We start from the raw sequence: 144,179 nt of genomic DNA, 5'->3' as shown, positions 1-144,179 counted from the left end.
AATACACAGTTTGATTCACTGGCATTTGTAGAGTACATTGACAAAATAAGGTAATAATACAGTGAAAATTAAAGATGTATTATTATTGTTATTATTGTTATTGCCTTCATCACACACCCTGATCTGAAATGCCAGATAGTAGATATACATTCACTGTCTGCTAATGAACAGCCATGCTAATTGCTTCTGGTCGAGGAGAACACTTTTAGTGTTTTCCAGAAAATAATCGATCAAAAACGGATCAGCTGTATCGATGCAGTGGGGTGTAGGCAGTTTGGAGAGGAGGTGTTCATTTAGTGCTTGTGTTGTATGTCCAGAGGGGAGGAGTCAGTCAGATAATGTCAGTGCTGAGTGGACTGTTCAGGCCGGGTCAGCTTGGAACCCTTAAAGATGAGCTGAGGCGGTTCGACTCTCCCCATTTTCCCTCCAGCTGCCTCTCACACAAACAGCACCACCCTTAAACTTTCCCTCATGATTCTCTCCTCCCAGAAGTTACCCGAGCTCTGGGACTACTTTCTGATTTACGTCTCGGGAGCCCTAGAGTTCAATCCGGACTGCAGAGACATAGACCTGGGAATGTTTCCTCTCAGAATGAACCCCACCATTAAAGACAGGTAGGTGTGACTCAGGGACACACAAGGAGCGGAGGTTTGGAGAAAAGCTGAACAATCTTCTGAGAAAGGGCCGCTGACAGGAGAGAGCTCGGTTTGTGTGGGTTGACAGTTTTTTTTTTCAAAGTCATCTGAAATCTATCTTTTATAGGGTTTTGATCAAGCATCAGTAAACTTTAGTGATATTGTGAAACGTGACAATAAGTCATTTGTGTCGAGTGCAGACAGATTCTTCTCAGACTGAGATGGAACTATTTAAACAAAAGTTAATTTTTTTCTATAACTTTAGTCTAGTTTTCCAGTATGTTAAAGTTCTGACAGAATATATTTTAAATTTATTCAGTAAATGAAAGATGATAGACTCAAGCATCACTCATCCGTGTAAAGAAGCTTACAAAAAAAAACTTTTAAAAGGCTCTGATTTAAGTGATGTAGTCTGAAACATTCTACTGAAACAGGAGTTTATTCTGAAGTTCCTGAGTGGATAAGACTTTCTTTTTTGTGAATAGAACTTTAATGAGTTAGGGATTTTCAAATGGTGGGTAAGAAGTGACTGATAGGCTTGGAAACCACTCTGTCAGCTTGGATTATTTCAGAATTTTAGATGATGTAATGTGTACAAAAAGAAATGACTGCCCCGTTATTGCATATGATTGAATAATCGTTTGGCTGTTGCTACTGAGGAGACGATTATTTATATTAATTAGGATTTTTTTTATAGACATACATTTTTGCCGTCGTAATTCATCATTACAGCGAGGGTTGAATTTGAGGGGGTCTGGGGTTTCCTGAATCCTATATACGTTTTACCATAGTGTCCAAATGAGTATTACAGATTTACAGACCACATATTCATGATCAGCAGTTGTATTTGAATTCATGCTAAAATCACAAATGTATTATTATTCAATCCTGTGACTGGTCTACATCCAGGTATGGATGTCATCATCTTTGACTGCGCCCCACTGGTTTGGTTTGACAGCACCCTGAGTATCAAAGTGGTTAAAGGTGCTGGGTATGAATATACGAGGCAATAAAAATACATTTTTAATATTGCCCTCTTCATTTCCACTATGCCCCTGGTGAACAGAGTAAAGTGCTCGCAGCAACTCAGCAGTGTATTGATGTAATTCCAATTGAGGGTTTCCAGCTGCTGTGTGTGTGTGTATGTTTAGGATTTGTAGAAATGACGACGGATCATCCACTAACCAGATGGTTTTCAATCGCACTGCTCTGTCCAAATAGTATATATTCGGTTAACAATGTTTTTACAAATTCTATTTTACATCTTAATTTATCTTATCTTATTAACCATGACTGAGTAATGTAGTTGTGACTACTTGCTTGACATGTCTTAATGTTGATGGGCATAGCTGCTGCAAGATGTAGTTTAATTTAAAGGGGACATATTATGAAAATTCCACTTTTGTAGTGCTTCTACAAGTTTATTTGGGTATCTGGCCTGTCTACCGTCCCAAAAACTACTTGTTGTGGTTCCTCTATGTCAGAAACGATTCGCTAGAGTGCGTCGAATGGGATTACGACCGAAATAAACGTCATAGTCACACCATGCCCATGTAGGGAGTCTCGCTACATGGCCTTGGACGAGCGAGCTAACGCTAGCCGGGCTCCACCGGCCCGGTTAGCTCGCGAGCCCAGCTACCCTAGCTCCCCCGGCTAGCGTTAGCTCGCAAGCTAACCGGGCCGGTGGAGCCCGGCTAGCCTGGGGCACTCAAAACAGGTCAATCTGAGGAGGGCTTTAAAGTAAATTCCTATGATGTTTATGTTGATGGATTACATTGCACAAGATTTAGATTTTCCTCAAGTTGATTTTTAAATAGAATCAAAAGGAAACTAGTGGTTTTCTGGAAGATAGTGTAAAACATATTGTCATACTTTCTCTAAAACACTCAGGTAGCACATTGCTACATTTAACTGGGTGTCCTTGACACTGTGAAACTGAACACAGGCTGTGACAGTGGCAGGTGTGACTGGATGCAGTCTGACAGGTTATTTACTCCACTCCTGTCCTGTGGAAATCAGGCCCCTGGTGGCAACAACTATCACTTGAGTTCTGCTGTGACAGAGGAAAACAATGTGCTCTTGATAAGTCACTTAGCCTTAGCATCTCCACCTCCTTATCTGGGACACTGTTATGTTAGTATCGAATAAACCTAGTAAAATGCATTTTATTTAGAAAATGCCCTGTCTCCAGCTCATTCGGTTTGACCAAGGAGTCCAGAGGCTTAGGGAAGACTTCAAGGTGGGGAAGTTAACCAGTTTGGGCTAATTCAGGTGAATTTTTATGTGAATCATCTTCTTCGTCTTTTTCAATTATTCAAAGACATTACAGGCTCTTAACTTAACTATGAGTTTCCTGTAAGGACACACTTAAGCTGCTTCCAGACACTCGAAAATGTCCCAAAGCGAACATGCAGACTTTCTCTGGATATCCTCCTGCAAATCCTCTAAAACCTCTAAAAACCTGCAAGCTAGTTGGTGTTGTTGACGTTTCTAACCCAGGATAGAGGTAGAAGGATAAAAACAAAAAGGTATACAAATATCTAACGTTAAAGCGTAGCCATACATGTAGAAGACACAGACAAAGATACCCAGAGATTGATGTGTTGTTGTGAATGCGGTGGACCAAAGAATCTCCTGCTGTGGTGTTCATGTGAGAAAGGCAAACATGAAGTCTGGAGAATGTTCGTAAATGTGGGCCTTGACTCTCTCCGGAGTTTAGGTTTTAAAATGGCTCTTGTTTTCCACAATTGAAAAAAACATGGAAAAGCTGCAAAAATTTGATTTATGATGAATGTAAATTATTTGTGATCAGGCTTCAGTGATGAGGGCTAACTGGTTGGATTAGCAATTGGATCAACATTTCAGTTCCCCTTCTCTTATAAAGAGCAGTTCACATCCACTTCAAAAAGCTTTCCTATTGGAAGCATCTGGAGATTTCTCCAACTCTGTCAGTGAGACAGTTAATGTGAACAGACAGATTCTGATAGGCTGTTGAAAGAACAAAGACAAAATCTACCCTGGCAGAAGCACCATACTCCTCCGGTTGATGAGCAACTGTGATGAAAAACCGGTTCAATACATTCCATGCAATTCTTTCAACATTACTTACATTCCCTTAATTCAGTTTACTCAGTAGTAATATCTTTTATTTCTTCATTTATATTTTAGGTGTATATATGATTTGTTCAGAAGCATATTGCACTCATTTGGAAAATACCTTTCTGAGATAATTATCTCGGAAATCAAGATAACTTTCCTAAAAAGAAATTAAAAAAAGAAATATATTTTTGGGAATTCCAGCCCTAAGGTTATTAACGTGTTTCTTCTGTAGGTGGCTGCACCATCACAGCAAGTGGAAGATGTCTATTTGATCTGTTAACAGTTTATAAAAATAAGAATCCGTTCCAAAAATATTCAACAACCTTAATTTGACAAATAAACAAGTCGATCAAAACAAATAATTGTTGTGTGTTGCACAATTTTAAAATAACAAAACAATTTAAAAACAACACATTTGTTGTTTATTTTTCACCGGGATAACATACTTGATAAAAGTATTAAAATTGACAAAGAAAAAATTTATAAAACATTCTATCAGTTTTCTTTAATGAAAACTTATTTTGGAATTTCCAATTTTTCAAGTGACTGCAATACGCTTCCGTAGATTTGATTTGATTTAAGTCTATTATATTACATTTTTATATTGTGTGCTTGTGTGGTTTTTCCAATTGTACCCCCAATGCACTGACTGACAATTGAAGCTGACTTCTCTGTGACTCGCTTGCTGACAGTGCTTTACGTCTCCCCAGCTGAAGACTCCTGTCATGCGCAGTGAGAGTACGGGCAGGGTGCACAGGTCGAACAAGAGCCACAGACACATTTTTTCAGACAACTTTATTTATTGATGGCTTTTGGGGCATCAAGAGGAATCGAACAAATACCATAAAAATTGCCTCAGAAACAAATCACTTACCCTACCTTTAATATAAATTATTTACTAGAGCAGCACACATGTATGAATGACCTTAATCCACTGTGAATACTGTGGCAAATGTTAACCTATGATGGCAATGAGATTTGTTGTCATATTTATCTGCAATTTCCATTAATCTGAAATACAGCGTATCATTGAAGATGTAAATGACTACACCTTGCTACCCGTTGTGCACACCTGGAAACAAATAGTCTCGCCAATTCTGATCCTCTTTATCCTCTGTCAGACTGGATTAGGATCAGTGATGAACTTTTATCTTTAGGTCACTCCAGATTGTCAGAGGGGTTCAAGTCTGGGCTTTGGCTGGGGCCACTCGGTGACATCCGGAATCCTGTTCTAAAGCCGCTCGGTTGGGTGCCTTCGGTCACCCTGTGGAAAGGTTGAAACTATTTTTAAATGGTGTCCTTGGGAGTGCTATTCTTCCTTTTGGGATGTCTCTGTATTTGACTGCAATTGTTGTTTATATAAGCCTGACCAGACTTGCTAGAAATGTGATTCTCTTTAGTAGATTCAACCATATCTGTAAAGGAATTTTCATGTTGCAGTTTATCCCATTCCTCCTGGCAGATCCTCTCAAGCTCCATCAGCTTGAATTGGAAGTGTCTGTGAATGTGACGTCTGTAGGTCTCTTCACAGATATTTTATTTAATGTTGTTCTGAGCTTTGATTGGGCCACTCAATATCAATGTCAATTTTATTTATATAACATATTTAAAAAAAAATTGGTTGACCAAAGTGCTTTACTCGTGTATTGATCAAAGGACAGTAAAACGTAATACATTATAGTGCAAACAATACAAATAAAATACAATTACTGATGTAAAATTAAAAATAATTAAAATAATATAAAATATAAGAAATACGATAAGAAAAATTAAATCAGCTGCGATGAAACGTACTCGACTCGAGGAGGAAGCCTGGGAGAATAGGTGTGTTTTTAATAGTGATTTAAAGTGTGTTAACGACGGGGAAGATCTAATATGAAGTGGTAGGTTATCCCAAATGTTTGGTTACTTGTCTTATCTGAGGTTTGTCAAGGAGCCGTTGAGTGGCTGATCTCAGTTCCCTAACTGGAGTGTGCATAATGAGAAGTTCAGATAAATAAGACGGTGCCAGCCGGTTGTGAAAAACAGGAAGCCAGTGTAGGAGGCGCAACATGGGTGTAATATGGTCTCTCTGTTTTGTCCTATAGTCAGCAGGGGAGAAGCAGCATTTTGGACTAGCTGCATGCGTTTAATGGATGATTTGTCTAAGCATACAGTGAATAACAATAATCCAGATGGGAGGTTATGAATGCATAGAAAATTCTGTCTAGGTCTTTTGTGGTAGGTAGGCCTTTAACTTTGCTATTTGTAGCAGTTGAAAAAAGCTACCTCTGACTACTGAGGAAATTTCCTTATCAAAATTAAAAGCCCTGTCAAAATGAACACCAAGACTCTTTACAGTTGAGCAAGTATAAGAAGCCAAAGGCCCAAGATCGTCCACATCTTGCAGTTCTGTTTGTCCAAAAACGATAAACTCAGTTTTTTTGTTTTTTAATATGAGGAAGTTTTAATCTATGATTTTAAGTAATTTAAGCACTCAAGGAGTGGCTGCAGTGATGTCTTCGTTTTGTGGTTCAGCGGCAAGTATATTTGAATGTCGTCAGCAAAGCAGTGAAAGGAGACATTATCTTTTTGCTAGGGGCAGCATATATAGAGAAAAAAGGACAGGGCCTAGAACCGAGGTGCCCCACATGTAGGAGGGGCTTTCCCAGAGGAGTATTCACCCAGGTGGACAGCGAAACTCCTATCTTTTAGGTAAGACTCAAACCACCTGAGTCCCTACAAAGTTTTCCAGGACAAAGTCTGTCCTGTTGACACTGCAGTGTTGTCTTGGTTGCTTTTTTTCAGTTCATTGTCCTACTGAGAGGTAGCTCCAGTCTGAAGTAATGTTCAGTCTAAGGCACGTGCACAGATAGACCCTAGTGGTGCTCAAGCACCTTGGGTCGGATTTATAACCGTTGCGTACGCACAAAACGGCGCCTGAAACATGCGTATGCCACTTCTCACGCAAACGTTGGGATTTATAAAAACAAACTTGACGGGAGAATTTGCGTATTTCCACCCAAACTCTGACCCATGCGTACGAACGTTTTGGAGACGGGAAAGTGGCGTCGCCGACGTGAGGTGGTGAACTGAAGCAGATTATTGATCCACTTCATCATTTACATTAAAACCAACAGCTCAGTTTTGCTCGCGCAACATATCTGTTCCACAAGAGCCTTTTTATTAAAAAATATATGAAACAACTGACAGCAAATTACGTTCAGATTAGATTTAACCGCGGAGTTACGGAGCTGAGTCATTAACAGGTTTTAATAATATCTTCTAACACTGTGCGTGCATCAATAATTCACTGCAGTGAACGTGACTGAGCTATCAGGCGCGCAGAGCGCACAGAGCGACCCCGCTCACAAAGTGCACAGGAGATCACTTACAAGCAATGAAGAAACTTGCCAAATAATATCCCAGAGAGAAGGTGAGGATCCATTGATGTGAGGGAATCGGTCTGATGCTCTAAATCAGGGGTTCTCAAACTTCTGCAAGCTGGGCCCCCCCAAAGCTGGTTAGGACACCTGGTCAGGTCGTCTGTCGTTTTTTTTGTGACATTGCTGGAGAGTGTCCGCGCCGCCGCACTTTGAGAACCACTGCTCTAAATGGATAAATACTGCAGTGACACCGGTGCGAGGTTCTGCGCGCTGTGTGCATGCGAATGGAAGGATGAGAAGGAAGCGAGGGTTCAGCGATTTATGATCTCACACATTGTCTTATCCACAGCAGCGGCATAGTATCAGTGTATTTTCTTTATTAGTGACATCACTGCTGTCCCATGAAGTCGCTCTTCACCTCACTAACAGACTCCTCGATGTCAGTGTCAGAAAGTTTCACTTCCTCTTCACATCGCTTGATGCCGTGCCTCCGTCAGGACTCACGGTGGAAACCCATTGGTCAGCTTCATAATTTAATATTCGTGACTTGCTTTGCATTGACCATTTAAAGATGAAATTGGGCATGTGGAGAGCGGATTTGGAGTTCAGGTTTGCGTGCGCACGGTTTTATAAATCGAATTAGCTTTGGCATACGCCATTTCCGGCTTTTGTGCCTACACACACTTTTAGTAAGAATCCCACGCACTCTTTTATAAATCCGACCCCTGCCCTTTTGCCCTGGATGATAAAAGTGCCCCTTCTGCTGGAGCCCAATTTTTTTTCCATTCATCAATATTTAAGAATAAAAACTACTCTCTCTGTCATCAATTCCCCCCAAATGTGTTTTGATATCTGACAGGGCATTTATTTGAGTCCTTGGGAGAATTTCGCCCCGACATGCTCCGCGGCGCTCACAAGCCCCTGCCGTGCCCCTCCCTCCTCCTCCTCCACTTGCTAATGCAGTGCTGAGCGCCAAACGGCTGCAGCCACTTCTTCTCTGACCCGCAGCATCAGACAAACAGGTAATGACGGTGTTGGTGCAATCCTCCTACGTTGTTTGGTGATAAATTAACCACAACATTAGCGCCGCTGAAAACCTTACGTCGCAACTGGTCCGACGTTTCCTAAAAGATAAACAAACAAAAAACTCACGAAATCCGTGATTTCAAAGCCTTGTCCAGCTGTATACTGACGTTTGTCATGTTTAATGAAGAGAGAGAGGGAGAGAGATACAGACAGACAGACAGGCAGGCAGGCAGGCAGACAGACAGACAGGCAGAGAATTTAAAGGCACCTTTACTGTTCTACAAATTAGACAAGTTCACTAGTTTTGCATGATGTAAAATTGAAATAAATCACAGTGAAGTAATACAATCTTCCAATAGGATACTCCTGTGAAGAATCCTTTAATTTATTCAGAGCAGAGTTTTGATAAGTTATAAGTTAGAATATTTTTTGATTATTTATCATATTATTTGGTTATAAAATAAGGCCTTGTTTTGTCTGTTTTTGCCTGTTATTCATTTATTTATTCAATTTGATTATTTGAATTAGTTTTTTAACAAATGTAAATATCTAAGTTGGAAATATCCTACTGTGTTTTTTATTTATTTATTTGTTATTTTTTTATTTCATAAATAATTTTGGCGATGGGTGCCCTTTTTGTTTTGTTTGAGCATCTGCCCCTCAAAATGTCTGTGCACGTGCCTCTTCAGTCTGGTATTCTTTAAGAACATATCTGTGTTTTCTTCTTGCCCTATATTAGTGTAACAGAAGAACGTCTCATTGTTCATATATATAAATAAAATCAAGCTTCTGTGAGTGATACTACGTGAGGGTGAGGGTACTTATTCATTAGTGCTGTGTAAGTGATGCATATGGTGCTTTAGTCAAGGTATTAGATTCTTCATTACCTTCTTGACAAAGGCCAGTCATGCTAGATCCAAGCATTTTGTTCTCAAGCCACAATGATGGATTCCAACTTTGGGAGTCTTCACTGCTTTATAATTTTTAATTTTTCCTCAGATTTTTGCTTCAATACAGGGAGTCCAAAGTCCTAGGCTTCGGAACTTGATTCTTTCTGACATGCACTGTGAGCCTGATGATCACACTTATGTCATGATGATTCAGCACAGGCAATTTCCATGACGATCAAAGGGATATGTTGATTTAAGAGTTATTCACTTAGACTTGTTGTAATAACTGAGGTCCTTTTTCACGATAATGTTTAATGGAAACAGACAGATGGCTGGTTACCTATAGATGTTGTTATTGCCCCAATAAAGCACTAATTGGTCAATTGTTTTACTTAACAGGGGAAAAAGTCATAATTGAGAACAACAAGACGTTTAAGACATACAGTAACCATACCAATAAAATACCTGGCTAATATATCAGTCTCCACAACATACTGGAAAAATAGGCATTTGTAAGGCCATCTCAAATTTCTTCTCACCAGCTCATTGAGGTGGCTGCCTTTTGTTCCCAGGTCTGTTTTTAAATCCAGACTGCTGGAGGGAAATTTTTCACGATGCACCTCAGATCTGGCCTGTAACCCTCTAAACTCCTGTATTATAATCCCTTCTGTGAATGTCTCTTCGATTTAATAGACAGTCTGAGACTCAGCTCCATTCTTCCTTGTCAGGTAAAATCAATGATCAGTAATGGGATTTCAATTCACCCCTTATCGATCACCCATGTCCCCATTCCCTCTGGTAATGATCGATTTGCTGCAAATGACTTCATTGGGTTTGATTTTCTCTCCACATCCTGAAGCAGAGTGCTGACTGGTTTTGCCTCCATGGAAGTTTGCTAGTTGCTGAATTTTTCTCCTCTCCATCTCAAACTATTGATGTTTCTTTACTTAGCTGATAGGCCTGCTGTGTCTGTTTAGGAGTGTCGGAAGTGTCAGACACTTTTCAGTTTCTTCGTTACAAGTGAGAGGATGTTAGTGGGTTGATGGTGTGTGCCCTAACAGTTGTAATTAGCTGAAATTGGCTCGGTGCCTTTAATGCAACTGAAGGCTAATTACGTGATTATGGAAGTCCTGGCTCATGAATTTCAGTGTCCATTTCGTCCAACGGTTGTGGTAATTTATTTTTTACCTTTTCTAGTTCCTTTATATTTAGACGTCAACTCTTTCCATAAACTTGGAATGATAACTCAAGATAAAACTACTGAAAAAATAGACATATTTCCAACACAGTGCTCCGAGGATACAATATTTTGTAAAATCCTGATGTTGAGACTTAAACTTTAATCAGTTCAATAACTTGATTCACAGCAGTCTGTGTTCTCCCCGTCTCTGTGTGTTTTATTTTTGGGGACTCCCGCTTTTTCAAAACTTTCAAAGTAATGTTGGGATTATGACCGTGTAAATGGGTGTTGGTTTGTATAGCTGCTGTAGACTTGCACTGAACTTTGCAGTTTCTCTGTATTTTCTACGGAGAAGGTGAATGTGTGAACACAAATGTTCGACTGAGATGCTTCGCAGTTTCTGCCTGGCCTCCTTGTATAAAGAATTCAATGTGAGAAAACAGCAGTAGTTGGGGGTTGATTATGCTTCTAACGTGCGACAGATGCAAAAAGACACCCAAAAAATAAAAATATTTATCCAGGTGAAAAAGCGTTGACACACACATGGCAAACACAAACGAAGATCTCAAGAGAGTTTGTGGCGATAAGAGCCGACACCGGTGTCTGTGAGTTATAAATACATGACTTTCATAGCTCTGCCATACAAGCCGATGGCCAGTCAGACTTACCTTCAGCCTCAGCGTAACCTCAGGCTTGGCATTTAATATTATTGCGATGTAAAGGCTGAAAAACCTAGGGTGTAACCAGCCTCCTGCCCAATGTCAGCTGGGATGACTCCATTGACTCCGTGATCCTTAAAGCAGTGATTTTCAACCAGTGTCCCGCGGCACACTAGTGTGCCGTGAGAGATCGTCAGGTGTGCCCTGGGAAATTATCTAATATCTAGTGTTGCACCGAAGTAACGGCCGAGCATCGGTAGCGGCATATATTTGCCTCGTTTACCGACATCTGCACATCGGTAATAAACTTGACTTTCACCGATATCATTGGTATTTGTGGTTAAACCGCTGGGCAGGTGCCGCGGCTGGGGGAGCAGTCGCCCTCCTCTCCATGCCGCCGGAGACTCGGCGTGCGGCACGCCTCAACGTTTTTTTTGGGGGGGAGGTCCTATTCCGCTGTGCCTCACGGCGTCAGTGGTGCGGGGTGCTTTCTTTCTCTTGGACCGTGGGGCGGTGTCCGTCGCCGGTGCGGAAGGCGGGCCGTTGGAGGGGACCGGGTACGGCGGTTGGCGGCAGCGACTCTGGACGCGTGTCGGGCCCTTCTTCCCCTCAGCTACGCTGAGGGGAACCCTCCGGTCGCGCGGGGGGGGGGGGGGGGGGGCGGTGCGCCTCGACTGGCGCCTAGCAGCCAGAACTGGTGCGGACCAGGGGAATCCGACTGTTTAATTAAAACAAAGCATCGCGAAGGCCCACGGTGGGTGTTGACTCGATGTGATTTCTGCCCAGTGCTCTGAATGTCAAAGTGAAGAAATTCAATGAAGCGCGGGTAAACGGCGGGAGTAACTATTGGCACTCAAAACAGGTCAATCTGTTTTAGACAGGGTTAAAAGGTCCTGTTTTAAATGATTCTTGTGGTATTTTGACCAAAATATGTTACAGACATTTCAATAAGACCCCAAGGAACCATATCAAATGTGATAAAATGGGTATAATATGTCTCCGTTAAATAAAGTTTAATTAAATCAAAAATTGTTTCATAAATCCGATTCAATTTGTGCTCATTAAAAGGTAAGAGTAAGAAAAGGCTAAAATAATTTAAAATAGTACTTTTTAATACATTTAGAAATTATATTACTAACTATATGTATTATATGTACTGTGTTAGTCCATAGAGTGTCATTTTGGTTGGTGGTGTGCCCCAGGATTTTGTAAATGTAAAAAATGTGCCGCGGCTCAAAAAAGGTTGAAATTCACTGCCTTAAAGGATAGGCAGTATAGGTAATGAATGGATGGATTGAATATCAATCATTATTTTACCATGTCTGCTGTCTCATAAAATAATTATCAGGTGTGTTATTAAACAGCACTTAGAAGGGCTTGCTAATAACCCCGATGGCTGAAACGAGTCTTCATGTTGACTATGAAAAAATGGGAATTTAATTAAACACATAACATTGGTGTAAATGTTTTTGTGACAAAAAAGCCATAATTTAAGGAAATTTCCCATCACTTATCGCGTGGTGGTACAACCACAAACACCTGGTTACTAGACATCATCTTTCTAACCAAAGTGTGGTTGGAAGATGTATAGACTTTCTGCTGTCTTGAAGTCAAGGGGGAGCTCGTTCCACCATTTTGGAGCTAGGACAGCAGACAGTCGTGATATTGTTGAGTTGTTAGCTCGCAATGAAGGAGCAACATGCCGATTGGCCGATGCAGAGTGGAGAAGACAGGCTGGAGTGTAAGGTTTACCCATGTAAACCTTACATGAGGACTTGGCCCGCTCCGTTCGCAGCACAGTACGCAAGTAATAGGGTTTTGAAACGGATGCAGGCAGCCACGGGTAACCAGTGAAGGGAGATGAGATATTTTTTTTCTATTTGTCCTTTATATTCCTTTCGGAACATAGGCCATTGATGAATTGTTTCCACCCTTGCCTTTCTTGAACCATCCTCTACAGCTGTTTCCAAGTCAGCCCCTTCTTCTTGAATTCCTGCTCTGTGCTCCTTCTCCAGGTGTTTTTGGGTTGTCCTCTGCCCCGTTTGCCTTGTGGGTTCCATGTCAGTGCCTGTTTTGTTATTGCTGTTGTCTTTCTTCGTAGTGTGTGTCCAATCCAGCTCTATTTTCTCCTTAACCGCTGTATATCTGCTGTTTCTTGTTTTGTGCATTCCCACAGGTTGATTTAGCTAATTGTGTTTGGCCAGAAGACTCCAAGGATACATATTAGGCAGTGGTTTATGAAGGTTTGTAGTTTGTTCGTGATGTTAGGGGTGGTTCTCCAAGTTTCTGAGCCATAGAGCAGCATGAATACGTTGGAGTTGAAGATTTGAAGCTTCGTCTTGAGGGAGATTTTTTAACTTTCCAAATTTGTTGAATGTTGTTCTAGCTTTCCCAATTCTTGTCTTCATGTCCTCCTCTGTCCCACCATCAACAGCTATCACACTTCCCAGGTAGGTGAATTTGTCAACATCTTCCAGCGTCTGGTCCCCAATGGTTATTGGGTCCATGTTCTTGGGGCTTATCCGCGGAGCTACACAGGAGCGGTGTAGTGTGAGTGAATTTAAGTATGTTGAAGACCAGTTGAGCAGTTGCATTCTGGATGAGCTGCAGAAATCGGATGGCACAAGCAGGTAGACCTGCCAGGAGGGAGTTGCAGTAGTCTTGGCGTGAAATGACAAGAGCCTGGACCAGAACCTGTGCCACCTTCTGAGTGAGAAGGGGACATATTCTTCTGATGTTGTGCAGCATGTATGTACATGTTCAGGTTGTTGCAGCAATCTTGGTGGTAAGGGAGAGTTGACTATCGAGTGTCTCACCTAGGTTCCTTGCCGTCTGGGTGGGTGGTACAACAGAGTTGTCCATGGTGACAGTAAGGTAATGGGAGGGAGAGGCGTTTCCTGAAAGGAAAGTAGCTCGGTCTTGTCAGGATTTATTTTCAGGTGCTGTGTGGACACCCACTGAGAAATGTCAATCAGACAGGCAGTGATTCATGCTGCTACCTGTGTTTAAGTTTGGGGAAAAGAGAGAATTAGTTGGGTGTCATCTGCATATAGCTGTGGTAGGAAAAGCCATGTGAGTGAATGACAGAGCCGAGAGAGTTGGTGTACAGAGAGAAAAGAGGGGACCCGGGACGGAACCTTGAGGGTCCCCAGTAGTGAGAGGACAAGGTTATGGCAAAGATTCCCTCCAAGTTACCTGGTAAGCACGGCCATTGAGGCAGGATGAGAGCAGGGAAAGAGCAGAGCCTGAGACACCCAGGTCCCGAAGGGGAGGAAATAAGAAGATGGTGATTCCCCATGTCAAATGCAGCAGAAATGCCTAGAAGGATGACCACAGGGGAGAGAGAGGCTGTTCTAGCAGTCTGAAGTTCCTCAGTGGCAAGGAGGGCAGTCTCAGTTGAGAGTTGCCCAAAGTAACATAGGCAGCTAATGTCTGTCTTCATGCGCTGTCATGTAAAAGTTGTTCTGCATTAAACATCTACAAAGCTCTTCAGCCTGTCACGTTTCTGTTTACCTCATTGCTTTCCCTGATGATCCGCTTATGTGTCAGTTAAAAAAATGTGCAGGTACTCACTCGAAATTAAATAGAGCAGACACAATCTAATGCATGTGACCTCCTCTTATCCTCTGTGTCCGGCTGGCTGTTTGACTTTTTCACTGTTAAACACTTTCTAGACATCCTTTTGGAGGAAAACAACGTCTTTATGTTCTGTGTATTTTTATTTCTTCTAATCTTGTCCATCATGAGACCAACCTTTTAGCTCCAGGACCACGGTGTCCTTTGATAGCATATTCACATCAAATACACAATAACTCTTTTAGCTTGGAGACTGTGTGGAAATAAGTTTTGTTCTTTAATGCTAAAAAGTACATGAAAGCAAAGTTCTGATGTTAATATAATGTCATCAGATTTTTACTTCAAAAGCCAGAAGGCTTAACAATAAAACAAAAAAAAATTAAGACTGGCAGGAAAAACACTGGTTAAGTAATCTCAAGTAAAACTTAATTAATCACCTGCACAGCAACAAAATGGGCAAAAGCAAAGAAACTTGTTCGAAGCCTTTATCCTTTTTCACCACAGGATTCATTATTTTGCTTGTTAAGATCGCAGCTCCATGAGTGTACATCGTCATGATAGAAAGCCGCAACCTATGACGGAAGCCACAGCATAAAAATTTGTTGTAGTATATGCAGTTTGGGTCCACAAGTCTGGGACCATGTACAAAGGACAACATTAAACCGTTCCCTCAGGCGAACAATCGTGATCCATTAAATGTGACCAATGCAAAGAGTGGAAGGAAAAAAACATCTGATGGCCTAACTACTATAGGTTCCTGGGCAAACAATGTATGAGAAAGGAGAAACCCACTGCTAGCCAGAGACAGATAATGCCATTGGTAAAGCAGATATGACCCTATTAAAAGGTGGCCAAAAACAAAACGGTTATTGGTGTTTATCTGGGTTTCAATATTGTTAAAAACATTTTGGATCATACAAGTCAACTAAATATAATATTACAATTTTGTAAGTTTGATACATTTTTTTTAAATGTTATATACCTACTAGTACAAACGTTCTGCAAACATCTTTTTTGTCTATCTATGTGGAACACATATTTTGGACACAGATCAACTTTACACTTTTCAACGCTTGACCGATTATAAAAATGTACGAGACCAAAGTCTAGTTGATTTAGCCAGTATGTAAGACCACGCACTTAACGATTTCACAGTGGCGATTCCAGAGTCCCACTGAAACTTTTAGGCAAATTACCTCCACCTTCTGAACTGGATTGTGGGAAACATGCATGATTGAATGTGACTTCAGAAAAAAATCAAACATGGAAGAGGATCCATTTTGCCGCACAAAACAAAAGATAAAATGAATGGATGAAATCATGGCTTAGAAGGCTTATACATCTTGCAGCTCAAGCTGGAGGTGAGTTAGAAATGTATTTTTGTTTTTAGTAGCGACATCCGGTTGGTGACCCTCCCTGTTCAACTCGTTCTCCTTGGCTATTGCAGGTTTCTGCCGGAGCCGATTATCGTAAAATAAACATGTTACCAACTCAATCGGTAGCATTAAGATAAAACCCCTCACACTTCAGGATTATTTGGGCAGATACTCAGGACAGACTGACCTTCAGTTTAATTCACAACAGCAACAGATTACAGTTAACCCCACCATGCAATCATGCCATTGGCCACTCACATATTGTCACATGTCAAAGGCAGAATGTCCTATACCAGGACCACCATACTATGAGTGGATGTTTATAGCAAATGGTTTATTAAAGTCAGAACTTGCACTACCACTATGTAATGCTCCCCCTTAGTAATGACAACACAAATAATAGACCTAGTTGAGTTTTTACTGAGTAAAAGACTTATCCAACTTCCCTACACTACAGGCGTTCTTAGTTTGGGCTTTTGATCGGTTACTCAGCCAATCAGTCATAATCCATTAGCTGTTTCGCAATTAAGGGGCCGCATCATTAGGAGGACCTGCATGATCCATCCTTCCTTCGACAGCACAGACCTCGTCAGCCAAGCTGAAATGAGACAGTGTGGTCTTTTTATTGCATCACTAGCTTGTCCTGGCCTTACAGCTATCGCCTAGCAACAAAGCTACGGATGAAAATGTTCTTCAGTTAAAACCTTAAAAATATGTTTTTTGACATGTGTACCATTAGCTGTTTGAGTACTTACATTTAAAAATAGCCTTTTGCTGCCATTACCCCAGTAGGTGGATTCGACTTGATGCGCTGACTTAATGTGTTGCATGACTTCATCTAGTCATCTTCAACAGTTCTCAGTATTTATCTCCCAAGATGATGTGATGAATTATAATCTTTTTCTGACATGGTCAATATAGTACAGTTAAAATGTTCATCCAAAAGAAAGTTCTCAGTCAACTTTGTTTGACTAGACAGTCAAGTCGTGCCCTTGTGATTCAATCAATCTTCAAATGCAGCTTCCGAAGGATGCTGTCCCTAAATGGAGACACAGCTCTTGTCTTATAATATAATAATATAAAATTTGATTGATGATTGATTGATTATTGATTTTAGGGCTCTGTCTTCTACACCCTTTTAACATGCATTCACAGATTAGGTTCACTAATGAATTAGTCTGTACTGATGGCTCGAGGAAAGAAAATACGAGATAGTTTATTTCATTCTTTCCTTTTTACAGGTTTTCTCGACTGCTTAAGCACGATTTTTAAAACAGGGCCCGAGGTTTCAAAACACTACACACAATTAGCACAACCACACACCCATCAGCAGAACACCTCAGATCCTTTGCAAAATGAAACACTCTTGTAAAAACAATATACTAATTTATCAAACCACACTACTACAGTAGTGTGCATAAAACTGTAAGCTCAGCAAATATCAGATCAACAGAAGATTCTGTGTCCAGTACTCGTTACTATGACCAATTTCACTGTATATCTGCTAAGATTTGGCTGAACTCTTAGTCCAGCCTCCCTCAGCGTCAATCTGTGGTTCACGACATGGTCAACGAGTGATGCGCGAATTTCATTTGATAAATTTGGTCCACTTCTTCTTTGAGCACGTTCTCCTCCTGCTTCAGGTTTTCCTCTTCCTCTTCCTCTCCCTCTACCTCCAACTCGGCCTCTACCTCTGGCATGGCCTCCGCCTCTTCCTCTTCCTCTTCCTCCTTCTCCTACTCCTCCTCCTCCGTGGATTCCCCCTCTCACCCTCACTCTCCTTCCTATTCTGACTCCTTACATTTGGTTGAAGTCAGGCGAAATCACCTGGTGCATTTGTATGTATATCTGTTTAAACCTCATTGGTGTGTCTACAATTACAGTTTTTTTCGATTGCTTAAGCACGATTTTCAAAACAGGGCCCGGTGTTTCAAACACTAAACACAATCAGCACAACCACACACCCAATCAGCAGAACACCTCAGATCCTTTGCAAAACTAAACACTTTGGTAAAAACTATACACTTATTTATCAAAACCATATTTTTTTGCCATATGAAACACACACGCTTCATATTACTTACAGTTTTTTACGATTGCATAAACACTAAAATCCAAAGTATAACACAAATATCCAACCTGACACTCAAGGAGCAAAACATGGCCCAGATCTGCACCACTATAAGCACAATGTCAGCTTCACACTTTTTGCAAAACAATACACACAGTGATCTGCAAAATACTAAACACACTTGTATACATTAAACACAGAAGGATATCAAGATGTCACTTCCTTGCAATTCCTAAGCACAGCCTGTCAAAGGACCACCCTATGAGGCAATTGGTTAAACACAACATGTTTAAACATTTGGCGTTTAAACACAGCATTGCTTAATTGTAGACACAACTATCAGGTTTAAGCACTATAGCAATGCAGCAGCTGAGTTCACCTGTTTTCAACCAAAATGGAGCTTGTGCTCAAAACAGAAGAAGAGTGAGGGTGAGAGGGAAAATCCTCGGAGGTGAAGAAGGCTGCGGCTGCGGCATTAGTAATGATGTGTGTGTGATGTTCATACTGCACACATAACTTTCATAATGTAAATGTAATGTATTCCAGACCTATGCTGAACTACACAATCTTGTCTTTCACTGTATTTCTGAGTTTTACAGATGGATGAGGAAATCACATGAATTCATATAAATAGATGAGGCAGGGTTCAACCTGACAAAATCAAAAAAGAGAGGCAGAAATATCATTGTCCACGAGGCTATAATCCATGTCCCAGGAAAACGTGGGGGTAACATCACCCTTTGTGCTGTCACTACACAGAATGGGGTCCTCCTCCGTCACACCAACATGGACACTTACAACACACCTCACATTCTCAAATGTTTTGACCGATTACACAACATCTTCACAACAGTAAATCACATGCACCAGATGCAATACATTGGCATCTGGGACAATGAGTCATTCCACCGCTCTGCTCTGGTCCAGAACTGGTTTCAACACCATCCACAGTTTACAGAACCATACCTTCCACTATACTCTCCGTCTCTAAACCCAATCAAAGAGTTTTTCTCGGCATGGCGATGGAGGGTTTACGATCTCCAGCCCCAGGCTCAGGTACCCCTCATTGAAACTCTACTGGATACAGAATTTTCTGCTTGTCTGATATTTGTCGAGCTTACAGTGTTATGCACACTCCTGTAGTAGCATGACAACTGGCACATGTTTTGTTGTGATTCTCCATGTTGACATGTTGACTGATTTGGGGATATGGAGAGAAATAAATTCAATTTTCATGAGTCTGCAGCATTGGTCTTGTGTAGTGTTTGGTGAATTTATTGTATATTTGCACTTTCTCAGAGTACTTCACTTATAGAACTCTAATCACTGAGAACTGGAATTGCTAAAAGTGTTTAAGGTTAGCAACATCAGTGTGTAAATGTTGCAAAACACATTTCGAACATATGTTGGCAGAACTTCTGCTGAACTTAATGACGTCTGTTTCAAATGCCATTGTAAAGCGACGTCCCCGTTCACCCGTGTCTGAGGATAAAGTTCGGTCCATTCTGGGCGACACTCTCAACAACAGTCTTTCACCAGGCAGCACAACAACGACTGAGAGTTTGGATAAGCTCACAGACTTGGTTGTAGAGGAGGTGACGGAGACTGTCAACTCCACCTTGTCTGCGAGCTCCATCTGTGTGAGCTCTGAGAAGCCTATCCCAACCCGCCTTATTAACCCCGCTAAAGTCCAACAGATGATCTGTTATGCCTGCGAGTCGTTAAAGACAGACGGACGAATCAACCAATTGGTCAAGCAAAGTTGGGCCATCTCCTCAGAGGAACAGGACCCTTCTGACGATCCCATTCTGGTTAGTAGGACTTCTTCAAGCTCCTACTCTTCACGAGTAAGCTCCAAGTCAGGTAGTTCCTTGGAGGGAGGTTCAACAGCAAGCAGTGTGGACAGTGTGAAGAGGCTTGTCCAGGAAACAATCAACGAGAGTATGACTGACATCACAGACTTCTTCAATGAGTTCAATGACAGCCTCTCTCTCAATTCCTTGTTTTCTTCAGAGATTGATTTGGCTTTAGATGAAATAATTGAGTCAATCAGTGAGGAAAGCACAAATGGAAAGGAATATCCAGAGACAAACTTCTCAAACGGTAAAGCGATGAGAAAGATCAATAGGCTTTTCATAAAGACTTTTGCCGCAGCAGGGACTATCCAAATATTGTCAAAGGTCGCGAAAAAATTCAGTGAGAATCCAAGATTCACTAGCAGGAAGGCGATGCAGTCATTGATTGCTAGTATTGACGCTGTGCTTCTGGAGAAGGAGAAGCCAGGAGGTGGAAATGAAAGTTCTGCATTCAAAACACTGGAAAAGCCTCGATCTGAAAAGGTTATTGTATTCACAAAACAGCTTTCAGGTCTCATCTATTCGCACATCGCACCTGGCAAGAATTCAGACAGGGGTTCAGGTCTAGTGAAGAAGGTTTGTGTTCCTACTTCACACAGGGGCATATATGCAGACATTCAGACCAGGGTGTTTTGTTTTCTGTCCTTGATAAGCTGGTGGCTGAACAACCAAGTTAACCGCCACACAAACAGAGTGTCAGTCGCTTTAATGACCATCGACTCATCACAGTCATCGTCATTAGAGGTCAACATCCTAGAGGATAAAAGATCGGAGCAGTCGTCACCATCATCAGAGTTCACCAGCAGAGGGAATGAAAGACTGAAGCAGTCAACACCAGCAGTGGTCACCAGCAGTGTGAGTAAAATATCGAAACAGTCTTCATCCTCAGAAGTCAGCAGCGGAGGGAAGAAAAGATCAAAGCAGTCTTCATCCTCTGAAGTCAGCAGCGGAGGGAAGGAAAGACTGAAGCAGTCAACACCAGCAGTAGTCACCAGCAGTGGGAATAAAAGATCACAACAGTCGTCACCATCATCAGAAGTCAGCAGCGGAGGGAAGAAAAGACTGAAGCCGTCAACACCAGCAGTGGTCACCAGCAGTGTGAGTAAAAGATCGAAACAGTCTTCATCCTCAGAAGTCAGCAGCGGAGGGAAGAAAAGATCAAAGCAGTCTTCATCCTCAGAAATCAGCAGCGGAGGGAAGGAAAGACTGAAGCAGTCAACCCCAGCAGTGGTCACCAGCAGTGGGATTAATAGTTCGAAGCAGTCTTTATCCTCAGAAGTCAGCAGCGGAGGGAATGAAAGACTGAAGCAGTCAACCCCAGCAGTGGTCACCAGCAGTGGGATTAATAGTTCGAAGCAGTCTTCATCCTCAGAAGTCAGCAGCGGAGGGAATGAAAGACCGAAGCAGTCAAAACCAGCAGTGGTCACCAGCAGTGGGAGTAAAAGATCTAAGCAGTCAACACCAGCAGTGGTCACCAGCAGTGGGAGTAAAAGATCGAAGCAGTCAACACCAGCAGTGGTCACCAGCAGAGGGAAGAAAATATCTAAGCAGTCAACACCAGCAGTGGTCAGCAGCAGTGGGAGTAAAAGATCGAAACAGTCTTCATCCTCAGAAGTCAGCAGCGGAATGAATGAAAGACCGAAGCAGTCAACACCAGCAGTGATCAGCAGCAGTGGGAAGAAAAGATCGAAGCAGTCTTCCTCATCAGAAGTCAGCAAGGAATGTGAGAACTCAGGATCATCAGACAGGAGGGCCAGGGAGAAGATTGAAAAGATCCAGGCAGAGGTCAAATATAAAATGTATGTCAGTGTTCTCTCGGACAAGCTCGTCACACAAATCTATAAAAAGGCAAAGGTGACCTGTAATGATGATGACACAAGGCGTCATCTGATGGAGAGAATATGGGCCGAGGTCAAAGACATTGACTCATCTTACATCCCGAAAAGAAGCCTTGACATGGACATTTACAAGGAGTTGTGTAAGAAGTGGCCTTCTCCAGATACGCTAATGTCTTCCCTTCTTGGAAGAGATCCAGAACTTGAGATATCAATAATCTCCATTTTGAGAAGACGCTTGTGCAAAAAGCCTGGCTTCTTCTCCTCTTTAAGAGCAGGCATCTCTTCCTTCTTCAGGAGATGATAGGTGGATGATGTTACTCCTGACATGGCTTTTACTAAGTCTAAAGTTCTGCAATGGGTTTTCTCAGGGTGCTCCTGTTATCGCAACATTTATAAAAATGAATACAATTTCTAAAATGGAATTATTTGTTCTCAGTATTTATTCCACTCAGACTAAAGTTTTGCTGTTTTTCAAGCTGAAATTTCACTGTTTCTCAAGTGCAAGTTTCTTCCTTTAATTCATCAGCCATTGGCACCTTCACCTGAACTTAGCTCCCAAAAGCTGTATAAGGCGGAGGAGAGTAACCTCATTATGGCTGGTGATCATATAGCAATAGTAAGCATCTAACTTTCAAATATTTTCAGAATAAGAGTCACAGTTGCTGCACAGAATCAGCGTTGTCCAGTCTTCTACTAGCTACCTGCTGTAGTCTAATAAATTCCCCACTGGAAGGGTGTCAGGCCAAGTACGGCGGATACCACTCGTGTCACTTTTAGAACTTTTATTGCTTTCGCAAACACAACAAGCACGCTAGGTAGCCTAACTGCTACCGCTAGCTAGTGACATTTAGTACTTCCGTACGTCAGTACATAAGTACATCAGTACATCAGAACATTAGGTTGTAAACCTGCAAGCAGAACACAAACACCAACCCAGAATTAACCAAATGAAATTATACGTTCACGTTATTAATTCTTGTTGTATATTACTAGACATGTTAATCACTCACCGGCAAGGCGTACCAGTCCTGACCATCAACTAACTGAAACGCAACCTAAGGGCGTGGCCACCTACACACTGTGACTATATACGCATGCGTACCCAGACTCTCTGGAGACCAGGAATGATAACAAACAAACCTATAACCTGGCATTGTTAAACATATATGAATTATAACATAAATATGCCTGCATTCCAAAAGTAAGGAGTAAATGCACACAATTGTTTCCTCAAATACCCCAGAAGCAAATCATAACATTCATCACTTTTAATATATATATATATATATATGTGTAAAGCAATGGTTAAACCAGCTGGAAAGTTCTACACCTCCCACTTGGCCTACTGATTCTAGAATCCAAGTAGGCCACTATAACCGAAACAGTTAACCTTTCCCATGTGAAATTCATTCCACAACCATGCACATAACTTACTGTTGCATTCTTGGACATGAATAACTATAGGTTCATAGAAGTTTGATGTCCATAAACAACACACATTGTCCTTGATGACATCACAACCTCCTTTACCGAAACACACCACCAGCCTCCGGGAGGATGGTAGTGGGGGGGGTCTTGATCCTTCACCGAAACACACCACCAACCTCTGGGAGGATGGTAGTGGGGGGGTCTTGATCCGTCACCGAAACACACCATGGTGGGGATCCTTTACTGTCCTTTACCAACCGAAACACACCATGGTGGGGAAGTATCTTCTTGCTCCTCCACTGGAAGCAGAACCACCAACCTCCTAACGTCCCTATGGAGGATGGTGGAGGGATAGTTCTCCACACTTCGGTCTCTCTTGGAATGTCCGCCAAAAACTGGAAAGCTTTGACATGTTCTCACCCTCACATCTCGTACTATGCCCCTCACGTCAGGACACACCTCCACGACTCGACCCAGCCTGAACTGGCCCCTCAGTGCGTTCTGGTCAGCTAACCACACCAGGTCCCCCGCTGCAACATTCCTAGCAGGCGCGTGCCACTTCTGACGGATGTAGAGGCCCGGACCCGCCAGCTGGCTCCACCGCTTCCAGAACTTGTCGACCTCGATCTGTATTGCTCTCAGACGCACGACGGGGTAAGTTGGATACTCAAACCCTCGGGAGTCCCCACTGGGTCCTGCGCGACCGAGCAGAAGAGAGTTGGGAGTGACGACTTCCACGGTCTCATCTTGTACTTGGGCTCTGGCACCGATTGGTCTCTCGTTTGACAGGTTAGCAGCGAGGTACAGGAGGGTCTGGAACTCTAGCGCCGTCAAGTTACCTTCTTCGCCAACACTGCTTAGCGCTCTCTTGAGTACACGGACAGCTGCCTCAGCTGCCCCATTTCGGTGGGGAGAGTCCGCTGGGTGAAACACCCACATCCAGTCGGTTCCCTCAACTGCCGCCTTCTTCTGGATCTGATCCTTGTTGATGCTACTTAGGAACTCATAAAGCCCCTGTAATACTGGCCTGGCGCCCACAAAATTGGTTCCTTGATCCGACCAGAGCTTTTTTGGGTGACCTCTGAGAGCTACGAAGCGCTGGTATGTTTTCAGGAATCCTTCTGTCGACAGATCTTCCACAATGTCAGCATGTACTGCTCTCGAAGCCATACAACTGAACACCACGCCCCAGACTTTCATCTTTGTTCTTCGCCTTATGGTATCTTTAACAACATAGGGGCCGAAAAGGTCCAATGCCGTAAACTCGAAGGGTGCGGCTGGTTCAGTTCGTTCGAGGGGGAGCACACTCATCACCTGTTTGCACATCCTCGCTTTGGCCTTTCGACAGTGCATACAGGAGTCAATGACATTTCTGACAATCCTTGGTCCCTGCACCACCCATGCTTTAGACCTCGCACGGAGGAGTGTGCCAGCAACACCTTCGTGGTTAGCTTCATGGGCCTCTCGTGTGAGAAGGGTGCTGATCCACGCATTGTAGGGGACCAGGGGCACACCGGTCTCTTCCTGGGTAATGGCCTGGACTCTACCATAGCATTTCAGGAGCCCTGAAGCTTCATCCCTGCTGACAACAAGTCTGTTTAGCGTAGTCACAGGAAACGTGACTCCCGTCTGGGCGGCTAGGCATAGGTCTTGGAATGCAGCTTTGCGTTCCTTTACTGTCAGTACTGCCTCCCACTTTGCTGGCATAGAGGCCCCGCCTACACAGGCCAGCCACTTCTTCACGGCTCTACGGACATAACCGACTACTCCACAGAGCTTAGCTAAAGAACTGCACCTTGTTGGATCCACTTGGTCTATGAGCGTGGCTCCCCACAGCATCTCCGCCTCCTTGGTCTCAGTTAAGGTCAACTTCAGCCCATTCTCTAAGGACGCTGGAGCCCCACTAACTCCATCTGTGACTATTGGATCTTCACCACCAGGACTGTCAGGATTTAACAACTTCTTGGCTTGAGCTCTGGTGAGGGTTGCCGAGAAGGCCTTTCTCTGGAGTTTACTCACCATCTCTCTAGCGTCAGCTGCCACTTTTGAAGCGGACTTCATGGGCCAATCCTCGACTGGACTAGACAAGAACTTGGGACCTTTCTGCCACACAGAGTTCTCACCCAGTAGTTCGGGAGAGCACCCCCTCGTGACTAGATCAGCGATGTTGACCTCGCCTGGTATCCACCACCAGTCAGTTACGGGCCCAGCCTTCTGAATCTCTCCGACTCGGTTCGCGAAGAATGTTTGGAATCCGTAGCTCTCTCTCTGGATGGCTCCCAGCACCGTCTGACTGTCAATGAAGTGGTACCACTTTTCCACGTCCAATCGTCCATGCTTCAATACGTATCCCTTTAGACGTGCAGCAAAGACAGCCCCGCAGACCTCAGCCTTGACCGCGTCACCTTTCTGGTCGAGGGGGGTTAACTTGGCCTTTGACTCTACCAGCCTAGTGACCACACCATCTGACGTCTCCCATCGCAAGTACAGTACAGCGCCATAGGACTCACAGCTCCCGTCAGAAAATGTAATTCCCCAAGGTTTACCCCTCCAGTCGGAGGGCGTGAGGCTTCTGTGGAACTTGATGCTACTCAGACGAGCATACTCCTTGAACAGTTCAATTGCCTTCCCTCTGAGCTCGTCAGACAGAGGTTCATCCCAGGTGTCTTTAGTAAGCTTGCCAGCTTCCTGGAAGGCTCTTCTCACAAGGATCACTCCCTTTTGTTTCACAGGTGTTGCTAGACCGATCGGGTCATACAGCCCGGCGATCTGACTCAGTAGAACACGACGAGTCAGTGGGTTCGGTGTCTTTACTTCCACTTCTTCTTCAGTGAGGTCAATCTCAATTCTCATCTTCTTCTTCCTTCTGGAGAAGTTGATGGAGACCATCACAAAGAGTTTGTCGTCTCGCACGACGTAACCAACCCCCAGGGCTTTGTTATCTTCCTCCCCCAGCTGGTTGGGCAACACCAGAGTTACTGGCTTGGACTCTGTCCCGTCCCGCCTCCCACTTTGACCGGACCTGACCCAGGGCTTGAGATAGAAGCCTCCTGCTGTCAGTATCTTTTCCACTCCCCCTAGGATCTTGTCTAGACAGTGTGGGTCATTGTGGGACGTGAGGAGGTCATCAACGTAGGAGTCTTCCTCAATGACTCTTCTTTCCTCCTTCATATCAGAGAACTGTGGCAACTTTGCGGTCTCTCGCATGGCAACCTGCGCGATGCACCCCGCTGGTTTGTCTCCCATGTTCACCCTCACGACAGCATAATCCTCAATCTCATCTTCCGGTGAGTCTCTCCATAGGAACCGATGCACGTGGACCTCTTGTTTCTCCAACCACACCGAATTATACATCTTGGTGATGTCTCCGATGGCTGCATGTTCTCCTTCCCGGAACCTGAGGAGCACCGCTCTGATGGGATTTAAGACGTCTGGACCTTTGAGCAACATGCTATTCATGCTCACCCCTCTGAACTCCTGGCTACTATTCCAGACAAGGCGCACCGGCGTAGTCACTGAGTGGGGGTTTGGTGCGGTTAGGTGGCTCACCCACCACACGGCGCCATTCCAGCTGTCCATCTCTTTCTTAGTAAGCTTAACAGCAGCTCCCCTCCCCACCATCTCGTGGACTTGCCCCATGTAAGCTTCTTTCCACAGGGGGTCTTTCATGAGCCGCTTCTCAGCCCTCAGGAAAGTTGCTTCCACAGCCTTTCGGTTGTTGGGAAGAGAGGCTGGGTTTTCCTTCCATGGGTACTTCGCATCCCAATGTGGCTGGTCGCTGTGGGTGTCACTCTCTCTGAAGGTTAGACCTGCCCTTATTATCTCCAGCTCTTTCTCGTCAACAAGGGACATCTCCTTTCCTCCAGGTGGGCACTTTCCACAGCGACACCCTCCACAGGTAGGATCACAGGCAGCACCGATGCTATCCCATTTTAGCCACTCAATGACTTCTTTATTGCATGCTGCTGTCGTTCGAACCTCCACACTGCTTTCTCGTTCCAAATGGCTTCCTGGCCTTCCCATGGAGTGTTCTTCAACTTTGACGGCTACCGCCCTCATAGAGTGTGCGAAGTGCGTCTTCGAGTGCCATGTAGTCACCTCCACTTCTTCGAAGAGCTCCGGATGCGCACCACTCACCGTCTTGCCTAGGGGACCGTCCCACAACACCAGGTCGCCGACCCTTTGCAGTCTTTGTGGAGCTAATCGGCCTTCTCGAGTACTGATCAATAGATCGATCTTCTCTGGGCGGGCCAGTTCTCCCGGCTTAGCTTCGGGGAAAAACTGCTCCAGCCTCTCCGATCTCACCACTCGATCCACTTTGGCTATGTCTTCCATCCCGTAGCAGATCATCTCGTGGAACTTCAGGGTTCCTCGTGAGGTCCACACTTTTATCGTTACAAGATACCTTTTTGTATCAACTTTCACCTTCATCGTGCCGACACCATACACGACAAGGGAAATTGGTTCACCGGTCAGTCCAAGTCTTTCCGCGGCTTGGTGCGTAATGTAATTGGTGTCAGAAGCAAGATCGACCAAGGCTCCAAGACTGTCTCCTCTCTTCGACGTGACAGGTACGAGCATCATAAGGACTGGATGTTCTTTCAAATCACTTTGTTCTATCAGATCCTTGCCAGAACAAACTCTCGACGTTGCCTTGTTGGTACAGGCCCTGCGGACAGCTTCCAACTGGCGGGGAGTCAGTCCCAACTCGGCGAACACAGCCTCCTGCTCCTCTGTCGGACCACGAGGTCCCCTCTTTTCCTCTGCTTTGCTTTCCCTCTTAGCAGCATCCTTCTTTGTTGGTGCCTTAGGGCAGAGGAAATAGTGGTGGTCCACCGGAGTGTCGCCTTTCTTACACTCCTCCTTACGACAGAGGAACCTTAGAGTGCAGGCACCGTCGACCCCATGAACATCCAGGCACTTTGTACATGCCTTTGCCTTTTTCAGCTGAACTTTCTTCTCTGACAGACTGGCCCTCCTGAAAGTTTGACAGCGAAACAGTTTACCTCCATGTTCTCCATCGCCACACACAGCACATGGTAACTGCTTGGAATCTCTCTTGACTTCACTTGCTGTAGACTTAGTGAACGACTTCTTTTCTCTCCATCTGTCACCTGGTCTCTCCCGGTAGCTTGGTCTCTCAGGAGCATTAGCAGGCCATGGCTTGCTGGGCAGCAACTGCTCCAACCTCACTAGCAACGACTTTTGGTCTTCCAGGAACATCAAGAACCTGTCGAAACGGTTTCCTGGGTGGACGTTATTAACAGGGTCTCTCACACACATGAGCCACTCTCTTTTCATGACATTGGGGAGTTTACTCTCTAAAGACCGAATCACTAGCTGATTCTGTATAGCGTCTGTGCACCCTAGGTCTGTGAGGTCCAATGTTGCCCTCTCCACTGCTAGGATCAACTCTAACGTCTCTCGTGGTTGGTGGTCCTTTACAGCAGGTCGTGATTGTAACTCCAACATGATCTCTTCTGTCGTTTGCGCTTTATCACCATAACGGTTCTCTAATTCCCTGAAGATATCGTTTGCATCCCTGCAACGCAACAGTCTGAGTTCACTCTTCACAGTCTCTCCTATACTGTCTAGCAAGTGAAGTTTCTTGCATTCCCATGACCCCGTAGGCTCCGCTTGCGCCTGGATACTCTCCCATTCAGCCTTCCAGTGCCAATAGTCCCTCCTGTCCCCGGAGAACTTAGGTAAACTTATGGGTGTGAGTCTTATTTTTGGTCGGGCCCATTGAGAGCTGTTATCCCCACCGGCGCACGTACCAGGGTCGCTACGTGGCATGCTACTACTTTGTCCCATGCTGAGATTGACGGGTGGAGCGGCACGAACGCTCAACAGATGTGGCGTGCTGGCAAGGGTTGGAGGATGGGCGAAACTGACACCAAGTCTATCCTCAGGCCATCGTGACTGTAGGGTGGGCTGTAATGCCTGTTGGGGAGTACTGTGTGTGGTAGCTGCTACATACCTGCTCTGAGGTCGGCTAGTGACAGTAGCTCCTTGAGCAGCGCTGGTAGTGATGCTTGCCCTGTCAGTGGACATGAATGAAGGAGAGCTCGCAATATATACAGTTTCCTGCCCATCAAGGGGCGGATTGACAACAGCAGGCTGGTTGTTAACAGGTGGAGTAGCAATAGCAAGGGTTACTGGTTGGGTGAAAGTGATGTTACCTGCAGCTGTAAGGCTGTCGCTCGCTGTTGTGACATGCCCACTGACCACGTCACCACTTCCTCCATCTTCATCCTGTTCTGTACTGTTCCTCTTCCTAACCTCATTGTCACGTTGACATGTCCACTCATCCATCAGTTGCTCCTTGTCCTCTCTCAATGACAAAAAGAGCGTCCATTTATCCTTCCCATGCGGCCGGTAGTCTCTCCAAGTGTACACAGCCTCTCTGAGCCCATGGAGTTTCCTATCCAATCTCCCGCTTTCGACCCCCTGCCGCGCCCATGGCACTACTTTACCTTTCCCGAGCGCCTCAGCCTGATCAAAAGCAGACTCAAACTGTGTTACAAGAGCGTCTATGTCTGGCGCTGCATACTTGGACCACAGCATTTCCATGATCTTGCCCTCAGTTTCAAGGAACTTTTGCTCACTGGCGTCTCTCCGCGCCAGGGCGTCCCGCAACTCGCTGTCGCCACCTGTAGGGTCTATCTGGCTCTGTGCGTCGATATATTCATTACTGACATCGAGGAGTTTGTCATAATCATCCTTTAATCTCATTAACTCTTCTGACAACTCAAGTTCACGTAAACGGCCAGTACTGACTTCAAGGCGGTTCATTCGTGTTGTAAAGTTTCGTTGCGCAATGGAGCGCCTCCGCTTTAAGCTCTCTACATCTGGCTTGTTATCCGCCATTTTGTCTTCTTTAGGTGTACAGAATTACTAGAATCACCTTTTCCAAAAGGACTTCTTCAAAAGATTCGTTCAAAATGAATGACTCGTCCAAAAGATCCGTTCAAAGAATCGTTCTAAACAAACGGATCGTCCGTGAACGGCACATACAAAAGATCCGTTCAAAGAATCGTTCTAAACAAACGGATCGTCCGTGAACGGCACACACAAAAGATCCGTTCAAAGAATCGTTCTAAACAAACGGATCGTCCGTGAACGGCACACACAAAAGATCCGTTCAAAGAATCGTTCTAAACAAACGGATCGTCCGCGAACTGCACACACGTCTTTTGCCGGCTGCTCTGGCAGGTAGCGGCGTTGTTTACAAAGTCACTCTCTTAACTCTGCAGCTGTTATATTATCCACACAGTCTTACTCACGGTTGTGGAATTATTCAGCCCTTTAACGGTCCCGTTAGCTCTCGGCTTCGGCTCCTCCGTTCTAGTGGCGTAATTCCGGCCGCTTTCTTTCCAGACACCGGGTCTCCGTTTCCGCGCTGGCTATCCTCCGCTCGGGGTCCGTGTACTTCCTGGCACGGCTCCGATAGCGGTTTACAACTGTCCAGTCTTCTACTAGCTACCTGCTGTAGTCTAATAAATTCCCCACTGGAAGGGTGTCAGGCCAAGTACGGCGGATACCACTCGTGTCACTTTTAGAACTTTTATTGCTTTCGCAAACACAACAAGCACGCTAGGTAGCCTAACTGCTACCGCTAGCTAGTGACATTTAGTACTTCCGTACGTCAGTACATAAGTACATCAGTACATCAGAACATTAGGTTGTAAACCTGCAAGCAGAACACAAACACCAACCCAGAATTAACCAAATGAAATTATACGTTCACGTTATTAATTCTTGTTGTATATTACTAGACATGTTAATCACTCACCGGCAAGGCGTACCAGTCCTGACCATCAACTAACTGAAACGCAACCTAAGGGCGTGGCCACCTACACACTGTGACTATATACGCATGCGTACCCAGACTCTCTGGAGACCAGGAATGATAACAAACAAACCTATAACCTGGCATTGTTAAACATATATGAATTATAACATAAATATGCCTGCATTCCAAAAGTAAGGAGTAAATGCACACAATTGTTTCCTCAAATACCCCAGAAGCAAATCATAACATTCATCACTTTTAATATATATATATATATATATGTGTAAAGCAATGGTTAAACCAGCTGGAAAGTTCTACAAGCGTAAATGGATAAAGTGTTACTTGATTGTGTTTGTCTTAAATTAAAAGGAATTTTGAGATCTCAACTTTTTCAATTTTGGAGTAAAATGTCTTCTTATATAATATATGGCATTTTGTATGGGACTGCATTAGGTCCACTCAGTGTACCTACGCATTGGTTATTAAATTAGGCATTGCTGTATTTCAAATAAACACAATTTCAAGGTAAAGCTGGAATTGAAGATGGAGCACAAAAATTGGGTGGTGTTCGTGTTTTGGTCACTCAGCCAATGTTCACGGGTCTGGTGGACCCACCGCATTATTCGATCTTTCAACTAATACAGCTACAACAATATATGTAAAAATACTTAACAGATGTTAACTTTATCCCAATTACAAGCAATATAAACCGCATATATGGTTAATATTTGTCATTTACCCCTGTTAAGTCACATTTATGAATAAAGGTGCTTTTCGTTATTTGTGATAAAATGCAATAAAACAAAGAAACATCAATTACAATCAAGATATGATTGGAAAAAACGAACATGAAACAAGGTTCTTCATCAGTATTGAGGTCTATTTCTTGAACTTAATTAGAAATTGAACACACTCATGTCAGTCTACATGAGAAATGATTTTTGAAGAGAGAAAATCTTTGGAAGACAACAGGCACGTGCACAGACATTTTGGGGGGCAGGTGCTCAAACCCCCCCAAAAATGGCACCCATCGCCAAAATTATTTACCAAATTAAAAATAATAATAATAAATAAATAAAAAACACAGTAGGATATTTTCAACTTATATATTTATTTAGTTAACAAACTAACTCTAATTATCAATTTGAATAAATAAATGAATAACAGGCAAAAACAGAAAAAACAAGGCCATATTGAATAACCAAATAATATGTTAGGGTTAGGGTTAGGGTTAGTGATGTGATGGGCTCCTCTGGACCAGGTAGGGTTAGGTACTGCAGTACAAGGTCGATCCAAGTGGAAAGCGCAAGCACACGTATTGTCTGTGAAACAAAAGCCTATTACCAGACTAATGGATATAATTGTTCGATGAGTTATTTTTGTGTAACAGTCAAAGTTGAGGGGCTTGGCTTATTGTCACTTCAGAGTTTCCATTGATAGTCCCATTAGCTTCCTCTAACCCCCTTTGCTTCAATTCCTTTAACCCCCTTTGCTTCAATTCCTTAAGTTTTTTTTGATTGCTTAAGCACGATTTTCAAAACAGGGCCCGGTGTTTCAAACACTAAACACAATCAGCACAACCACACACCCAATCAGCAGAACACCTCAGATCCTTTGCAAAACTAAACATTTTGGTGAAAACTATACACTTATTTATCAAAAACATATTTTTTTGCCATATGAAACACACACGCTTCATATTACTTAATTCTGCTTTAGCCAGTTACACACTGCTGTTGCTAACCTTAAACACTTTTAGCAATTCCAGCTCTCAGTGATTAGAGTTCTATAAGTGAAGTACTCTGAGAAAGTGCAAATATACTATAAATTCACCAAACACTACACAAGACCAATCCTGCAGTCCCATGAAAATTGAATTTATTTCTCTCCATATCCCCAAATCAGTCAACATGTCAACATGGAGAATCACAACAAAACATCTCCCAGTTTTCATGCTACTACAGGAGTGTGCATAACACTGTAAGCTCGACAAATATCAGACAACAGAAAATTCTGTATCCAGTACAGTTTCAATGAGGGGTACCTGAGCCTGGGGCTGGAGATCATAAACCCTCGACCGCCATGCTGAGAAAAACTCTTTGATTGGGCTTAGAGATGGAGAATGTGGTGGAAGGTATGCTACTGTAAACTGTGGATGGTGTTGAAACCAGTTCTGGACCAGAGCAGAGCGGTGGAATGACACATTGTCCCAGATGACAATGGATTGCATCTGGTGCCTGTGGTTTACTGCTGTAACGATGTTGTGTAATCGGTCCAAACATTTGAGAATGTGAGGTGTGTTGTGAGGGCCCATATGGGCGTGAAGGAGGAGGACCCCATTCTGTGTAGTGGCAGCGCAAAAGGTGATGTTACCCCCACGTTGCCCTGGGACATGGATTATAGCCCCGTGGCCAATGATATTTCTGTCTCTCCTTCTTGCTTTTGTTAGGTTGAATCCTGCCTCATCTATGTATATGAATTCATGTGATTTCCTCATCCATCTGTAAAACTCTCAGAAATACAGTGAAAGACAAGATTGTGTAGTTCAGCATAGGTCTGGAATACAGTACATTTACATTATGAAAGTTATGTGTGCAGTATGCAACATCACACACAACATCATTACTAATGCCGCAGCCGCAGCCTTCTCCACCTCCGTGGATTCCCCCTCTCACCCTCACTCTTCTTCTTTTTTTAGCACAAGCTCCATTTTGGTTGAAAACAGGTGAACTAAGCTGCTGCATTGCTATAGTGCTTAAACCTGATTGGTGTGTCTACAATTAAGCAATGCTGTGTTTGAACGCCAATTGGTTAAACATGGTGTGTTTAACCAATTGGCCCATAGGGGTGGTCATTTGACAGACAGAAATGAATAATCGTTCTAGTCCCGCGCATTATGAGAACATCTTTCGGTATCTTGCGCGAGTGTGACTTCCTACAGTGAATGAGCAAAGATGAAGCGGGCCATGAGAAGTGCAGTGTGGGACCATTTCTCAAGAAAGATGATAAGGTCCACTGCAGATACTATGACGCTGTATTTACTTACCATAGTACAACGTCTCCTCTGATATATAATTTAAGAAAAATGATTGAGCCAGGATATTGTATTCCATCCAGAAAAACATTGACCAACCTTTTGGAGAAACAGTTTGCTGAGAAGAAGGCTGAGTTAAAAAAGAAGCTAGCTACTGTTGACGTCGCTTTAACCACTGACTGCTGGACTGCCTTGACTACGGAGAGCTACATTCCAGTGCTGCCAGCGTCGAGAAGCCTGACGTTTAAAAGGATGGATGTAAGTCATTAGACTGTGTTTATTTCTTTTTAAAATTATTTTCCAATGTTATTATTATTTATTCATTTTTCAAAGGTCTATGTTGTAGCCAGGCAGTGGTGCTTTGCATCGCTACCTGTTAAAATCCGTCGGATGGCATAATGCGCTGTGTAAACTAAACTTTTTGAGAAATATCAGTCCTGTTGTGTGCGTGTTAGCAAATAATCGATTAATTGTTCAACAACGTTATTAATAGTCGAACATGAAAACTCCTGTAAAGTCCCATCCCTACTTGATATACTTCTGTGTCTAATGTATACAAGTGTGTTTAGTGTTTTGCAAATACTGTTTGTATTGTTTTGCAAAAAGTTCGAAGCTGACATTGTGCTTATAGTGGTGAAATTTGGGCCGATGTTTTGCTCCTTGAGTGTACGGTTTTGATAATTATGTAATACTTTTGATTTGAGTGTTTATGAAATCTAAAAAAACGGTAAGCTTTCTGACGCTTTCTGGGCCCAGCACAGGTGAATATGAGAATAGGGCTACAACATAATGAGAACAAAGATGAGTCTGAAGACTTTGTCAATGTCCAGCACAGTCGGACAGAGCTTCCAGTGTGTGTCTGCTGCTCACTGAGGCTGCAGCTGGTCTTCTCATCTATAGAGGGCAGCCTTGTAACTGGAAACACTTGTGATCTCCCATCTCTGTAGAATGTTATCTTCTCTCTGTATTTATTTATAACACACAAACACACACACACGCACACACACACACACACACACACACACACACACACACACACACAGAAACACTAGCATTATGCATGCGCATGTGCGAGAAGTCAAACAAGCCCGGACTCTAACACTGTGTGTGCGTGTGAGAGGACGCATGCCTGTGTGCGTGTGTGTGTTTGTGTGAGTGTGTGTGTGTGTGCATGTGTGTGTGTGTGTGTGTGTGTGATTGAGTGCAGGCCTGTTTGATTTCTCAGTGTGGATTGGATAATCCCATAATCTGATAATGACCCACTGTGCAGATTTAGTGATTAAAGTTCTGAGGCAAATGGTTGTTGCCATGGCTGCCAGATAGAAAAAGAGAATAAATCTGTGTGTACGTGTGTGTGTGCGTGTTTGTGCCTGTGTGTTAGGTGAAAGTGTGTGTGGTTGGGGGGAATGTGAGTGAATGAACAATGGCTGTTGTAGCACACAGTGGTTCTGCAATGTGTACGGGCCATCAAATATACAGCACACGTACTTATGTGGGGAACATATTCCGAACACATATTCATAGGTGTAAAATGTGAATGTATTTAAGTCAGACAACTCACGTCAAATGTTTATTGCAACAGGTTTAGTGTCTGGCGTCTAGGCTGTGACTAAGTCACTCCCCCATATATGATTACACAGGAATGATTGGAGTGATGAGCTAATACTTGTAACCCCCCATCGTTGGATGCTGGGGTGGTGGAGGGGCTGAAGCATCTGGCAGCAATACTGACGCAGCAGCGGGGCAAGCAAGGGAGTGATGGGAAATGTTCTCTGCTTCAATAGACAGCCTAATAAGGTGGGTGTGTGGAGAGTGAGGTATGACATGATGTATGTCACATGATTGGAGTAGCGCAGCTCGAGTTGGCTGCCTGAACTAGCGTGTCGCAGGTGTCGCTCCATATTTGCATGTGGATAATTGTTTCAATGATCATACAAGGATTATCTTCCTTTCATGTAGCTGCTTTGTTCAAAGACACTCCAGATTTAGGAAGTTTGTCGTGCAGAAGAGCAACTGAACTTTTTCATGATGTGGATATGTTTGTGTCGCAATTGTCTTAGGCGATGAAGGTGATAATCTTTCCACCATAAGACCCAAACTGTGTGCATGCAAGTGATTCACAGAGTAGAACCTTTAAGTCCATTTGCTGCCCCGCACAGTGGTGGTCAATTTCAACCTTTTATCATTCTGAGAATTAGAGCCGAAATCTCTCTTACAGTTTTTTTCGATTGCTTAAGCACGATTTTCAAAACAGAGCCCGGTGTTTCAAACACTAAACACAATCAGCACAACCACACACCCAATCAGCAGAACACCTCAGATCCTTTGCAAAACTAAACACTTTGGTGAAAACTATACACTTATTTATCAAAAACATATTTTTTTGCCATATGAAACACACACGCTTCATATTACTTAATTCTGCTTTAGCCAGTTACACACTGCTGTTGGTAACCTTAAACACTTTTAGCAATTCCAGTTCTCAGTGATTAGAGCTCTATAAGTGAAGTACTCTGAGAAAGTGCAAATATACAATAAATTCACCAAACACTACACAAGACCAATGCTGCAGTCCCATGAAAATTAAATTTATTTCTCTCCATATCCCCAAATCAGTCAACATGTCAACATGGAGAATCACAACAAAACATGTCCCAGTTTTCATGCTACTACAGGAGTATGCATAACACTGTAAGCTCACCAAATATCAGACAAGCAGAAAATTCTGTATCCAGTACAGGTTTCAATGAGGGGTACCTGAGCCTGGGGCTGGAGATCATAAATCCTCCACCGCCATGCCGAGAAAAACTCTTTGATTGGGTTTAAATACTTCTGTGTTTAATGTATACAAGTGTGTTTAGTGTTTTGCAGATCACTGTGTGTATTGTTTTGCAAAAAGTGTGAAGCTGACATTGTGCCTATAGTGGTGCAGATCTGGGCCCATGTTTTGCTCCTTGAGTGTCAGGTTTGATAATTGTGTTATACTTTTGATTTTAGTGTTTATGCAATCGAAAAAAACTGTAGTAAAAATTATTTCACATAGTTATTTTTATCACAACACATCATTCTCTTGGACTGATTTTAACAAAAAATTAATAGATAGATGAACACACATATACCTAGCCCAATGCTTTAGATATAGTGTGTGTGCAAAAGCAATAAAAGCAGTGAAAAGAGAGTCTAACCACAACATCTTCATATTTTATTGACAATACAAATCTTCCTCTTGTGCACCAGCAGGCAAATACTCAACAAGCATTAGGTAGGCTCCATAAAGATTTGTAAATAAGTCTTTGAAGAATTAGGTCTGTCTGAATGAGAAGTCACCTGAGCAGCTCGATGAAAGCATAAATTTTACGTGCTTCATGTCTTAAAAGGCTACAGACTCAGGTTTAGAATTACTTTACACTCTCTATTCTCTATATTTTCCATCTTGCATTTTCCCCAAGTTCTATTTTAATAGGTAAATAGGTAGATGATTTAGCCTTTGGTCATTTTCTATTTTTTGTAGCTGCACACTACTATAGCTTGTCTGTTAAAGCTCTCATTGAGGCATTAAGCCTAAAAGAAATGTGTGATCATCATGGTTGTCCATGTGAAAGATTAACAGATCAAAATTTCCCTCAGCTTTTCAACTTCTAACATAACTTTGTTTGTAGCATCAAAAAACAGCAGGCGTGTTCGTAAGTCATTTTACGGAAAAAGCTCAAATACATAAAAATGTACATTACCCACTAAACAGCACACAGCAGGCACACTAAGATAGAGAGCAGCCAGAATTGTTTGTTTTCTAGGAGTTGGGGGAGACCAAAGTGAGCTAAAAGAGTTACAAACAAACACCACTCAGAATAAATAATAATAATGCTGTGTTTGCTGGATATGTTAATATAGGCAATTTTTCATTTACACATTCATCATATCAACATTAAAATATTACAAGTGTGAATGTTGTGTTTTCATCTTGTTCTGCTGCACCCACAATGGTATAAATGAGTGTAAATCCATCATCCTTGAAAATAAGAGGGAATAAAATATGTTAAGTCTCTGGCAGCCCAAAGCATATACCAAAAAATGAATGCTTGCCCTTCATGGTAAAGTTGAAATGGCAACACCCTGCAGCCTTCTGCCTTTTTGGTTCAAGTTTAAAGCACCCTTCAGTTCTTCAAAGCTTCTTTGCAAGATGCTTTGAAGAACTGCTAAGCTTCTCTAGGTATTAGACTTTAAAAAAAAAGAAAATACAGGATTTCATATATTATGTAATCCATTGCCTGATCAAAGTAAACACAAGGCACCCAAATAAAATGCTCATTGAATGACTTGAGGTGGCTTTTCCCAGGCATTTATTACGACACACACTCACACACACACACACACACACACATACACACACACTCACACACACACACACACACACACACACACACACACCGTAATGTATTTCGGAGTTCCCACAGAATGGGGCACTCCCCTGTCAGGACAGATAGAAATACACTGGGGAGAGCTTTAGACACAGTATCCTAGTCACCGCTACCATAAAGTTAACCGTCAGAAGAGGGCTTGCTGTGTTTCACTAGCTTGCGTGACAGCTTGGAGCTAACTTTTGTTTGAGACTATTGTATATATAGTTTGAAGACAATTTTTGTGATTTTTTCTTCTTTGCACAGATGGCCAATTTGTAGCAGTTTGCATACCTTGTATAAAAATATCTCTTGATGTTGTATTTCTTGAACACAGTGATAATCTCTTGGCATTTTATACTTCCTGCATTTGAACCGGCACTCTTTCTAGCCCTGATTCTGTCATCAAAGCCACTAATGTCATCATGTTAACATGTCACAGCTGAGAGTGAGATCTTCAGTTGACTTCACCTTGTGTTTAAATTGAGGTAAATAGCAGTCTCATTGTTATTCATCTCGAGATTCATTAACATAATGCTGGGGGGGGTATATTTTTTCTTTGTGAAGACGTTGTGGGCAGAGATGGTTAGAAAGGCACAAAGTCTTGTTCTGGAGGAGGGTGGATTCGACAAGAAACTACTGTTAATTTCCATTTAGAAAATGACCTTAACAAAGGTCTTCTAATCTTGACAAAGCAGGCTACGTATTGTAACCCAAACTATTATATTTCCTGAGTAGATGGAGGGAAGGAGTTCCTCTGGCTGGCTGTGATGTACGGTCAGATGTCAGGATGTGTCAGTGAGCTGCTGGGGGAGTTACCTGTATTCTATTATTCATTCTGTCCTGGTGTTATTATTTCATGGAAGGACGGTTGCTGTGAAATTGTTACATTACTAAGATGATGAAATTCTGTTGTAAAATCTGTCACCCTACATAGACACATGCACGACTAGCTGTTCATGTTTGATGAGTGTGGGAAGTAATCACTATTGGTGGTGTAAAGGATGTAACGGGTCCTGAAGACCTTTTGTTCCTCTATTCACAGACTTTCATTCCGCACATCAGGTTTCCATGCAATTTCAACAAACCACGTCCTTGTTGTGGTACATTTTCATGAACTCTACGCATTACCAATGAGACGATAGCAGTCACAACAATTTGGTCGCCAAGCTCCCATCTGTGTTCTCAAAGCCTGTCTCTGGAGTCGGTACAAGATCTCTGTGTTAGGCAAGAGGCTGGACCGCCTCCAGTTTCTTCTAATCTCAACAACTGGGTAAACATCAGAAGGCCTGGCTTCAGATTAAGCATTTGTGTGTAGGTGGAAATTATTAAAAACAGCTTCAGCAGAACTGTTAATAATGGCTCATTTCATTTGAGAGATCCAACAAGGTTGTTTCAGGAGGTTTTGATCTGAGTCAAGATTCAGCCTAGATATTTCGGAAAATAACTTCCTGCTGCTTCTGGAAACCACGAGAGGAGTCGTGCGCTAAAACACTGAGGTAAAGGTGTTCAAAAAGTGAATGTGTGATTGTCACAACACCTTTTTACATTATACATACTCATTAGGGAAGGTTCAAATGACTCAAGCATTTCACTGCCAGCGACTGCTTAATGTTATTGTTGTGCATTTGATAATAAAAATCTTCAATCTTCAATCTTGAATAAACGAAGATCAAATATCACTTTTTCTCAAGCATTATGGCAATCACTGTATGCCATAAGTTTTACTGCCTGAAGAGATGATTTCAGTTATTGTACTTTCCCTTCAGCAAACACTGCATCTCATTACATTACATTTCATTTAGCTGACGCTTTTATCCCAAGCGACTTACAAAAAGTGCATTCAACCATGAGGGTACAAACCCAGAACAACAAGAAGGTACAATTTCTTCACAAAAAAGCTAAACTACAAAGTGCTATAAGTAAGTGCCATTTAAGTGCTACGAAATGGTTGTCGATGGGGAGCTCGTTCCACCATTTAGGAGCCAGGACAGCAAACAGTCGTGATTTTGATGAGTGTTTAGCTCGCAGTGAAGGAGCAGCAAGCCGATTGGCCGAAGCAGACAATAGTGAACGGGCTGGGGTGTAACGTTTGACCATGTCCTGGATGTAGACTGGACCTGTTCATAGCACGGTATGCAGGTACCAATGTTTTGAATCGGATGCGGGCAGACACTGGTAACCAGTGAAAGGAGCAAAGGAGCGGAGTAGTGTGAGTGAATTTAGGTTAAAAATCAGTAGAGCTGCTGCATTCTGAATGAGCTGCAGGGGTCGGATGGCAGTAGCAGGTAGACCTGCCAGGAGGGAGTTACAATAACCTAGGCGTGAGATGACAAGAGCCTGGACTAGAACCTGCACCGCCTTCTGAGTGAGAAGGGGGCGTATTCTCCTGATGTTGTACAGCATGAATCTACAGGACCGTGTTGTTGGAGTAATGTTGGCAGTAAGGAAGGGTTGGCTATCGAGTGTCACACCCAGGTTCCCATCAGTGTGAGTGGGGGTTAACACGGAGTTGTCAAAGTAAATAGTCAGGTCCTGGGTGGGAGAGTCTTTCCTTGGCAGGAAAAGTAGTTCAGCCTTGTCAAGGTTAATTTTCAGGTGGTGTGCAGATATCCACTGAGAGGTGTCAGTCAGACAGATAGAGATTCGTGCTGCTACCTGTTTTTCGGATCGGGGGAAAGACAGGATTAGTTGGGTGTCATCAGTATAGCTATGGTAGGAAAAGCCATCTCCAAATTGTACCGCCCTGTATATTTTGTATAACAGTGGTACAGCGATGAACAGTGTTTCAAGTAGCAGTGGGTGATGTCAGAGCTGTTGCTCATGATTTAAATGAACTTGCAGAGAAGTATCACCAACTCTGCTGTTCCGCTCAGCTGTACAGACCATCTTATCTTCTTTGAGGTCATTGCCTTGGTTCATAACCCTCAAATCTACTATTTCTATTCCAGAAAACAAAACTAACTGCAAAGTCCATAGTCCTATCAGATCCCAACTAAAATGAACTGAAACAGCATTATGGAATTTAATTGAATCTGATTCTGTTTTTACTAACATGATGAGAATATGCTTTTCATTTACATATTTGACAAGTTGTAAATCAGTACGTATGAGTTGAATCCGACCTGATAGCTTCCAGCTCTGGAAACCAAAGCAAACCACCATCTCTGTGTAAAAGTACAGGCTGAACAAAAATGATAAATAGTAATAACAGACTAAAATGTGCTTGCACGGTTTCCAGAAGTGTAGTATAATCTGTGCTTAGTGTTTGGAGTAATTGAGTAGCCCTCTTATTCAGGCCTATATTTAGCACATTGTTGTGCCATATGGATTTGTGTGTATTATCCTCCGGACATAAGCTTATCATCTCTTCATCAATGGGCACTCCTCATATCTGCTTGGCAGTCGCTGTGCATGATGACAGGGAATATGCAGGGCCATTGTTAACAAGGAGAATCAGGCATTCAAGCTTTTCCACACAAACAGAGGCATGTTCAAAAGATTGAAAGTGCCTCTAGGTTTTGCCAGGTATGTTTTCAACTGCTTCACAGTCACTTAGGTCATATGTACTCATGAATGTTTCCTGTGACAGCATGAAGGAGATTATTAGACTACGTTGAGCTGGTGCAGGCTGGTATTCTAGGATATTTTCAAATATGCTAAGCTTGGCAGTAAAAAATATTGTTTACTTGTGTTTGTACCAAATTATTGTTATTGTTCATGGACCTACTCTTTCATCCAGAGTTATTGCACCTTGCTTGCAGTCGTTTACCTTCTCAGTTTTTTCAGTAACTATTAAATTCTACATTTTTCACTGTTTCTCACCAGCAGCTAATATTTATTCAACCACAGAACCTCTACGTGAAATCCCACCTACTCTTCATCCAGCATATTAAGCCTAAATGAATTTGAATAAATGTGAAAAGTTTTTGTATTGTAGGTATTTGCAGCTATCACTGTTGACGGTGATCTTTGAAGTGTTCCACCTCAAGTGATAAACACAGAGTTTATCGAACATCCTAATACACTTTATTTGACTGTTTTTAGATGATGTGACATGTTGGCTGTTGATCTGTGATATGAACTGGGGGGATACCAATCCAAAGGTGGGGAACCTGCCTTTTAAGTAGTTTGTTGAATCATTTTATGGGATCATGATAACTCCAGCAATTTGATTGAACTCCCCTAAATCAAAGAAAAACATGATGAAGAGACCAAAACCAAATTTTGCAAAACTCAAAAACCATTGTCACTCACCTCTAAGGGAATGTGTCTACCTTTTAAAAATGGCTCCATTAATAACATTACATTTATCAAAAAGAATCAGCAGATTGTTTGACAATGACACATTATTTGCCAGTCTCAGCCGGAAGCATCAGCAATGAAACAGATGCTCACAGGCTTGAACGACAAATGACAGTTGTAATGGATGACAATTGAGGATTAAATTGCTGTTTCTAAATGGAGAGTGGGGCACTTATGCGTGTTTGAATGCATCAAAGCCCTCCCTGCCCTCTTTCACTTCTCTGTGGCTCAAAAAGCAGCTGTTAGTGTAGTGGCATACAAATATTTCATCCCACCTATTTCTGTTGTGAGTAAATGTCATTTACTTTCATAATTGTGAGTTCAGTCAGAAAACTCACATTCATTTTTTATTGCAGCAGTAGAACATGTTTAGTGTTTGGCGTCTAGGCTCCAACTTAATCACTCCCCCATATGATTACACAGGAATGATAGGAGTGATGACCAAATACTTGCAACCCCCCCATCGGAGCCTACATGTGGATGCTGGGGGGGTGGAGGGGCTGAAGCAACTGGTAGTTCTACTGCAGCAGTAGTATGAGAAAAGGGGATGATGGGAAATGTCTCTCTGGTTAAATAGACCACCAGATAAGGTGGGTGTGTATTATAGATGGTTGTGGAGAGGGAGGTATGTCCAATGATGTATGTCACATGATTGAGGCAGCTCCATTTGTTATTCATAAACTGTAGGAATTTAATATAAAAACAGTGCAGAGTTTGGATTAGAAAATCCCTGCAATTCATAATATGTCAGCAGAATATTCCACATATTCACTGTTAATGAGGAAATAAAGGAGATAATAATCAGTTACAATGAGGATAGCTCTGTTGAGAATAAAACATGTTCTGCTTTTGCCACTTCTGCTCTTATGTAAGCCATATTGTCAGTGAAAGATTTGAGATAAAAAAAAAAGACTATGATAAAGTACATCATAATTCTCAGTAAATCAGAATGAGATTGAAAATTAGGAAATTATGAGAACTTCTGAAAATAATGTGAGAATGTATAATTGAATTTATGATATATATATATAGATATTCAGTAAAGTATCTGATTGTGAGTCGAAATTATGAGACAATAAGAAATTGAGCATTAAGTATTTTTGTGAAATGTTCTCACTATGACTTTTTTTCCAAAGTTGCGGAAAGGCGCTTGAACAAGCTCTTGATCAAACAACAGCCACATGTTTGTAGTCCAACAGGCGGCTGCAGATGTGCGCAGATGGATTCACTGGCACTCTTGCTGAGCCTTTTTGAATGTTTCGGGACGCTGGTTATGTAAGAGATTAAACGTGCGGCTGAAGGTGGAGACGCGAGGAGCGGACTGTCTGCTGGTGGTGGAATTAGAGGCTGCACACACTCACCATCATGTGGCTGAGAGCTGACGGCTGAAGGCTGCGGGACGTCCAACAGACCCACCGTCTCTTCGGAGAAGCTCCATTCGTCAAAATGCCAACATTCTCCGTCATGTATAGAGGAGCAGTCATCATCAGCAGGTAACACAGCGGGGCTGGAGCAGGGGTTGGTGGGAGAGAGCCAGTTCAAGCTTCAGTCGACTCCAGCTCTGTGTTCAGTGTCGGTGGCGTCGCTGGTGTTGTCCCTCTTTTTTTTTGGAGCACAGGGGACACGGACACGTTAGGGTCGGTTCAACTGGTTGTGGAACAAAATAACGGTTTCAGCTATTTTGGCGCGCTGAGCAGGAGCCGCAACATGGTGCTGCATTATGTTCTGATTGAAAACGAAGATGCTCTATGGTTAGAATAACTAGTTCTCCTTTGAGAGTGTGTGCGTATGTGAGTGGGTGGGCGGGTGCGTATGTGTTGAGGACAAACCTCTCCGTTTGTCGTTTAGCGCGTGGCGCAAGACGAAAGACGATAAACGAGACGCGTCTTGTGTTGACTTGTTTGTACAATCGAGTCCATTCTGTAGTCGAAAGTGTTTCCTGTATTTGCCTCACTGCTCCTTCAGAAAAGCAGCCAGCCATCAGAGGGCGATCACGATGTTTTGGCTTCACTTGTTGGAGCTGCCATGTCCCTCGTTATAAACAGTTTGAGTAGATCAACACAACATAATTTTTTTCTGAAAGTTCAGGCTTCTAAATGATTTTGAACCTGCCCTGCTTAAATGGTTCATAGTAACACCAGTGCACAAAGAGAACATATGAATTGTAACTGCTTTATGGCTGTTTCCATTGAGGTTTTAGAGGAAGCTTTGCAGAAGTTTTCTTTTTAAGAATTAAGGATGAAATCTTGGCTGCTCTTTGTGTCAACAAAAAATTATCGAGATTAAAGGCAGTGAGTGGATCATCTGCCCATGAACGACTCAAACCCCTTGGTGAGGGCATAGAGACTTTAAAAAGAACAAAATACTTTTATTTTATATAATCAAAAGGTTTTAAAAAGTTTAAGTTTAATTAAACCCAAACTATGCAAGTCATTCTGGTGTGTGTGTGTGTGGTGTAGCCTCCTTGTTTCGGTGACAGGAAGAAGGCGTCAGGTTGTTACTGGTGAACCCTCTGCAGTTGAAATATTGATAACCCCCCGTGTCATTCAGGTGGCAAGGAAACAGGGAACTGTAGATGTCATTGCTGGGAGGACATTGGATCCAATTCCCCACATGAATACAACAGTCTCCCCAATTTACTAAAAAGTGTTGTCAACATGTAACTTAGTGCTGGTTTATCCTTTTCATCTTCTCTGTTTTATATTATATTTAATAGTGTTCAGTAGGAGACAATGGATTTTCCGTAATTGCTAATTGAGCCAATGTTAGATAAGGAAAACTGCTCAAGATCAGAATTGTCAGATCTTGATCATACATGTTGAAGCAAATGCTGTGGGGTAAAGTGAGACATGAAGCACAAGTTAAGTTTAGTCTTAAACATATTTTAGTGTTATATTACATTATATATGTTTTATTTTTAATGTCATAAACATTGTGGAAAAGCCTTCTTGCAAAGAAACTACACCGGGAAGACAACCTGGGGCCAAACACCCCTCGCAGAGATGGAGAGTGTAGCCGCTGAGGTCATGCAAAGAAAGAACTCCTTAAGAAAAGCTGGAAGGGATAGAAATATTGATAAGACAACCCTCAAAAGATTCATAAAGAAAAAAGAGAAAGGGAAAGTAAAATCAGTAGCCTGGGGTGCAGTAGCTGTGGTAAAGAGAACATTCACAGATGAGATGGAGGAGGAGCTTGCCAAACACTTGAAACAACTAGCTGACCAGTTCCATGGCCTTGCTCCAGTTAAGTGCCGTGAACTGGCATTTGAATACGCAGAGAAAACAATATCCCTGTCCCTGCCAATTGGACAGAGAAACAATGTGCCGGTAAGCTAGGATGTGCAAGAGATCTCATGAATCATAATAATCATAAATGTGCTTAATTGACCAATCCCCATGATTCTGTCACTAGTCTGATATTAGTTTTGGAATGTGTGGTTGTCAATCTAGCTGTCGGGATTTTAACTAATACAACATGTGTTGTTATGGTAGTTCCAAAGTGGAAAAAGTAAGTGGATCACTTTACCCCCTTGATTTATCTGGTCTGTCTCAGACACAAGACCACTTTTTTTAAAACAGTCACATTTTTTTTTTGCCCCTTGTCCTGAAGACATTCTGATCATTTCCTTTGCTAGGAAACATCCTGAATTAATGGGAAATGTGTCAATTTGACTGATATATAATTTTAGCTTGCCTAGAGGGGAGCAAATGTAAAAAATGTCTCACATTACCCCGCTCTCCCCTACTGTTACATACGACTACAATCATTTTTTGCCAGCCTCATCTTATAACTGTACAGTCAAAAAGCTTTTTATTCGTTAATAAATAAAAAAACAAACATTTATGCCCATTTAACTGTTGTTGGCTGCCTGTAGCAGATATTGCTTAAAGTCTAGCACACTACCAGGCATTTTGCACCTGCACCCAAATAACTAAAGTCCCATGTATATTTGTTCAATTCTTAATATCTGAATATCTTTACACCATCTCATTTAATTCATTAAATACAAATTATATCTTTGAAAGGTTTATTTTGCATTCATCGTCTTGCAAAGACAAATTTGATGCATCCAGGCCCAGGTTTTAAAATGTGTGTGTGTGTGTCTATATATATATATATACAGTAAATATATATATACATGTGTGTGTAAATTTGTATAATTATAGGCACACAACATCAAACCAGTTAGTAGCTTTAATGTTGTGCCTGATCAGTGTATACAAAGGCAGCCCTCCGTCATTTAATCCTCTTGCATGCACGGTGTAACAGCCTGGAGATTAAAGCTCAGCTCAGACTCTGTGCAGAGGAGGTCATGATGACGAAGACGTCAAGCCAGGACTTAACAAGTCCTCTTACCTAAGTGACTAAACAATTTAATTGTCATTGCTTTCCAAAACAACCCTAACCCTACATTTGACAACTATCCCTGGGGAAGGATTTATTACTGTTCTCTTGGATTAGACTTCATTAGTTCCAAATAAAGCACCCAGGAAAATATACAAAATAAAATGTTCATACAGTATAATACATGTCACAAAATAACACCCACAGCAGCAGCAGCAGCAGCAAGACAAAACTGAATATATTTTCTCAAGTCAGAGCTCAGTGCTGGGTTGCTCTTATGTTAAAAATGTACACGGAACAGTGACATACTTTGGTTGTTTCTCCTAAAGTTTTCCATCTAGAGGTGTATATTTACAACTGCCAGCCAGTGATGGCAAAGAGTGTCAACAAACAGACTAACAGTATCAGTCCAGGGAATAGGAAAACTGTTGAGGATTGTTACTAATGTCTCTCTGCGACAGCAGGCTCTTGTTTTCATGTGTTTGACTGGTCTGTTTTTTGAACCAGTGTTGGATATTTGTACAAAACTAAATGACCATATATATTTATGACTAAAATATTACATTCCTTACCCCAAGATTTTTAACGCCAGCTGTGTACACAAAAAGAGAAAAAATCCTTAGCAATGTTTTTGTAGCTGTCTTGGCACACTCATAAGTGTGATAACAGTATTCATTCCAGGATAACAATGTTTCGATGGCCTTGCATATTCTTTCATTTAAGACTCTGATTTGCATAAACAAATCTCTGCAGTTCTATCCTGGTGTTCCATGATTGGCATTTTGAAACGTTCTGTCAGTTTCCTTAGTGTGAGGCTGCAGGAGAAAGCATGTGGGGCAGACACAAGGCCCAGTATTCATCATTATGTTTTGTCTCTCCTTTAATGTGTCACAGCTTTTTTGTGCATGTCAAAGTTCTGCTAAATTACAAAGGCCAAAGACTGTATTCTCTTCCACAGTAGACTCTGCTTCTGAGAAGCCTGGAACACCTCATTTTCATTCCTACCTTAGACCCTGTTCAGACCTGGTATAACGTCTGTCCTGAGAGATCCGATCACTAGTGGACAGGGCTCCTCTGATCTCACCTCTGCCCTCTATATGCTAATAATCATGCATGGTAGGCTTGCTCATTAAGACAAATAGTGTTGGTTTTACCCAGTCTAAGTTTACAGATTTGTCTGTTGTTACTGTGTGTGATGAGCTGTGTCAGGAGGGACTGAATGAACGGATATGTGTTGTTCAGTGTTGATATTGTTGGCTGCTAACAGACCAACTTATGGACACTGACAAGAGTAAATATACATATAAGCTGTAGCAGGTCAGGGATTTTCTGCTAGATGTTTCTTCCAGTTAACAAGGTTTTTTTTTCTCCCCAATGTCACCATAGTGCTTGCTCATTTTTGGAGCAATTGGGTTTCTCTATACATTTAAAGGTCTTGACCTTTTATTTAAAGTGCCTTGAGATACTGTTTATCATGATTTGGCGCTATACAAATAAAATAGAATTGAATTGAATGTTAGCTGCGTAGGCAATTCCTTCATATGTGGCTCAGGACACAGGTTCACTCAGCGAGAAGATGTTGGCCCTGTTGTCCCAGACCTCATTTAAATGTCTGAGTAGTCAGATGTCAGGACGCATTCAGACCTGTAATTAGTGCTGACTGCTTGGGATCACAAGTGATGGATGTTTATACCATGTCTGAACAGGGGCTTATCTCTGTATAACATCTATGTCCTCATGTAAGACGCTAACATATCTACCTACCAACTAGTTTGGCACAATTTTTAACAGAACCATTGTTAGCATGGCTATAGCTGCATTTACAACCGATCAGGACATCAGGACAACAGAAAGTTTATACATCTTCCGCCGCAGACTTAAAACACACCTCTTCCGACTATACCTTGATTAAAGTTTAAACTAACAATTTAGTAGCACTTAAATGGCACTTACTTATAGCACTTTGTAGTTTGGCTTTCTTGAAGAAAATCGTACTTTCTTGATTATTGTTGTTCTGGGTTTGTACCCTCATGGTTGAATGCAGTTATTGTAAGTCGCTTTGGATAAAAGCGTCAGCTAAATTAAATGGATTGTAATGTTATCTTGAAGCCAGAGAGTCTGGTCCTTTTGGAAGGTGGAGCCAAGAGCTAAACCTGAGCATTTCAGACAGAAAGGGAAGAATGAAAACCTGTTATTGAAGATCCCAAATTGAGAAAGACGAACCTGTAGATGGCAAAAAAAATTGGCACGTTATGTTTTCCTACACACTAAGTACAAGAGTCGGATAATAGCTTTAAGACCAGAGGGCTAGGTCTGTTAACTGTCAGTTTGTGTTGGACTTATTTTTCTTCTCTTTTCTCTCTCCCTGCCTCTCCTCTCCAACTCCTTCATCCCTCCATCCCTCAAATAGGACACTCATGGGTCCATATGGAGTCGACCGAGCTGTTCATTCCATGGAGTTTACCGACTGTGAGAATGGCCTGGGTAAGTCATGTTGTTGTCATGGTTTGAAAGATCTGATTAGTTCTGTCTCTTTTGCCTCACCTATTTCTTACAGAAAACATGCAGAAGCCTCTGTTCCTGCAAACACTGTGTCCTCTCCATCTCGTACACAATCTTTGCTCTGTAATTTTTTATGCAATTGTACATTTTCTGTCACACTAAAGGCACACACATGGGCCCTCACATCGTCCCCCTGTCCACAAAGTTCTGTGCAGACCCTTGGACCAAATCTCTGTGGCCATGTGGACTGCGTGTATTACAAGCTCTATAAATGTGCATGTGCTAGAACAGCAAACTGGAATCTTGTTTTGTCTTTATTTTTCTTTAAGCTGTCACACATTTAGGATTCTTTCGTTGTTCAGCCAAACACAACAATGATCCCCATGCCCCATGGCATTTAATTAGTCTCAAAAGCTGTGCACATAGAAACAAGGGGCATGCATGGGATACAAGCACAAAAATCTGTATCTGTGAGCAAAAAGGATTTCTGCTTCATATGCATAACTTTGTTCCCTCAAAGCTGGGACTGCGTTTGATGAGCACTCGTTTAACACTCTCAACATGCTTACGACTGCTGGCCACTCACTTGTCATAAAATTTGGGACTTTGAAGGCCAGAGCTTTTGATTGGGCCCTTAGTCAACAGGACCTTTTTTTTAAACTCTTCATTGCAATTGTGGACCTCTGCCATGGCATATTTACTCTAGCCCCAATATGGATATCTAAAGTGTTTCTTTCCTATTAAATATTGAAACAGCCACTTACACTGTTTAAATATTGTCATGCCTCTACACTGGTGACACACAGTGGCCTAAAACTCCTTCCATGAGTTCATCCCTCAAATTTCTTCAAATATACATATAAATGGTCAGTTGGACTCTGGGGTGAATAATTAGAATTTAGTGCTCAATTGTCAAGGTGGCTTTTTTTATGATATCTTGAGGGAATCCTTTCAAATTCACTAAATTCAGTTCTGCATGCAGAGCAGAAATGCTCTGTCCCAAAGATACTGTTTATCACATACACACTTGTTTTTTTTTTTATGCAGCAGGTTTTAATTGGTGTTCTCGCATTTGCGCTTTTTGTTGCCCACTTGCACGTCTGCAGCTCTTGGCATCCATGTTCGTACTGAAGAATGACAAAAGTTTCACACGCATACACTCCAGTTTACAATCGATATGTTGAGCTGAAATGTGCTAAACGGCTCTGTACAGCAGCTGTGGTTCAGGATGTAGAGTGGGTTGTCCACTAACCAGAAGGTAACCCCTTCAAACACAGTGTCCTTGGGCAAGATACTGCCCAGTGTATGAGTCTAAGTGTATAATATAGAGAGAATGCTGCAGGTGACACCTTTTACATTACACAGTCATAAGATCCATTTTAATGCAAAATATTATTCAATGAAGCTGTAGTAAGTCCAGACCACAATCGGTCCAGCTCCTTTAATGTTGTCTGCTTTTATTCTAAAAGAGGGAACCACGTAACTGTTTGGACACTGAAGTGCAGTTACTTTCTGTCCTCAATTATTGTGTCATAAAACTATATTTTGTTGTCATTTGGGACAATTGATGGATCATTGTGGTTCACAATGGACTTTTCTTTTGCCCTTGTGTTGTTTATAGCAGCTAATTTAGTATGCGATAAGGGATCATGAAAAAAAGTGATGCCACCCATCTGGCATGTCCTTTGCAGCTAAAACTTTCATTTATGTTACAAATCATGGACAAATCCTATTGCTCAGCTCAAAGTGACACCATGATGCATAGCCTTACAGCATCATTCTATCTGGCAATGGAGCCTGATTTTGAATAGCTGACACAACATAAGTCCTACTTTTAAAGGGATTTTCTCTGCAGAGGAGGTATCCTTGCTAAGTATCAGTGTTTTTGCCTGGAAGAGGAAGTGGGTCATGTGGTAAAGCCCTAACCCACTTAACACAGCTGGGTTAAGAATACTGGAGCTGCTGTTGTTTTAGCTGTGCTCCTCTTCCACGCCACCACACGTGCCTACGCAAGGACAAACAGCTTATATGCATGCATGTAATTTAAGTCGCACTGCTGAAGGAGAGGTCTACACTGTGCACTGCAAATGCAAAAAAGTGCATTCAACTTCATTTATACTATTTTTTTAACTTGTATTTGCTTGTTTCGGGTTTTCAATGAATAATGTGTGTAATGTGTTTTTCTGAGTTCCTAAGCTGGGCTTCCCAGCATTCACTCAGGCAAAGATTGGTTCTGAATCATCTCAGATACAGTTGTGAAAGAATGCATTCCATTCCATGATTTTTTTTGCACTGTGAGTGAGGAGATAAAGTGGGTCTACTAACTAGAAGGCCGGTGGTTTAAGTTTTCTTGACAAGATACTTAACCCTAAATTGCCCCTTACGGTCGTGCTGGTCCGGTGGGAGTGATGTGTGACAAAGAAAGGGCTGCACATAGATGCACTGTATGAATGTGTGGTGTAGATGGATGAATGGTAAACTGCACTGTAAAGAGCTTTGAGTAGTCATCAAGACTAGACAAGGGTTATATAAATACAGACTATTTATATTGTAGTTAGGGGAGAGCGGGATAATGTGAGAAATGTTTTAATTCAGGATGTTTCCTAGCAATGGAAATGATTGGAATTTCTTCAGGACAAAGGGCAGTGAAAATATGATTGTTTTTGGCACAATAGTTGATTAAGTTCAAAGCAAGACAATTTACTTTTACATGCAAAAAAACAAATTTTTGTGAAAAAACATACTTTCCACAGCACCAGCACCAACTTCTCCTTCATAGCAAGGGGGGAATGGGAGGGGCTTGAAAACATAATGGTCACATGACCACAAATGTGTACCGTTGCCTAGATACAGGGGGTGTCTCACATTACCCGATGTCTCACTTTACCCCGCTCTCCCCTATATGCACTGTCAGTACCATCTTTCTGGTACTGGTGTGAGGACAGGATGGTGTGTGTGTGTGTGTGTGTGTGTGTGTTTGTGTGTGTGTGTGTGTGTGTGTGTGTGTGTGTGTGTGTGTGTGTGTGTGTGTGTGTGCAAGTTTTTATAATGAGTTAATCTCTATATATTGGCTTTTTTAATATATTTTTAGGACCAACTGTTTCCTCAAGCTCTAGGTAAAATTTGAATCTCAAACATTAGGTGGAACTGTGAGTAGAGGCAGAGCCAACATTTCAGTTTGTCTGTATTCTACTGATTTGACCATATTCTTTGGAAATAGTAGGAGGATTGGACACAACTGTAAGTTTTTTCATATAATGTGCAAGATTAGTTGAACTTTCAATAATGAGGTCCTCCATGACTTATTATTGTACTGGTTGGGCGAATTGCCTGACACAGATTAAACATTGAATGGTCCAAATTGAAAGCTCTGGCACGTAATAATACAGAAAAGCCTGAAATCACAAACACCATATTCATAAAAACATTAACCAAAGTGTGTGGTTCAAGGTAATTAAACCAACATTTCATACATGTAATGCACTATACTGCCAATGTACAGTATATTTAAAGCTTAACACAACCGATTTTCATTCATACATCTACATCGACTTCACATATAATTTTCATTGCTCATAAAGCTAAGAACAAGAGAGGTGAATGAAGAAAGAATGGGATCGCTGTGAAGAGATAAAGATAATTGTCATGTTTTAGATTTAAATTCGAAAACTCAATATCTGTAACTGTGTTTACTGAGTTGTATATCCCCATTTAAACCCCTTATTAAAATGCATTTTGGGTAACAGGTTTGCAATTGGATACTTTTTGACCAAATTACAGTAAAGGTGTTAATGCACCCAAGATGCACTGAGGACAGATTGTGATCAGATTGGCCACACTCCCTCTGGATATCTGGATGGGAATATTAATCACATGTGACTGTCCAAACCAACAAGGCTAGCAGCTACAGGCAGCTAAAAACACCAGCCAGCTAACACAGGAACCTCTCAGTAAGTGTTATTTAAGAAACCTGTGGGTGGAGTGAAGACAAAGCTAATCCAATAGCAAGAAGAATGTCATAGCTTCACCATAATATTTTCTTCGATCTCTTTTTTGTTGTTGTTTTAGTGGATGGACGATGTAACATGAGCTGGACAGAGATCAGTTCTCAATCAGAACGAGTGCTGATTGATAAATAAGATGCAATATCATCTAACAGATTGAAATGTGGATATGATCAAATGTAAAGTAAGAGGCTGTATCGAGCTAATTGTGTTGATAGTGACACCAACTTCTCCTTCATGGCAAGGGGGGAATGGGAGGGGCTTGAAAACATAATGGTCACATGACCACAAATGTGTACCGTTGCCTAGATACAGGGGGTGTCTCACACTACCCGATGTCTCACATTACCCCGCTCTCCCCTGCACAGCAAGATAGATATAAAAACACATATAAAGAACACCACATAAAGTTACTCACAAATACATTCAACTTTGAATTAATGTATCTAGGAATTTGCGCTGAAAAGTGTGAAATCACATTTGCTTCACATGAACGTCTGAACTATAACAATGTAGACCAGAGAGCTGTGGCTGAAGCCGGTGGTTTGATCCCCAGCACCTCCAATCTGCATCCAAAGTGTCCTTTGGCCATGTGTCGATCGTGTATGAATGGTGTGTGATAGAAAAAGCGCTGCATGTATAGACACAGTGTATGAATGTGTGTGTGAATTGAATTGGTGAATGGTTCTTGTATTGTAAAGTGCTTTGAGTGATCAATAAGACTGAAAGGTGTCATATAAATATAGTACACTTACCATTCACCCTACCATTTAAATAATGAAGTACAAGGAGCGATGAGACGTATAGTGGCTGAAAGTGTGCGCATGCGGTTGTGTGTGCGCATGCGCATGTGTGTGCGCATGCGCTTGCGTGCGTGTGTGTTAGTCTAAAGCAGCAGGTGACACACGAGAGACACAAATCAGCTTATTGTCGTCCAACTTGAGCATGTTCAAGTGTACACACTGTTCTGATACATAAAGTCTAAAGACCACCCAGTACATCTTAAGCCTTCACAGCTTTGGGAGGGGGTGTCTGCTATGCGCACTGTAGCTAACACTCCTCCTGCATGTCCTACAACGAGGACAGCGCATGCTAATCTCTTTGTTATTGCAGCTGAAAGCTGTACCACCTCAGCGTGTGGGCAGGAGGTTTTCATGGTGAAAATCATCTCCGTCACAGCTGTTTTTGCTGACATGTTGGTAGAATTTCAGTCCTCACAAGTCCAGAAATGGCTTTTTGTTGTTGTTGTGTCATTATTTAGTCACTGATCTTCTATCATCTGGTTTGCAATAAACTATTTTTAGAAGATACTGTGCCTTCCATCATTTAGAATTTTATCTTTACAAGGTCTGTGGAATATTTAATCCTTGGGCAGCATAAATGCCCTTGACGCATTACGAGCAGGAAAAAATCCGGGAAGCGAAATGTGAAGCTGAATAAGAGGAGGAGAGGCACGTCTTTTTTATATTTGCTCCAGCTGCTTATGCATTGGAATGATTTTTTTCTTATCTGATGACTGGGGGAGGAGAATGCTTTGAGGCTGAACAAAAGAACAAGAAACTGTTTCCCTCAGAGAAGAGCAAGAAGGGAGGAGGGACTGTGATGAGGAACTTTGTAACCCCATTTTTAAGACAGCCGATAATTAACATGCACCCCTTTGCTGCAGCCCCAATTAGTGTTGCCGTTTTGTCTCTGTGGTAACAGTCCAACGGCAGCCAGAAGCTGAAGAAGCCCTTATCTAGTAGTTAAAAAATGTAGACCAGCAATGCTCCAGGGATTTCATCGGGTTCGACTCAACAACAGTGATGGAAAATGTCTGAACGACTGTCAGAGATGTAGAGCAGATCAACCAAAAGACCTGAACATAACCTTAATACAAGAAGGATTTGACCTAGTAAACAGACAGCTCAGTGTATTTTCTTATATGCAGATCTATTCAACAAAATGTGCAAGAGTAGAGCTGCATGAAGCCACTGTAACTGTGCTGTAACCCCTAATGCACAGCGAATACACTTACCCTCAAGGTGCAACACTACAGCCAAAAACTATGTTGAGATCTTGGGCTGTTTTGCTTCAATGTTGCATTTTAATTCAGACTAGTTGAATGAAAATATACATATTTTTCTTTAAAAAAAAATGCTGTCCTCATCCTGAACCAGGAATTTCTCTACAAGAAAAATGTCTACAGGATGAATAATTTCTCCAATGAACAGATATCTGTTCTGGACATGTATGCAAATTAGCAGATATTGAATAAGATGATACCTTTTTAAAATCCATTCACACATTCATTATCTATCATTATTATCTAAGTACCGCAGGGGCTGAAGCCAATCCCAGCTGACAAAACTCAAGAGGCGGACAGTTTGCCAGCCTCGGCTGTAAGTTGTGAAAATATTGAATAGGTGGAGAACTGTGTAGTTAACATGAAGTGTGATCATCTCCAGAGAAAATCCTTCTTTATTCTGTCAGTTATCAGAGGAAGCTAGAGTCACAAGTCATGAATTATTATTACAGAATCGTCTATAGAGCAAAATGCAAAGCCCTGTAATGTCATTTACCAGAAACATGTTGACCTGGTAAGTGTTCTTAATCCCATTCTTTTAAATATATACTTCCAAACTTCCTGAATCACAGAGGACTAATGCTCCTTTCTAGAGAATGAACACGGTGACTTATATGACCCTCTCAACTCTTCTGTCAGCGATACACCAATAAGATGGCAGCTGCTGCCGGGTGACCTTCCCCTCCTTTCCCTGACGTCACAATATTCAAAATCCCATCTGTACCAAGTTATTATTATTCATTTATGTGCACTAATTAGCATTTGTTCCATTTCAGCTTTTTGCTGTGGAAATACTGTCTGAAATGATGAAAAGGTCATGTGACCTAAATGTGAAATAACACCAACTTCCTGTATAATAAGTAAGAACTCAGTGAAACCTGATTTCTCAGATGACTTTATTCTATCATCTCCTGATATTTAAGTTTCCATGGTAGTAAATTTACCATTGTACATGATTCTTGCGTCCTTGTGGCTGAGAGTAGGGAGAGTTTTATTATCAAACTAAATCTGGACAATGAGATCCAAATGTCGTTTCAATGAGCATTGAGCAAGAAAACAAAACTGAAAGTGATTTTTCTTCTCTCAACAGGAATTAAAGTGATAGGTGGAGTGAAGGAGGGCACTGGAGAGGAGTTTGGAGTCTACGTCAAACGGATTTTACCAGGTGGCCTTGCTTCAAGTGATGGTAAAAACCGAACCCTATACATCCTCTTTATGTATAGGGTATGGGGCAGCTGTGGCTGAGGGGTAAAGCGGTGATCCTCCAGCCTGAAGGTTGGCAGTTCGATCCCCAGTCTTCCCCATCTGCATGCCAAAGTGTCCTAGGGCAAGATGCTGAACCCCTCATAGAACAACAAAGTGCTGCTAATAGATGCACTGTATGAATGTGTGTGTGAATGGGTAAATGAAAAACTGTACTGTAAAGAGCTTTGAGCGGTCATCAAGAATAGAAAAGTGTCACAGGTTTGCATGTGTTACTTCAAGTTTTATTTTACTATCTACACAAGAAGATGTGTTCGGTCAAAATATTTTAACAAAACACCAAAATGATTAAAATGAGAAGATCTGTGATCAGTTCGCGGTGGCAGCAGGTCAGGCAAAGTATTCCAGATGTTCCTCTCTCGAAAAAGGTTTTCTAGGCCCTTCTTATGGATCCTGAGAGTTTCTCAGAGCAGATGAGTTGTAGAATCTCTTCTGTTTGCTCTGATTCTACCCCTGGCTCTCCTGCAGGCCTCCAATGGAAGGTGCAGAAGAGGCAGTCTCCTCACATGCAAATCAGTTTCCTCTGATAATTTTTGTCAGAATACTTGATTTATCAAATGACCAAATATTTTCTACACAGTCCTTAATCTTTTGCTCTGAGGATTGCACTGGGATAGGTGCTGGTTTAAGCTGGAGAATGGCTCAAGCTATGACTCATGTTACTCTTGTCTGTTGGAAAAATGCAGGGGACTGTGAGTTAAAGTCCCTGGTGTGTCTGACTTGGTGGATGGATGCACAGTAATGGAGTTTAGTGCTTACATCGTGTTTAGTTTCATATCACAGCAGAGCTCTTGGCAGTCCTCAGCCAGAAACCTGGCAACATAAGCATCACCCTTTTAACCATCTGCATATATTGTATCAGCATAAATACATATCATATGTTGGATAAAGCAAATGAAACTGTTTCCATGTGTTCACATTTGACCTTGACTGAGCAGTTTCATTTCAAAGTTTAGTGAACATCAATGTCATATTGCTAAATACTCGCACACGCACACATACTAAAATAGTATGTGTTGTATAGTATTTAATGTGTGTAAATGATGTGCATGCCACCAAAGTGAACAATATGTTCACCACACCCATTAGTCCTCAGCCAGAAACTAAGTTACATTAGCATCACTTTTTTACCCAAGTGCATGACTCTATTGGTCAAAGTCAAGGGGTATGGGTCCTCTCATTAATGCATCAGTCACACTGGAGCCCTGACAACTTTAATATCTCATATTTATGTTTATGACAATTTCTATTTTATAATAACTTGAGCTGTGTTTGACCTCTTACAGGAAACCTGTTGCCAGGGGACCAGATCTTGGAGGTGAATGGAGACAGTTTAGTAGGAGTCACAAGCGAAAGGTAATCCTATAAAATCTCTATGCTTACATCTTTGTTTAAATGCTATGATTGAATGAGGTGATACTGTTACAAATATGTAAACGTATGTTTTGTGTCTGTTTGTCTCACAGAGCTGTGGATGTCCTTAGAGCAGCCTCCGCAACCAGTCACATGCGCCTTCTCATAGCCAGAGATGAGGAGGCAAAGTAAGTAGATTTCTGAAACTGTACTCAAAATCCATATATGATCGTCAGGGTCGTTGTAGAGCTGGACCTAAATGCAGACACAAGGAACAAGACAAGGCAGGCTGTGCAAAACAGAGTATTCAATACTAAACAGGCTGATTTGCAGGAAAAAAAAACTTTGGGTATCTGATGCTAAAAACTCCGACAGCCAAACACAGGTGGAACATGCTGCAGGATTATGACGTAGGCCGGTGGACAATCCTATAATACAATTTAAATGTTTATATTACACTTAGTATTATAACTTTCGTTAAAAAGCACTAATTGTACTATAACCAGTGTGGGTTATAATAAGGTCAGTGTCAGCTGTCAGCATCACAGATCCCATCCTCTCTCCAAATCCTTTTCAGACAGCATGATCCTCGACTCTGAGCTAACGACTACATAGGTAGCGGTGGATTTGCATGTACGTATTCAAATGAGCAAGAGTGTTGCAAATGAACGTGTCAGGTTCTGCCTGTAAATCCTCAGTAAGGAGACTGTGGCACAGGCAGGATTTACACTTCAGCTGTTAGAGAGGATACATTTCAGGAATGAGAAGTTACTAACGTAACAGCATTTAGAGACAGCCTGGATTTACTGGGTAGATCCCAGTGTGACGTTGCAGAAGTGCACGCATGTGAAGGAAGTGGATGTGATGTGTTGTGTAGTTTTAAGGTGATCATTATTCTTGTGTAGTGCTGGATTCTCACAAAGTGGTGTCAGTGGTGAGGGTCAACCCCGCCCCCTCCTCTTGACTTTGTGTTGCATGCAAAGGGAGGGACAGCAGACCCAGGGAGGGAGCTTACCCCAGTGCAGAGCTCCTGACAAGATGAGCCATGTGTGTTAATCTGTGCTCTGTGCTTTAACTACCCTGCAGCCTGGGGTAGAGGAGCAGGGGGGGAGGAATGACGCATGTCTGTCTGTAAATGCAAAACAAAGCTAGTTAAGATTAAATATTATAATAAATGAATAATTATTGGTTCATCATGATCTCAGGTTGCTTATGACTATTTGGAAATGCTAAAGATGGACATCTTGCAGGGCATTTTTGGCTTTATAGGATGTAATTGTTTTAGCTCAAAGCACTTTTTTCGTACACTCTAAATATCCCAATGCCCACTCAAATATGACACAGATAGAAATGAATAAAATAAAATTACATTGTCTTGGTTTATTTTCAATTAAAAATAGAAAGCATGGTGAAGATATTGTTGATGAAATGGTTCAGGGATTTGATTTGATTGCTCAAACGTGTGCATGATGACACCTGCAGTCCCTCGCCTATGTTGTTTTTAGGAGGCCAATGAATACATTTCACCTCATTTCTTATTTAGAGATGAAAGTTTAAACTAAGTGCCTCCCAAACTACCACATCTGGCGGCACTAACCAGGGGCTAATGAGACCATGAGCAGTTATATGGGTGGTATGAATGAGATATTCAATATCATGCATATTTTGAATGAGAAATATTTTGATATCACAGAAGGAGAAAACAAACATTTATGACACATATTCCAACAAGTGGCAAAATAATGGAAGTTTTAACAGAAATGTATTTTTTTAATCTTATTTCGATCATGTTAATGTCAACGCAGAGTTTTTATTCTTTACAAACTCCCTTAGGATGGATTTCATGTTCTGCCTGGCAGGCTCATGCCAAAGGACCTAACATGATATGAATGTAGGATGATAGTCTGTGTCACATGATCATTATATAACTGAGCCATAGGAATAACCAAACTCATTGCGAAAATTCTCTGGATTATTTCCATTCTCGTCAGTAAGAAATGACTTGCCCTGCTAGTGGCACCTCTAACCCAGTCATCCGGTGCTGCTGGTTATGAAAGAGCTGCAGTCCAGGGTCGTCTTTTTATGCTGTCCAAGAACAATTTGTGCTCTTATTTACCATGGAGCCAATGTGACCGCATATCATAATCTGCTTAGAAACAGCAAATTCAAATCATCATGCACACGGGCTGTCATATTGTTGTGTTGTTGATAATAATATTTAAGTAACGTCTATTTTTAAATTATTTACATAGTTTAACGTCTTCCGAATGTTATTGATGTAAATACCATTATTTAATCATTTTTCAATCTAAACCTGTTCTCTTAAAACCTGCATGTTGAAAGGTGCTGTTTGCTTTGCCCGTTGTAATGTTGCTGGTAGCGTTCTTTCTGTTAACTGTTAAAGTGATGTCCAGTAATTGAGCACTGGCAATAAAGACCTCTTGCAGGACCCAAGTCACAGGCATAGAACACTACTGTAATTCCCTTGCACAATAACTTGCGATGTTCAGAGTCTTCACACAGGAAAGTGACAGATAATCGCACAACGTTCAGAATCGATATTCTTGTCCGGTTCCCTTTAGTCCTGATATCTTGTTAACTTTTTCCCTGAGTGAGTTAGGGAAAGTCAGATTTCCAATTCTTCTAATAACCTGTACATAGATCGTACAGGGCAGCAAATTAAGCCAGGCCTTTACATCAACAACCTTCTAAACGTTTGTCCTTTTACTTTTTCAAAAGGAGAGAATTTGCTGAGCTGTTGGAGAAATATGGATCCAATGGTAGCACCGGCTCAACACGCAACTCCCCTATCCAGCAAGGTAGGAAACTGCTGCCGAGTTCCTCCACACTCACTCCACTTTCCACCAGCACTCACTGTGATGTAAGGTGGGCAGATCTGCTGTTCATTCATCTGTGTATAACTACAATCTGCATAATAAACAGCACTTTCTCTAATAAATGGAAGAAGCCTCAGAAAGTGCATTAGAATACAGATAAAGAAAAAGTGCCATTTACAGTGTGATGTTATAAGGATGACAAAAAAGTATGAAGAATATGAACTGGCAACTATCTGGTGCTTCCAAATTACCTTTCTAGATTTGATGGAGCCCTAAGCCTACAGGGTAGATGGAGTAAGTCGGCCTTTAAAAATGGCTTATAACAGTGCACTTGTCCATTACACAATTACCAACATCTGTTTCAGTCAGGAAGGAGGCAGCCAGCTGGCACAGATTTGTCGACACAGGGTTTGTGCAAGTGAGCACACTTGTGTGCTCTGTGCAGTTGATGGTGTTGATACACCAGACCTGAACTTCAAAATGAGGAGACATAGTTTTAAAAATGTATATGATGATATATGATATAAAGCTATTACATTTTGTTCACTGAATGATCAAACTAAAACTGGCAGAGTTACTCTCTGTGGCTCTGCATACGCCAATATAAAGATGGCACAGTGAATAAATGTACTGTAAGTTTTTCTTCTCTTTGAAGCTTGATCTCTGTGAAATCACTCACAATATGATGTATTTTCAACTCATTTTATTCAAGAGTCCATGACATACCTGTTTATTGCTGAACAGCAGCATGAATAACTCCCCCACTCTGAGCTTAACCTTTGATTCTGAGGACAGGAAAGATCAGATGTCACGGCAGTGGATAAAAAAGAAAAAACCCCAGCTCTGGGGTATATTTGGCTGCTCTGCAGTTGTTTTGGTCAGTATACTGAGTATTATTCAGTGCTTAGGGTTGTGCAGACTTAAGAAATGTTTGAGAGGACATGTTTTTCAGTAGAGCGACTCTGTGCCGCTGGAGCCATCTGTGGCAGCTCAACTGATGAGAGCTTCTATTGTCACATCTCTGAGATGAGCACTACTCCTCCTGTAGTAGAAAGTGGGGCGGCAGTGGCAGAGGGGTAGAGCGGTTCAATCCCAGTTATCCCCATCTGCATGCCGAAGTGTCTTTGGGCAAAATGCTGAACCCGGAATTGCCCCTCATAAAAAAAATATCTGTTATCCTGCTCACACTATGAGATCCTCTGGCAGGGGCCTATTAAATGTTCCAGCTTCTCAGCCAAAGAGCTCGAAGACTCTGGAAGAGCCTGTCTTGGGAAATACAAACTCAACATTAGTAAAAAAAAAGCTAAAAACATACCGCATTCTCTTATTTTACATATTTCTAGTTTTAATTATTGTAATGCATGGTCATGCTTTAACTTTTCAGTCATTCGTTTTATTCTTTTATTACTGTTTTCTTTTTTTTAATTTGTGATACATTTAGTAAATTTGTTTGTGTGTCGGTGCTGTATGACTTGGTTATGGCTCAAGAATGCAGTGTGTTACTCTACTTCCATAGACATATACCTCTCCTCATTTGCTAATCTCTATCATTTACTGGCAGATACTGTGTAAACCTATACGTAATATGACATTGTAGATAAGAGACATGAAATTACCACTTCACCACTGGTATGTCAGTGGACATAGGTATCTGCCAGGAAAAGGAGTGATGAGTCATTTTGAAGTCGCACATAGCATCAGTATATCATAATCAGCAGCGGCATATGTCACTATGAATTGGTAGATGCTGGTAAAACAGTCACGGCCCACTAAAAACCAGTGGGGATACAGCTATGAAACCGAAAATGCCACAAGAACAAGAGCAGCATACCATCAGCCACTTGTAATCTCAATTTTTGCAAAATATCTTTACTTTCTCTTTTGTGTTTCATGTTCTGTGCCACTCCAAAGGCAATCGTTTCCTGGAAAGTATGTCATCCGGTTCCTCGTCTCGCTCTCAGAGTCCTTTGCAGTTGAGCCCAGCCGGCTCTCAGAACATGTTCAATAACAGTGGGCCCATGCTGCGCTCGCTCAGGTGAGAGCGATCAAAGGATTGACATGAACCATCACACTGCTCTCCTCTTGTTAGGAACAGATTTACCAACTGTTTAGTGGATTTGCACATGTGCTGCTCTCACCAACTGGGCTGCTTAAACATGCTATTTGAAATCATCCATAGCTAGACGCTCTATCCAGCTCAAGCAGGACATGTGGACACAGCAAATAAAATACTTTCGCGATCATTTGAAATAATGGAATAATAATAATTTTCATTGCAGTAGTTCTGTGCTAGAATAAGAGCCAAACTACTAGTGAATACCTCACACTGGAATGAGAAACATATTCTGATGTCTTAGAAAGACTTGACTTACAGTTAATTGAATATTAATAACGCTTGTAGTTTTGTGTGGGGATTTTACATGAGAAAACACCAACACAGCTTCCTTATTTACTATCAATGAGTAGTAATTAGAAGCTTATTGGGACAAATTTCTGAATTAATGACCCAGTGATTGTAGAATATGGTCGTGCAGAATGCAACGTTAGTGAGTGCTTTATGATGGCTAAGAAAGACCCCAAATGCTCCTGACATTCATTCTAATAAACAATGAATAAGTGTACCTTTATATAAAGTGTTACACAAAGTGGTATGTTCTTCCTATTACCTAGTAAACAGTATCTACGTATATCAATGTATCTGTGATAACGGCCAAACATTTAAACTCCGTTCATTAGAGTACACTAATGGCAGTAAGATGAATGTATCTCACCCTTTTCGGTGCTTGAGAGTTTGATGTCTGTGTCTGTGTATTGTCAGTCACCCAGGTGAAGGAGTGATTCAGCTGCTTTCAGTGGCACGATCCAGCAGTTTAGGCATCACCATTGGAGGGGGCTCCAACCGGCCTGATGGCCCCGCTGTCTTCATCCAGGAGGTCCTGTCTGGAGGAGACTGTCACCGGGTAAGAAACAAGGGCGACAGCTTCAAATACACAAACTGAAATTAAAATCTAAAGCTGCCTATTTCAAATGCCCCGGAAAGATTAAGGATGTGTAAAAGGGAGTCATGTTTTCGCGAGTGGTGTAAATAAATACACCATTATAAATGCAAGCAAGTTGTAAAATAGATGCAGTGATCGTGCACAAAAAGTTGGAATGTAGTCCTGCATTTATTTACTTTTTATTTATCTGAAATTTTATTTTTCAAACTACATCAATTGTTTTTGAGCATCGGGGGTTACAGAAGAACATCCCGATATTTGAGAGAAACACAATATTCCCTGATATACATCCATTATATATTTTACGATGTGGCCAACAGTTGCCTGATTTCATCTCATGTCTGAGTTATTAACTTGTCTATGTTTTGGCAATGTTTCCATTGTAGCAGTCTCATTTCCGATTGGAGGAACTGCTTAAGATTTTAGCAGAATTTTAGAAACAAACATGATGTCTCAAAACAGCATGCATCATACTGTTACACCTTGGCCCCATAGCCCTGACTGGAGGACCACGAGAATAAAACATAACTGAGATGGATGCAGTGCAGCAGCAAGGGACTGTCTGTAGTGAGGTGGAGCAAACATGGTGGAGGAGGCTAGTGCAGTGACAGAGGGATGAGGAGGGAATGAAGAAGTGCATGTGCAGCTTTGGCCACAGATTAGTGTGAAATACTGCTGAGCCATGCTGAGCCATACAATCTTGATCCTGATTCTGTGACTAGCTCTCTGACCTGGAGGAACAGTAACAGCCAACACACACGCAAACACACACACACACTGTGGTCACACACTCAAACATCACACATACTTTAGGGACACTGTGGTTCAAAGGGTAGAGCAGGTTTTACACTAATGGGGAGGTCACTGTTTTAATTCCCAGCACTTCCAGTCCACATGTCAAAGTGTGCTTGGACTAAACAGTACAATGGTTGACTTTAAAGCATTTTATATAAATGCAGTTCATATACAAGTGCAGGGACATGCCTGGAGGACCCTAACCCTAACCCTGAATACAATTTAAAATATGTATCTTATAATGTTTTCTTAATTTATATCAGAAACTGAAATTAACATTACTGAAAATTGATAACAGCTATAATGTAACGTCAGCTGTATGTTATGTTAGCTGAACATCAGGTTAATTTGAGCAGACCTTTCACTCACCTTGAAATACACATTGTATTTCACCATCATGTATGGTGATAAAATTTAAATGGCAATAATGAGTGAAGAAATGGAAATTCCAAATTTGTTTTGATAAGGTACATGAGATATGAGAATATAGTCTTTAGTTGCTATTCTGATTCTGATCTTATACATCACCCAGTGCTGATATTGGAGGGGTTTGATTGAATATTATTTTATTTATTAGATTGTCCAGCCCCACAGTTTTAACCTTTACATCGGAGACATCGTTGAAAGAAAAGAGAGATAGCCAAGGCTTCCCGTCATTAAAGTGAGGGGTGGATACCTCAGCTAATCGTGCAGTTAGTCTCAGCAACACAAGGATCTGTAACTACTTTTGAAATGGTGTCAACGTGGAAACGATTTAAGATCTAAGTGCTGCAGGTTGCCATCACTTAAGAGGTTTATAATATGAGGAACACAGGTAGAGTAGAGTAGAGCCATTTGAGCTTCTCTCAATCAGTTAAAGACGCATTTATCTCTTTTAGTGGTAAGGGCAACTGGTGTAATAATAATAATACTCATTAACTTAATTGATATACAGGGCCTTTCAAAATAAAGTTACAGAGTGCACACACATTGCAGACAGAAGGAGTCATCAAGGTGCAGTATGGTCACTGGAGCACTAGAACACAGTGACACCGATATCATAAAATATTATACTATCATTTCACCTGCATGTCATCACCAAGATGAGCTGAGCACCCTGGACGTCAGAGGGAGCGTTCAGCCTTTAACTCCAAGTTTGACCGAAACAAAGCAGCATGTGTTGGTTAGTGCTCCTTCATGACCTCACTGGAGGCCTTCATGACTGCTCAGTCTGACAAACAAGCAAAGGAATGCTACTTGGTAATAATGGCTGCATCAGGATATTATGTTTGAGTTTACCAAACTGACATAACCCTGTGAAGAGCTGACTATGCATCAGCCTTCTGATTAGAAAAGGCTGAAACACACTTTAACTTTTGCCCTGTTAAAGGATAGTTCTGGCGTTCCCGCAACAAAGCATTTGTTCAGGCAGTGCACTGAAGACCTTCGTGCATTCGCTGATCTGCATCAGCTGTTTGATTCACGCTTCACCATCACTGGCTCGTTCATATTAAATTAACTCTAAGCCTTAAGGCGGCTGCAGTGCCTAACTGACTGCTAGATGAACAAGACATCCATATACGTTTTTGTTGGATTTAGATTTCCCTTAAAGTCAGTCTTTGCTTGCTCTAAATAGTAACTTCCTTAACCCATCTTTTTCTCACTGGGCTATCACTAATATTGACATTGTTCACACCTGGCCCAATGTCATGGGAATTAGGTGCATATTTAAAGATTTTGCAAAGAGCTCAAGGTAAACATGTGGAGGTTAAGGTGATCAATTGGATATACCTCACGTGACCTAAGGCCCATTCATCTTCAATGTTAGATACAGAATCAAATGTAACCTTCTGTTAGTTCTCTTTTTTAATTTTGTCCATATTTGTGCACATCTTGGAAACAGAAGTAAAGGGGCAGTGGAACCAATAGTTCACAAGGAAGAATTTTCAAAAGTGGCAGTCTTTGGTTGTTAAGGATCCGGTTTGAAACGATAGATATCCAGTAGATGTTAATTTACCTGGACACAGGGACAAGGACTTTCTGAAGAGGTATGCACATGCAAGTTCAGACCTGTATTTACACACATCTAGAGTTTGAAACAAGAGATGACATGAGAATCATCATGGACAGTGTTATTCATGATTGCCTTGTACACATGTGAATCGGCTGCCTTTATTTATACAGCATGTTTCTAGTCACTCATAAGACTACGATATTAAGACTAAGTGCTTTGAGTGGTCATCAAGACTAAAAAAAGTGCTATATAAATACAGACCATTTACCATTTACTAGTGCTGTCAAACGATTAAAATATTTAATCGCGATTAATCGCATTTATGTCATAGTTAACTCAAAATTAATCGAGATTAATCGCACATTTTTATCTATTCTAAACGTCCCTTCATTTATTTTTTTTCCATCATTTTTTTTCCCGTTTTAATGCTCTATCAACATGGAAAAGTGGACTGGCTTGCTTTATGCAAATTTTTTATTTTATGGAAAAACAACATTGCCAAACAGGGCGGTACAAAATAAAATTATAAAGTGCACATTTCAGGTAAACAAGGACTCAGCCTGTAGTGGTTGTGGCTGAGGGGTAGAGTGGTCGTCCTCTAACCTGAAGGTCGGTGGTTCGATCCCCAGTCTGACCCATCTGCATGCCGAAGTGTTCTTGGGCAAGATGCTGAACCCTGAATGGCCCCCCATAGAATAACAAAGTGCTGCGAATAGATGCACTGTATGAATGTGTGTGTGAATGTAAAACTGTACTGTAAAGCGCTTTTAGTGGTCATCAAGACTAGAAAAGCGCTATATAAATACAAGGCCATTTAAACCATGGCTTAATATTTTCTTTTTTTCAAGTTTGCTGTGAACATAGCAGTCAGGCCTCTTATTTCAGAAACAATGAACCGTAACAGTTAGGTTACCAATAAAAGGTAAGCCTACTACTTCTTTGCTTTCAGCCAGCTACTCAAACAGACAAGCAACAAAATAACAAACAAACAAAATACACAGGCAAGTGTCGGCCTACTTTGAAATAAATGAAACACAGAACTTTGAGTCCTCGCCATATTTGTGGAAAATGTATGAAATAAGAAGTACCCTATTTTGAAATAAATAAAAACATATAGCTGCAGCCTAATAGCTTAAACATATATATTTTAGTTGCTGAAATATTAAAACAAAAAGCGAGAGCAGGTCAGACTGGAGGCGAACACAGATACTGAAGCTAGGTAAAAAACAATTGCAGCTTCTGCTCTGATCAAGAAGCTGCTGCGCTGATCTCTGCTCAGCTGAGACCAGAAGAACGCTGTGTTTTCACTGCTTCCATAGTTAAGAGGCAGTCAGTCACTGAGCGGCTCCTAAACGTGAACGAACTCTGATCTCACTTTGTCTCTCTGAGCGAGTGAGCGGGGGCGGGGGGCGGAGCCGCCGGAGCGGTGCGCTATCTGGGAGGACACACACACACACACACACACAATCTGGGAGGACACACACGCACACACAGAGACACACACACTCGCCCGCTCCTGGTACTTCATGACGGCCTGATACGATGATGTTTAAAAAAATTATTGTGACTTAAACATGCTTCTGCGACTGCGTCTGCGTCTTTTCACGCCGCTGTGGCGCAAGACTCGTTGTCATTCATGCTTCCCCAACCGTTGCGCGTCTTACAAAGCAAATCCGCGCCAGAACACTAGGCGGAGTAATGCTTTTTGTCGAAGACGACCTGAGAGACGCCTTCTTTCTTCTTCATCGATTGTTTATTTACATAGCTACTGCGGCTCCTTGTAGCCTTTTTCAGGCGGACAAATACGCCAGTCAGTGACGGGTTATACAAGTGGACATACTTTCGGATCTCTTCTGCGGTCCATATTCATTCTTCTAAATCTCCCGTTGTTTCTGCCTGTATTATGGGGCATGAAACCGTAAATGCAGCTCCAGAAGGGATGTAGAGGAGACCAATAACAGCCTTGCGGGCTGAGTGAGCTTGCGGAGCTTTGCCGTAAATTTTAGAAAAGTGGGGCGACGCCCGTCAGCACGTAAGAAGGGATACATAAGCACGTAAGGGACCCGGAAGGGCCCCGGGTATAAATATTGACGGCGTTAAAATGGGTTTGCTTTAACGCCGTTAATAACGCGTTTAACTGACAGCACTACCATTTACTCAAAGTACTTTACATACATTTATTTTTTATTTAAATAGAAATTGAGAATATAAAGTTAAAATCCCTACAATTAACTTCTCAGTTATGTTGATTATTCCATTGTCTCATATTTTGAAAATCTCAGTAAAGGCGGCATGTGCGTTTGTTTTGGAAGGAATGAAAAAAAGATAAGTTTGCAGGATGTATAGCCATGAATAATGTATCTTTTTGTTGCCTTATGATAGTTATCATTACCTTCTCTGGTTGGGAAACATTTTTATGATGTATGGGCATGACCAGTTTGAGATCTGCATGATTGAAGTCCCCTGCTACAATGATCACACCGTCTGGGTGAGCCCTCAGTTGTTTGTTGATGATGACATTCAGCTTTTCAAGCGCTACCTGAGCCTTAACTTGTGGGGGAATGTATGCACCATAATTGTCTTCACTAGTCTGCATGCCGAAGTGTGTTTGTCAAGATACTGAACCCAACATTGACTCCTCTCATAGAGAAACGTTGCAAATAGATGCACTGTATCAATGTGTGTGTGAATGGGTGAATGTAAAACTGTACTGTAAAGCGCTTTGAGTGGTCGTCAGAACTAGAAAAGTGCCATATAAATACAGACCATTTACCAATTGTTATAATTGTGAATCCCCTTGGAAAAAATAACAGTCTGCCCCTACCATGAGGAGCTCTAGGTCTAGACAGCATTATTTGTCAACCATGTCCACGGTTGTGCACCAGCTGTTGTTCACATAAAGACAAGCACTTCTTCCTCTGCTCCTCCTGAAGCTCCTTATTCGGAAGCCATACTTTGATCTCTGCATCACGGATGTTGTTGTTCAGCCAGCTCTCTGTGATGAATGTCACATAATGGAAATATACACTTTTTATTCTTCCGGTCTGAATGTTGTAAATCCTGGTGCAGTAAGCCAACCGCCGTTAAATCATATCAAATCAAATCAAAGTCAAATCAATGTGTTTATTGTCACATGCACCAAATAATGTAGCGTCATCAGAGCAGTGAAATTCTTATTACCTGGCAGGCAACATCTACGCAGTTGACGGGGAAACACATATATAACATATTACATTTAACATAGTAACATAGTAACATATAACATATATGTTAAACCAAAAGAACAAGAAGAAGACTGCAGTAAATTGTTGCATCCGACCTCACGGTTAATTCGACCCGAACACAGAAATTCAATATAGTTTCAGGAAAAAGTAAATTTTTATGTGTTTGTTCAGGCCAAATAAAAAATGGTAAAATTCAGTTTCTTAGAAATGAATCAGAATATTTTTGATACATCTCAGCACACAAAATGGTTCAAATGACTTCACATGGTAACTCATTAATCTATACTAAAACTCCACAGTTACTTAACTAAATCTCAAATCATCACACAAAACACATCTGATGAATAAATTATCATAACATTGGAGTCAAATCTTTATTTTGTGCATAATAGTTTTATTCCTGCTCTGATCACATTATTCCCTACACTGACATCAGTAATTCAGTACACTGTTGCGCTATCTGCTTTTTTGATTATGCAAGTACTACAGCAGTGTACAGAATAGACCATGTTATGGTGTTAATGTGTTAACGGGTTAACTTATAACCATATAGTTTGTAACAATCACTTTGCCATGCATGCAGCAATAGAATGCAAACACAGAATTGTATCTTATATATGTATATATTAAGGTCCTTTTCTGACGAAGCTAAGCAACAATAAAGGCTTCACAGGCTTTTTTAGAATGATTGTGTATGGGAAAACCTTTTTGCATATTACTTTGGATACTATTATGATATCAAAACCAACAGAAATAATAGACTAAACTACAAACGTAGTACTCCAGTTTTATTTAAATGAAATTAGCCAAACAGTTGTGTATGCTCCTCCTGTTTGCACATATCCCTGGCTTTCTTCTTGTCCTCCTGCATCCCCTGCTTCCCTCTCCCCAATCCCATCCTCCTCGCCTTGATGTTCACCCACTCACTGTCAACTGTGGGCAACATAACAAGCAAGGAAAGATGGAGAATAAAGGGGGGTGGCAGAGAATGAAGGAATCTGTGATTGTGCTTTTATGCATGAAGGAAGCTGTTTCTACAAGATTAGAAATTCAAGATACCAGTAAGTACCACTGACTAACAGAGACCACTTGAGGCTAGCAGTGCCTCAGGGCTAAGAATATATATATCCCATGATCCCTGTCTATGTGCAGAGCCTTGTACTTTTTGTTTTTCTTCAGTAATGGGACATTTTGCTCCTAATAAAAGGATGAATTTGGTCGGTAACATCTCACAGCTGTGGAACCTATTCTCTCTACACAAAGACAAAATGCTCCAGTATTATTTCAATTTAGTGAGAACCTTAAGACTGAACATTGCATTTTTTTATTTCACCAGGAAGGTTGTTTTCGTTGCTGTTTTTCTTTTAGAAGGAATATGCAAAAAAACTATTTAACCAATTTATTTAAATTTGGTGGAATGGTGGGCCAAGGAAGAACTCGTTAACTTATAGAGCAGTGGTATGCAGAATCTGGTTTCCCACAAGTTATGTATATGTCACTTTCCTTGTCTAAAGACACTGAAGGTGCTTTATACCTCAGGTCACAATCACCATTAAACACACACACTGATGGTACATCGTGGGGGCAAGGGGTCTTTCCCAAGGACTCGACATGCGTACTGGGGAAACAGAGGATAAACCTCCTCAACTACTCCCACTACTAGAAGTTTGGCAATCTGTCAAATTTCATCACCGCACCACCGCCAAGTGGCCCAAAAAAGGAAACCAAATGTTAAAACAGTACTTCTGCTGCCAAAACGTCCACATGTTCATTTAGTAAGTAACATTTTGAATGTAGTAGTTTCACATGTCAGAGCCAAAGTTAATTTTCAGCTTGTGTTTTTAGATGTTTTTTTTAGGCTGCAGACATTTAATTCTAATTAAAAACACAGTACTTGTATAAAGTTCTGGCTTGAATACATGTCATTATTAACTGAATAGCCATCTCTCTGAATTAATCCAGCATCAGTGCTTTTCACAGATTTACACAATGAAAATCACCATAACAGATTGTGAATGGCACAGATAAGTAAGACACAACTGTGTGGGAAACAGGGCATGATAAAGCAAAGCTGTACGTCTTTCCTGTCACAAAGTGTCTTTAACGCTGTACACTAAAGCCTGGCTTTGTTACAACAGCAACTGACACTGACCCACTCTGTTTCTCAGTCTTCTGCTTATAGAAGCAGTTTGTTCATTTCCCCCAAATCCCAACTCTTAATCCCTTGTGTCATAGGAAGCAGGCTAGCATTTCATGCACTGTCATTTGCTGTATGGGATGAGTCAGCAGGGGATTATGCAGACATGCATTTATCAGGACAGATGTAGCTCTAAGGTTGCTAAACGCCACAAACAGAAAGGAGAGATTTGTATGTAAATTAGTGAAGGGGATAGTCTTCAGTGGCTGCATTTACCAGTCAAGATCATCAGCGTACTACACTATGTGATATTTTCTTCTGGATCTTGTTTTTGTTCTGTTTTGTGTTGGCTTTATTTGTTTATTATTTGTTTCTTTCGCTGTGTCACATTTGTCAGTTGAACTGTGCCCTATAGATAGAATTTATCTCAGTTTGACCTCGGGTTTGAGAAATCAGGTGTGACTCCAGTTTTAAACAGTTTAGGACTGACAGCAGGGAGCGGCTGAGTCACAAACAACTCTTCTTCTAGGTGTCAGTGAGTCATCAAGTTCTAACCTATGCCATGACAACATGTAGCGTGTCTTATATTCTATCTAGACCAACTGTAAAAATGAGGCCTTCCATTACCTTAACCTTTAATAACCATATGAGGCTCTATAGCACTGAGTCTAGTAAACTGGAATTGTTATGTCATATTTCAATGGAAATAAATACAAAACAATTAGACTACATGAGCTATATGTCATGTTTATAGGCTGCTTGTCAGGCCATTGAATGAAGTGGTTCTGGGTGGTGTTGGTTAGGCAGCATGGGCGAGGGAAAGAATGTTAGCCCTATGAAGAACCTGGTTTTCTGCATTATTTGGTTATAAAATATGAACTCATCTTCATCTAAGTCACAACTCCAGAAAAACACAATATGTTGAAGCTAATTAAGCACAAGCTATTATAATCTTTAGGGCCTTCATTGAACACCCTCATTAAAAAGTCATGCTGCTGGCTACATGTTACATTGAAATTCCTGAAGAGGAAAATATTTCATCGTGGCCGTACTTGGATTGGTGCTAAAATTCTTGACAGTGACCCATATACTAGCATCAAAGGAAAGATCCAATTAACACTAATGGAAAAGCCATTAGGGGCAATGTGGGGTTCAGTATCTTGTCCGAGGACACTACTCATGGCTTTAATAGAACCACAACCTCCAGATTAAAGCTGTGTGTCTCACCTTTGTCTAGGATGGACGTTTGAGGCCTGGAGATCAGCTCATTGCCATTAACAAAGAGTCCTTGATAGGTGTGACCCATGATGAGGCCAAAGGCATGCTGAACAAAGTCAAACTCAGGTTGGTGCTGCTTGTATTGGTTAGAAATTCCACGGGGGTCTATGAATCTCTGGAGTAACATTGAATACAGTGTGTCGTGTGTACCTACTCATGTCTTTGTATTTGTCTCTTTGGGTGTCCAGCCAAGACACTGCAGTGGAGATAGCCTTCATCCCAGGTAAAGGACTTTTTCCAAGCAGCACATCTCTCCACAACGGAGTCCAGCGAGCTGCAGGGAACAGCCACAGCTCTGGACGTTTAAAGGTCCACATCAGATCACCTGAGGTCAGCTTCACGATATAACACAGCTCCAGACTTTCTGCATGGACTACTGATTTATTAGTGCTGAAAAAGCTTAAAAAAGCTGTAAATTAATGAAAAGTTTAATGAAAATGTATCTGGATTTGGTTTCCTAACACACCTATAGCCTCCTGTATCAGTTTACCTATGCACAACATGTATACTGTATATAATTTACTGCTTTGGAAAATCCGCAAATTAATAGTAGCTATCATATCTGGATCCCTGGATAAAATATCATCAAAATAACTTTTTAAAGAATTTTTTCCTCAATCAAATACTGTATATGTGTGTGTGTGTGTTTTGTGTGCAGAGCTGCACAGAGGAGGCAGTCCAGGTGTCCTCTCCTTCTCCTGACATCTGCCCACCAGATATTCACATTTCAGGTAGAACACCTCACTACACACTCTTTGAGATACCGGGACTGGTTTGATTCATATGATTAAATGGAACTTTAAAGGATAACTCTATAGCGATATTTAGTTTTCCTTAACAGAGAGTGAATTTATTCTACTAACAAATTCTGTGTGTTGTCAGGATAAAAAACTGATGTCATACACTTGGAAATGAGAGCTGACGCCAGTGTCAATGTGCTGTAAACAAAACATGTGATCTCTGTAGTGGAATTAATAAGTTACAAAGTATCCTGTCTACTGTTAACAACACAGATTACTGTACATAAAATATTAATAGGAATGCTTGTCACTACCAGATTTGCACTGATATGTATTTGTCGTTGTTTTTAAGGAGGTATGTTTTAAATTTACTTGTCCAGATATGTAAAAGCTATATGTGTGTGTATATATATATATATATATATATATATATATCAGTAGAGATATGCTTTATGTGCTTAGACAGTTAATACTTTGGTTAACACGAAAAGACTGGTTATAAAGCCATGTTTATCCTGATTACTTATATAATGTGGTTTGACAAAGCGGCTCGAACTGTTAAAGTACAATTAAACTGCTGCCAAATCAGAGTTGAGATTTTCAGCTATTTGCCCTTAAAGTCCCTCAAATCAGACACATTTTAGAAAAAGCCAACTCATCTGAGAATGAAAAATGAGGAACATTTTCTCCTTTACAGAGACTGAGGATTTGGTGCAGAGGAAATTTAATTTTCAGTGGGATTTAAAAGAAACCAAAGCACAGTAGGGGAGCTCCGAGTGAACAGGAACGTGAGGGCTACTGTAAAAGTTCCTTTCTAGCCATTTGTTTTTAGTAGTAGACAATGTGGTGATTCCATCGTTCATTTGCAGAGTGGAGGATGATAACCAGTAAACATTTCTGACCTCAAGCCTACAGCTCATAGATGAGATTAACCCGAGTTTCATGGGATTTCTCTACATGTTCCACAATGATTCATTGGTTTGAAAACATTATGTAGTTGGTACTACCATCATTGATGGCTGAAAAGGAAATTCTATTTTTAATATTGAGGTTTTTGTGATGTGATACCTATATTGCAATTTTCTAGTCTCAAAGCATGTTATAGTGCAGTTTGCCAATCCCCCATTTACAGAGACATTCATACAGAACATCTATGTGCAGCACTTTCTCTATCATACACACATGCACCCAGCCAGGGGCCATATGGGGTTCAGCATCTTGCCTAAGGACACTCCAGCAGGCAGGACGGAGGAGCTGGGGATCGAACTACCGACCTGGACTGTTCCTACTCTTGTGCAAGGGTTCTTTCATTCTTTCATGCCCCGCCCCTCCTCAAAATGTCATGTTAATCAGTTAAGTAGTTTTTGCATAATCCTACTGACAAAACAAACACAGACAAAAACATAACGCCCTTGCCGGAGGTAATTATGAAACTGTAAACAGCTCAAATATGGACACTTTAATCAAAGAGGTGTTTAATCCAAACATTGGACATGAAAACAAACTATTTTTACTTATTTTCCTTAAGACTGAAAAGAGCGTAAAACAGAATGTAAAAGGGCTTATTAATTAAACAGAACGATTTAAAACAGACCAGCAACCCTAATGTCAAAGGACGCTTGTACACTCCAGCTCAAAGCCACTCAAGAGCCTGTCCCAATCCTATTGGCCTGGATTAGCCCAGCTCAGGTCATTACCTATAGGTGCTGTGACCACTTAGCTCACCTCCAGGCTCCCACTGATAAAGCCACATGGTAGCTTGGATAGTTTGTGGTGAAGTCAGGAGACACACAATGGACAGATATCATAGTCATTTCTGTATGTTTAAAGAATTGTCTTTAAGGCAATGTCAAAGCTATAGTGCAGTCTCACAGAGTCACTGTCACTTTAAAGTCACTGTGCTCTAAATCACAAAATACATTATATCAAGACACATTACATGGTGAGATCAAGACCTTAATATATTAAAGAGAAGTCGAGAATGAGCACTGGAGAGGAAAGCTTCTTTTAACAGGAGGAAACCACCAACACAACCAGAGTCACAAGCACAATTTCCTACACCTGCTCATGCCACTGATGACTCTGGGTCCCACACATACGCACGCTCCTCTCTTTGAGCTAGCTGACCTCACTGACAGCATGACCTTTTCTCCTATCGGCCTCTGCCTAAAGCCCAGCAGGGCACAGGCCATGGAAGGTGTTCAATCCTGTTAGGGAGATAAACTGACTTGTGACGATATGTGTAAGACCCTGTTTGCATGCAACAGTGATTACCAGGGTCCAGATCAGTTTCAAAAGTTAGGCCTATACTTGAAGTGTGTGTGTGCGTGTGTGTGTGTGTGTGTGTGTGTGTGTGTGTGTGTGTGTGTGTGTGTGTGTGTGTTGTGTGGGCGTGTGGGTGTATTTGTTTATTTATTTATTTGACGAGCACAACTATTTTGTGAATACTGATACTGATTGTTGTTTAAGCACAGGCTCTGAGCGAAGTGAATGAAAAGGAAAACCATATTTGTTGCATATTTGTTTGACACATTTGGTTTTGAAACTGGAAATAGGCTCAGATTTTATATTTCATCCTAGAACAACAACAGTGTATGATGTGGAGTGGTATCAGGGTTTAAAGCACAACTCAACAGCAGGTCTGGTGGTGGTAGTGGATGGGGGGGGGGCAGTGTAAATCCTTTGGTGAGGGCAAGGAGGAGGTGGAGGTTAGTGACTTCAATAAGCTCATACCCCTAGCAACAGGGGGCTGTGCAGACGCACACACGCAGAGGTCAGCGTGCCGTAGCGAGCAGACATACGAATCTGGGACAGACAAACTCATCAAATTAATATTAGGATCTGTCTGTCTGCCCTCCCCTCTCGCATTTTTTCCCCTCACTCTCATCTATGTAATCATCCACCTTTCCCCCACTCCTCTCATTTTAATCATCTGCTTTTCACCCCCCACCCCATCCCTCACCCGAATACACCTCCTCTATCGCCACAGCTACCCTCTTACACCAAATCCAGAGAGAATATCTGTCCATCCACTCTGATATTACAGATTATCCAGTGATATTTCTCCTTCTGTTGTTTACTTGGTGCACTGTGGCCTCACATACACTACCCCCACTCTGTTGATAGACCAATAGCTCCTGCTGTGTTGTCATCGTCTTACTGGGTTTTCTACGTATTTTTTCCACATGGGGAAGTTGTTCATACAGGTGTTGGCTTGGCTCAGGAGATACAGGTGGGTCGTCCACTAACCACAAAGTTGTTGGTTCAATCCCCTGCTCTTCCAATCTGCCTTCTGAAGTGTCCTTGGGGCAGATACTGAACCATAAATTGCAGTGTATAAATCATGTGATAGAAAAAGCCCTGTGTATAGAAGTGTTGTATGGCTTGTGCTGTAAAGCACTTTGAGTGGATGGAAGCTCTTCATACAGTTAGTCCATTTAACCCCTGTTTTTGGCCTTTCCCCATCTAGTCATTGAGAATGATATTTTTCTCTCTTTCTGTCTTCATCTTCTTCCTCTTTTATCCACTTTCCCTTTTTGCTTTTCTCTAGGTTCAACAAGCCAGAGGTCACTATCAGCAGCCAAACCTAAGATCACACTGGACCCCCACATACGCCTCAAATTAGACAAGTTAGATTTGGTGAGTGCTGCGCTCTGGTCAGACAAGTTGTTTTACAGCACAACGGTAAACTTATTTCTCTTGGGGTGGGATGCTAAACATGTTCTCCCATTTGCACTGGTCAGTGCTACACAGCTGGGTTGGTCAGTCCTGATGTGGGTGTGTTTGAATATTCCACCTGTTATGTTTGACTGGTGCATCACTTGCTGTGTGATGACTCCAATGTTGTAATTTGCTGAAGAGGTGGCCTTCTCTACTGTCGACCACGGGTCGAGGTTGGACTTGTTGTTCATCCACAATCAAACTACAGAGTGTTTATCTGAGTTACCATAGCCTTTCAGTCAGCTTCCCCTCTCTCATCAACACAGACCTGATGATCATTGGATGGTTTCTCGGAGTAAAAACTAGAATGTTGTGTGTTGAAAAACTCAGATCATCAATTTTACAAAGACTCAAATGAAAAAAAAATTCACAGTCAAAGTCACTGGGATCCCATGTTCTCATCATTTGGATGTTTTAATGGTAACATTAACGGAGGCTTCTGACCTGTTTGTTTGGTCTTGTGGTGTCAGAATTATCGGGATAAGGAGTTACTGACTGGGAAAATTCATAGGGATCTCAAGTGAGAACAACTCGTAAAACAACTCAAAAATGTTGGTACACGAGTAGCCAAGTGTCTGACATCATCACTCTACAGATTAGTTTCTAATGTCAACTTGTTAAATGTTTAACTTTTTTTTTAAGCCAGTACAGACATGAACATGCACGTTCTAAATTATTTAGATGCCTGTCACACCTGATCCCTTTTCTCTGCTCCTCATTATTACACATATATTGGGAAAAAGATGTCATGGTGTTGTTTAAATGCTCTAAAAACATAAATACAACATATTCCATATTTTTTTTATTTTCCATATTCTGACCTTATATCTCATGAACACACCAAAGTCTGAACCAGGACTTCACAACTCAGGACATGGGCGCTTCTGAGGAGCACGTGTATCTGCCGGATGTATACGCTGCACTGCTGTCACATGATTGGCTGATTGGATAATAGGGAATGGTGCTGGTGTTCCTGTACTCACTTTGCTTGTCTGGTCTCATAGTGCGACACAGATCATACATTTAATCTAAGCTACAGTGAGTATATAACCAGCTGTCATATAGAATCCTGAAGTGTTTTTCTATTCTATTCTATTTACAAGATCATACCATCCTTGTATTTGATTCTATTTTAATTTCATGCTCTACAATGTTCTATCTATTTTATTTGCATCATCTTTTATTTTTCATTTCTTAATCACTCTTATGCCTCTTTTATACTGCATATCTTTTATTGCATAAAACATTATTTGAACAGGGCTTTCCGATTTTTTCTTTTTTTCTTTTAATTGTGCCTTTGTATTGTTCCTGTACAGTGTACAGTGTACAGGACCTTCAATCTACCTCTGTGCTCATAAGTGAAATTGCTCTGCCTAAGTCTATAAAACGTATATAACCAAGTGTATAAAAAGGTTTAAAAATAAACTGATGATGTAGTTAATATTTATGTATTTGGGTTTGGACCCTCATTGTTGAATGGACTTATTTAAGTCGCTCTGGATAAAAGCGCTTCAGCTAAATGAAATGTAACGGTGCTGGTGTAGAGAGCTGTCTAACACAGTGTTCATCAGATAATTCAGTGAACCTTATGTTCCCTTTATATTACTGTATTACTTCTGTATCTACACAAAAAAATCAAGCAAATGAACACTAAGGATTTTCACAAAGTTTCATGTTTCACCTCCCTCCTTTTTTTCCTCTGCCCTCTGCACATATATTACAACCATTATTCATCTTTGATTTTAGTTTTGTCCGGATCCTGCCTGGCCGTAGGTTGACCCTAATCTACCAATTCATTATCGGGATTAGTGAGACAGAGAGAGAGTTTAAATGTTGAATACAGGCACACTTCTCGTTTGATCTGTTGGCTCCTTTTTAAAATGCAAAATAGAGAGGGAGAGAAGGATTATGGGTATTTTTAGCCTTGAGAGATACTGTATTAGGTGAGGAAATGTCACAAAGAGTAAAAGCTGATGAAACTTAATACAAAACAGGTATGTCAGGCTCGCACCTTGTTTAAGGACCAGACAGCTGAAGCTATTCATTCTACAAACTCTTGTCAATCGTTCGCTACCTCCAATATACTCTTTGAATAATTATTGAATATGGACTTGCTGCATGATCTCAGTACATTGACACTACATTCTGTTGTTCTTCTCAAGTTATGGTATAAAAAATATCTGCCGCTGTGATTTTATCCCCTTCACCGTTCTGTCTCTCTCAGGCTTTGTCCTTCCTCGGGCTGGATGTCAACGAAGAGAAGAGGAAGAAGTTGAGACAGAATCTGACCACAGACCCACAGGGCACTGTGGCCTATGGAGGTTAGGAGCACACACACACACACACGCACACACACACACACACACACACACACACACACATCCAGTTGCGTCAACAGCAAGGTGAAAGATCTTTGTTGAAGTCCTGTCAAGTCACAGGCTGCATGTCACTTACCGGTTGTGTCACTTGAGTACGGTGTCACGTTGTGTAACCATGAGGCAGCTCTGTCTCTCTTTGTACCCGGGCTGCTGGTCAAAGTGCAGCATTTCATTGACTATATGCTCAAAGCACCTGTCTTTGCCTGAATATATGTCATTTACAACATGAATAAATGTGTATGCACAAAAAGCTGCCAAGCAATGTGAACACTGTGCTTAAAAAAAAAAGGAGAGCCTAAAGAGTGCCAGTGGATACTTATTACACCACTGTGAGTAGGCAAATCTTATGTTACTATAGAATCTCTGAGATTTCCCCCCTGTCTGTTCGGCCATGTTTTTTGTCTGTAACACTCAGACTTTGTGGAGGCTACAAGGAGCGTCTTCCAGGAGAACCTGGAGGAGCTGGGTTTAGGGGCGGGCCCCTTCATGTTCTCCTATCATGAGGCAGCCAGTCTGATGGACACATCGGCCTTCCATTCACCTGTAAGCAGCGCTCACAGCCCCTCATAGGCCTGCAACATCCCAAAGCCTATGACCCTTGCTCAAAACCACACAATATACATAACTGCAAGAGTGTGTGTGTGTGTGTATGTGTGTGTGTATGTGTGTGTGTGTGTGTGTGTGTGTGTGTGTGTGTGTGTGTGTGTGTGTGTGTGTGTGTGTGTTTGCAGACGTATGAATCTGAATGCAGCTACAGCAGTGAGGAGATGGAGCAGTTTCAGACGGAGGTGAAGCAGCTGCAGACCCAGATGAAGCAGCTGAAGGTGAACACACACACACACACACACAGTTAGGGTCGCTAGATAAAGCTTATGTGAATGTCACAATACAATTACTGTTTATAAAATTGTTAGCTGTCACTTACTGAACTATTTGTTAAAGATCCTCTTTGCACATTGAGCCCTGTAAGTGACAGGAAGTCCTGCAGGAGTTGTCAGACCATGTGTACCCTACAGGAATAAAGCTGGTGCTGATCACATTTTATGTGCTGTGACAGACAACATCTGTCGCTGAGTTTACTGTTACTGTCACATGTCATTATTGACTGTCTTCTGTCTTATTAGTTGACAGAACATGAGCAATGAATCTTCTCTGCCCACACTTTGTTTGGCCTCTGTAAACAGAGAAACCTTTATGGGGCCTGAAGCAGAATGTGATTTGAATATTGTGCCACCGATAATGTTGCCTATATCAGTGCTTGCCATTAAAACACCTACTGTAAATCTAAGACACCAGGTGGGAATTCTTAGGCACCTCACTATTCCATTTGATTCTGATTCAAAGGGCTACGATTCGATAATGAAACATTTATGCATCTCTATGCATCAATTCATTTATTTCGATCCAGGATTTTTGTTTTTTATCACCTCATCACTAGAGGTGTACATCTTCACTAGCCTCATGAATTGTCTGTTTAAAAAAGTATATAACGGTGGTCAGTACTCTCCACATTGATTAGACATTCATTTAGTTTAGACTTCTGTGCTGCAGCTTTAGTCTTCACTGTATCACGGTGGCCCCCCTGGGCTGCATGGAGGCTCATTACTCCGCTCTGCTCCTCTGCCTTTTTCTAATTACTCACACGATGGCGTCAGATCAAGAACCGGGATCATTCCGTTCACTTTAACCCTAAAGTCCTGACTGTGCGCATCACAGTATTAAAACACTAAATACTAAATAAGTGGCTCATAAACTCTAACATAACGACAAACACAAAATAAATGTTGTGGCTGTTCAGCTCCTAATAACTTCGGATTAGTGTTGGTGTTTATTGTTTAAGGCTAAAGTGAGCACAGGTCAGCGAGGAAGCGGAGGGAGGACACTCAGACAGAGACTCTGACACGGTAAAAGACGACCGGACCTTTAATGTGCGCCTCTGTCCTGATCCTGAAGCAGCGCTGATTATAATTTGGAGCGGCGGGACATCACTAAAAGAAAGAACGAAACTTGAATCAATTATATTCTGTCTCTGCATAGATGCAGAGTCATCCACGTCTGATCGTGATGCATATAAGAATTTGCGAAATTTTCACACCTCTATAAGACACCCATCTGTTTGATTATTTGCCTCTGCCAGGGAGGTTGTGTTTTCACCCATGTGTGTCTGTTGGTGTGTAGGTTTGTTAGTTTCTAAGCAAGATTACACTAAATCTACTGGAAGGATACCAGTGAACTGGGTGGAAGGATTTGGTATGGGTCGGGGATCTGGAACTGGGGATGGATCGAATAATTTATGTATGCTGTGTTGCTCTGACAGAGGCTGTGGGACTATTATAATGACATAATTAGTTCAATCAATCAATCAATCAAATTGTATTTGTATAGCCCATATTCACATATCAAAATTTGTCTCATAGGGCTTTAACATGGTGTGACATATATATTTGTGTGATTACAGCTAACAGAATCTGATATGTCAAAAAAATAAAAACATTTCAAATGTTCTAAACAGGAGTTCAGTTTGCATATGTCTGGGGCCGACTCTGCTCCTCTGTTGTATTTCTGAAAACGCAGTCAGTTCATCTGCTGCCTCTCTTGGCAGGTGATGCTGAAGGACATGGAAGACAGCAAGAAAACCATGGAGGAGGAGCTGCAGAAGACGTCAGAGGTGAAAGAGGAGCCAGGAGAGTGTGTTTAGAGTGGCACACTGAGCAAGCTGACTTATCTAACATGACTACTATAAATATTTAAACAGTTAAATTAATTGCCAGCAAGGTTTATAATAATGAGACATATTTGTTATTATTATTTACCCAGGAAACTTCTGTTGTCTTTTGCAGCAAGCATGTTTGACTGTGGAGGAAAACACGCGTCTGAAGAGTCGCCTGCAGGCAGCGGAGGCTGAGGGGGGGCAGCGACAGGGCAGCAGTGCCGAACAGGACTACGAGGAGGTCATCCAGCTGCTGGAGGCTGAGATCCGAGACCTGAAGAATCAGTTGGCCAGCAAAAGACAAGCACAAGGAGGGGAGGCACCAAAGGTGAATTCCACACAGGTACTGAAATGTTTTTACTTTTATACCCTATGACATCCCAGAGTTACAAATTACTGTATATTCAGATTTTACATACAAAACATCAATAAATAAAAAATAAATAAATAAACTTTATATGAAGTATTTTATATGAACTAAACAATATAAAATATATTATGATATACAACAATATAACACTTGATACTATAACTTTTTTATGTTAGTATATATATTATGTAATATATTATTTACTGCTTTAAGTAACAGATGGATTACTTGTCTCAGTGCTGGACACTAGTTTTACATTTAGACACAATGCCCATCAGTTAATCAAAGTCATCTGGTTGATTACAGTCCTCCAGTTGGTCACAGTCATCTGGTTGTTAGTTACAGTCCTCTGGTTGGTTACAGTACTCTGGTTGTTGGTTACAGTCCTCTGGTTGGTTACAGTACTCTGGTTGTTGGTCACAGTCCTCTGGTAAGTTACAGTCCTCTGGTTGCTCACAGTTCTCTGGTTGTTGGTTACAGTCCTCTGGTTGTTGGTTACAGTCCTCTGGTTGCTCACAGTACTCTGGTTGTTGGTCAAAGTCCTCTGGTAAGTTACAGTCCTCTGGTTGCTCACAGTCCTCTGGTTGGTTACAGTCCTCTGGCTGCTCACAGTTCTCTGGTTGTTGGTTACAGTCCTCTGGTTGCTCACAGTCCTCTGGTTGGTTACAGTCCTCTGGCTGCTCACAGTTCTCTGGTTGTTGGTTACAGTCCTCTGGTAACTCACAGTACTCTGGTTGTTGGTTACAGTCCTCTGGCTGCTCACAGTTCTCTGGTTGTTGGTTACAGTCCTCTGGTTGGTTACAGTACTCTGGTTGCTCACAGTTCTCTGGTTGTTGGTTACAGTCCTCTGGTTGGTTACAGTCCTCTGGTTGCTCGGAGTACTCTGGTTGTTGGTCACAGTCCTCTGGTAAGTTACAGTCCTCTGGTTGCTCACAGTTCTCTGGTTGTTGGTTACAGTCCTCTGGTTGTTGGTTACAGTCCTCTGGTTGCTCACAGTACTCTGGTTGTTGGTTACAGTCCTCTGGTTGCTCACAGTTCTCTGGTTGTTGGTTACAGTCCTCTGGTTGCTCACAGTCCTCTGGTTGGTTACAGTCCTCTGGCTGCTCACAGTTCTCTGGTTGTTGGTTACAGTCCTCTGGTTGCTCACAGTACTCTGGTTGTTGGTTACAGTCCTCTGGCTGCTCACAGTTCTCTGGTTGTTGGTTACAGTCCTCTGGTTGGTTACAGTACTCTGGTTGCTCACAGTTCTCTGGTTGTTGGTTACAGTCCTCTGGTTGGTTACAGTCCTCTGGTTGCTCGGAGTACTCTGGTTGTTGGTCACAGTCCTCTGGTAAGTTACAGTCCTCTGGTTGCTCACAGTTCTCTGGTTGTTGGTTACAGTCCTCTGGTTGATTACAGTCTTTCAGTTGGTCAAAGTCATCTGGTTGTTGGTTACAGTCCTCTGGTTGATTACAGTCTTTCAGTTGGTCAAAGTCATCTGGTTGTTGGTTACAGTCGTCTCGTATATTTGTATAGTGTAGCTCTTGATTGACAATGATCACCTGCAGACAGGAGCTAAACCATGTAAAACAATTCCAGCTGCTTGTGCAGGATCAAGCCCAGAGCCAACAACTGGCCATGTGATTTCATTTGAAGTTAAAAATAAATAAGTGAAACTTGCTTTTCCTACTCTCTGTGCTCAATCCATCCTCCAGGCCCTGCTGTCAGCCGCCTGCACTTGTAGCCTTGTCTCTGTGAAACATATCAAGCTACATTTCCATCAGCTCCACTGCCTGAGCCACTGATCTCTGCCTCTGCTTTCACTATCAGCCTGCTCTGTTGAACACAAGACTTTACGTTGATTTCCTCTGCCTCACTACCTGTGGACCTCCCTTCAGATGGTTAATCCATAGGCTGCACACTGGCACGGTGCCTCATAGAGATCGACTCTTAGACAAAGCAGAGTCCAGTACCAAATAAAATAAGAGAATAAGAGAACAGGGAATGCTCTTCAGCATCCTCCTCTGACTGCTGCTGCAACTCAGGCTCACAGTGTTTAGATGAGTTTTAACATCTGATGAGTCTGATCAACCACTTCCCTCTTCCCTCCCCTCTTCACTCTGCTTTCATTTATAAGTTTCTTACGTATTCCTTATCTTTTACTATTCCTCTCCTCTTTCATTCAGTTTCCATTCCCCTGTTTTTTATGCACATTTTAATAAACACAAAATGGATTGACAAAAAATTCTTGCAAAAATGTATTTATGTTTGCCACAGGTGGAAAAGTTGGGATTGATAATCAAAATGTGACGAAGTCCAATAGAAACAGACTCAGTGAAGAAATAATGACATTCATGAAGTATGGAACTTAAATGCCTCTTTAACATGGAGCGATAAGGAGAATGGAGCCTTCCTCACATTAACTAGACAAACAGAAACGACTGCCGCTCTTTTAATTATCTCCTTGTGACCTCTTCTGCAAATATTTGATGGTTATTGTGTGCAAGAAAAGATTTAGGATATTGTTTTCACAGAACTTAAGCTGGCTCAAATATTAAGCAATGAAAGTGTATTGCTGCTGTCTTTGGAAAACCATGCTCTTTTTTCTAGTTTTAGAAAATCTTTTGTGTTATAATATAGCACCTCTGAAAAAGGCTTTAAAAAGTGCTTATACAGACAAAGCAGACACAGGATATTGTGTTCAAAATTCACAAGTAAACTCAATAAGAAGATGTAAAAGCAGTAATTATAACATAAAAATAATAAATGTAGCATAGAAAGAAAAATAGTTGAGATCACATAAAGACAAGTCAGTAAAAATTTGTGTTAAAGGTGTAGTGTGTAAGATTTAGGTGAAAAGGATCTATTGCCAGAAATTTAATATAAAATAAATCTAGTGATGTTTTGACTAGTGTGTAAAAGTCCACACTAATTCTGTGTGTGTGTCTGTGTGTGTATGTGTGCCAGGAGGAGATGCTGGAGCTGAACAGGAGGCTGATGACCATTGACTGCCGGCTGCAGAAGTCTGAGCTGAGCAGGAGACACCTGGAGATCTCCAACAAGAAACTACTGGGCTTTGCTCAGGTACCACTCACCCCCTGTGTCCATGTGCTCTTGTTAGATGTCATATCCACAGCTCACAGAGGTATATATGTTCAATGACCCAAATGAGTGGCAACTACAAGTACTGTGTGTGTCACAACCATTAAAAACCCACATCAATGAGCCACACTGTCCTTGATGACATGGTGACTGTTTTCACTATGAACACAAACTGCCACATTTATTTTGACTTAGTCCCACTCCTTCTGCAGGGAATACTTAAGCGCACCAAATGTAGATGCATCCACTGCAAAATATAGTCCTAAACAAGTGTACGATTTCCCCCTGTTGTTTGTTAAAAGCCACATAGAAAAGTTCTTCGATGAAGATAAAACTATATATTTGCAGACTGTATTTGAAGCATCACATCTTCAATTCTGTTCAATTCCAGTTTATATGTACAGCACCAAATCAGTACACTTCGGGCCTTTTTGAAGAAAGAAAAGTAAAATACAGACTAACACCGGTCTTATACTTTGATACCTATGTGCTATTATTAATTCATGAATAGATGATAAAGGTCTGACGTCTCAGACAGGATTTCTGTAACATTTTATAGGGAGTGGGAGAGTTTTAGTTTGACTTGTAAGATTTACAGTTTGCTGGACTAAAGATGTGATAGGAGACAAATGGTCTGTATCTACCAAGTGCTTTACTAGCCACGATGACCACTTAAAGTACTTTGTTCTACAGATAAGTGTTACATTTTTTAGGATCCCTCGTTACTGCCACTTGAGTTTGATCAAACCTATGAAATACTAAACAGGCACTTGTATGTTCTCGTAAGGATTGAGTGGACAGCACTCTGCTGAGCCAATAGAATCTTCTATGACATTTTTTAAACTTGTGTTGGTCCCCCTGAGTATTACAGAGCCAGTCTGCCCCCCAGTGGCAGAAGAACACACTGCAGCTCTGCACACAGTTTGATAAACACATATCCTTCTTCCCTGGCATCTCTTGTAAAAATCAATTTTTTCAGATAATGCGGTTGAGGTTGTAACATCCTTCATCGGAGAGACTCGTGAAGATTTCTCTCTAACCTCTCTCTAACCTCTCTAACGTGATGGCTGGAAAAAAACATTTCACCCCCTCCTCCAAATTAAATAACATTGATTCCACCCACACACATATTGAGTTGGGTTGTAAAATTGAACATTTCTTGTCCGGCCTAGTGTTTTCATGTCTCTAATCTGGACACAGGCACAGCGGTTCCACTCTCATGCAATATCTCAGAAAGGCTGAGGAAATTTGACTAAAAGGTTCACTCAGACTTACGAATGAGCTGTGTTTTTGGCCATAACTCAAAAATTCATGTGATTATTATGAGAATATAATCGTAATACATTCAATTGAAGTACTTTAAATTCCCACTACATATATTAATATTAATAATTATATTTCAACATCTTATTGATGAAATAACTTTATCACAGCACTTCACATGAATGTTTACATGATCTCTTTCTTTAGAACGTCCACAAAGTGCTGACAACACCAAGCCTGTTTGGAGGAGAAGGCGGGTAAGAGACCCTCATCATCACTTTATTAGTCCCCTCGCATTTATATTTTCAGGTAAAACCATGTTAATGAACATTGGTTGTAAATGTGTGTGTGTATATCAGGAGCAACAGGTCGTCTCCAGCCACTGACAGCCCTGACACACCTTCACCACTTCCTGATCCCGCCTTCCAGCTGGCTGTGGAGGCCAAAGAGCTGGTGGAAGGAGTCACTGCTGATGGCGAAGGTACAGAGAGCAGACTAGAATACACAAGATCAGGACTTTAGTTCTCAACTGTGCACCACACTAAAGCTGACAAGTTGGATGGTGGATTCATTCATTTTCCAATCGAAAACATTTCATTGGTTTCATTAAAAGGTTTTCTGAGAAAAGAAAGTGAATATATTTGGGTTTTGAAATGTAAGTCAGACAAACAAGCTTTCAACTTAGGACATGGTAAGTTTATAAACTGGTCCATCACTCACACATCCTGTTCAAACACTGCACAGCCTTCAGGGGCAGTCTGGGGTTCAGTGAGCCGCGGCTGCCCCATTTGCATTAAATCCCTGCAGTAACAATAATACTATGACTTCTACCATTATTAATATTAATAATAATGGGAAGAATGAAAAACCTTTCAAAATAAATTATTAATAAGGGGATAAAAGCAAGATAAATGAAAAAAAGATCAGCGAATAAATCAGAACGGCACAAAAAAGGTCAAGAACAAAGGGATCTTTATTCAAATATTTGAACAGGTCTAACAAAAACAAAAGAATATTTGTATATATGTAAATGTGCATAAATAGTGTTTACATACGTCCACACACAGTCACGGAGAGGCATATACAGTGCCTTGCATAAGTATTCACCCCCTTTGGACTTTTCTACATTTTGTCATGGTATAACCACAGATTAAAATTTATTTCATCGTGAGTTTATGTAATGGACCAACACAAAATAGTGCATTATTTGGAAGTGGGGGGAAATATTACATGGATTTCACAATTATTTACAAATAAAAATCTGAAAAGTGTTGAGTGCATATGTATTCACCCCCTTTACTGTGAAACCCCTAACAAAGATCTGGTGCGACCAATTGCATTCACAAGTCACATTTGCAAGTCACATAATTAGTAAATAGGGTCCACCTGTCTGCAATTTAATCTCAGTATAAATACACCTGTTCTGTGACGGACTCAGAGTTTGTTGGAGATCATTACTGAACAAACAGCATCATGAAGACCAAGGAGCTCACCAAACAGGTCAGGGATAAAGTTGTGGAGAAATATGAAGCAGGGTTAGGTTATAAAAAAATATCCAGAGCTTTGAACATCTCTCTGAGCACCATAAAATCCATCATAAGAAAATGGAAAGAATATGGCACAACCGCAAACCTACCAAGAGGAGGCCGTCCACCCAAACTGAAGAGTCGGACAAGGAGAAAATTAATCAGAGAAGCAACCAGGAGGCCCATGGTTACTCTGGAGGAGTTGCAGAGATCCACAGCTGAGGTGGGAGAATCTGTCCACAGGACAACTATTAGTCGTCTACTCCACAAATCTGGCCTTTATGGAAGAGTGGCAAGAAGAAAGCCATTGTTGAAAGGGATCCATAAAAAATCCTGTTTGGAGTTTGCCAGAAGCCATGTGGGAGACACAGCAAACATGTGGAAGAAGGTGCTCTGGTCAGATGAGACCAAAATTGAACTTTTTGGCCTCAATGCAAAACGCTATGTGTGGCGAAAACCCAACACTGCCCATCACCCTGAGCACACCATCCCAACAGTGAAACATGGTGGTGGTAGCATCATGCTGTGGGGATGCTTCTCTTCAGCAGGTACAGGGAGACTGGTCAGAATAGAGGGAAAGATGGATGGAGCGAAAAGGAATGGTTTGGATTAAAGAATGTTAATGTCTTAAAATGGCCCAGACCTCAATCCAATAGAGAATCTATGGCAAGACTTGAAGATTGCGGTTCACAGACGGTCTCCATCCAATCTGACTGAGCTTCATCTTTTTTGCCAAGAAGAATGGACAAACCTTTCCATCTCTAGATGTGCAAAGCTGGTAGAGACATACCCCAAAAGACTTGCAGCTGTAATTGCAGCGAAAGGGGGTTCTACCAAGTATTGACACAGGGGGGTGAATACTTATGCACCCAACAGATGTCAACTTTTTTGTTCTCATTATTGTTTGTGTCACAATAAAATTTATTTTGCACCTCCAAAGTACTATGCATGTTTTGTTGATCAAACGGGGAAAAAGTTTATTTAAGTCTATTTGAATTCCAGTTAGTAACAGTACATAATGGGAAAAAGTCCAAGGGGGGTGAATACTTATGCAAGGCACTGTACATGTGGGTCCAGACATTTAGAGTCAAGGTGCAGAAACATCTCAAAGGTGATCTTGAGAAATTGAAGGAACCTGAGCTGGACTCCTCTAAGCAAAGTGATTGAATACTTATGTCAATGAGATATTTCAGTTGCTTAAAATTTGCTAGAGTTTGGACAGGGGCCTGGGTATTGATTGATTAGGGGGTTTTGTTTTGTTATTTTAGCATAATGCTGCAACATGATTGTGAAAAAGTGAAGGGGTCTGAATTACTTGTGAATGCATTGTACATGTTATCGAAGAAGCAGAACAGAGGCCTTAAAGAACTAAATGCAAAATGTTGATAAAAATTGATGGCTTCTCAATGTATTTTTCTTTCCATCTGTGATGAATCTGCAGCATCGGACCGCGTGTCAGAGGCGGCGCCGGTGCCAGACATCAGCCCGCATCATGTGTGAGGGACCAAGAGCCACAGAGGACAGTCTTGGGGGGGGGGGGGAGGCAGCACACAGCTGAACAGACCACACCACATCAACAGCCAGACACGAGTACAACTTCATCACTCCAATCAATTCCAATCCTCAGTTCACGCTGACAGGTTGAACACAGCACAGCCAATGTTTTAATGCCAAAGCTTGCTCGCACACGTCAAATTTGTGTCTTCCTTTGAAATTTTAGACAGTCTTGCCGGAGGGTTCAGCAGCGGAGCGTGTTGAACTCAGCCGTGACCCGAGGACTCTCTTCCTTCCACTAATCACATGTACAAAAGTTTCTACGCGAAGTGCTCTGCCAAATAAAAACATCTGCTGGAATTCTCTTTTGTGTTAGTCAAACAGCAGGTGATGTTGGAGGGGCTGCATGATCGAGCCAAACACACACACACACACACACAAATACACACACAGATACACACAGAGCTATAGACCTTGTTAATACTCCTCCCTAACCTCTTTTATAACCACACACATAGATTGACTCCATGAACTGCATGTGGAGGATGACGCGTTTGCTTGGACAGGACAATCCTGAGCTGGCCTCCCTCACCGTCACTTTTTTGCTCTGCCACAGAGGAAGTCTTTAAATAACATACAGTGTACCTTTTTCCATCTTGCTAACTTATAGAAGAGAACCAGGGCCATGTGAAGTGTTTTTAATGAAAAAGAAAAAAAACATTAATTCTGACTTTAAACTCAGAATTCCAAAAAATAATTCATTTTCAAAAGATTTTTTTTAGATGGCCCGAATCCTTTTCTGTAATAACTCTCCTGTTGCCCTTACTCATGGATAAAATGCAAATAATGAGGTTCCTAAGGAGACTGGACTTGAGCAGTGTGTCGTCTGCAGGTTCATATCACTGCATGGTTCATCCAGGAGTGGCTGTACGTCACCGTAGCTCCAGATGTGTAAACTTGTGTTTAGTAGTCACACAGTCAGTCATAGGCTACATGTGGAATATTGAGTTTATTTATACAGACGGCTGCAAATGCTTTTGAACGTTCTGACATGTCTTGTAGTGGAATCAGTTTGCATCTCTGGTGTGGCCTCATATTCTTTCTGTTACTATTTTATATTAAAGCAATAACTGACAACTGCACCTGATGTCCTGTTTACTTCCACATTTCATTTCCACTACTGACAGGTCATGATTAAGGTGTGTGTGTGCCTGATCCATGAGGTTGCACAAACTACACAACGGCGCTCTAGATATATACAAAGATAATCTCAATATTCAAATGAAACAGGTCAAACATTACTATAGGGCGGCTGAGGCACAAAAACATTTATAAAAGCCCAAAAGAAGGTTGTGGTTAAGTCAAGAAACCTGAATTTATTTTTGTGCATAGAAATATAAAACAAATTATAACTTCATTCCCTATTTCTTTACTTTTATATCAGGACCATTTACCATCATACTGAAGTTAACATGCTAACCAGCAAGCCCCCTGCCAGCCTCACTTCCTGAAAGTGACTCATTGTTTTTTCCAGTCAAAGCTGAGAAAGTCACCACCAAGTGAGATGTTCATGTTTATGATGTTCAGCTGCAGAGAGCTAACTCACATGTAGCACCTTAAAAACAACACACACACAAATGGAGGGATGCCCATCTGAATTTGTTTTATAGACAAACAATACAAGTAGACGAAAATAAAAAATTCTTATAAAGAATCAAAGAACAATTTCTTATTCCTTAAAGAACATGATCAAATTTATTCAAGTCGGTCCTAAAACAATATTTACATGCTTGTATGTACACTGAGGACACAGTTGACAGCAGAGAGACGTCCCTTCTTAGACTAAAACCGCTGCTGCCACTGATGGGAGAAGTTGAACTAAAGCTTCAGCAGAAGATTCATTCAGTTTCTTACTTCTCTGACAGTCCGATGTGTCTCACTGAGACTGCTCACACCTCACAGTGCAAACGCTATGACCAGAATATGACAGTATCCTCACCATCAGCTCCATCTCCACACGTCGGTGCCGAGCAGCTCCACCTGCTCGCTGTTATTGGTTATTTCTCTTCATCTCCAAGATGCTGAGGCCACACGTGCATTCTGTGAAAATAATGTGTCTGCATTGGCGCAGCTTACTGTCGGCTGAACTGTGTTCATGTGATGGGCCGAGGGTGTGTTCCATTGCAGAACTTTTTACAGTAATGTGTATTCTGCACCAGGCAACAGTAAAACTTCAAAAATATATTAATAAAAATATAATCTGATTATCAGGAACTCTCCTAGCACAGTGGTTATGCATGTGCCAACATGGCTTTTTACTTATATAAATCATGTGGAAGAAAGTCAGGTAGGTTTGGGTCAGACTATTGCATAAATCCTTTAAGGTGGGACTCTTTACTCAGAGTATTCTTGTCTAAACAGAGTTCAGCCACATCTCTTCAACTGGGACTGGCTCATGTGTTCTTCACTGTGTGAATTCAATATAACATCACGTACAGTCTGTGGAGTCAAGAACACATCTGACCCCAAACGATCGGAGCGAAAATATGGATTCACAGAGCAGAGAGAAAACCGTATTGGTCCATTAGAACGTCCTGGACCATGATGAGGGCCTAGAATGGTTTCTGAAAGGAGAAGGGGGGTGAGCCCAAGCTGCTCGGACTGCGGAGGGTTGAGTCGTAAGAGCTGGGAGTCATTCCCACAATGCCATCGGCCTGTGGTGTCTCCCCACACAGGAAGTCATCCTCGTCCTCCCCGGAGCCCTGACAAACACAGAATGCACAGCAAGGTCCAGGTGAGGTTTAAGTGACTGGGAGGAACATAAAGTCCAAATCCGACAGACCAGATGACAACTGTTCACATAAAACTTTCTCATTTCCGCACATTCAAAGAAACATTACCAGTTAGATTTTGATTTCCGTGACTTCATCTGACCAGTGAGACCAAGACTAACACCACCAGTTTCACAAAAATTTAAATAATCATAAGTTATAGGGGACATTTCTTTCCACATCTCCTTTCCAAAGTTCCCTGGTTTATGCGGCAGTGCAGGGAGGTCCTGCAGTATTTATTGAACATGATGAACTCTCTGGCACCTCACCTGTCGTGCCGTTTTGCCAGGAGGCAGCTCCATGTCTGCCAGTTCCTCCCACACCTGGTAGAGTGGCTCAATCAGCTGACTGGACCTGTATATACGTGCAAACCCCTGATTAGCAGGTTACCCTGTTTGTATTGATTACTGTCATTCCAACACTTCCTTTGCAACAGGACACTGTAGATATATGATTTGAGAAGTGGTCATGACAGTAATGATTGAGTCTCAAGAGAAAAGATGAACGTTCAGTGTTTTGCCCCCAAACCATTTGTTCTCAGAGAATTCTGGGTGGATGTACCTCTTGAGCAGGTAAGGGTCGAAGGGGAAGAAGCTGTCCAGAGGGTTGGTGTTGGTGGTCACACAGTCTCCTCCTGCAGAGCTGCGGACCACCGGCAGCATGTGCCGGTTGTTTCTTTCTATGATGGTGTAGCAGAACACAACTTGGTACTTCCTGCAACAAAAGCAGAGAGTAGATTACTTTACACTTTGATTTATGTCATGATTAACCAGTTTACAAAGTGTTTAATACGCTGGCCTTGTTTTGCATGACAATTCATGTGAGATGCCCATTTGACAGCAATGTTTCACTTTTATGTATAAAACTAAATGATAAGACATTTGACATTGGAGGGAGTTTGGTTACATGAGCATTTTCTAACCTTTTGGACTTGTGTCTAGTTGAAGCCCCTTGTCACATTTCAGATAGCTGATTTGTTAGCAGCTCCACCAAAGAGACATTCCACTTCTAAACATTAATCATGGTTTCATTGGGTTTTTCGGTGTGCGTGTGTACCTGGTGATAGCAGCAAACATGTTGCTGACTGAAAGAAGGCAGACTTTTAGAGGGTTCAGCTGACACATCACCACCCGCTCCAGGTTCAAACTCTGCAGGTACTCCAGACCTTACACACACACACGGCTGTTATTACCATGATTATAACCATCAAATAAAATATATTTGCTGTGGGTTTGCTGCCATGTTTTCCATTTTGGGCATTAGGTGTGTAATATACCTTTCTTCATGTTGCCCTCCAGCATTGCTCTGTGTCTGAAGATGAGTGTGTAGAAGACGGCCTGGCAGGCTGAGTAGAAGGGCCCATGCAGGCTGATGTCACAGCAGGCCTGTCTCCCGCTGTTGTCCTGACTGTCGATGTAGCGATGGATCCAGGAGAGCAGCAGGTCCAAACAGGCCCGCACAGTGCTGGGGGAGGGGTTAGATTAACTGGATTAACAGCTGGATAATTATGGACACTACAGCTGTTTTCAGACATGCACTGAGCTCTGGAGATCCTCCGCTGTTTGTGTGGAGTTCCTCCCCCTGCCACCTCGTATAAAGTCTATTGAGAGTCTGGACGAGACGATATGAGAACACAGTAGGAGATGCTTTGCAAGATTTACCACTATTGAGTGGAGGGGTTAATGACGCTATCGAAAGACCAATAAAAAGAAAACAAATATCTCAGGATGAAAAAGCGGTGAAACACGTTGAAGCCAAGGAGGACGTCAATAGAGTTTGTAGTGATAAGAGCTGATGCCGGTGTCTATGTGCTGTAAACAAAAACACTTAATTTCCGAAGTGAAATTAATACGTAAGGTCCTGCCTCTGCCTGTTGCACCATCCCTACCCTGACTCCGGTGGAGGAGTTTTTTGCTGTTGTGAACCACGCGCTGCATTGTTCATGTGTGAAGGCAAACTGCAGAGAAAGTCCAGACCCAATCGACTGGAGTTCCTCCGAAGGTCATGTCGAACAACCAACAACGGCTTAGGACTACGGGGTATAAACTCCTGGCTTTTACAATTCTTAAGCAGAAACTTGATGTAAACTCACGCCACAGGGACGAACTTGGCTCGGGCCAGGAAACTTCCCAGGAATCCAGCAGCAGCCTGGCGAAGGACAGCGGGCTGAGAGGGGCTCTGTAGGATCTTCCACAGGTGATCCAGGAAGGCCTCTGCCAGGGCCTGGGAAGATGTTACATACATTAGAATACTTTTCCCCCTTTTGACTACAGATTTTTCAGTCATTTTTAAAGCAGATGTGTCTGCTATAGAATGGTAACAACTCATTTCAGTTAGTCAGCAGCAATAATTGATGTTTGGCCCTCTTGTGGCATTGGAACAGTCTGAAGACCAGACTGAGGGCTGAATGCTACATATTGCTATTTCCTATCACTACAAAGACACAGTGTAGGGAGTACTGACCAGTCTGAAGCTGCAGAGGTAAAAGAGTGTGTACTGGACGTGACAGGAAGCGTGTGTTGGCAGAATAAGTTTGTCAAACACACTCAACAAATCTTTGTACAGCTCCTTCGTCCTCTCCACTTGAAGAGAGCCTAAGATAGAAAACAAAGCACTGAACACCACTGATGACAAATGAGACAGCTTAAAATTATCCCTTAACAAGGATGCATCCAAGTACATTTCATATTTTCTCACACTCAAAAAATGTCTTGTTATATCTTCAGATCGGTTTAACTTTGCCAGGACCTGTTTAAAGCCCACTCCCTGATACTGGTCAGTCAGAGAAATGTGATCCTCAGTGTAAAAGCTGTGTTATCCATCTACCGTTTATAAGGCAGATGTCCCTGATGTATGACATCATCACAGCCATGAGAGTGTCAAGCCGCTCGGCCACTGGATGGGCCATCGCAGTGGTGCCGGGGGCCTGATCTGCTGCCACGTCTTCATCCTGAGACACACACACAGATGGAGAGGGCCAGGGCGGGAGGAGAAAGTGAGCATGAGGACTAACTCATACAAATATATCAAGGTTCATTATAGCACTAACTATAAGGCATATACACACCACATTATTTGTACAGATCCCTTTCGATATTTTAATTGTGTTATACTAATATTTAGTTTCCTCTGGCAGAAGTGCCTATTTAATGAATTTTGTCTCACTGTGTAAAGCTAGTTGAACACAATGAACACAAGCCAATATTTTTTATGTTTAATCATTTAGTCATCTGACTGCCAGATGGTAAATGCACGGTATTTTCTTATTAGTGCAAATCACATTTGAACATTATAAAAACATTCATACAACACGTATATACACCACGCTGGTACTTTTAGACACAGATAAATTGTTTGATACCAACAAGTTTTCACTTCTTCTATTGACACACCTATATCACTGTTGATAACAGTTTCAGCTCCTTTTACTACTTAGACATTGATTTTGTGCTTTAACTCCCTCTTCCAATCCTTTCATAATACTACACTCAGCATTACATTGAGACTCTGAGCTCTTGCCTTTCAACTTATTTAACTACTTCTGCTTTAATTACACCTTAAAATGTGCTTAGTGTTTTGAACCTAACCCTAAATAGTATTTAATGCCGTTTAAGCGACCCCGGTACTAATGACAAACATTTCCCACCGAATCCATACCAAAGGAAAACCCAGACCCCTGCTGTTTGTTACCATGTCAAAGAGCCCCTCCTCAGCCGGCTCCTCTGCCCTCTGGCGCTGCACTGCATTCTCCTCTGCCTCCTCAATGTGTGAGCGGGATGCACTCACCTGAGATAAACCACACACAGTTTTACAAACCAGAGGAGACACACAGGAGACATCATCTAGGTTAAGAACATGAAATAATTCAGGTTTGCATGTCATTACACTCAATCTAGGGCTCCCACGGCGTGAACATTTCCCCGCCGGTGATAAACTCTTGACAACACTAGTGTGACCGATTGCAACGCGGAAAGACGCTGGCTCAGATTCTGTTCTGTGTTGAAACTGAATGAGTTCTGTAACATAAAATTTCACTGCGGGCTGTCTCACTCTTCTGCTGCACAGTGTTGAATTACCCAAAGAACATAGAAGATATTTAAGAAGTTTGTGTCATTGTTTCAATGGCACGGCTCTCTCTAAACTCTAGAAATATCCCGTCTGCCAGGCTCCACGCTAGTGTGTTCATTCTAATCACTCACATGTAGATCTGATCTATATAACAACCTCTTGAACTAATATTTGTGTTCCTGGATCAGCAGAGCGTTGCTTCTTCTGCAGGAGGAGCTTCTCTCCCGTCTGCAGTTTGAGTGTAAATGTGTGTGTCTGCTCATCTCTGTCGCTCTTCAGACACAAATTGAATCATTTTCAGATTTATTTAGTTATTAATTAATGTTGTTGATTTCCAATCTTTATCATTCTGGTCCACTTCAGCCTTGATGTATATAGCATTAATGTCTGAGATAACCTTTGCAGATATTTTCATTACTGTAGGTAGGAGATGACAGGCCTCCAGAGAAACCGCACCCACCTTCAACAGAGTCTCTGTAACTTTAAAATATGTAAGGAAAAGTGTGACTTGTCCTCCTTTCTTCCATAAAGCACTTTGATTAAGATGAAACACTCACATCCAGTTTGAGCATCTTCTCAAAGATCACCTCCAGTACATCTCGTCGAATAGACGGTATGTACACTGTCACTCTCAGGAGGTTGTGGACATAACACTCCTGTAAAGAACAACAAGATATCCATTACCCAAATACCAAGATGCAAATAAGAGTTTTGGCAGAGCCAAACTCTGTTTAATAGCTAGGGCATACAAAACAATATTATTGACATATCATATCTTACAGTACTCATATAAATCTCATGCGTATCCGGTTGCAAGAACAAAGCAAGTTTTTCAGACGAAAATTATGCATTTTCAAACAGTAAAGTGACCGAGTTATTGTTTTATCACAGCTTGTTTGAAACTTCGAATTATGCCCAAAATACTTTATTAGCTCTATTTGATTCAATCAACAGCATCAATAACTCTCACCAGGGTTCTGGAGGATTTCTGTATGAAAGGGAAGTTCTCTTGGACAATGGGCATCAGAAAGCGACTTGTGCTGAAAGCAGAGGGAAAATGTACAATTCAATACATTTGAAAGTCGTCAATACATTTTTGCATGTGTTTACAGAGATGAAATACTAAGTAATTTGGTATATTGGAGAAAAGATCAGATTTATTGGTGAGTAATATCATAAAAAACAAAGCAGGAAGATAGAAATGTCCATGTAAAGAGACTTACGCTGGAACGTATTTGGTGATGAGCTGTAATGCCTGGTGACACCGATCAAAGTTTCTGGGGAGGTCTAACAAAATAAAAGGAACAATTCAGGAATTAATCATTTGTATTTAACTCATACACTTGGGTTGAGGAGATCAGCTATACTCTAACATGGCCCTGCTCAACATTCACATCTCGCAAATCAATGTCCTCCCCTCTCAACCCCCCCAGACTTCAGCAAGCAACCAACACAACAATGACAGTCCTGATCAAACATTTCTAATGCTTATAAGTCCTGAAATATAGTTGTAATGTGAACACAACCACTTAATACATGAAAACAGCAATAGAAATGAGAAAGATGACACTCACTCTCATCTTCATCATCTGAATCAGAGATATCCACTCCCCCTTCACAGATGGTCATTCGCTCTAAAAACAAACACATTATTTCTCCATGAGTCACCTGTAGTGGAACAAAGATAAGCCTGGGCATAAAGTGGACAGCTCTCAGTGCAGGTGTGAACTTACCCAAGACAAAGGGTTTGTCCCCACATTGATATATCTGTGGCTACAATATTAACACTGACCACATGTTTCCTTTCGTCTTAAAATGGGTAAAATCGAGTTTCATTGTACAGCCAAGGACTGAGCAATGAATCCATCAACCCCTCCTTGACAAATTGAGTCAGAGAGACACTCTTGGTCACTAAAGCTGCTTTCAGACAAGCACTAAACTCCAGAGAAACTTGGGATATGTGAACACAAATATCCAAGTGAGGACCGGTGGATTTTCTGCTATCCTCGGTATAGAGTCTGCAGAAATTCTGGAGGAGACGATGTGAGAACACAGCAGGAGATCCATCACTGAATTTACCGCGAGCGAGTCGATAACATTTCTAACACGCCACAAATGCAAAGATCGCCGCATGAAAAAGCGAAGTTATTCATGTAAAAGACAACAGCAAAGATGTCAAGAGAGCTGATGCCAGTGTATATGTGCTGTAAACAAATATACATCCTCTTCGAAGCAGATTGAATAAATTACTTCCTGCCTCTGCCTGCTGCACTACATCTCGCCTGAATCCTACAGAGGATTTGTTGCTGTTGTGAACGGGTCTGAGTGGATTATCTCCTGCTGCATTGTGCATGTGTGAAAGGTAGACTGCAGAGAAAGTCCCGACCCAATCCTCTGCAGTTCATCCACAGGACATGTCCGACTCACTCAACAACAGACCATTATCATAGTATGATCGGTTAAAAAGAAATGGTCTTTGTGTATAACATATAGAGGTTTATACAGGCTGCAATTTTTTTATCAAAGACCTTTTAAAGACCATAGTGAATAAAATGAACTAAAACCAATGTCAAGTACGAATGATTATCGTATAGTTACTTACACTTCCTTAGAGAATAACCCTCGAAATTACACATTCTCTCACAAACTACAGGCAGAGAACCTAGGTATTCAAAGTCTTTTCCACAGACAAGCTGAGTGTTTTGAGATCAATTTTGATTGGGATGTTTTTGGAATCAGTGATCAGTTCCAAAATTGTATTTCTGTAGTTTAGTTACATCGTGCTAATATCTATGCTCCTAGGAGGGAACTTCAACACACACGCATGTCGCCGAAACCTTTCTCTTAAAAAGAATTAGAGCTCAATTGTTGCAGCGTTGAATTAACATGCCATGAGATTTCAATTCCAGCGATGATATATAGCTAATGGTCACCCTTTGAAGTAAACACAAAAAAAATGAAAATGTACAATAATGACAATGAGGATTCAACAGGTAGTCAACATTACCTCACAACCTGAGCGTTTGAATTTATAATTTAATTTGTAAAACATTGGATTATTTGACCGCCAGTCAGGTGAACATACTGGGAGTGAAATGGGAGACCACCATCTTGAGGCAGGAACACAGGTAGACAGTCTGCGCTGAGACCAGGTTACTGAGGAAGGTCATGTACTCCTCCACCACAGCATTGCTCCGGCCCACCCATGGAAGTCTCTAAAAAAACACACACACACACACACACACACACACACACACACACACACACACACACACACACACACACACACACACACACACACACACACACACACACACACACACACACACACACACACACACACACACACACACACACACACAGGGGAGTTTCAGCATGAAATCTTTTGTCGACAAAATCTGCATGGTCCATTCACATCTGAGTCTTGGTGCCTGATGGAGGTTGGGATGAATGACAGTGTTAGGTGAGTTGCACTGTGGGACTATGGGCTTATGTCGCCTAGTAGCCTTCATTTACAATAATGAGCAGCTGGGATTGAAGCTGCACAGGAAAACAAAATCAACATCCCATATCTGATAGTTAGTCTGACGATTTATCCCCTGGACATCCAACATATGAATTCATATGAACAAGGGTTAAAAAAAAATGGTGATAACCCTTAAAATCAACTATTGGAGCTCTAAAAGGTACTTCCTTTAATCTAATTTTAAAGTGTCCACAGTAATAATTTAGTCACAGACTCCCACACACTGGCCTTACATATACATACATACTACTATCATATGAATCTGTAATCATTAGCTCTCTAAGAAGACCCTCACAACTTCCTTGAGGCCCAGGTGATGTATTTGTGTTGTTCATGGTCATATATGAACAAGCAGCTGATTGATAGATTTAAGATGCTGGAATCGGCATATTTTTGCCATCAGCTGCTGAGGGTACAAGTCTCATGATGGATACTCACCAGGATAGTATAGATGAGCTGTTCATGGTCCTTGGTTAGCTGAGTCACACAACCCCGAAATTCTTGCAGCCAGCTGATGATCTGAGCATCCTGTGAGGAGAGAGCTCATTGAGAACAGAACTACGAGAACTGTGATATGATATGACACACACACACACACACACACACACACACACACACACACACACACACACACACACACACACACACACACACACACACACACACACACACACACACACACACACACACACACACACCTTTATCTCAGGATCAGCCAGCTGATGCCTCAGCAGCTCATAATCACTTGAGTCTCCCTTCAAACAAGAAGAGAAATATCAAATCAGATACAGACAGATGACCAATGACCAATTACAGCAACAATGAACTTGGATATATTCCTGACAGACCAGAGTTCCGATACTGACAGCTGACAAGAGTTGGGTAGTAATAAGCAACACTTACTAGGTTTAGACTTATTACGACACAACACAGAAGTAACAGTTTAGAGTCTCAGCTGCTGTGGTGTAAAACACCGAGAGACAGCACATCAACACTCACCTGTTTGTATTTCATTAACGTGTCCGCCACACTGCCTCCAAACCTGACCGTCTTCACAGGAGGACTGTTCAAAAAGTCCAGACTGTCCATCTCCATTTAAGAAAATGAGCGCAGCTAAGCTGACATCAGCTAAAAGGTCGGACTGAAGAGGGAACACTGAGCTAATTTAATTTATATCACGTAAATCAATATAACCCCTGTAAACAATCCTTGAGCATGCGCTTCTCACCAGCGGAAGTAAACCGCGTATTTACGGAAGTGAATACGGCACACTGGTGTCACCTTCAGAATGTTCCCCCGGGTTCCGTCTCACAGGGTCATGGGTTCCTGTCAGCTTTCAGATTGCCAGGAGAAATTGTAGGCATCCAGTGGCTTATTTGGAATAGAATCGAATAGAATAGAATAAATAAAGGATACATAAACAACTGTCAGGTACACAGATAAAAACAAGCTCAAAGATGAAAAATGAGCTGTAAATTGAATTGTGGAATATCAGTTAATTTATCGTTGCAGCTCCCTTCATCTCTATCAGCAGTTTTCTTATATAAAAATCCTTTAATGATAGACACACATTTTCATTATGATAAAAACTGTTTCTTCTCATCAATGTTGTAAATACTGTTATTTTGTTGATGTGGTCTGTTACACGTGGCATCTATTGCACTTCTGTCCGTCCTGGGAGAGGGATCCCTCACATGTGGCTCTCTCTGAGGTTGTTCTTTTTCCATGTTAAAAGTTTTTTTTTGTTTTTCCTTACTCTTGTTGAGGGTTAAGGGCAGAAAATGTTGCAATTTGTAAACACTATGAAACAAATTATGATTTGTTAATATGGACTATACAGATACATTTTGATTAATGAGTGACTAGACAATGGAGGTCATGAAGTTAAGTAACAGGGAAAATGCTGATTTGCTCATTTCTTTCTGAAACTGTACAAGTGACCTGCAGTAATTGAGACATTCTGCTGAACTCAGCAGGGCCGGGTCTAGGCAGGGGCAAGAGGGGGCCTGGCCCCCTCAAATAAATGTTGTGCCCCCTCAAACTAAATCCCCCAAAATATATTAAATTTCATATATTTTTTATTATCTCATGCTTCTCTCCTCCGCTCAACTTCTTAATGTCTTAATGTCTTGCTTGCCCCCTCAAATATAAAATATATCAAGTTGTTTCTCATGTCATGTTTCTCACCTCCGCTCCATCTCCCCTTTTCGCTCTGCTCAGTGTATCGGCCTGCTGCCGGTTCACTGTGAGGGATAGCTGTCTGCCCAACTTCCAATCACCCTTTAGTATGCAAATGAGCTAGTGTCAGGTTTCTAATAGCAGCTTGCAGCAGTAAACTGCGAAGCAAAGGAGCTCTGTTAAATTCGGTCATAGTGTTTTGTGTAGTGACATACTTAATTGCTAATAACATAATAAAAACAAGAGTTAATATTTTTCTTGAAAATCTTTATTTGCTCAGTCAACAATAACAACCAAAACCACATAACCAAATTCTTGTAGTAGCTAAGCTGTAGCCTATTCTCCTAGATCAGGGTGTGTGGGCCCACAGTCCCTGTCATGTGTCACAGCACGGGGAGAGAGCACTGTCCGCTCCCTGCCACAGACTGAGCACAAATGATCTGTGCGTGCAGAAGCCCCGCCCCCACCCAACTTCTGCAATCTGGCTGCTATTTTACAATCCCATCTTCACTTTTCCACTCCTGTAAAACTTTCAGCAGACTTGTCCCAACCTTGTGTATCTCATTCTCCTCAGGGACTCAGCCTTGTAAACAAGTGACATACAACACTAGTGTAGAGATTGCTTGCATTCCATTCTGCTGATCATTCTGAGGTTACATATACAATGCATCAGTTTTTCAGAGTTTTTAAAAAACATACTCCTCCTGCCCCTACCAATGGAGATCATGGTGGCAATGCTCTAGCTAGCACCTCAGCAGCTAGCGCTGCACCTACCCCTACCAGTGTTGTAGCTAGCAGCGCATCAGCTAACGTTAGTAGTGGTTCTGCTGCCTGCATCACTCCAGCAGTAGCTAGCATAACACCAGCAAGCACTACTTCTACTCTACCGCCTCCTTTCCCAGCTGTTCTTACAGTTAACCCCAAACTTCCCATTTTACCCAGTGACTTAACCACCATTGCACCATCTTAGCTATTATTAAGTAGCTACCCAAAACGTGCATTTAGCAAAAAACTGAGGTCGTTCAATCCTGCCTGGTACCGCACACGACCATGGCTTGAATACTCTGCTGAACGGGATGCATGTTTCTGCTTTCCCTGTCGCAAATACAGTACTGTGAATGAGAGGGATGTTGTGTTCACTCTGACTGGTTTCAACAACTGGAAAGTTGCACTGGAAAGTGACAAAGGGCTGCAGAGGCATGTGTCCTCCCACAACCATGTGCATGCTTCTACTCTCTGGGCTGAGCACCAGAAGAGAGAGGCTACTGGGGGAAATGTTGACACATTATTGGTTGGCAAGACACAGGTAGAGAAAAACAGGTACTATGTTAAGAGTGTGGGCAACGCTGTGAAGTTCCTCTGTGTCAATGAGTTGAGTCTACGTGGAACAACGGAACACAGGCGTGATGCTGCTGGTCATGATGATGATGATATTGCTTCTGGGCTTTTTCTTAAGTTAATGGAATATACCCTTGAGAAAGATGAAAAACTAGCCAGCATCGCCAAGGGTATCCCAAGGAATGCATCATATACATCAAATCACATACAAAATGAAATTATTGACACACTGGCAAACATGGTGCTCGGAGAGATAAAAAAAAAATATGAAAATGCTGATGCTGTGGGTTTTTGCCTCAAGAGTGATGGGAGCAGGGACAGGTGTAATGTCGAAAACCTGTCAGTTATGATTAGGTTTGTCAGTGCTTCCCTACCCGAGGAGCATCTCATTGGGTTGCTTGACCTCGACCAACTAGATGCACAGTACATAACCTCTGAGATCCTGAAGTGCCTCTCTGATGCTGGTTACAGTGCTGACAACATTCTGAGCCAGTGTTATGATGGAGCTTCAGTGATGAGTGGGGTGAGAGGAGGTGTTCAAGCTCTGCTCCAACAGAAGCTGGGAAAGTATATACCCTTCATTCACTGCTACAACCACCAACTGCACCTGGTAGTTGTGCATGCCATGCAGAGCGAACAATGTACTAAAAGATTTTTTGATCTGTCTTCTTCCTTGTACAACTTTTTTCAGCACCACTACATCACTAGAAAATGATGCTCCTAATCTTAGGAGGCTAATTCAAATCCGATGGACTAGCCACTATGAGGTGACACGTTGCATTACTGAGAATGAAGATCAAATAATCACTGTTCTGTCTGAGGTGGCAACGGATGATGATGCTGCAGTGGATCTGTGCACTGAAGCATCAGGCCTGCTCTGCCAGATTAAGAGGCAGCACTTCTTTAAAATTGGCAAGTTTCTGGTGCAAGTGCTTGGTCTACTGAAACCAGCAAATGCCATACTACAGTCTCAATCTGTGGATATGTGCAGAGCCTCAAACGAGGTTGGTACAGCACTGGATTCTTTGAGGGCCATGAGGGATCACAGCGATGAGTGGGGAGAGGGAGATCACACAGCAGCTGGGGATGACATTCCAGCAAAGAGAAGGAGAACAATGAATAGGCACCTCAGTGACAGTGTTGTAATTACAACAGTGGGCCACACAGACACAGATGACAGTGTTCCCCCCCATAAGACACTTAAAAGACCTCTACTAAACATTCTGGACCGGGCAATTACCGAGTTGGAGACAAGATTCTGCCAGAAGAATTTGGAGCTGATGAAGGCCACGTCCAGCCTTGTGCCTACATCTGGCACATTCCTCCATGGAGCTCTGTTGCATCCTTTGGTTGAGCTGGCTGGCACTGATGCAGGATGTCTGAATAATGAAATCCTGGTGGCAAAGCCCATGTTGCTTAAGGAAGGCCCCAATGAACCAAATCTGTCTACAGTGTGCAAAACCCTACAGCACTACAAGGCAGCATTTCCCTTGTTGTACAAGTTATACATTACAGCACTGGTCATTGGGGTTTCTTCAGCTGCATGTGAGAGCTCTTTCTCCACACTGTCCCGTGTCTTAACCCCCTTTCGCAGAACTATGCTGCATCACAGAAAGAGGAACCTGGTTATCTTGGCCCATGAAAAGTCAATTACATACAAGCTGGACATGGACGAATTTGTGAGGGAGTTTGCCAAGGGAAACAGGAGGCTGACGTTGACCTAGAGACCTAGGAGAACTTAACTAAAATTAGTGGCCAGCAAAAATGCTGTAGTTAGCCAACGTTGTTTGTTTTTTCTAGGCTAATAGCCTTTGTTTTATTTCTTTAATTTTTATTTAAAAAACTAAACAAAAACATCCTTCTAAGGGTGTTATAAAAATAAAAAAATACAAAAAAATACAAAAACATCCTCCTGAGGGTATTATAAAAATAAAAAAATACAAAAAAATACAAAAAAAATACAAAAACATCCTCCTGAGGGATTGCCACCTTATCGTGGTCAGGAGGTTTGAGTGCCTCAGTGACCCTAAGAGCTATACCAACAGAAGCTAGTCTTCATAGGGACACCCAAGTTGGGCAGGTCTTAGGGTAGAGGCCTGACAAAGTGCAGTCAGTTTAGGTTGAGGGTAGGACATACAACTAACAACCCAAGTTCATATATGGTTAGTCTAACAACAATAACTACAATGAAATAAGTGTGCCAAGCATTTGAGACCACAGTACTTTACAAGGCACTTGTTCAGTGTACCCGCATCCTAGTGAGTGAATTTGTCAATTAGACATGGTAAAAGGTGCTGGAGCACAATGCCCCCTCAAGATTTGTGGCTGCCCCCTCATACATGCCTGTCTAGACCCGGCCCTGGAACTCAGTCCACATTCTTCTGAAGCTGCCCCACCACTGCTGCAAAAAACAGCAGTTCACCTGTTTATTCAAATGCAGTGAAGCCCAAACTAGTGAGTCAGTTATTGTGGCACCTGTTGACGTGAGTGACGACATCACTTTTTTTCAGTCAAAGTTGATCAATATTGAACATATCATTTGTCCAAATCGCACTGAATTCAACACTGCACACTAATGAAGAAATGTACTGATCTTTGCGTCTCTACTAGTTCTGTTCTTATGTGTTTGGGTCATGCCTGGGATTCAGCATTCAAATACAAATAAAATTGTATTTAAACTGAAAATTAACATTATGCTAGTGCTTCATGGATAAGATGAATTGTGTTAAAACTGTATATATGTTATTGGATTAAACCTCCAAGATGCACTTCTTCTGAAGACGATTCTTTGGAAATCACTTTCAAAGAGACAGATAGTATAAGTGACACTGAACTAATGCAAAGTGGCACAAAACGGTAGAAATGTAAGGCATAAGGCATATTTGGGGATTTTATATTCAGTCCTGTTACACAATAGGGACCTGTTGTTACATTAGCATGTAATCAACATTGTTTACACAGGCTCTACAGTGTATAAGCTTGTTTATTAAGTTTTAGTGAGGATCACCCTGAAAGGTGTAACCTGCTTACTTTTGTGGAATGTGAAATTAAGATTTTTGAATTTTTTAAGACAATAGTTGAGTTGCTATTATAAGATATCATAATACCAAATTTAGATAATTTGAAACTTTTTCTAAATTAGAGACCTCATTGACAGATAAGATCAGGGTAGTAAAATTAGTTTACAAGTTACCTTTGCGCCGATGTCTTTTTTAGACACTACCACTAGAAGTCGCCAAATGACATTTTCTAATCTAGACACAAGAACATTTCAAAATACACGTGGGGAGTTGGAGGAGACATTCATTGACTCTTTTTGGTCAGTGTCAGTCATGCAAAACGATAACATTTTCAAATTTTGTTTTCATACAACCAGAGGTAAGCCAAGATCGTGACTGTAGTGGACAATATAGGAGAAGGCAGCCTAATTTTTATCAGTGTATGAACTACGTAGCTAAGTCACTGATCTTTGTCTTCTTTGGGATATGATCTGGTGACATACCTCATAGTGTAATGATTCACATAATTTTTATACTTAACAATATTCTAGGTGAGCCCTGTGACAAATAACCTGTAAGACTGCAAATAGACAAATAGTACTGGATGCTAATGGTTGATGGATTGCATTTATTTAGTCTTACAGTGTCCAATCAAAGCATTTAACACTTGGTGGCTTATTATGCGTATTACGCTATCATGATGTATTATGCAAGTCTGAAACTAGCATATGTCAAGTTTATAGCATAAAAGAGATATTGATAGCACTGGCATATACTGTATAACACTGGTAATGCAGTCATGATGGCAACACAACATTATAGCAATGATGTCATATTTATCATGGTTGTGAGATTTTAAAGATTTCTTGGTATGTGGGGGTTAATAAAACAATAAAAAGATTATAAATGTATTTAATATTTTGGATTTGACCCCTATTATGATAAAAATTTGACTTTGTTTTATTGAAATGATCTTAAAAAAGGGCTACCGTTACTTAAAACTCATTAAAATTATATAAATTTAGATCAAATAAATATAATGTTGAATAAAGCAAGATTGTATTTTTACGGTAAATTTTGGGTAAGAGGTAACTTTTCTTTATTTTTTTCCTTGGAGACAAATGGACCATAACGAGGAGCAGTGTGATACTGAAATTGTCTTGTATAATGATGAGTAAATAAAAGTCATCACATTTATTGAAATTAGATTTTAAGTTGACAACACTGAGAGAACGACATTTTCTCAGTATGTAGGCCATATTATTTTATTTTTAGAAGTCAGAGAGGAGTTGTGGGTCAGTTTTCTGCAATAGTAGTCAGTGTATTACCATATCTCAGCTATTTACTTTTCTCTTTGGGCCACTGATATGATGTCACATTTTATGTACTATTCTCTCAGAGTGCTAGGTAAATTAAGTAAATTAACTACTTTTAACAGTCTGGAGCAAATCATATAAATTGTCACAGTAATTATGCTAATCCCACCTTCAACATGGTGGTTGCAGGTTGAACAGACCTCTTTGCAGTGTACTTGATCATAGAAATTAGTGATAGTGGGAACTATGTATTTGGAGCAGTTAGAGGAAACAGCTGTATAATAAAGACAGCCGGTTCCAAAGGTTAGACACTGAGGCTTGTTATCAACATGGGTGGGAACAAGGAGGCCTGTCACCAACTGCACCTATTTTTCCACATCAGTAGTCTGCTCACTGAAACCAACAGTCTCCAGGTCACACTTGTTCTTATTTTCTTATTTTGTCTAAACCCATTTACTGCTGTTATTAACTGCTACCTGAATATTGGGTTAACTCTTTATCCTGCTTACTATAAACCCTGCACATTCATCTTCTAAGCAGCTCATTAGTTTGGAAGAGAAAATCAGGTGTATGAAAAGTAGCATGATTCTGAGTTACTTTCACTCTGACTCAGTGGATCCAGAGCTGGAATTGGATACTTAAATATAAGCCTGAGAGAAGTGTGCTACACTATTGTGACCAGGAAGTTATAAAAGCTGAAGGAAATGTTTCTGTTTACATTCACATGAAGAAAGTTTGGATCAATCACTTTCTCTCTAGATTTCCTGAATGCAGTCGGGATGAACAATTAGTCCTTATCTGATCATCAGGATTAAAATACGGGTAAAACTGTATAAAGGCTGTATAAAATGTTTGGGAATATTTGTCTGGAGAATTGTGCGGAAGATTTATAAACAAATCAACTAATAAAAAGAGAGGAGGGAAAGCATAACCTCCTCGGTGGAGGAAAAAACCTTGGGTATGGTGGCCCTGAGAGCTCAGTGCAGTGCAACTTAAGAAAATAGACTCAAATAGACAAAGCACAGCACGATAGTAAAAAAATTATCACTGTTATCAAACCTACAAATAGACACAACACAACTAAATACAGACACACACTGCACAAACAGAGGAGTTTCAAGACGACAAAGACGGAAAAAAACTCAGTAATGCTCCACTTTAGATTATCTGAAGAAAATTATGCCACACTAACAACTTCTTTGACATGTTGTCATAGTTGGAAGCAGAATCTAAGTAAACGTTAAGTCAAGGTTGAATAAGTTAAATATGCCAGTGTTCATTAGGTTGGGCCAATTCAAATTTATAAAAAAATAACACAGTCAACAGTAGACTGCAGTCAAGAATTATCCTTCAATAACAAATAGGTTGTTATTAACTCATGCTGCAGTGATGTGTTGTTAGTTAGTTGGGCTTCATTTGTTCAGGAAGTGTGTTAACAAAACAGACGTGAGAACAAATACTGGATACAACATCATAATCTGACAATTCAATCACATGCTTTAATCAATACTGTTACAAAAATTATTAATAATATCAGTGACTAGACTTTTACTGTATAAATTCATTCAGTTTATATCTCTAGTAATGCCTTATGTGTCCTCTTCAACTCAAAAACAGCTAACAATTCCATTAGATATATAAATGACTGAGGATTAATTTTTCATTATGAACAAAAGTAAAAGTTGAATGTCAACAGCTTCATGCAATGCCGGGCAGCCTCTCCTCCGTCCAGTGCTGGAAGGAACTAATGATGAGTCATTCTCTGCGGGGAAGAAATTGAATGAAACCTTGTTATTAAAGCTTAAATGAGTTCAATCTTTGAGTTGACACATTGTGAGCAGAATGTTATTGCTATGCCAACTTCACATCAATCTGGGGCGCAAATGTTTTCAGGAGGTTCTGGGTAGGCCATCTATTGTTTAAGCTAAGGGCTTGTATTTCAGTGAGCAGTGAACTGTGGTTAATGATTGTCTAGTGATAAGAGATCTTTACTGCAATGACCACATGTTGTCCCTTTAGTTCCACATTTAGTTCCACATCAAACTGAAAGAAAATAAAGGAAGGAGCTAAATCATTGACGTCGTTGTCTATTCTGGAATTTTGTTTAAAATAATAGGATATATAAGATCATGTATATCTATGCTATGGTGTTTCGCATAATAAGATACTTTTTTTTGATTAAATCTAAACATTTGTTTTTAAACAATAGAGAAGAATAAGGATCACAATACCACTGAAGACACTGCATAGTTTCGGGCACTTTCTGCCAACACTTGACAGAATACAGACAGATGACACATGATTATATTGTCTGAGTCACCTATTTTTACTTATTTTTACGTTTAAAGTTTTAAAATGGATAACCTAATAATAATAATAATAATAATAAAGAAAGAGTTATTCACATAACTGTAGTTATAACTGCTGTGTATCTGAGGCCAGGGACCCCCTCGGTGTGTAGCAGGCCTCACCTGTGGGCCTCCGTCATGTAGCTGAGGTCTCGGTAGAGGTGTTCGGCATCTCTACGTCACCGCCCCCCACAGAGGAGACGGCGGCGCGAGAGCTGCTCTCCTGGGTGCTCCTCGTTCCCATAGCTATGGTCACCTGCTCCGTACGTGGGGCCACCGAACTCTGGGGGCGCACACGGGCATCGGACTCTCTCCCGCTCGAGCGGAACGAGCTCCGGATGCCGCTTGACACGCGGCTGGAGATGCGCCTCACCGCCCCGCCGAGGCCGCTCAGACGGCCCCGCTCCTTCTTCAGGAGCCCAACATCATCCTCCAGCTCAGCCGGGGGGACCTCGATGTTCCCCGAGTACCAGAAGACCCACCAGATGAGGCTGAGGAAGATGATGATGGCGCCCGCATAGATGAGCAGGTCGTAGAAGAACACGTTAACAAACACCCCGATGAGAAGCACGGCCATTCCCAATATGTCAAAGGCTACCGCGAGCCAGAAACAGCACACGCAGCGACCGAGACCCCGGTACACCGGCTCCATGTCCTCACACTGCGGCTCAGCTCAGGTCAGACTGTGCCCGCTTACTCCCCTCTGCCTCCGCACCGCGCCATTATGTTTCAGAGCGGCTGGAAGGTGAGACAGGTGAGACAGGTGAGAGTGGAGAGAGAGCTGAGAGAGGAGAGATGGGTCAGGTGAGACCGGTGAGAGAGGAGAGACGGGTGAGAGAAGAGAGAAAGGTGAGAGAGGAGAGACAGCTGAGAGAGGGGAGAAGGGAGACTGAGGAGAGACAGAGACAGGTGAGACTCAGTTTTCTCAGGTCTCATAGTGAAGGGGCGTGGTGATTACTGGAGGAGGGGCTCTACCTGTGTTAGTTTTTTCCAATGATGATATACAGTATTTATCCCATATAGTGTATGACAGAGAATCTCAGAGTAAATAAGGAGTCATACACATGATGAATATATATATATATATTCAAAAAGGGCATAAATTCAAAAGGGCATTAGTGCTGGATAACTTGATCTCATTCATAATCACTACCCTTCATACTATCATAATATAAATTAATCAGTCAAGTTTTGTTTGTATAGCCCATATTCACAAATCACAATTTTCTAATATAGGGCTTAACAAGATGTGACATCCTCCGTCACTGCTCATTCTGTAGCCTGCATGTCCACAGTACTGTGTAGAGGTTTTAAGTTATTTAGATATTCTACATAAACAGTTATTTTAAATCTTCATTACTATGTTATAGGGAAAAATCTTATTTTAGATTTACCAATATATCCCTTTCGCAAATAGTGCAATCAATATTTCACTCAGATTTGTTTGCTAAAAAAGAAAGACTTATACATTTTTTATTTGTAAGCCTATAGCCCAGTATGATTATAAAAGGATGTCCTCAGAGCGATGCTCCACTCTCGCTGCATACAGTCTTAAATATTCAATATGTGACACACTGTTCAAATGTTTGAGTAAAAGATTTAACTTTCGAGCACAGGTAAACATTATTGATTCACATAATGAGGAAAACCTGACAGTTATAAGAGAGATGCAGGCCAGCTAAATAATACATTCTAATACATTTATATTCAATTCATATATAATTATAAAATAACAATAATAATACATTGATAATGCCACTGTAAAATGAGATAGCACCTGATTGACAAATTTATTTTGAAGGCATAATAGATACGAATATATTCATGATGGATGTTGGTGTTGAGGGTCTGCAATAGACAAAGCCTAAGAGGAACCATCTTTTTAATTTTTATTTCCATCAACCAATCCATTCAAGTGAGGGACTCATGGATGAGACAAAAGGAGCTGAGAGTGAGAGATGTTCACCAGGCTTCATCTACAGTCGTGCGTCCATGTTTGCATCAGTGTCTTTGTACTGGGGATGTTATCTGGTTATCTAAAAGGATATTTTCTGGTTTATTTGCATAGTGCACATAGACAGATGGACATGCAGATCAGTTCATGCTCGTCTTTGGCCTGCAGCCACTACAAAACCAAAGTGTGTTTTCCAAGAATTTATCATGTTGTGGGGACCCAAACAGTCCACACGTTCACAAAACGTAAATCATAAAATTTTAAGGGGATATTTTAAGATGTGGGTGTGTGTGTGTGTGTGTATGTGTCTGTGTGAGAGAGAGAGACATTGTGTGTGTGTCTGTCTGTCTGTCTGTCTGTCTGTCTGTGTGTGTGTACCCTCTTGGAGGTCTGGCACCAGTGGCCAACAGAGATGGATATTTCCAGTTATATTTCTGTGCCTCAGTAATCCTGCTTTAAATGATTACACAGTCCAAAAGAGGCCACAATGGACAGAGAGGCTTACAAATAAATGACTTTGTGGATCACACTGAGACAGATGGAGCCGCAAAAAACATCTGTGTATGTGACTGGATGTGACAAACAAACAAAATTCCATGATTTTTACTACAAAACATGACAGGTTTTTCATATAAAATAAAGAACACACACGCATTCACATTGAAGCATGCATGGTCTCAATACGTTGAGAGGTTTATAGCCACATTTATCAGCTGTCTCACAGGGAAGCACTGTCCTGCAGCATTTGTGTCAAATATGAAGTTAATTACAGTATTACTTTTATTTTTAAAGGCTGTGGCTCAGAAAGTAGAGTGGGTCGTCTATCAATGAGAAGGTTGTGTGTTTTTTTTTTTATATGGAAGTGTCCCTGGACTCATGTATGAGGTGCTTAGAGTATAAATATAAACCATTAACATGTTGCATGTTTTAGCCCATTTGTTTACAAGCAGTTACAGTATAGTTACCTCAGTGATTGAGTTACACATAAATAAACCCCCTGATTTCAAAGCACTGTCCACATATTATTTTCTTTCAAGATCGAGTGATTTGCTCCATCTCTTTTACTAGATATGGATAACATTGTTATTTTCCCCATTTAACGCTTAAACACTTCGTAATCCAAAATGGTCAGGTTCAAACAGGTCTTTAGGAACTTTTGGAAATTTATTCAACACCAAACACTAAAATGTAAAATTTACAAAACTATTCAGTCCCTTTAATCAGTAATTTCTAGAAGCTCTTTTGGCAGCAGTTATGTTTCGAGTCTTGCCTGGGAGGTTTCTACAAGCTTTGTACACCTAGATTAGAGCAGATTGCTCCATTCCTCTTGGAGGATCCTCGAAAAATTAAACTGGATTGGAAGTATCTTTGAACTGACATCCTCAGGCCTCTCCACAGATACACAGTCAGGTTATGTGCACAAGGCAGCTATTTGTCTGTATTTGCCTGCATCCCGTCCTCCCTCAATTCTGACCACTCTTCATGTCCCTGCCCCTCATCACATGATTTTGTCCCATCATGCTTCACTTTAATGATGCTTAGCCAGGTTATGAGCAAGGCCTGGTGTTCATAGGAAATTGTCTTTGGAGTTCTGCACACTTTGATCTCAGGTCTCATCAGACCAGAGAGTCTTTCCCTCATGCTCTCAGAGTATGTCGTAGCACAACTCAAAGGCGGCAGGCACTGATCTTATCGATCCCAGAGCCCTGAATTCCAGCTACCCAGGTCTTTGGTAGCCTGCAACCCATCTTCACAACTTGAGTCTGTCAGGGGAAAGGATACATTTGCTGTGGGAAACATTCCTCTTGGCACAAGTATCCAATAGTGCCACCCCATCTGCACCAAGTGACCTCAGACCACTTGCACGTATTTCCCACATCAGGACGGTACTAGAGAGACTGGTTCCGGCCCACCATAGACCACAGGTAAGATCTGCATGCTGCTCTCTTCAGTTTACTTCCAGCCTAATGTGGGGGTGGACGATGCTGCCATTCACCTGCTTCAGCATGCTCACTCTCACCTGGAAGTTAGTGGTGGCTCTGTTAGAATCAAGTTTCCTTGAGTTCTCTGGTGCTTTCAAGAATATTAAAGCTTTTCTGTTGAGTGAGAAGCTGTTACTGTCCTTGATTTCTACCTATCTGACGAATAGGCTCGAGTTGGTCCTACTGGGGTGCTCCCAGTCCGATGTGATGTTATTAACACAGGATCACCAGAGGGTCTGGACTGTCAAAACCTGACACTTCTTACAGGGAACACATTGTAATTAAGGCCATCTACAAATGTGGTCTGTGGGGAGAGCAGGATTTGTGTTTGAGATTCCAACCAGATCAATCAACTCCTTCACATGGGCGGAACCATCATTTATCAGAATCTGGAGGCTGCAGTACTCGGTCCACAGAACCTGAAGAAAAGACTGTCTGCAGTACTCGGTCCACAGAACATGACTTAAAGACTGACTGCAGTACTCGGTCCCTAGAACATGAAGTAAAGACTTGCTGCAGTACTCGGTCTTCAGAACATGAAGTAAAGACTGACTGAAGTACTCTGTCCCTAGATCATGAAGTTAAGACTGGTTGCAGTATTCGGTCCACAGAAACCTGAGGTTAAGACCGGCTGCAGTGCTCAGGAAACAGAACCTGAATTAAAGACCGGCTGCAGTACTCAGTCTACAGAGCATGAAGTAAAGAATGGCAGTACTGAGGCCACAGCACCTGAAGTAAAGACCGGCTCCTGGACTCAGGCCACAGAACCTGAACTAAAGACAGGTTGCTGGACTCATGCCACGGAACATGAAGTAAAGACCAGCAGTACTCAGGCCACACAACCTGAGGTTAAGACCAGCAGTACTCGTGCCACAGCACTTAAAGTAAAGACGGGCTGCTGGACTCAGGCCACAGAACCTGAAGTAAAGACATGTTGCTGGACCTAGGCCAAAGAACCAGAAATAAAGACCAGTAGGCTAGTACTCAGTTCACAGCACCTTAGGTAAAGACAGATTGCTGGACTCAGTCCACATAGGCAGGCAGGTATTAAGCAAATATGAAGTTACATATTGGTTGGTGCAGGTGGGTGTGGTCTATCATGTCCTTTCTCATACCTCTAGATGCCTTCTGGCAACTGACTACGCTGACTTTAGACTCACTCACACACAGTTTTACGTGTTGAAGTGACTGTGTTCAGCTCTCTCAAGCCTGAATCTTGCTCAGTGCCCCTTCATGACCTGCAGATTGTTGCAAATTACACATATACAGCAACAATAATCATATCTACATATATTATGCTCATCAGGTCTTATAATCTCACTTTACAATGGCATTATGAATGGATCATTATTTTGCAGCTTTGCTGGCTGAAATTGACATTGACAGGAGGATAGAACTATCAGTTTTGATGCTAGACAAAGTTCCAAAAACACTGTAGCCAACATGTCCCATGATGCAACCATGTCTAGTCATTTAAATCAAGCCACTGTCCCCAACCTGTGACGATCCACTGCTATTCACTTTCAGTTTTTATGGTTTTCGGGTCCTGGTGCTTTCAGGCTGAGTTCTCCATCAGTGGTGTTTGTGCTCCACTTCTCCACTCCTTAGTTGACCGTGGTAAAAGACCTGTGCTGCAGGCTAGGTTTTAGAATGGACATCCACACCAGGCCAGTGACCAGGAACATCAGACCCATAGAGAGGAATAGGGGTCCCAGCAGGTAGGGGACATTACCCACCTGGGTGAAGAAGAGCAAGGACAGTGCTGTGCCAGATCCAAACAACAGCAAGCCAACACTGATGACTACCATGGCCTTACAGTTGAGGGACCATCCGAATGGAGCCACAGCATCCTGATTGGGCGCTGAGTCCCCGTCCTGGAGAGGGCTGAGTAGGGTGGATGCTTCAGACTCCTCCCTGTCCTGAGAGGAAGGATATCTTGTGTATGTGGTGACCTCTGTGGAAAGCATTGTGACACTGGATGGCACTGCTGGGGTGAGATGCCACAGATAACAACACAGGTTGAGATACAACAGACAATAAAGTCTTTATCCTATCTGCACAAGGCTCACTACAGATGTAAATCTTGCTAAATGCTAAAAGTTAGTCAGTCCACCACTTTGGTGAATATAGTGAAATATCTTAACAACTAATGTCCATAAAGTTTTATCCACAAATTTAGATACCACTCAAGATGAAGTATACTGAATTTTAAATTCAAACCGAATGTTAACTAATGTTTTGGTTTATGGCAAAATCCCTGGCAACTCTGATAACATTCTCATCAGCCTCACTAATACTCTGGGTCAACAACAACAAAAAACAGCTTAACTCACATAGATACTAAGAACTAAGTTCAAATGCAGTAAGAAATCATAACTGAATTCTTTGGCGTAAGAATAATATATTAATCACATGAAAAATACTTTACTTTTAAATGCAAAAAAACTGTTTTCCTCTCATGAAAAATACTTAGCTTGTAGGTAAAGTTTCTGTAAAAATGAACAATTATGTACAATAATCTTCAATTTAATATTCACCTTATGCAACAGCAAATTCCATACGAATATTCTATATCGTTTCAGTCTGACGGGCAGGGAACAGATTTTTGTCTGGATCTAGTCTGTGAATAGATCTGGATGCTCAGTTCAGAATTTCTCTCTCTGAATCAGTGGAATTACATAAAATATAATATACATGGATGAAAATTTAAATAAAGTTGTCTCCATCTTACCCAATGCCTTTCTGTGTATCTCCCTGTTTGACGCTGACCGCAGACTGACTGGACATCTGCTCACATTGAAGCCATTCCCCCACCACTGAGCTCACCCTCCACCCATTGTCCTCATCCCATCACCCTCCACCCATCATCCTTCCTGCTGCATTCACCTTCATTTTAATTAAACTGGATTCCTCGTAATATTTAAAGTTGCTTCTCAGTGGCTAAAATCCTTTTGTATTGGTTTTATTTGAATCAGTTAGAAGCCAGGAACACAGTAATGTTGGACTGTGAGCATTAGTGGTGGGAGTGCTTTTGGAACTTATAGATGAGGAAGAACACCTGATTATAATGATTAAAGTAACTGAGCAAACCCATTTCCTTAGTTACTGCAGTGAAGGGATTAGACACCACCTGCTGGTGGATTCTATCTTTATGATGGAATTAATCTGGGGCAAATGAGTGATACCTGAACTCAGAAATATCATAAGGAAGTTAAAACTTTCAGTACTGTCACATATCCAGAAGTCTCCATTTATCTTGAATGTTCAGCCTGATGTAAAACGACCATGACATGATGTAAGTACAGCCACAGTGGCACACCAATACTGGAGCTTGACAATGACTGTTTAATAAAAAACCTGTTTTAAAGAATTGTGTGTTGGATAGTGAGTGGGTGGGACACAATACTCCCTGATAGACAAACTGTAATAATGACATGGTTTCTAAATGACAGTCGTTGTTGAACATACGTGTGAATGGGTGAATGTAAAACTGTACTGTAAGAGGGGTCATCAAGACTAGAAAAAGGGAATATAAATACAAACCATTTAGAGAAGCTGATTAAATGTCTGACTGTTTAGCTGCAGTGATGAGAATAAGCATCAACACTGTCACTCCTTTGTCCCCGTCAGGATCCTGTAAATTGATTTCTCTGGTTTTCCAGTGATCTGATTGGACAGGAGTTAATGACTTGAATCTGTGTGGATGGATGAGTGCTTAGATAGAACTGGCTGTGAACATTTTTTACCATGTCACCTATTTGTTCCTCATGACTGAAAACTCCACCCGATGAGCTGTTTTCCACTAACATTAAAAAGAAAAAAAATGCAGCTGCTGGATAAATATTTCATATTATTGTCCCCTTATGGCTCTAACTGAACACTGAAATGTTAAATTCCTGTGTCGACCACACACTTCTTTCTATATTGATGCAAACCTGCTCAGATTAACACTGAGACTTGACACCTTGATGTAGAAACCATTATTTTATTTCAAACTTAATGTGCCGAGGCTCAGGAGCTGAAGAACAGAAAAAAATATGTAATCGTCAAATTTCATGTAAAGGTTTCTTGTAGAAATACTGTTGCAAGTTGTATTTTAAAAAAAATAATAATAATTAAAATAATTTTTGGAAGTTTAAGATTTAACATTTTTAGAAGTTTAAGAATAAAACCAACATATAAGCAGATAATCCTCAAAATGAAAACTACATCCATTAGACACAATCTAAAAACTGATTAATAGGGCCAGCTGCTGGAATGTGCTCTGAGAAGGAACACACCGTTTTCCCAATTAGTTATTTTATTGTCATAGTTGTTTGCTTTTATAACATTATTTGAAAACGCTCAAGGACATTGCCTGAATGCCAAGAGAAACCAAAAACTGGGTAAAAGCAAAGGGAAACATGTACACCCAAGATAAACATTTGGTTTCAACTGGATAGGTTCTCTCAAACAATATATTTTGCAGTTTATTTCTGAAAATCATTATTATACTCCAAGCAAAAATCCTGGTCCACATCTGTTTACAGATATAACTTCTGCCATCTGTCATTTATGAAAGAAGAAAAAAAAAGCTAGATGAAAAATATGTAATGATGTGTAGACATGAGTGGGGCTGGGAGAGGTGGAGGGAGGTGCTAACCCAGAAATGGCATAGCTGAGCTCTCAATATGAGAAAGCCGACTCGTGTGGACTTCATCTTGGTTTGCTTTAAAAACAGGTTTTCTTTTTCAAGTTATTTTTGTTTTCTGAAGCTGATCTTCGGCACGCAGAAAGGGGGGCGTGACAGGGAGGTGTCCTCGCCGCTGACAACAGTGTGGGCTGGGTATTGACCAAGCTCTGCCCATTCCCTTCTCATCAGGACTCTCGGACATATCCGTTGTCTTCAGTCCCGCTCAGCAACCAGCTTCAACACCTTACCGATGGCGATGGTCTTACCTGAGAAGCAAACACAATCACATTTCTGTTCACTAATACATTTAAATCAAGAACTAATGAAATTTGAAACGTTTTTTGAATCCCCTAAAAAGGTGAAAATACCTCCAACTCACTAATCAGCTCTGACAGTTGTTAAGTGAATTGTTCACAAAATTTAGGATGAATCCGACACCGAGTGAACATCTGTAGGCCCCTGTACTGACTAAACACTGACGCTTCTGGTTTCAAACCATTTCAAAGGTTTCACTGGGAGATTTTTGGTGTGATCATCTCATAATTTCTCTAGAGATGAGGCTGAAATACAACAACAGAGGTTTTTCCATTCCCAGAACATTAATTTATTTGAACACTGCTGCCACTGACCTCTGCCATGTCTCTGACAGGATGTAAATAAGAAACTGCATCCTGAACGTTTTGTATGTGGGGAATAAATAGTGAGGCGACAAAGAGGGTCAGTGAAGATAGTGACTCACATTTCAACTCAATATGTCTGAATTGGATCTGATCTACAACATCCTATCAGATGTTACATATTGCTCATAATTAACTGCTCTATTTCAATTGTTGCAACATTCACCAAATGAGACGAACTGTTGTGTACTTCAATATTGATTGTGTTAAAGTCCCATTATCAGCTTAAGTTTAAAAACATTTTCCACTGAAGACCCAAGGATTTATTTTACCAGGTTAACGCAAAAACAATCAAACCTCCTTCTGAAAGGACTCTGTATGAAATATCAATGTATCATGGTTTGTATCAGAGGGCTGATTGATAGGAGATTTTCACCTGGTCTCCTGAATATGCAGAAAGAATAGTGCTGCTAGCGAAGCGGGTAAAATATTGTCTATTTACCCTATTCTATAGAACACTACACTATAGAAACACTGAGGACTCATACAAAACTCCTCAAAAGATGAGTTTGTGTGCAAGAGTGTGAGAGTAATAATAGTAATGATTGAAATAATTTCACTGTGTATATCAGTTCTTCTTGGACATTTTCAGATAGTGTACCTATACTGATCACCAGGGTAACTATGCTCACTATGCTCACTATGATCGTGATGCGTTCCTTCTCCAACTGTCAGTAGCAGATGCTTCTAAATAAGTCATCTAACGCAGTCATTCCCAAAGTGTGGGCTGTGGCCCCCTGGTGGGCCGTGAAGCCACTGCTGGTGGGCTTTGAGAGGTCATCAGAAAACTCATAAATAAAACAGTTAAACATTTATGGTTGATAAAATGTTTGTTTCATCACTGTTAAAGAAACAAAGCCATGAGATTTAAATTCCACGTTCTTATTTTATCTGACCTATATAGCAGCTCTCATTGTATTGGCTGACCGTCTCATTAACACCTGAAAGCATCATTAGCGGGAAATCATAGGTGAGGGAGAACTTTGTTGTCTGCTGGGTCGAGCAAGCTGGAGCAGAGGAAAGCTGCTAATGACGAAGGGGAATCCAAGGGTCGAACTGAATCATTCAAAACTAAAAAGAGGACTCACAGAAAGGACTTAAGTAAGTATCTGTCACTGGCCCAGAGGACAGCCCCAAAGCCTGTGTGTGTGCTGTGTGCTGAGATGCAAGCTAACAAGACCCTGGGACCAATGTAAATTGTGCCGCCATTTAGAAACCAAAGGACAATATTTATCAAAGCTTCGAGAATCTTTTTAAAAACACGCTGAGAGTATCGGAGCCAGCTACACGGCAATATCAGCCCTCTCATTGGGTGAGTAAGACGTGACACAATGTCACTTTACTCGACATGTGATTCAATATCAAGTATATCGAGAAAAACTGCTTGAGGTGTCAGACTAGAGGAATTCCAGTATCAATGTTAATGAACATGTGATGGGGGGGCTTAAACGCCTCAATTCTATTTGGTAATGCATTAATTGTGTTTTTCATCTCCCTGATATTATTGTTGAGCTCTGTTATACAGACAGCAACATATGTTTAACAATTCACACTTCATGTATTTTTTGCTTTGCAAATTGTTATGCTTGAATGTGGATTTTATTGGATTTGCATTGCATATGCCCATGTTCATATACAATTATTGTGCCTTTAAATTAAACAATATGTATGGTAATAGTTGATTCTAGTCCTGTGTGTGGATCATATAGTTGTGATTAAAGGTGTGGCTGGGCCGTGCAAATGTTTCAGTTCTGAAATTGGGCCGTGGCATTCTTAAGTTTGGGAAAGGCTGGTCTAACGGATTCATCTGTTGGCTGATATACACACAGCTGTTCACTGGTGTTTCGCTCCAGCAAGGACTGACATGTTGTAGACAGAGATAACATCTCTTAAAACAAAGAAAGACCCCAGATCAGTGTGAAGTAGGGTTGGCCATCGTTTAGGTTTTCTTTAAAGCGCTGCAGACATGTACAGACATGTTTATGTTGCCTGTAATAAAAAATACAGGCAAAATATTGAAGACAAAATACATGACACCAGATAACCTGGATAGTTTCTTCACTGTTTTCAATTTGAACACTAATAAGCGCACATTCAAATGTAGCTCCATTTATTAAATTTTCCCTCTTGATTTATTGTGGATTTTATCTAATTTAAAAAGTCGATTTTACTCTGTGTATTTTTTTACACAATGTACGGCTTTATTAACTTTCCAGTATGTGAGATAGAATCATTATTATTTGTTTTATGGACGTTTATATTATGATTTTGAAGAAATAAACATTTACACAGTGGTTAGGTGAACCTTTAGAGACTGGTATAAATCACATTAATGATAATGAGCCCAACGGTATAAAGATGGTGCTGTTTATTATTGGTGTATCCTCCTTTTCTGGAGGAAACTGAATTGGATACTTGCAGATACACCATAGCAGCAGCAGCAGAAGAGGAAAGGCAGCCTGTTAACACCTGATGATACACCAGATTTCAAACCAGCCAGATAAAGTCCAAATTTAATCGCACTCAAAACATCACCCCCAACCCCCATGTGTGCACAAGTGCAAAGTACCTTCGTCCCGTAAGGTAAACCGTCCCATCTGGGGAAAGTCTTTAAAGGTCTCGAGGCATATGGTTCCTGCTGTGCGAAGACGGGCAATGCAGACCTGGTCCTGTTTGACGAATCGTGGTCGTGTCTTACTCTTCTCTCCTGACTTCTTGTCCACCATACAGATTAAGGCCTGCAGGGGGAGCAAAGAGTTCCAGGATACCATCACATAATGGACACAAGTAAGATTAAATAGCACATTGAATAAGTGCTAACCACAGCTACATGTGTTATGAAATGACAGCCTTCTCAATCTACTGCATATATAATGTATGAAACGACAGAAACAAACAATAAAGCTAAACTTTTGTTCAAGCACTGTTCCTCAAGAAAATTACCATCTTTAATAGTAATGGTGGGCTGCCACCCCACAAACCGGTTTTCATTTTTTAATTAAAACAATTTCCATCCAGGCAAGGATTTTATTTCCGTATCAGGAAATCCTATCTATACAAACACCAGTCACATGAAGGCAAAGTATTCGTTTCTGCTCCTCCAGACTAAAACACAATTCATGAGTTTTCAACTGAAATGTGGACAAGCAACATTTCCAAAAGCCTCTGTTTTAAAAGCTTAGAATCTCTGGATTAGTGTGGAGGCCAGGTGTAAATATAGCAGAAATTAGGCTTTAAAAAAATGTAACCTATCAGTCTGGATGCAGCCAGAAACTAGGATCTTACCGTGATTTGCACTTCTTCAATGCAAGTGTGAATGTGAAGGACTGCGTTGTAACCCGGACAGATGATGGATTTGTGTTCAATGATGACGATCTGAAGAGAAAAGAAAGAATGATGAGAGGAAATCCAAAACCAACATGTTGCTTTAATGAGCCCTTCACTATACAAGCCAGCTCACAATGAACAATTGTTATGAAGTGGACCCAGGTCTTTACGGTGATGGGCCACCAAAGTCATTGTAGCATTTTATACATATGTCTTTTCGTGACTTCAACAGGATTTGCAGGTTGTGCTTCTCTGAACAGAATCATTTCTGTGTACATATGAGCAGGGTTTAATGAAACCTCAACTACAAACTCACAACGCATAGGAAGAACTTCCCAGTGAAGAGACAAGGTGTTTCCCAGTTAAATTCTTGAAATGAATTGCTCATATTCATAGATTCCAGGTAGATGTAATTCTTGGAGTGAACAACATGCTGGATAGCTCGACAAGGATTCATCGGTTTTTATTAGGTTTTCAGGATGTTAGAAATGAATAAATACAGAGGGTATGGAGCCCTCAAGGTTACATGGGCAAACTCAATGAGCCATCAGCTGTACTCGCACCAAATGCACATTTGGGAATACAGATCAAGAGAAACGTCCTCAGATGAAATTGCCTAAGAAGCTATTTAGACCCTATACCTTAGCTTAACCTATATACCTTGAAAATATTGATACAAAAATAGGACATATATATCCTATTTTTTTTTAACTAATATTTTCACTTCTACATGACATGCACCAAAGTCTTAGATTGTACCCTCCATTTGTTTGTGAGTAAATCTGGGTCATGGAGATCTAGTCTGCTCTTGGATGTGCTGTGTGACATGGTTTGTTGGTTACTCCTTTATTTTCCTGTTACAGTGAAATATAAGAGCACTGGGAAATCTTGTGCACATTAATTAGGGCAGCAATATATCTCTTGATTACTTGTAATTAATACATTGTGTGTGTACAATTAAAAAAAATTGTAAAATAATTTTCCACAGCCCAAGGTAATGTACTCAAGGAGCTTCTTTAATTGATTTTTGAAAGCCTGGACCATGGTAATATTAGTAGCATTTTAGCATGAACAATTATGAAACATAAATTGGTTATCAAAATAGATGCGTATTGATTAATCTCGTAATTACTGCCAATTAAGTGTGGATCAGTGAGAGCAGAGCTGCTATGTAGACTGACCTGGGCATCAAAGGTGCGCCCTGAGTGGCAGAGGTTCTCAGCATTACATAGGATAAAGCCCGGCAGAATCTCCTCCTCCTCAATACCCTTCAGCCGCAACTTGAGGTTTTCCCCTGGATCAGCATCGTCTGTTTCCACATCATCCGACAGGAGACTCAATACCTCCACAACATGCTGCAGGAACAGAGACAACAGGTGTAGATACATGGGATTAGACTTCGAGATAATTTATTTAATCAGAGCAGAAAGAGCACAAGTTTAGTAGAGAACAACCAGACAGACTAATCACTTGCAGTCAGCAAGCATTATTTGCAGTAACAGTGACGACTGTGTGTGGAGAGTAGACCAGAAAAAAAAACTACTAGCCAATTATTTTTATGCAGTATTTGGTATCAGTTATTTATTATGAAAAAAGTAACTTGTGACTGTAACCAATTAATTATTTTCAGTTACTTTCACAACACTGGTTGTCAGCAATTACATTTACTCAGTATTAGTTTAATAGTGTGGTCCAAAATGGTTGGACATTCACAGTGCATTTAGTAACAATTGGATTAATTAAAATCTGGACACAGGAATGAAGCAGTGACAAAGAAATCATTCTAAATAGAAAACCTGCTTGTTTTATCTGTCAGTACGAGTTATTTTCCTTCTGATGGTTTCTATAGAGTTTCCGTTAACACTCTTCCAGCAGATGGAAGAGAAGGATTGTGGTATATCTTACCCTGTTTGGCATCATGACCAGGTGCTGTGCTTTACTGATGCAGCCTGACTCTAGTTTTCCCAGAATCACTGTGCCCATGTCCTGGTGAGACAGAGTGACAAAGAGCAGGTGAGAGGAACAATCGATAACATGGTTACACTTCAGGTTCCAGTTGACATTTCCATTGCAAACAAAAACTAATTTTGCTTCATGTCTGCACCTTAGTAGAACAACATGGTAGGAAACTACTGAAGTCAATGAACATACTTCACTCATTGTGAAGTATCTTCTGTGGGTGCAACAGTTCATATCACCTATAACCAGGCATTTAAATCCTTTCTAACCACTGGTTTCAGAATCTACAGTTAACCAGATCTCTACTCGATCTGGTTAAAAAAACTGCAGACTTTCATTTAGACAACACTGCAACTACAGAGGGGGTAACTACAGATTCTTACCTTGTATTTGTCTACAATAGGCAATCTGATGGGGCCATCGCTGGATCTTTTCAAAAGTGGCAAACTGTCCAAGTGTGGAATGAATGGTAAACCTCTGCAATGACATTAAATATGGACAGTTGTTAGTGGGGAAGCATGGTAAGAGCGTTGGTTTGACTATACAGTTTTCACAGTGGCAGCAGGGATCTGCTGCGGATCAAGCAAAGAGACTCACGTGTACCAGGAGCACATATCAGTGGGCTCCTTCAGGTTGGCTCCTGTCAGCCCAGAGCATGGCATGAAGTGAATGTCTTTCTTAGGGTTGAAGCCCACCTTCTTCAAAAATGGCACCAGTTTCTCTTTACACTCTTCATACCTGAGGGTACAGACAACAGGGGAGATGTCAACATCAATGGAGGCAGCACCAACATTTAGGGTCAACACAATCTTATCTAACTCACAATCATCCAGTATTCAAAGGCCAAAATATAAGTTTCAGGATAGCGTTATTGACTAATGGGAGACACTGTAAACTAGGGCTGAACGATTTGGGGAAATAATCTAATTGCGATTTTTCCCCCAAAATATTTCGATTGCGATTTAATATGCGATTTTTTTATTTTATCCTCTTCCCCCCCCCCCCCCCAAAAAACCCGTAATGAATGATTTCAATATGACCAACACAATATTAGATACATTTACTTTACAATATTTCTTCCCACATTTTTATTTAACTGCTCATTACAGAAACAAGAACAACAAATCGGTGTGCATTTAAGTAATTTAATCAAAGTCATTGTAAGTATAAACACAAGCCATGCACTTTTTAAAACCTGTGTGCAAAATTTACCATCTTGAGAAATTTTTTTTTTTTAATTATAGGTGTGTTACTGCTCCCAAGTCAGTAACATTGCCAGTGTTGGGAAGGATACTTTCAAAACGTATTCCATTACAGAATATAGAATACATGCCTAAAATGTAATCTGTAACGTATTCCGTTACATTAACTAATCTGAGTAACGTATTCTGAATTTTTGGATTACTTCCACATTGAATTGCATTTTATAAGTGTAGGAATGCGGCGTTGTTATAGTCAGTGGAGCAGCAGCAGTTTAAGCTCTGTGTCCGCGGATGCGGCTGGCCAGCTGGATGCGAATCAGCAGCTCCGTAGATTCCCGTTCATGTCCGGGTGGTCGTGCAGCGGTATGGAGGCGCCGGGCCTCAGCAGGAACACCCCCATGATGAACACCTCCGTCTCGCAGATGTGCATGTAGGTGACCGGGGGGCTCTGGAGCCAAGCCGCGCCGGAGCTCGGCTTGTTTTTCCGGTGAGCGATTTTCAGGTTCGCCGCCCGCACCGCGGTCACCGGCGAGATGAGCTCGCTCTGTGTGTCCGACACATCGGCCGAAGACTTTGGGACCCTGTAGGTGATGCAGGCTTGCTTCACTATCTTCTGGATCGGAGGAGTTTTGTGGTCCCGTGGCATTCTTCTGCGGGTGAGGAGCGCATCCCAGAGCCCTACTCTCTTTCGCAAGTTTTAATCGCGCACGTTGCGATTAGAAAATCGCGTTTTATCATATCGCAATTTTATCGCAAATGCAATTAATCGTTCAGCCCTACTGTAAACCAGTTCATCTGTGTCCTGATAAGGCCAACTGGTTGTTACGGCAGATGTGAGGCTACAATGATTCATGTGGGATAACTATAATTTCTCCTCACCTGTCAAGGCTCCAGTTGACTGTAGGGTCATCCATTTTATTCACAAGAACTATCAGGTGCTTAACGCCAGCCGTTTTGGCCAGCATGGCATGCTCCCGTGTTTGGCCACCTTTCTCAAAACCAGTTTCAAACTCCCCTTTCCTGGCAGAGATCACCTGAGGTAGAGTACATTCATTCAGACTGATTTACTTTAAGACATATCATTTTCAAAGACGTGATTCTCTGCTGTTGAAAAAACACCATGTGTCAGAGAAAAGGTCATATTGGAAAAACAGAAAAGCATGTTTCTGAACAAGTAAGGATGTTATAGATTACACAAAGAAAACAGTTTGTCGATATCTAGTTTAATGGTAAAAAAAAAAGTGCTTCTCATGCTTTTTGTTCACAGGAACCATAAACTCTCTGCATTTCCTCTCCTTTTTCTCCCAACTTCTAGTTTTTATTCTTGGGCTGTGGCACCTAGCCAAGTGGGTGAGAAAGTATCAATATTGATGCTGATCGATGTTTGAGCTCACGTGATACTGTTGTTATTGGTATATATATAAAGGATATTATTTTATAACATCAGTTATGGAGCTGAGTTGGCATTGTAAGTAAGAGGAAACTTTATAGTTCAGGTGAAACGATAACAGATTTTTGCACCAGATACTACTATTGATGTTTGGGACAAATGGCCAATATTTACCTTTACTACACTGATACAGATCCCATAATTTTTTTTACAGAACATTGACACAAAAACACTTCCAATATCTCTGTTATAACACCTCTTGTTATTTATGGTCTCAAATATACCAGTTACTGTATGTCCAAAATAGTAACTATCAGCCTGGCTGACTTGTCAAATTGTGTCCTTTAAGGAGCTTTGTGCTAGTTATTTCATGAAAATGTTATGTTTCTATGAGTTCAACACTAGTTAAGTGTTGAACTGATGTTCCACTGTAACTCCACAATTTAACATGGCTGCTTGTATGGTAAACTCACCAGAACCGCCAGGTCTGCTTGTGATGCACCTCCAATCATGTTAGGCACAAAGCTTTTGTGGCCAGGAGCATCTAGGATAGTAAAGTGCTTTTTGTCCGTCTCAAAGTATGCTCGGCCCACCTCAACTGTCTTGCCTTTGTCTCGCTCCTCTTGATTGGTGTCCAAAGCCCAGGACAAATACCTGAGACAGAAAAAAATATTTCAGTCTGCGACATTCTATGTTGTTCCGGCTGATCGTAGTGGGAATGGCAGATTCTTTGTCACGTTGGCGTCAGATAATGGTGGTGGACCACGACCGAGGTGGCAGCTGATTATGGATCCTAATAATGACTGGACTATAGTGGCATCCAATCTCTTAGGTTTCTACGGATTTTTACCCTGTTAAAAGGGGTTTTTAGCAGTTTTTCCTTACTCTTGTTGAGGGTTAAGGGCAGAAGATGTCATACCATGTTAAAGCCCTATGAGACAAATTGGAATTTGTGAATATGGGCTAAACAAAAAAAAATTGATTGATCGATATTGTCTCTTTGGTCATTCATGGGAAATACACAGACACAAACAGTTCCTGGCAAAAAACTAAAATCGCACAGATTTTGGCCATCATACATTTATAATAATTTTATTTATGCAGCACTTTTCTTAAACCATAGTTAAATGACCAAAACTATTTTTAATTAAATCTATACGTTTAGCACAGTAATACGCCCACTCACCAGGTTTCTCGGTTCTTTTCCTTGGCTTCTCTCTCGTACTTTTCTAAGGTTCTCTTTTCTACCATGCCTGTTAGATACCTGTTGGAGTGGATGGGGAAAGGCATACCAGCAGGTCAAAGTTCTGGTGCAGTTATCACCACCTCTCAGGATAAAAATTCAGAGAGCACAAGAACACTCACATGATTTGTCCGCCAATGGTGGACTTGCCAGCATCTGGAGAGGAAGCACACAGATGGTATTTTAGCCAGAAACACAACATCACAGTGTGCCTCCAGATAAGCAGGGGGGTACTGATCGCCTTGAGCAGCCAGTCAAAACCCAACTGATCATAAAGACTGGAGCTAAAGGTAGCTAGTATCCTTGTTTATGTTCGGTGTCAGATACAGAGTAGGGAAGTCAATCAAACAAATTGGTAGGTATTTAGTAACAATATATAGAACATCACCAGTATTCTTTCATATTTCATGTCACAATATTCCAGAAATATGCATTTCTTTAAAATCTCTCCTGTAAACACAATAATCCACTCGCTGAACTACAATAGACAGATGATTGCACTCACCTACGTGTCCGATGAATACAACATTGATGTGTTCCCTTTTGGGGGCATCTGGCTGTGTAGGTGGAGCCTTGGGCACTGGCATTTCCTCTTCCTCCTCCGTCATCTCTGGAGCCGTCTCCTCTGTTGTAGCTGCCACTGCTGGTCCCCGGTCGACGCCTCCTGGCTCTTCATCATTTGGCTCTGCCTCTTTTTGGTCCCATCGCTCCTCTATGGTCATCTTTGAGTCACCGTTCTCCAATGGAGCTGCACAAATCACAGGCACAAATTATTTACCATTTGTGCCTCCATACAATACAACAACTTAACTGGGTTCAAATACGCAAAGGGTTTATTATATTTTCATCCCTTTTAATAACCCAGGCCAAATATTAAAGTGTGTGACTATGCATATTTGTCAGTGTGAGAGTGCATGATGTGCAGTTTGTTTGGGTGCCTTTCTGGCACTGGTACTGCATTAGCCAATGAAGTTAAAAGTAGAACCTACTTCTTCTTTACTAGCTAATCGGACTCTTCCTATCCTCACTGTCTCTGGCAGGACGTTTATCAGCTGTGCACGTGTGAAGTGCAGATGATTGAATATCTGATGCAATTTATTCAGCATTCCAGTTTGGTTTCAAAGATTAAGCGGCCTATGGCTGAATATTTTAAAGTACAGTGACAAACTCAGTGCTGTATGCCTAAAAATGCAAGCCAGGCTTCCAGAGAAAACTCCATCACAGTAATCCTTAAGATGTTTTCAATAAGCTTCATCATAAGCATTAGTTACTCAAAGAACTCCTCCACAGCTTAGCAGCACTGCCAAGAACAGGTTCTGGTTCAGACTAGGGCTGCTCGATTATGGAAAAAAATCATAATCACGATTATTTTGGACAATATCAAAATCACGATTATTTAAGAAAATATCACCTATCCAAAGTTTGGAGCTAGGGAAAACTTTGTTCAGAACTTCACTGGTTTCCATTAGTGTTCTTTGTTAACTGCAGCATTGATCCTGTTTGTCGGCTTTAGTTTATGTCTTGTGGTTAATCCTCTGAGGCTCTAGATATAAACTTTTCGCATGATCACAAAAACGGAAGTCTTCTTGCTGCACAGTCGAAGAGTACTTTAGCTTCATCCTACAATGATTTTCTGCTCACCAAAAAATTCAGTTATTCAGCTCATCCAGAAACGCTTGGTGGAAAAGTGTCCAATTACTTTTGATCAACTGCAAATTTAATTAAATTACAAAAATTTGGCAATGTTATATCTATTATCTTATTTCAAATTGAATGTGCTGAACCCCAGGGACTTAACAAATAAAATCTGTAACAGACCATATACTTTATGACTTTCTATCACAACATTAATAAGGATCTTATTCAATACATCAGGGGTCTTCAACGTTTTTCAGGCCAAGGACCCCAAAACTGGTGGAGAGATGGAGCAGGGACCCCCTACTATATATATTGTATAAAATTGTGTTTTATATTAAGCTGGGCCTAGTGACATATATAAACATAGCTACCCTGTTATTGTGCATTCAAATATAACACAGGCTCATATATTAATGTTTTTAATTTAAACATCTGCTAGGTTTCAGGTTGGCCATGCCACTGCCATTTATAAACATACATCTTGCATACAACACTGAGCTATTAAAGTAATTCACAGATCCATGTTTTTATTTTAAACATACATGTAGAAGAGACAGTGAATCCTCAAGCCATCTGTGGATGCCACACATACTCCCACATTAGTGAGATATCGGACTCTGATGGGTAGCACACAACTTATCTAATCTTGGACGGATGGAGTTTGTCAGGCAGAGGGTCATATCAGCCTCTCAATATGTTGGATGCATGTTAATATCTATTTAAAGACATTTACATTTGTGTGAAAAAATTGGTTCGAAGCTGTTCTTAGTTAACAGGTTTTAAGTCTGGCAACTAGGGTTGTCATGATACCAAAATTATGACTTCGATACTATAACTGCCAAAATATCACGATAATACTTACGATACCACAAATAATTTTACAGATGTGTGTTTGAGGGTACATTAGAGATGGACAAATAATTAAAGGGAATTTCTCCCCTTTATTGAAAAACATGCCACCTGAGCAAGTGTGTGGGGGTTGGGCCCCGGGGCCTGTGTGTGTGCACTGCCTGGCGCGCAAACACACGCTCATGCTGGCCTTTTACGATTTGACAAATTAACGTGACCTTCCCTCACGTTACCGTTCAACATATGAACACAGTACAGTGAGCCACTGCAGAGGGGCTGAAGAGCCTCACGCCGGATTCACACCGGACGCGGAAGCGACGCCGAACCGTGGCGTAAGCGCTAATCCCTAGCGCGCCAGCACTTGGCTGTTCACACCGGACGCGGAAGCGACGCTGAACCGCCTGGCAGCGCTAATAATATCACCCGTTGATCCAGTAGTAAAAAGCATATACTTACTTGTTGCTCCAACATTAAGCAACAGCGTACCAACATGTGTCTTTTTTGGTGCCTTTATACAACATGTTCATGTTCAGAGGATCATAAAACTCACTGTACTTCTCCACTTCAATTATTCATTTAATGTCATCCATGTTGAAGAACTTCGCCGCTGTTTGCTCCTTTAAATGTCGGGTGTCGAGGGTAAATTACGTATTCTCCACTCAAGCCTATGTGGAGAATACGTAGCCCCCCACCCCCCTTTTTTATTTCTATGACTGCTTGTGTTGCTGTAGGGCAGGGGTGGGCAATTAATTTTCTCGAGGGGCCACATGAGAAACATGGACAGTTGTGGAGGGCCGAACCAATAAGCCGAACTTAATTCTACTCAAAATAATTTGATAAGCTCCTACAGCTAAGAATAAATGTTATGGTTAGGCAATAAAAAAGTGAGGCAGGCAAAGTAATAATGCCAACAATACATCACTTTAAATCAACATTTACAAGAACAGTTGTGAACAAAATATGATTTTTTTTTTGCAGTATTCCAAAGATCAGCTTTAAATTAATTGTATACAAATTGCTATTACTATTTACATATAGTCTTATCACCCAATTTGCTGTTTTTTCTTTTCTTTTCTTGTTAAGTGAGAGAAATCTAGTCTGTTTTGGGCATGAACAAGTGCACTGAAGTCAGGTTGAATATCCGAGGTGGATATGCGAAGGACAGCTGACAGGTGATCATCAGTGAGAGAGTATCTGTATCCCGGATTTGTTAAACTTCATCACAGAAAATGTTTGTGCATACATGTAATAACATAATGTCTCCAAAGAGAACCAACATCTTCTGAGCATGCCTCCTGAACTCTTGGATGTCCTTGTCTTTTTTTTCACAAAACTCTCCAATCTCTGCTCTCAGGTCCCATACTGTTTTAAGCACTTTGCCCAAACTGAGTCATCTGACAGCTGTGTGGTAGCCTATGTCCCCATGTTCAGTCTCATGCTCCTCCAAAAGTGCAACAAACTGTCTGAGATTCAATGCTCTTGCCCTGATAAAGTTAACTAATTTAGTTACATCAGTAACATGACTCATTTTGAGCACTGACTTACACAACACCTCCTGATGTATAATACACAGGGTTCATACACATTTTGACCAATGGATTTCCATGACTTTCAATAACTTTAAACCATCTTTCCATGACCAAACATTTTGTTAGATCTCAGTGTATACATGCAAAAGAGACTAAATGTAGTATTTAAGCTAACAATGAGAATTTCAAAGCATAAAGTATACCTTGAATTACACAAATGTATGAGACAATAGTTTGATAGACGTCTGTTGTAACTAGTGCCGTCAGTTAAACGCGTTATTAACGGCGTTAACACAAACCCATTTTAACGCCGTCAATATTTTTCTCGCCAGATTAACGCAGAGCTGCCAACTCTCACGCTTTCGCCGTGTGACATACGCTTTTGGTTGGTGGTTGACTAAGTCACAATCATTTTTTAAAACATTGTATCAGGCCGTCATGAAGTACCAGGAGCGGGCGAGTGTGTGTGTCTCGGTGTGTGTGTCCTCCCAGATTGTGTCTGTGTCCTCCCAGATAGCGCACCGGTCCGGCTGCTCGGACCTTTTATTGGTAACCTAACTGTTACGGTTCATTGTTTCTGAAATAAGAGGCCTGAATGCTATGTTCCCAGCAAACTTGAAAAAAAGAAAATATTAAGCCATGGTTTAACTGCACTATAGGCCGAGTCCTTGTTTACCTGAAATGTGCACTTTATAATTTTATACCGCCCTGTTTGGCAATGTTGTTTTTCCATAAAATAAAACATTTGCATAAAGCAAGCCAGTCCACTTTTCCATGTTGATAGAGCATTAAAACGGAAAAAACATTATGGAGAAAAAAAATGAAGGGACGTTTAGAATAGATAAAAATGTGCGATTAATCTTGAGTTAACTATGACATAAATGCGATTAATCGTGATTAAATATTTTAATCGTTTGACAGCACTAGTTGTAACCCATGGCATGTACTTTTCCATTTGTAGCCAAGCATGGTTAGATCTACACTTCCCTGGCGTAGTGCATTATCTCGCCTGCCTCCCCACCGATTTCAATTAGTACGAGATAGCACGCCTGCTTATATTTTGAGCATATTTCTTTTAAAAGCATATGAATTATTTAAAACTCAGCGTAAATTAACAACATGAAAATATGAATATAACAAATTTCCATGACTTTTGGCATTACATTTTTTTCAAGCACTTTTCCAGGACTGGAAATAAACATTAAACAAATCCATGACTTTTCCAGGTTTTTCATGACCGTGGGTTAATTTCCCTCACTTTATCTTGCATCCGCTTCAAAAGTCCGACATTTTCTCCAGTCAGATTTGAACAGCCATCGGTTGTAACACCTGCCAGTTTGTCCCATTTGAGTCCCAGCTTGTCCAAGCATGCAGTTACCTCCGTGAACAAATCACTCCCAGTCGTCGTCCCTTTTATTGACCGCATTGCTGCCAGCTCCTCAGCACAGCTTTTCCTTTGACTTCAGTAAATAAATACTTAGCAGTCCATGTCTCGTTAAAAACTCTATCTTTCTTGTTTTAACGTGGGCTGACATTTTTGCGGACTAATAGTTAACTCACATCTCTTCTTAACTCCGTTCGCCAACACCTCATCCACTCGCGGGTATTCAGGATGTACGTCAGGTAAATGTTTAAAAAAGGCACCTTCAAAATAAAAGATATGTTGTATTCTTTGCATGATGTTCACTTATTTACATGTGATTCCTAATATTCCGTTGACCTCACGCGGGCCGGTCACAGACAGCCAAAGGGCCGGATGCGGCCCGGGGGCCGTACAATGCCCAGGTCTGCTGTAGTGGATGGGCAGAAGGGGACATTTAATAATGTGGTTGGTAAAAGTTGTAAAATTAAAACTCCAAGACAACAGAAGGTGAATACAAAGTATGGGATGCATATTTGATCATTTATATCATAAAATATCGTTTAAAATAATTTTTCAGTGTATTTCCTTGTGCGATACGCTCGCGTCAAGCGGAAAAAATTGACTCGACGCCAAAACAATCGCTTCACGGCGCTAGGCAGCCGCGGCGCTTCAGCGTCCGGTGTGACCAGCACAAAGGTTTAACATGGGAGCGGATGGGAGCCAGCAGTTTTTTAAGGCTTGGCTCTGCGCTTACGCCACGCTTCCGCGTTTGGTGTGAACCCGGCGTCACGCAGCTTCACAACCGCGGGTGGCCGACCGCTGGCCACGGCGAAAGATGGACTTGTTTTAGTGTTCCGCCGTTAAAGAGATGCAGACGTCAAAACATTAGTTTCGCTTCACATTTTCCCCTCCCGGTCCCACGACCCACCTGTTATATCTCCGCGCCGGTCGCGACACAGGGTTTAATATTCTGTGATGGGGGAAATCGCTTGGCGCTAGACTAGGCTTAAGGCCAATGTATGCTTCTCCGTTTTGACGGACACGGACAGATAGGACCGCCTTCTCCAACGTGGAACGCCCTCTCCGGGCCTCTCCGCGGCTCCTCGGAGAGCTTTTCGTGCAGCTCTCATTTTTCTAACTACACGTTGAAATGGCAGAGAGCCCACGGATAGCCCTTGGCTGTGATTGGTCCGCTAACGCCAGCATTTCGGGACCTCAAACTTCCTGTTCCATTCCCTACATCACAATAAACCAAAATCACAACTACGACTCTATGATTAATGTGACAAGTGTGTTAAGCCAGCGGCGTGTACGGTCACATACGGTTATAACGAACTTTCATAACGGGGCTAGCGGGCTAGCCACCATGCTAACTGCGGTGGGAACAGCGCAAAAACCCGCTGACTTTAATCCCACGGCTGTCATGACACTGTTTCTCAAACACCGTCAGGTTAGAAGCAAACACTTGGTAGTAGTTAGTATCGGGTGTCCCTGCTGACTGTGTGTGGAAGCTGGGGGGGGGGAAGCTAGCTGCCTCTGTGTAGCTTCAAGCTGTTGCAGCTGTTGAATTAGCAACGCAGTTTGGAAACAAGACCGGGGAACCGCTGCGTTAAGACACGATAACATAAGCATTTTGACCCGCTGGGTGTCACTTTATTTCAGCAAAAACTGTCGCGTCATCAACATCCTTTTTCTGTTAGTTGCCATCGTTCACTGTGTGTGAGGAGCCGGGAGGACGTAAATAAACCAGCGTGGACTTCTATATACCTCATGAGGTATGCTTCTCTAAGCTCGACTTCCGTTGCGCCATCTACTGTTCTGGCGGTGAATTGTTTTCACAACAAAAAGGCTCGTAGAACTATAAATCAAAAAGGGTCCGTCCACTCAGTCAGTCCGCAACGGACTCGGAGAAGCATACAGAGGCCTTAAGGCTAATCGTGTTAGGCGGTATATGGTAGGGCTGGGTATTGCCTACAACCTCACGATACGATACGTATCACGATACAAGTTGCTTTTGAATAATGACCATGTCCTGCACAGAATTGACTACAACAGTTCTTTATTATTCCATATAACAGCAAAGGCAAAGTCTTAGGGATCGCAACACTCAAAATACTTAAAATTCTGGCCATTAAAAGATCTTAAAAGTCAAATAAAATAATTATCATTCTAATCCCAATATAAAAAAAAGGCAATGCACAGAAAGGATCTGTCGCTCACGCATCTCCTCCCAAGATCCCCGGATACGGTGTTTTTATTTTCCCTCGTAAGTGCCGAGTCTGTTGCTTGAACATGAGCGCAGTTGCACATCTGGGCATGCAGCGTGGCTATAATGTTCTTCGGACATTACGAGTGCTGCAGCTTTTAGCGGCTTCAGGGCTTTAGCCTCATCTTCAGCACAGGCCAGGTCCGCTTCAGTTAAGGTCCACAGCTCCTTGGCATTCTTCCACACCTCAGTGGAGAATAAGTAAGAAACAGTGGGCGTCTCGAGCGCACGTTGAGCGGACAAATTCAGACTGCCAGCAAAGCATTTCACGTGCAATAACTCCGCCAGTTTTTCCGGTGTTTCTTCTTTGCTTGTTTTGAGTTGAGACGTGTGCTGTTTTTGCCTATGCTGCCCCCTTTGGCGTTATTGTGCACTGCACCATAGGTGAAGTTTCGTTTTCAAGACGGCCGTCAAAGTATTTGATGCCGTATCGATACAGTAGCATCTGCATCGATGCGTGCATCGGCATGACGACGTCACGATATATCGCCATATCGATTTTTTGAGCACAGCCCTAGTATATGGGTGAGCTTGGGGCGGTTCATGTTTACCTGTCGTTCTTTGAACTCTCTGAAAAGTTCGGTGTGTCTCGAGAGGTGCTTTGCCATAATTTACGTGTTGCCTCCATTTGCCTGAGTGGATTTGAAGCATGTTTTACCGACGGGTCTATGTGTGTTGATAGGATTTCCTTCACAGTCTGCTTCGTATCCAAAGTACTTCCAGATCTCACTTCTGGCATCTCTTTTTTCCAACAAAACGAGGATGGTCGGCAAGGGTCCTTCAGATGAGGCCATTTCTCCCCTGAGCTCACTCGCTGTGAGTGAGAGCTGGACAGCCCCCCCCCCCCCCCCTTGCAGTCAATGCGCGACAGGGAGCAGAACAGTGAGTGCGCTCTGATTGCGGGCTATTTTAATGAGGTACCGGTAATAAAAATATACAAAATCGTTTTGTTTTCAACGTAAGGGTACCGCGGTACCTTTCTAGTACCGGTACACTGTGCAACATTACTGGCAAAGCATGGCTGCCAGAATCAAACTGATGAGACCCAATTCATTCAAATGCCAAGAACCAACTTAGAAATAAACCCTGATTCAGTTTCGAAGGTAGCACATGATCGAAACAAACAACTGCTATTGATGATGCATCATTGGTGTGTGAGAGAGGTGCTCTGTACACAACATACGCTGTATGAATGTGTGTGTATGGGAAAGTGTGAGTTGTAAAGTGGTTGTTAAAAAAAGAGCTGCTCGTGTTTAACATTTACAACCTTTCTTTAAAAAGTTAAACATTAGAAAAAAATGTCAAAAGATTAAAACCTTCATAAAGCAGGATTGTTTTGTTTCCTATTGCATTGATTCTCACAAATTGGCATGTGCTGACCTGCAGGTGTAATACTACTCTCCTAAAATTACACTGATATAGTAATATGATTGTAATGTACATATTGTATTGTTTTTAATGTTAGTCCACTTTTGTCTGCCCATATCTTACAGGCATCACAAACCTTTCGTGAATCAACCAGACATCTGCTTCCTCCATCACTCACATTTTGTCCAACATCCACGCGTATGGGGGGGTTGATCACTCCAAGTCATTTACATGTTACAGATATTTGGTATTACTACAGTGAGGGGCTGTGACTTTTTACCAGCTGATACATGAAACATTAGCATTACACTCTGTGTCGATTTGAACAAGGCCTTTAGAAAGATTTTACAACATTTAAGTAGTTAACAGACTAAATGTTGTTGAAATGATCACTATACAGTTTGTTTTGTAGAAACCTGCCCGATGTGTGCATAGTCAACAAACTACGACCAAGACAAGTTGGCCACGCCTCAACTTTAGTGGTCGTCCGCTGTAAACCACCTTTTTTTTGTACTGTCAAATGTTTCAACATAATGTAAAAAACCCAGACTACAGTTTGTCCTGGTATTTCTATTTAAATAAATGACCAAATAAGTTGCAGCTAGCAGAATTGCTGTATGTATTGCTACAATTGATGACAAATGTTCATGTAATGTTATTACTCTTTAATATTTTGCTGTTGGGTGCACACAAGATCTCCCAGAGTAAGAAGCACAAACATAGCTCATAATCACATTTCACCAGTTCAAAACTCAGCTGAACATTGTGTTTATTGTAGTGCTATCTCCCACTGAAATAATGCCATGTCTGTTTCAATTGATAATGAAACATTGTCCCTGTGTATGTGACAGAGCAACCCCCACACACCCTGTGGCATAGGTAGATGCACAAAGCCAATACTACAAGTCAACACAGTGAGCTTCAGCAACCCCTGATGTGAGAGCCACTTTGTTAATCTTCTCTGTTCAGTGTGAGCCTGCACGAGTCGGACAATGAGGTGAGCAGTAACAGCATGTGTGTGTGAGATCCATGGCATAGAGAGAACCCAGCTAGAACACAGACTCTATACATACCAGGGCTTTCAGACACCTCCATGGTGGATATTTTCTCCACAGCAACTGGAAAAGAGAATGGATGAGTTTAACTTAATTTGCATTAAGTCTAACCATTTGCTCAAACATGCTAATTTCTGTCTAAAATAAGTGGGACTTTATAAACCGTTGTGGAAACAAATCTGAAAGTCTATTTTCTTTATGTCTCATAAGCTGGTTTCCCTCTTCAGACTTCAGATGCTACTTTAAGTCAAGAATTTAGAGATTGTATGGACACACCAGAGTCTGTTACACATGTCCAGGACTTCATTACTTTGTTTCCGTCTAGCATCTCTACACTGTGGAGCACTAAGTTCCATGAGGAGATACTGTCCATGCGCAGAGTTTGTAAGAAAACTCTAGTAACCAGCGGTGTGCTGAATAAGAGCAGCACAATGTTAGTGGATCAGTGAATATGGGACCAGCTACTGTAAAACGATAATAGTTTCCAAAGGCGTCAAAGCAGCTAACCTCGTCCACCCTCACCCGCAGTCGGATGACACATTTCGCTCCACTCTTGACCAACAGTGCGTCAGAGCATCCACGTCACGCACTGATGTCCCCTCTAATTTCCACCAAACCCAGGGTGAGTTTGAATCAACTGGTTAAGTTCGTTTGTCTATAAGTGACCATATAGATGTTATCATTTAATTTACTGTTAGGGGGAAACAATAGTTCTACATAATGACCCTTCGCCTGAGTGGGTGCGACACAGGAGACCGCACTACCAACGAACATGCTAGGTGGCTACCGGTTCTAACAAGCTAACGCCGGCTGTGTTGACTTTTTGCAGTTATGACAGTGCTCAACAAGACAAAGTAACACCAGTCTATTTCAGAAATATTAAGTAACATTAGCTGGAGGTGCAGGTTCTAGTAGGAGATAAACAGCATCGGACGCACTGAGTCAATTACTGCTACAAGAAACATCAGCTAGCAGCTAGTTTGTCGAGCTTCAAGGAACGCGTGTCTGTAAAGTAGCTCGTAAGCTAGCAAGTACCCAGCCCAAGTGGCACTTAGCGGCTAGCTAGCTGCTAGCTAACGTAGCCCCCCAACGTGACTGAAACTTACCAGCGGAATCGAGATTTTCTGAGTGTTCTTTCACGGTGAATGTTGGGACAAATTCGGCGGCATTTATATTGGGCACAAACGGTTTCGCATTCACATTTAGATTTGTGAGGGCTTCTTGAAGTTGTCTCTCGATCGTGGCCTCCACATCTTCCTCTTGTTCCCAGGAATCAGGGGCAGTGTCTCTCGCGTCCATCGTGGGTCTTAGATTTTAACTTCTCTGTGAGATTTGAGGGTGTACGCTGATGTCCGCCCGGAACCCGTAGCTAAGCTTAAACCTCGGAGTGATCGAGAGCCTCCAACCCTCACTGTGATGTTATCTAGTGATGTGTCCGTCGGTGTCGAGGCTTCGAAACGTGTGTCGCGTAATCTAGGAAGAGTTTTGTGAAGCGCGTATCCAGGCTTGTGTTGATGACGTATCTTGTGACGTCCAAACCCTCGCGAGCCGGCCGTACCACATGACTGAGTCAGGAAATAGTTAGCGAGTTTGGTGTGCGATCCCATAGATATATACACTCCTGATCAAAATCTTAAGACCAGTTAAAAAATTGCATGAATTTGCATTTGCACTGTTGGATCTTAGGAAGGTTCTAAGTAAAAAGAAGAAATGGGAACAAGAGACAAAAAGTTGTGAGCAGGCAATTTATTGAAAACAACAATTTAACTCAAATAGGCTGTTCATCAGCTGATCAAAAGTTTAAGACCACAGCCTTTAAAAGCCCAAATCTGTGCAAAAATTTGGATTCTATGTCATTTCCTGTCAAGTAATCAGACTGTGAAGATCTCTTGATGGCAAAGGCAAAAAAGCTCACCGTCTTTGAACGTGGTAGGATTGTTGAACTGCATAAACAAGGCCTCTCACAACGTGCCATCGCTGCTGAGGTTGGACGCAGTAAGACAGTCATTTTGCATTTCTTAAAAGATCCTCAGGGTTATGGAACAAAAAAATCAAGTGGTAGACCCAAAAAAATCTCACCGTCGCTGAGCCGGAGGATACGAATGGCTGTCCGTCAAGACACGGGACGATCCTCGTCCCAAATTAAGGCCATTACTGGTGCTGACTGCAGCCCAATAACCGTCAGACGGCATCTGCGAAGGAAGGGCTTCAAAAACAAGAAACGTCTTCAAAGGCCACGTCTCCTTCAACGCCACAAAATTGCCCGTTTAGACTTTGCAAGGGAGCACCAAACATGGGACATTCAAAGGTGGAAGAAAGTTTTATTCTCTGACGAGAAAAAATGTAACCTTGATGGTCCTGATGGCTTCCAACGTTACTGGCATGACAAGGAGATGCCACCTGAGATGTTTTCTACGCGGCACAGTGGAGGGGGCGCCATCATGATCTGGGGTGCGTTTTCCTTCAATGGAACAATGGAGCTCCAGGTTGTGCAGGGGCGTGAAACAGCAGCTGGCTAGTTGGAGATTCTTAATCCAATTGAGAACAGGACGTGGTTGGATGTAGAGCTAGCAATGCCGCCCCACTTAACAGTGTGCGGCGCACATCGTCCTGCCGCACGCATCGTCCTGCGGCCCACATCATCGTGCCGCGCACATCGTCTTGCAGCGCACATCGTCTTGCAGCGCACATCATCCTGCGGCGCACTTCATCCTGCGGCGCACTTCATCCTGCGGCCCACATCATCATTACCGCACATCATCCTGCGGCGCACATCATTTTCCTGTTTTCTTGCCACTGGTGGTGGTCGCTCTGTGAATTAGCTCTGCTAAACACAGCTGTTTCTCTGTAGCACTACGGCTAAAATCACCGGTCTGTAGTTAAACACCCACACATAACAACCCATACTCTATCTTGCTTAGTGATTCTGTGTTCTCGCAGAGCTCACCCTCATAGCTCTATAGCAGCGATGTCTTCTCTCTCTCCCTGTTGCTCCACTGCTCTCTCTTGCTCCGAGTGTCTCATGTTTACTTACTCCTCTGCCTCCCTTAACAGTAGTAGTACATGTAATAAATGTAGTGTGTTGATAGCGATGGAGGCGAGGCTTAGCGACTAAGAAGCTTGGCTCCGCAGCCAAGAAACTGCGTTAGCTGTAGTTAGCCGGCTCCCGCTAGCCGCGGAGTCATGTTGTTGTTTAGCACGTAGCTTAGCCTTAACGAGCAGCCCCCTGACTAGTCCCGTGCAGCCGGGAGCCCAGGGCAGCTGGGTGACGACCCGGAGGGGGCATAGTGCTAGACTTAAAAAGCCCACGATTAAAGAGCCACCAACTCACGTTTCAAATAGATTTGCTCCACTCAGCGAGGCACCCGCTGATAAACAAACTCTGATTATTGGCGACTCGGTTCTGAGAAACGTCAGGTTAGCGACACCAGCGAACATAGTTAATGGTATCCCAGAGGCCAGATCTGGCGACATCGAATCTTAACTTAAGTTAATGGCTAAAACTAAAAAAGGTAAATACAATAAAATCATAATTCACGTCGGCAGCAACGACTCCCGGCTTCGTATGTCGGAGATCACTAAAGTGGATGTTGAGTCGTCGTGTGCTTTTGCTAAAACGATTTCGGACAAAGTAGTTTTCTCTGGCCCGCTCCCTAATACAACAGGTGATGACATGTTTAGCCGCATGTTGTCTTTTAACCGCTGGCTGTCGAAGTGGTGTCCTGTAAACGGTGTGGGCTTTATAGATAATTGGCTAACTTTTTTGAGAAAACCTGGTCTTGTTAGGAGAGACGGCGTTCATCCCAATTGGGATGGAGCAGCTCTCTTATCTAGGAATATTACTCAGTCTATAACATGACAACCCATAGTTGGGACCAGGAAGCAGAGCTGCAGTGCTAAACACTTCTCTGCGCTCCCTTTGGATCAGTCACACAACCCCATAGAGATTGTGTCTGTTCACCTTCCGATTAAATTATTGAAATTAAACAAAAACAGAGCGAGAACTCCACACAAAACTCGAATAGAAATTAAAACAACCTCTGAAACAACACAGGAAACCAAGACTTTTAAATGTGGTCTTTTAAACATTAGATCACTGTCAAAAAAGGCTCTTTTAGTTAATGAACTAGTCTCCGATTACAACATAGATTTATTGTGCCTCACTGAGACGTGGCTGCATCCTGATGAATATGTCAGTCTAAATGAATCTACTCCCCTCAGTCATATAAATTCACAGGTTCCTAGAGAAATTGGGCGAGGAGGTGGAGTTGCGGCCATTTTTAACTCCAGTCTATCAATTAATCCTAAACCTAAACTCAGCTACAAATCATTTGAATGTCTGGTTCTTAGTCTTCCACGCCAATCCAGGAACCACCAACAGCCAATCATATTTGCTGTAGTTTACCGTGCTCCGGCGGCTTATTCTGAATTTTTAAAGGAATTCCCTGAGTTTTTATCAAACTTAGTCCTAAAGACCGATAAAATTATTATTGTT

The 144,179-nt window shown here is 41.6% G+C and overlaps 5 protein-coding genes across 7 annotated transcripts; 1 reads left to right on the top strand and 4 right to left on the bottom strand.

Moving 5' to 3' along the window:
- Positions 1-43,737: 43,737 nt before the first annotated feature.
- On the top strand, positions 43,738-91,748 carry si:dkeyp-72e1.9 (syntaxin-binding protein 4). Of its 3 annotated transcripts, none has more exons than XM_053442676.1 (21): positions 43,738-44,023; positions 49,285-49,358; positions 56,536-56,631; positions 57,995-58,064; positions 58,175-58,249; positions 60,801-60,880; positions 62,810-62,933; positions 63,717-63,858; positions 73,284-73,390; positions 73,513-73,654; positions 73,983-74,055; positions 77,615-77,703; positions 80,009-80,105; positions 80,578-80,705; positions 80,894-80,986; positions 82,777-82,830; positions 83,003-83,215; positions 86,189-86,305; positions 87,794-87,843; positions 87,946-88,067; positions 90,554-91,748. In XM_053442676.1, the coding sequence occupies exons 1-21, from the start codon at positions 43,977-43,979 to the stop codon at positions 90,610-90,612; spliced, it is 2,052 nt and encodes a 683-aa protein (XP_053298651.1). In that variant the 5' UTR covers positions 43,738-43,976; the 3' UTR covers positions 90,613-91,748. The 3 variants fall into 3 exon arrangements, with proteins under 3 accessions (XP_053298651.1, XP_053298650.1, XP_053298652.1); XM_053442675.1 differs by having other exon boundaries at positions 82,765-82,830; XM_053442677.1 differs by lacking the exon at positions 56,536-56,631 and having other exon boundaries at positions 82,765-82,830.
- Positions 91,749-92,246: 498 nt separating this feature from the next.
- Positions 92,247-102,298, bottom strand: rrn3 (RRN3 homolog, RNA polymerase I transcription factor). Its single transcript, XM_053442678.1, has 17 exons — positions 102,031-102,298; positions 101,730-101,786; positions 101,470-101,559; positions 100,591-100,720; positions 99,080-99,139; positions 98,729-98,792; positions 98,476-98,545; positions 98,063-98,161; positions 97,128-97,223; positions 96,264-96,387; positions 95,901-96,031; positions 95,530-95,660; positions 94,714-94,901; positions 94,494-94,602; positions 93,999-94,151; positions 93,707-93,791; positions 92,247-93,368 (listed from the first exon to the last, which is right to left on the bottom strand). Exons 1-17 carry the CDS (start codon positions 102,124-102,126, stop codon positions 93,219-93,221), a joined length of 1,833 nt encoding a protein of 610 aa, XP_053298653.1. The 5' UTR covers positions 102,127-102,298; the 3' UTR covers positions 92,247-93,218.
- A 5,856-nt stretch (positions 102,299-108,154) lies between these two features.
- si:dkeyp-72e1.6 (transmembrane protein 238-like) lies at positions 108,155-112,140 on the bottom strand. Its single transcript, XM_053442683.1, has 2 exons — positions 111,334-112,140; positions 108,155-110,624 (listed from the first exon to the last, which is right to left on the bottom strand). The coding sequence occupies exon 1, from the start codon at positions 111,860-111,862 to the stop codon at positions 111,347-111,349; it is 516 nt and encodes a 171-aa protein (XP_053298658.1). The 5' UTR covers positions 111,863-112,140; the 3' UTR covers positions 108,155-110,624; positions 111,334-111,346.
- Positions 112,141-116,750: 4,610 nt separating this feature from the next.
- Positions 116,751-117,113, bottom strand: LOC128458348 (phosphoinositide-interacting protein-like). The gene has a single exon (XM_053443142.1). It carries the CDS (start codon positions 117,111-117,113, stop codon positions 116,751-116,753), a length of 363 nt encoding a protein of 120 aa, XP_053299117.1.
- Positions 117,114-119,115: 2,002 nt separating this feature from the next.
- Positions 119,116-141,204, bottom strand: gspt1l (G1 to S phase transition 1, like). Its single transcript, XM_053442679.1, has 14 exons — positions 140,791-141,204; positions 139,703-139,747; positions 130,122-130,364; positions 129,739-129,772; positions 129,560-129,637; positions 128,847-129,027; positions 127,863-128,017; positions 126,379-126,519; positions 126,165-126,258; positions 125,728-125,808; positions 125,004-125,177; positions 123,781-123,870; positions 123,065-123,233; positions 119,116-120,084 (listed from the first exon to the last, which is right to left on the bottom strand). The coding sequence occupies exons 1-14, from the start codon at positions 140,981-140,983 to the stop codon at positions 120,032-120,034; spliced, it is 1,731 nt and encodes a 576-aa protein (XP_053298654.1). The 5' UTR covers positions 140,984-141,204; the 3' UTR covers positions 119,116-120,031.
- Between the last annotated feature and the right edge of the window lie 2,975 nt (positions 141,205-144,179).

This window comes from Pleuronectes platessa, chromosome 16, assembly GCF_947347685.1.
Source record: "Pleuronectes platessa chromosome 16, fPlePla1.1, whole genome shotgun sequence".
Lineage (NCBI taxonomy): Eukaryota > Metazoa > Chordata > Actinopteri > Pleuronectiformes > Pleuronectidae > Pleuronectes > Pleuronectes platessa.
The sequence above is the reverse complement of the archived record's forward strand: the minus strand, read 5'-3'. Positions and strand labels throughout refer to the sequence as shown.

Bases quoted from the DNA above. Each gene is read 5' to 3' on its own strand.
- si:dkeyp-72e1.9 (XM_053442675.1), top strand. From the start codon at position 43,977: ATGCCAACATTCTCCGTCATGTATAGAGGAGCAGTCATCATCAGCAG. The intron at 58,250-60,800 runs GTAAGTAGATTT...CTTTTTCAAAAG, and splicing joins GCCAGAGATGAGGAGGCAAA to GAGAGAATTTGCTGAGCTGT. The intron at 62,934-63,716 runs GTGAGAGCGATC...GTGTATTGTCAG, and splicing joins CCCATGCTGCGCTCGCTCAG to TCACCCAGGTGAAGGAGTGA.
- rrn3 (XM_053442678.1), bottom strand. From the start codon at position 102,126: ATGGAGATGGACAGTCTGGACTTTTTGAACAGTCCTCCTGTGAAGACG. The intron at 101,787-102,030 runs GTGAGTGTTGAT...TCTTGTTTGAAG, and splicing joins CGTTAATGAAATACAAACAG to GGAGACTCAAGTGATTATGA. The intron at 94,152-94,493 runs GTACACACGCAC...CTTTTGTTGCAG, and splicing joins ATGTTTGCTGCTATCACCAG to GAAGTACCAAGTTGTGTTCT.
- si:dkeyp-72e1.6 (XM_053442683.1), bottom strand. From the start codon at position 111,862: ATGGAGCCGGTGTACCGGGGTCTCGGTCGCTGCGTGTGCTGTTTCTGG.
- LOC128458348 (XM_053443142.1), bottom strand. From the start codon at position 117,113: ATGCTTTCCACAGAGGTCACCACATACACAAGATATCCTTCCTCTCAG.
- gspt1l (XM_053442679.1), bottom strand. From the start codon at position 140,983: ATGGACGCGAGAGACACTGCCCCTGATTCCTGGGAACAAGAGGAAGAT. The intron at 130,365-139,702 runs GTATGTATAGAG...TGATTTGTGCAG, and splicing joins GGAGGTGTCTGAAAGCCCTG to CTCCATTGGAGAACGGTGAC. The intron at 129,638-129,738 runs GTGAGTGTTCTT...CCACTCCAACAG, and splicing joins ACCATTGGCGGACAAATCAT to GTATCTAACAGGCATGGTAG.